Here is a 144,179-nt window from a genome sequence, read left to right as displayed (position 1 = left end):
GTCTGAGGGCTTGTCAACACTCACATGCACAAGTTTAACTGAAGGGTGATTTTTAAACCAGTTGAGTTATTAAGTTAGCAAAATGCTCATTTCTGCTTAACCCAGACTTGTTCCATTTTAGCTTAAATTGATTAGGAAGAAGCTTTAAGGAACAGAACTAAATCACTCTTAAACTGAGATAAGAACAACTGGTGCAAACCCCTGTGAAGACCAACTAAATCAATTTAACTAACTGGGTACAAATTTGTATGCAGATGATCTCTGTATTAACACAAAGAAATCTAAGTCGCATCAGTTTGCACAAAATCTGAATTTGGTCCTAAATCCTGATCATGCAGGAAAGTTGACCTGATGATCTAACAGGTCTTTGGAACTTCATGCTCTTCTAATTCAGTTGCCCCATCTCTTGTTTCAGAGCTCTTTACTGTGACAAGTTAGTGCACTGTAGACTTATACCCTGAATTCTGAGTAGACCAGGGGTCCCCAACCCGGTGCCCGTGGGTGCCATGGAACCCGCGGGGGCATCTAAATTTCGCCCGCATCCTGGCCGGCGATTGAGCATCCGCCGAAATGCTGCCGAATTTCGGCGGCGATGCCTCTGGATGATGTCGCTTGCCGCCGACAAGCGACGTCATCCAGAGGTGTCGCCTCCGAAATGACGCCGAATTTTGGTGGCATTTCTCTGGATGCTCAATCGCCGCCACGGTCCTTCATCTGGCACCCTCCTGACGAAAAGGTTGGGGACCACTGGTGTAGACAAATCAACAGTGGGTATAACTTAAATCTCCTAGCTCTTCAGTGTGTACATTCTTGAACTAGTATCACAAATGGAGCATAGTGCTGCATTCTACCAGAAGGTGTCACCCAAACATATTTAAAATAGAATACCGGGAAGGTGGATTTAAACAGAATTTAATAAGAAATGCTACTGTACTTTAATACACCTCTACCCCAATATAACGCTGTCCTCGGGAGCCAAAAAATCTTACCGCGTTATAGTTGAAACCGCATTATATTGAACTTGCTTTGATCCGCCCGAGTGCGCAGCCCCACACAGCCCCCCCGCCCAGAGCACTGCTTTACTGTGTTATATCCGAATTCATGTTATATCAGGGTAGAGGTGTATGTATTCTATATATCTATTATGTTTACCGTTCATTTTCATGCATAATTATTAAACAAGGTACTGCATGTAAAGTTCATAAATTGTCATGATTTTCAACCATAAACTTCAACTCAGTGTCTGTAGATGTTTTGCACCAGAAGTTCTTACATATGTATTTCCTGAATCCCCTATGCAGCTCTATCTAGCACTAATTAGTGTCTTCTCTCAGATTCTTAGTTAAAATGCTTGCAACTGATTACATTAAATTAGGTATCCACAAATCACCCATAGCAGCTGAGATATGTCTCTAATCGTACAAATCCTTTTTTATACAAATTAAGGTCAATTTTGTAAGGATTTTCAGTGATGCAGCTGCAAATTTACATTAGTTATGTGCAGTCTATTAGTCTGAGTAAGAGTTTGTTTGCCTAGGTGCCCTGATATAATGTATTATATAAAAAACATCATGGCAATTCAGAAGCCCTGAACTTGTAGACCTACTAAACTTCATATCACATTCTGCAGAACAGGTTAATGCATTAGAAATGGAAATTATCCCTTACAGATTTCCTCTAAATTGCTACACTCCCTAAGGTGGACTAATTTTGTACTGTCAACACACACATTGTATTTTGGAACTTATAAGTTTACCAAGGTGCAAAAGGAAACTCATGAAGCATGGTGAAAACAACAGTTCATGTCCGATGCTAACCTAATATTGGCCTCTATATAAATGAAGATGAGATTACCACAGGTTTACATAAAACCAAGCAAAATGAAGGTCTGATATCCAAAACTAGCTACTGGCTAATCATCTACATTTAAGCACCTACATAACAGGTTACACTGAGAACAGTGGGAGTTGATTGGGTTTTGAGAATAAAGCTGGCCAAATAAAATCTGCAAGTTAGCTTCAGTATTTGTAACCCTGTTTGAATGGTTTTCTGCTAATATTCACATGAGAGACACTGTTTTTATTTGCAAGAGTGTTAGCAGGGGAGAGGGGGAAGAGGGAGGGAGTATTTGAAACAATGCAACTATATGGTATGGTCCTATGTGTGGAAGTGTTTTTACCTGGATGTCTTAAAACCTTTGACTTCCTTCCTGTTTATAAGTGTGTCATGCAGTCAGAAAACAGAAACAATACCATGTGACTTAAGTGACCTTGCCTACAGGAAGAATAACTAGTAATTAGTAGCAAAAAGCCAAACACAGCATGGAAGCAAATAGTTTTGGCTGAAACTGTAGGCTGAAATATTTGTGCAAAAGGCCAGATTTACAATGGTGTGAAGATATCTGAAGCTGAAGATAGGTACCTAATGAGATTTACAAAAGCACCTGTATGTTATATTTGGACCCAGCAGAGAAGGGGGAGAGACAGAGAGAGAAGCAGTTGATTTAAGCACATATGTCTGCTGTGGTGGTTTTATTGTTCTGGGAGCAAAACACAAGCTGAAACAAAAAATGAGGCCTTGCAGCTCAGTGAGGAGTGACCAAACCATTTAAAAGCACCAGGCATGGTGTGTGATGTCCAACTTCTATTGAATTTCAGTGGAAGATAAGTACCTGTCTACATTTTTAGGGCCTAAATATCTTTGTAAATTTGGCCTACAGTGTCCAGACAATTCTGAAGAACAAATTTTGTAAAAATCAGAATTCAGATAATTCAAAGATAATAAAGGCTAAATTAACAGAATTTATTTTTCCAGTTCTGTCTAGTTTGCCCAACAATAGCACCTGATTTAAGTCATTTACATCCATGTAATTCAGGAATAATGCTCCTAGCATCAGTTTGTGTGTTCATGGTGGGAGGGGAGGACCATTGTAAAACAGGTGTGCATAGGGAAAAAAAAAACAGGCTCCTAGTATATCTGTATCACTGGCTGTAATTCCTCATCCTCTCACACCAGCCACCCTTTATAGATATGACGAGCCTAACTGAGTTTTTGCAAGGCATCTTTGGAAGAAAAATGTCAATGAAAACAAAGCGCAAACCTTTTATGTTTCTTTCAAGAAACTGAAAATCCAAACTCTGAAAACCTTTCAGTTGGAAAGACCCTCCAAATTTGTCAAAAGGAAACATTTCCTGTGGAAATATCCCACTGACATTGTTGTTGGGGCAGAGGAGGTTTTGAACAGGAAAACTTCAACCACAACTAGCTCTACTAATGAGCTCTCTTAAGTCTGTTTACCTTGCACTCGTTGATGAAATTAAGAGCATTTAAGCATGGCTGTCTGCACTGAACCAGCAGATAGGAAAGTCATCAGCTGTGGCAAGAGAAACAAAAGTCCCACAATGTTCAAGAGTCTTCATAATCAGTACACTCACATTGTCACTTCTGGCACTGGAAGTACATGTATACATATTGACTGGCTTGAAAAGCATATTGTGCCTAAACATTCACAATTGCCATTAACTTCAATGGAAATTGAGAGGGACAGAAGTTTTGATTCTCTAAAAAATCAGGCCTAAAACCCCAGTCTTAAATATTCAGCCCACTGTTAGTGATGCTAATTCCAGTTTTTTTCAGTCTTCTCTTTATATTCCATTTTCTTTGTAATGTTTGTCCCTGACCTTTGCTATCTGCAGTGCTGTGCATTTTTTTTAATTAGGTGCTATTACATAATGACTTCCTTTTTCTTATCTCTTGTAATGGTTTGCTATTTCCTTTCTTTATGAGTATTACTGCCAGTCTATACATTTGCACAGAATTTATAGCTTCTGACACTGTGGTGTAAGTGAAACTCACAAAATGGTTCCTCATCTCTCTGAAGTGGCTAGCAGATGGCCTCAGTATCACTGAATAATCAATAACAGTTCACTCTCATGACTCTCTATCCTTCTTTGAGTTATGTGGGTGAAGCTTCTCAAGAACTGATCTGAAAACTGGTTCTAGGTCAGTTAGGGAACTTCCCATCTGTCCTACTCATGTCTGCATTAATCTCTCTCTAAACTATTCTTCAGGTTATAGCCGTGGGTCCAACTAAAGAGCTCACTGTGCACTCAGGATGGGACACAAAGGTGCCATAACACCTTCAGATTTGTTTCCATTTCTGCACTGGGCCAGTCCCCATCCATAAGGTAGAGCAGCTTGATGACTTGTGCCAATTTACACCACCTACTGACAGCCTGAAATGGCAGCCAGGTCTCTCCAGAGCATAAGCAGCATCCTGGGTATGACCTTTCCCTCAACTATGCCTCCTACATTGGCAGCAAGGGGGGATGGTCTTCAGGCCTCTATGCTGGCTGTCCATCACCAGAAGTCCCTGGTACACTGGGCAATTTCTCTTGTGGCCCACCATGCTTGCTTCAGGAATGGCTGGTGCTAGCAGAAAGAGCACTCAGGTGATTAGAACCTGGGCTTTAGATTTGTTTCATCACCAGACTAAGTTTTGCTCCAAACACAAAAGACAACCTCTATCCTATTCCTGCTGGCACTGAGATTTTTGTCCCTGAGTTTGTTGAGAATAAATTCAGTCCATGATCCAGGCAGTGAGTGTTTTCTAGCAGTAAGAAGAGGGAACTGGGATTAGGGGCTCCTGGTTTCAGTAATGAGCTCTGCCTCTGACTCATGATGTTACCTGGGGAAATTGCTTGATCTCCCCATATCTGTTTGCTCGTCTGTAATTCTAGGGATGATGATGATATCTGAATGCCTACCTCAGAGAGGTGTTGAGCCACTAATAATCCTGAGATCCTCAACTGAATAGTGCTGTATAGGGGCCAAGTATGTTCATGTATGATTTCATCCCTAGCTGTACTGCTTTATGAAATGCACTGACTAATATAAACAGGCATAGATATACAGCCCTCGATTGTGCATGCTATGCATGGAAATGTAATTTACTTTTATTACATAGAATTTAAGTTTTGTACTATAATTAATGCTCTTCAAAAACAAACAAATGGCATACTCTTCTGCCTCCAGAAAGTGTTCTTGAAAGAAGATTTTTACGTGGCTATGTGAAAGCTAGGTCAAAGATGTCCTGCCTTACCAATGACTAGAGTTGTTCACACAAAGATAATTCTGCTTTATGGAAGATGTTGGTATTTCAAAATTTGGTTTCATTCAGTTTTAGAATGAAAACCAAAAAATTCAAAATTATCTCCAAGAGGGGAATGGAGCCCCAAATCTTGGGCAGTTGACTTTATTGGCTGTCCCAGAGCCGGGGATCCTGGAAGCCTTGGAGTCCCCAACTCTAAGTCTGTTTGTCAGTGGTCTTCCCGGGAGCTGGGTGGGCAAGCTGGCAGGAAACCAGGCAAACAGGGTTCCATCAGAATTTTGTAGAAATTGAACCATCTCCGAGACATGTTTCAATTTCAATGATTCCGTAAAGTCCAACAAAAATGTTTTTGTATTAATTTTTCTAGCCAGCTTTGTTAATGAAGCATGGGTTAAATTTTAAAAAGTTAAATTAAACAATTCTATAATGTATTGCTAGTTCTGAAAGGTACTACATATACAGTATTAGAAGGAAAGGACTCCTCATTAGGGTAAATACAGGGTGGGTGGTGATATCTTAGATTTGCCCATGGGCTAGTGTATCCTGAAGAGACTGTGTGTGTGTGTGTGTGTGTGTGTGTGTGTGTGTGTGTGTGTGTGTGTGTGTGTGTGTGTGTGTGTGTGTGTGTGTGTGTGTGTGTGTGGCGGGGAGGAGAGTGTAGTTCATACTCTTCCCTTTAAGTCTTTGGTGTCTCAGCTAATGTGAGGATTTCAGCTGCTTCTAACTATGCTGGTTGGTTGACTGGCTGATATCCGTCCACTAGGAACAGGACCAAAGCCACCAAAATCATTCCATATATGTCACTGATCATCCATCACAGCAAAGATGACCTCTGCAAACTACCAAGCTGAGACAGATATGAACCAATTATTTAGAGACAAAAGCTTCTGTATATGCCCAACGGACCCCTGAGCCATCCAGTCTGCTTGTAGTATGGGAAAGTGTTTAAAAGTGGCTGTATGGTGTTGTGACAAAGGTGGAGAGGTATGTTTTTAATGAAATGAAGTGCTAAGCTTTCTGACTAGGTCATGAATTGTTCAGCATTCCTTTCTCACATTCAAGAGTTTGTCAGAATTGGGAATGGCTGGAAACTGCTACTTCAGTGCTGTTCCCAGGCCAGTGTTCAAGCCCCAGATGAAGTCGCTAGGGACATGAGTTAGGTGGCTTCAGATCATTTTTGTAAGGATTAAGTCCGCACACCAGAGCTGAACTGGCAGCCTTTGGTAAGAAGATTTGAGCCAGAAAAAAGACTGAATTCTCTCTCCTCCCAAGAGAGCGTGATGTCTTTTGTTCAAGATCAGTCACTTTAAGCTCAACCCAGAGCAGCTTGCATAATGTCCTGCTGGCTGCACCCCAAGCCAATGATTACACTGCATCAGTTTTTACTGCCATTGCATGCTTAACCTTCACCAGCATGAAGGTTAACAAAGCAAAGGAAAAGGAAAGAGGAGCAATCCAGATGCAAGAAAGTGACCAGATGTTTTGGTTAAGCTGAATGAGTCCCTGGATATTAATATCGTTCTGTTGTCATAAAGAAAAACACAATTCTTATGTTAGTGAAATACACCAATTTTCAGCACCAAAGCCCATTGTTCTCCCCTTTCAGACAGATGTCTGATTTTGAAACTACCCTGCCTCTCTTTGCATCACAACTGTAACTGAGGAGAAGGCACTCCCCTGCCTGGAAAAAATAATAGCTTTCAAGAGAATCAATTCCTGTACAGAAATACAACTTCAAAGCGACCACTTTTCTATTTTTTAAAGCATCATGCACTGTCAGATGCATTCCCCAGTTACTGGAGCTGCATACCTTATGAACTTCTGATAGAAAGTGTGTATTCTTACACCTGTGCGAATACTTCTGGAAGGATTTTTCTATATTCATTCAAATAAAAACTGCAAATTAGTTTCAGTATTTGTAACTTTTTAAAATTAGGAACATAAGAACGGCCATACTGGGTCAGACCAAAGGTCCATCTAGCCCAGTACCCTGTCTTCTGACGTGGCCAATGCCAGGTGCTTCAGAGGGAATGAACAGAATAGGCAATCAAATGATCTATTCCCTGTCACCCATTTCCAGCTTCTGGCCAACAAAGGCTAGAGGCACCTTCCCTACCCATCCCTCCATGAACTTACCTGGTTCTTTTTGAACCCTGTTATAGTCTTGGCCTTCACAACATCCTCTGGCAAAGAGTTTCATAGGTTGGTTGTGTGTTTTGTGAAGAAATACTTCCTTTTGTTTATTTGGAACCTGCTCCCTATTAACTTTTATGTGGTGACCCCCTAGTTCTTAGTCATCTCTTTTCCAGGATGAAAAGTCCCTGCGTTTCCATACCCCTAATCATTTTTGTTGCCCTTCTCTGTACCTTTTCCAATTCCAATATCTTTTTTGAGATGGGGTGACCACATTTGCACACAGTATTCATGATGTGGGCATACCATAGATGTATATAGAGGCAATATGATCTTTTCTGTCTTATTATCTATCCCTTTCCTAATGATTTCCAATATTCTGTTCGCTTTTCTGACTGCTGCTGCACATGGAGTGGATGTTTTCCAAGAACTATCCACAATGACTCCAAAATCTTTCTTAAGTGGTCAGAGCTAATTTAGACCCCATCATTTTATATGTATAGCTGAGATTGTTTGTTTTCCAATGTGCATTACTTTGCATTTATCAACACAGAATTTCATATGCCATTTTGTTGCCCAGTCACCCAGTTTTGTGAGGTCCCTTTGTAACTCTTTGCAGTCTGCTTTGGACTTGAGTTGTTTTGTATCATCTTCAAATTGTGCCACCTCACTGTTTAGCCCTTTTTCCAGATCATTTATGAATATATTGACTAGGTCCCAGTACAGATCTCTGGGGGACACCGCTATTTACCTCTCTCCATTCTGAAAACTGACCATTTATTCCTACCCCTTGTTTCCTATTTTTTAACCAGTTACCAATCCATAAGAGGACCTTCCCTCTTATCCCATGAGAGCTTACTTTGTTTAAGAGCCTTTGGTGAGGGACCTTGTTAAAGGCTTTCTGAACATCTAAATACTATATCCACTGGATCCCCCTTGTCCACATGGTTGTTGACCCCCCCTCAAAGAATTCTAGTACATTGTTTTTGTAAAGGGAAATCATGCTTCACCAATGTTGACTCTTCTCCAACAAATCGTTTTCAAATGTGTCTGATAATGTTCTTTACTATAGTTTCAACCAATTTGCTTGGGACTAAAGTTAGCCTTACTGGTCTGTAATTGCTGGTATCACTTCTGGAACCTTTTTTTAAAAAATTGGTGTCACATTAACTATCCTCTAGTCATCTGGTACAGAAGGTGATTTAAATGATAGATTTCATACCACAGTTAGTAGTTCTGCAATTTCACATTTGAGTTCATTCAGAACTCTTGGGTGAATACCATCTGGTCCTAGTTATTTATTACTGTTTAGTTCATCAATTTGTTCCAAAACCTCCTCCAACATCTTAATCTGGACAGTTCCTGAGATTTGTCACCTAAAAAGAATGGCTCAGGATTGGAGAATCTCCCTCACATTCTCAACCATGAAAGCCGATGCAAAGAATTCATTTAGTTTCTCCACAATGGCCTTATCCCCCTGGAGTTCTCCTTTAACATCTCGATCGTCCAGGGGCACCACTGGTTGTTTAGCAGACTTCCTGTCTCTGATGTACTTAAAAAAAAATTGCTATTACTTTTTGAGTCTTTAGTTAGCTACCCTTCAAATTCTTTTTTGGTCTTCCTAACTATATTTTTACACTTCATTTGCCAGCGTTCATGCTCCTTTCTGTTTTCCTCAGTAGGATTTAACTTCCACTTTTTAAAGGGTGCTTTTTTGCCTCCAACTGCTTTTTACTTTGATTTAGCCCTGGTAGCACTTTTTTGGTCCTCTTAACTGTTTTTTTGTTTGTTTGTTTTTTAATTTGAGGTATACATTTAATTTGAGCCTCTATTATGGTGTCTTTAAAAAGTTTCCATGCAGCCTACAGGGATTTCATTTTTGGCACTGTACCTTCTTAATTTCTATTTAACTAACTTTCTCTTTTTTTGTAGTTCCCCTTTCTGAAATTAAATGCTACTGTGGGGGCTGCTGTGGTGTTATCCCTTCTCTCCCCCTACCCCCGGGGATGTTAAAGTGTATTATGTTATGGTCACTATTACCAACCAGTTCAGCTATATTCACCTCTTAGACCTGATCCTGTGCTCCTCTTAGGACTAAATCAAGAATTGCCTCTCCTCCTGTGAGTTCCAGGACTAGCTGGTACAAAAAGCAGTCATGTAAAGTGTCAATCTGTCTCTGCATCCCATCCTAAGGTGACGTGTATTCAGTCAATATGGGGATAGTTGAAATCCCCCGTTATTATTGAGGGTTTTTTATTATTTTTGTAACCTCTCTAATCTCCCTGAGCATTTCAATCACTATCACCATCCTGGTCATGTGGTCGGTAGTATATCCCTACTGCTATATTATTCTTATTCAAGAATGGAATTACTATCCATAGAGATTCTATGGTACAGTTTGGTTCATTTACGATTTTTACTTCATTTGACTCTATGCTTTCTTTCACATATAGTGCCACTATATTTTGTACCCTGGTATTACTGTATCCCTTGATTATCCTCATTCCACCAAGTTTCTGTGATGCCTATTATATCAATATCCTCATTTAAAACAGGCACTTTAGTTCACCCATCTTATTATTTAGACTTCTAGCATTTGTATATAAACATTTAAACTTGTCAATTTTTAGCTGCCTGCCATTGCATGATGTAATTGAATGGGACTCTTTTTCATTTGACTGTTTCTCATCAGATCCCACCCATATTTTATCATCTTCCATCCTTTTGATACTGAGAATCTCCATTAATAGATCCTCCCCAAGGGATGTTTCTGTCTGAACCACATGCTCCTCCACACCTGTCGGCTTTCCCCCAGCCCTTAGTTTAAAAAGGTCACAGAGCAGTTTTTAATTTTACATGCCAGCAATCTGGTTCCTTTTGGTTTAGATGAAGCCCGTCCTTCTTGTATAGGCTCCCTTATCTTCTGCTGATATTCATGTGAGGAATATTTTTTACTAGCAAGAATATTAGCAGAAAATGAATCTCTCAAATTATCCAAACATAAACAAAGACATCCGGAAGAGCTGTTTGCATGAACCTCTTCAAACCTTTGATAGCCTTCCTGTTTGCTAATGTCTTCCAGTCAGGAAGCAGAAAAAAGCCATGTGACTTAGGTGACCTTTCATACACCTAGTATAAATGCAGGCAGCAAATAGCCAAAAATCAACATTGAAGTAAATAGTTCAAGAACAGCCTGTAGACTGAAATATAAAATCAGGTTCTTTATGATCATAAGCAAAAATCGAGTTACAACCAATCTCTCTCATCATCCTCGCACACCATGCTACTTGCTTGATAGATGGGAAGAGCCTGGCTGTGTTTTTGCAAGGCATGTCTGCTTCGAGTTTTGGGAGATCTGACACGAGCTGGTATCCGAGATGTATCAGGTCTTGAAGAATGCAAAACTGCAAGAGAATTCAAAGTGTAGGTGTTAGGGTTTAGCAGAGTCTCAGCTGCACCTGGCAACATTTCCTTCAAACTAAGGAGTATATGGAGGTATTTATAGGAGAAGAAGACAGTTGTGCTGAACCAAAGATGAGGAAAATTGTAGAAAACATATCTGAGGAGGTGGAAAGTTGAGCTCCTTATCTGAACCTTTATTGAACTGTAGAAGTTGGAGATGGGAAAACACCTGGTAAGTCATTTAGTGCATCCACATTATAGTAGGCTATGCCATATTTTAACTTGTATCTTGATCTTTCTCCATTCTATTCTTTGCATTTCCTGCTACATACCTTACTTTTCCTCTCTTTTTGCCCTCAGTATGTAAGGCCTGATCTAAACGTAAGTTGTATAAGTTTAACCATGTCAGTCAGGACAGTGTGATTTTTTTTTTAAACAAAATAGTTATACTGGTAAAAGCCGTAGTATGGACTCAGTTATTCCAGTATAAAGAATAATTACTACTCTTCCTGTATGGGAATAGCTACACAGGTATAAACATCTTTATACCAGTAAAATTGCATCCACCCTAGGAGGATTGTACCACTTTAACTATAGTAATACAACTTTTACATATAGACAAGTCTTTAATTCACAGGCACCAGCTTTTTCCTTTGCCCAGGGGTGTTCAGCCTCCACCCCACCCCAGGCCTCACTCCCACTCCACCACTTCCCCTGAGACTCCACCCTGCCTCTTCCTGCCCAGTTCTGCCTCCTCTCCCAAGCGTGCCCCATCCCTCCCAGCACCTTCTGCACACCGCAGAACAGCTGATCACGGTGGGCGGGAAGTGCTGGGAGGGAGAGAGAAGAGTTGATCAGCTGGGTGGAGAGGAGGCAGCTTGGCTGCCGATGTGTGCTAAGCACCCACTAATTTGTTTCTGTGGGTGCTCCAGCACCTGTGCTTTAGTTATTATACTAACATAGGCTCCCTTAGGCAATAGAGGCCAAATTTTGAGGCACTGTGTGAAGTGGGGATGAGATACGTTACCATTTTGTAAATGAGGGGGTAAGTCAAAAGGGGTCTATTCTGGTGTAATTTATGCTATCTGCTCCCTCAGTGGGTACATTATGCCTGCTTAGTCTCTCTCTCTTTTTTTTTTTAAATACTCACATGGACTCACCTCTGATAGGAACTTGGCCCTGTATGCACAAGAGGACTGAGTTACAGTTGCTATGAGATCCATAAGTTTGAATTTCCTGGCTTTGATTCATTTAAAAGCTCAACCAATACTATTTGAATAGCATAGCTTTTACATGTAAATAAACACAGGTTTATGTTAAAATAGTCTGTCTAACTTTTAGAGTCAAATGAAGCTTCGAATATTTCCATATGGAATAATGCATTCTAATAAACACCTGTAGTCAGAGCTGTGAAAACCCTTCCAAGTTTGTATCACCAGGGCTTCACAAATATCTTGAATGGAATCCAGTTCTTAGAGGTTTACAAGCTTAGAAGTTTGAAAAGGTTCACAGTCCCAGGCAATGGATTAATCTCACAGTGAACCTACAGGCAAAGCTTGTGTTTAATATGTTCGTGCTTGTTTGCATTGTCTCTTTCTGGTTCACTGGCTTGCTAAAAACTTAGAAGTTTGACTGTTCACCTCTGTGCAGAGTTACCAACTTACAAAATATTACTGACTCAAGCTATCGTGACCTTATGCAGTCATATCTCAAACTTTTGCCCTTATGATAAATCGCTGACAGCTCCCATTAATTTTAATGGAACTGAAGCCAGGTGGCCCTCAGTTAAGAGAGCTGTCATTTCCCTACAGCCTCTTCAGGTAGAAGGGAGGCTACCCCTACTCAAGAGGGCTAATATCCAGTGGTGTTTCCACTTGGACAGCTCTTAATGAAAATGGCAGCTCCAATGACCCATGGGGAGCAAACTAAATAGGAAATTGTCACCAGACAGGACAATGTGAGGATGCAGGTGATGTGGGATGCAAGAAAGGGAATAAGGGAGTGTTGGGGAATGTAAGGAACAGAAAGGGAGTGACTGGTACAAGTGATGGGGGCAGAGGTGGAATTTGATGGGCTGGAGATTTTGAGAGGAAAATATTTGGAGTACAGAGGCGGGAACATGGGTGGGTGCATGAGTGGCCAGTGAGATGTGGAGAGGAGAAACTGGACTGATGAAGTGGAAGGGTGAGGGGATAGAAATAGAAAATGTAACAGCTCTCACATCACTGATTAGAAGCAGATAAATTGAGTCCTTTGTGCACCCAACTCACTCAAAATGCCCTGTGAACAGCAGCCTGATAACTTTATCACATACAGGTATTGCAAAAGTTGTTTGTGTTCACACAATGGCTGTAGAAACAAAGCCAGAAAAAACCATTTTGTGGTGCAGGATTTTCTGTCTAAATGCTTAGTGACAATGATTTCAAAATCATTAGTCTGGATGTTCACAGAGCACATTATTGGAACATCTAATTATCGAAATAAATCCCACTCTGTTTGGTTAAAGGTGTGATGCTCCAGATGCAGCACTGCATTATGATTCATTATTCGCAGTATAAACACAAAACCTATCTGTACTGCTTGTAACTTCAATATTGAAGTTTAAATGATTCCAACTTATAAAAGACATCAGTCCTCTGAGTATGATGGCAAAACCCATAGTAGGTGACTTATGAGTTAACGAAAGTGTGTAAAATACAGTTGAAAAATGTAATCGGTTAACTGATTTTTGTTTTCCTGATTTCGATTTTTTTAAAGGCAAATGGAATTTCACTTAATATTGTAAAAAAGTGAAGTTTGGGCTGAAAACAAGCTTCAGATACTTCAGCCAAATAACTAATTTTTTTTTAATTGAAGTGTCTGAAAAATAAAAGATTAAATGGAAGTGTGCAAAACTTATCTAGAATACTGTTAAGTTTAATGTGATAAGATAAAAATTTTAAAAATAAACCTTTCTTCCTTATTACATCTTGGGATTCATTCTAAAATTCAGCAGCTCATCATTCTCTGAAGTAGTTTTGGGGTAATTTATATTTTTTATATATTTTTTAGAAATCATGGGACCTGATTGTCTTTGGAAATTGAGAGTTGTTCTTCTCGCTTATGCAAGTACCATTGCCACTGAAGTCAATGGGAATAACACCAGTGTGAGTAGAGCAGAATTTGGCCATGTAGATTGTTTCGACCAATCCAGCATCAGCATTTCCCTTCTGGTTTAGAAATGGGTACAAAGTTATTTCTTGACTGTTCTGGCACTTGTCCCTAAAAAGGAGGAAAACCTTATAAAGTTTCTTTTGGCCCAGAAAAGCAGTAACATCTGTTGCAGTCATGAGTGGCTTGTTGGCTGAGCACAGCAGCCAGAGGCTGTGGTTGATTAGCTCAGCTGCCTTCATGAGCGTTAGTGCAATCAATGAGAAATATGCTCAGTACTTTCTGGGAATAAGAGTGTGATGTGTCATTCCATATTTTTATGAAAATATGCTTATGATATGAATGACATAATTGAGAGATACTTTATGTAAAATGGCTCATGTGAGATATCATTGGAAAGGCTATTATTTACTGAATGTGATTATCCAATTTGTATGCCTGTATCATGGCTATATCTGAAGTTAGGAATATTGACCATGTATCTGTATTGTAACTATGCTACTTTGGGTGACGCCCACTGCTAACACTTCAGGTACAGCAGTGGAAAAACCAGACAGGGCGGATGGCCCATCAGCAAGGACAATGAACTGTGAAAAGCTTGGCCTTCCTGCGGATGCTCCATACTGCCACTGACTTATGGATGCTGTGATACTACAGAGTCAGGTGCACTATCACCTGATACGAAAGCATGACCTGGAATTTCTTGTAACTTTCACTGTAAGGGAAGGGGAGGGTCAGGTTTGGGAAACAAAGGATTCCCACCCTATTTAAGGGTGGGAAGGAAGGTAAACGGGGCTCCTCCTCTCCATGGCTGGCTGCCCAAGAAAGACTGCAAAAGCCACCTGAAGGGAAGGCAAGGGGGGAGTCCAGACTGAGACGGGAGTTCAGTCTGAAAAGGAATATAACTGGAACTCTCAACCACAGAAACTTTGCAACCTGCCTGCAACAATATCAAGGGTGAGAAATGCTATTTGTAACCAATTTCTTTAGTGAAACTAGCTTAGTTTGCATGTTTGATTTCATTTGGTCAATAATCTGCTTTGTTAGCCCTTTTACCACTTAAAATCTCTTTTATAGTTAATAAACTTTGTTTTGTTTATTATTAAATCCAGTTTCTGTAATTTCTAACTGGGGGGGGGCGGAGAATCTGTGCATACCTTCCTCCACATTGAGGGAGGAGGTGGACAACTGTGTGCTGGAGCAAGTCCCTTAAACTGAGCCTTCCCAGAACTGATCTCAGTGTCTGTTTCATTCTGCAGTTGGGGATAGCCCTGCCTCTATGTGTTGGAGCAGGCTTAATAGCCTGACCCAGCAACGCAGGTAAAAAGGATGCCTAAATTGGCCTAACAGGTGGGCTTAGTGGTGTATCTGCACATCAGGTGGCATCCTAAGGGGCCCAACCCATTATAAAGAGGCAATTATAGCTAGTTACAAATAAGTGGCAGGGAGGGAAAACGAGATGCAGAAATGCATTGGACTATGGGTGTATCATCCTTTCAGAATCCAGAAATGTTAGGCTGGAAAAGTTCAGATTTTTTTTAAAAGTAAAAAAACAAATTGATGTTTTTTTGTAAATACAGCTGCTTGGCAAATGCAATTAATGAAAGTGACAAGCTATGTCCACCCTCACCCCCGGAAGGAACTTAAAATAACTAAAGTGACACTGGGGAGAAAGAATTGGTTGCTGACCTGTCTTTTACTTGCCAAATAGCCTGTTCCCTCACAGCAGAATTGGCAAAAGGCAGCATGTTCTGGCCTGAATGTTGAGACATTTCTGTTCTTTGAAACAGTCTAGCAGGTGCAAGTCAGAGCCTGTTGTGAGCCTTATGTACAGCTGCTTACTCATCTCTGTAGTAAAGTGATTCACTCCACCTACTGTGCAGTGAGCCAGTTGCAGCATTTTGTATGTCTCCTGTAGAGGAAATCTGTTTTTATAAAGAAAAATCCCCTCCAATGCATCACACTCTACAAAAAACATCAGAGAATCTCACCACTTCTTCAATAAAACCTTAACAGTACACAGCTAGCAAGACCAAATCAAAAACATTGTACTGCAACAGACTTTATAGGAGACAAAAGTGAGGATTTCAGTGCCAAAGATACACACTTGTAGCATTTCAGGGGTAGTTCTGAAAGCACCATAAACAGCATGGTAGCACGACAAGGAGGCAGTGATTAGGAATGTTAGCAGAAGGGGGCTGGAATAGGGGGAGAAGGAGGTATTCAAGTTGTCTTCTTACATTTTCATCAGGAGGGGTGAGTCCTGGGATGCATGATGTAAAAATGGCCAATCCTCTCAGGGTAGAAGGGTGGTTGGACAAGACGTGAGACTTTCAGGGTATGGGGATGCTTACCACATGGGACTCAGTGTTATCATTCGTAAATCTACAATGGCTTAATGGTTTTAGGACTCTCATGGAATTACCACTGACTTAAATCTACTTTTCTCTTTAAAATTATTATTTTATTTCAGGAAAATTAAAAAGAAAATTCAACCTTTTGGTTTCATATGCTTCGATGAGTATCCTGTTAGATGATAAGAGCCCAACATGCTTTCTTGGCACCAGGCACTAAACAACAAAGTTCCTTTCCCAAAACAGCCAATACTCCATTTGTCTGTCCAAGTCATGTTGAAAGCAACAATAGGGACTTATTTTATGCTGTGGTGCTTTGTCTCTCAGTTGCAAGTACAATAGACTATACTTACTATGCTGCACCATTTAGTTACCATCCATTGAGGAAGGATGGTTTAGTGCTCTAGCCCTCTAGCCTAGCAATTAGGAGACCTGAGTTCAATTCTGTGCTCTGCTACAGCCTTCCTGTGTAACCTCAGGCAAGTCACTGGTTGTCTTTTCCTCCGTTCCAGATCTGTAAAATGGATGGGAAAAGCAGCACTCACTTACCTCACAGGGGTGTTGAGGGTAAATACATTAAACATTGTGAGGTGGTCAGATACTATGGTAATGAGGACCAAAAAAGTACTTATTGATCAATAATGCAAATGACTTGCAGAGTCAGACAGCTTCTCCTCTGTGTGAGCATTATAAAATAAAACCCACACCTTGCAGGCCAAATCTGACCTTCCTTTGCCTGTGCAACCCTACTTAAATCTGTGTGGTGTGCAATTTTTTAAAAACTTTTTTAGGCAGAAAAGGGAAAAAAAAAAAACCTCAAAATTTCCCAAGAGTAGCATCGAAAGGGACTGTGGAAGCTCTTTGCTATGACACTTGCATCCGACAAAGTGGGTATTCACCCACGAAAGCTCATGCTCCAAAACGTCTGTTAGTCTATAAGGTGCCACAGGATTCTTTGCTGCTTTTACAGATCCAGACTAACACGGCTACCCCTCTGATACTTGCTATGACACTGTAGATCATCCTGCATGAATGCCTACTCAGAGATAAGAAAACACTAGCATTGTATATTTAGCACACAAGTATTCCTCACATGTAATGCATTAAGCTTCATCAAAATGCTTTTGCAGTCCACGTGACTGTACCCTACATGGAAGCCACATTAGAAGCAATTTTAAATGACTAGAGAGATAAATGTAGCTATTAATAATACACACCTGTGGTTCTTCCCTGTGCACTCTGTGATCTAACAGCTGATAATTTGTAATGGCACAACCTCAACCCCCTGCAGTTTGTTAGGATGACAGCCAAGGAACAGTACAGCTCAGTTACAGGCAAGTGGGTGGTGAATCTACAAAAAGTCAATTCTTGTCATTTCATTGGTGACACATTCATCCAGTAAGTATTTCTAATGCGGTATCAGTGCTGCCCACATCTGCCCTACATGCATCCTCAATGGTATGCAAATTAGGCAACCCAGCTATAGATTCAGCCTTTTGTATGCCAATATTTTGAAGCATTTCAAAATTAGCAGAAGTAAGAATGTTTTTTCTCAGCAGGGGGCAGAGTGCCTGCTGTTCCAGAGTAGTACTCCACAGCAGTGCAGCTGCCAGAAAGGGCTGCTCAGCTTTCAGAGGACAGGTAAAAGGGCTCCTTTCGCATGTTTTCTAACAACTTGGCAGGCGAGGTAATCCTATTTGTTTGGGACAAGACCACTAAGTGAGATGGAGGCCACTCAAACTCATTAGCTGGTCTTAATACATAGACTACAGGTACCTAATTTCCATCAAAATACATAGTTTGAATGGCCACAGCTTTGTGATAGGGTTTTCTATCAGAGGATTGCCTGGGGGCTGAGCTCCCTAGCCCAGGCAAACACCGGGGAGTGGGAGGGAAGACTCAGTGAGTTTCCCATTGCAGTTTCCAAGAGAGAAGGCAGAGGAGAGGTTTGCTGCCCTACTCCGGAACAGACAAGGGTTTGACACTCCACAACCCATGAGTCCTCTGAGGTACATGTTAGGCTCAGGGGAGCCATCACAGAGCTTGGCACATCCATATGGCTCCTGACAGCTCTCTTCCATCTTTCTGTCATCACAGCTCTGTCCCTGCCACAGTCCAGTCCAGAACACCACTTAAAAAAAGGGGTCTCCATAGTATGGAGAGGCTGTCACCTCACTGCCACTGTCATGGGTATGGCCAATGCTTGCCCATATCCTATCTATATCTGTGCAACTTCGGAGCTATTGATGCATGGCATAAATTAGAACAGCCTTTGCAGGGAGAGAGCGTAAAGGTGAGCATTATGCTACCATGCACTTCCTGCTGTGTGCGCCTCAGTGCAGCCAAGGATTTGACACTGTTTATTTAAGAGCTCTTGTTCTTTTGACATCTTCATTTCTGGTTATTAATCATTAATAGGAGATGTTCCTAATATTACTCCTAGCGATTTCCATATGACTTGGAGTTGCAAGTTCCATTCTTTACAAGGAATGGCACTGCTGCTGCTTAATTTCTTCTCTGTTTGCACTAACCAGCAATGATTAAGCATTATAGTTATATTTAAATAGAGAACATGCATGAATATAACTTTTAAAATAACTATATACAACATAGGCCATAACTAATAGTATTATAGAAAGCTGTTACTACATACGAGGTAAGCTGGTTATATATTATGGAGAAGAGTTGCATATGTTATATATTTCATAAATAACACTAGGACAGAAATCTTCCTTTTCAGCTATCATCTCTGGGCAAGGGAAAGTGTGTGTATATATTATTACATGATAGATATCTTTCTATCAGTAGGGTAGGTATTCAGGCTAAAATGATGACATTAAAGTCATAGTTTTTTGGGGGGGGGGTTTTGAGAAATCTAGGGGAAATTAGCTATCCAGAACATCAGTATTCTAATAGCATAGGACAAGGTCATGGCTGACCATTCAAATGTTCATAATTATCAAAGCACATTGCGGAGGCACAAATAGGAGCTCTACAGTCTAGGATGCACCAGAATTTTCCTTTTAATGTAAGCTTTGCAATCGTTCATGTCTGTTCTGACCAGAATGTTCTATGTTGCACCAAGGCTTTGTAGAAAAATCAAGAGTCAAAGTTCCTCTCTCTATATGTAAATTACCTTCCACTCTCTTCTCTATCTTCACCTTGACGGGCGCTCCCACACTGACGGATGGAAAATTGGATGGTAGACATTTTAACCCAAGGAACCTCCTTTCCTTTTGCCTTCTCCTCATATCCAGTATTCTTGATACTATTTCATCAAGTGAACTCTTTCCCTCCTAAATAGCCCCATCAGTTTTCAGCTGTATCTCTGACTACTATTGATCTGATATTTAATTCTGTCTCCCCACCCATACAATTTACTAGCAACCTGTGACCAAGAAAAGTAAAATCTGAAAATCAAAACCAAAAACCTTAGCCCTGAGAGAGCTGTTACCTGAAAGAGGGAAATGTCAGAGACTCAAAGTCCACTGATTTTATGATGAAGGTGATCAGGGCTAGACTAACAAAGAAATTTAGGTGTGGTGTTGGGGGTGGGGTGAGGGAAGCAAGCAAGTGCCTATATGACTCTGTAGTCTGGTGGTTAGAGTACTCAGCTGGCAGGTAGAAGATTCAGGATCTACCCCCAATCTAATGACTTTTTTTTCAGTTATTTATCCACAATGGAACAGTTTCAACAGGAGAAATGAAGGCCCATATCCTATCCTATAGCCTCATGGTTAAAGCACACACTTGAAAGGTGGTAGAGCCTTGTTCAGATCCCTTCTTTTCCTCAGGCAGAGGGAGGACTTCGAAGAAGCATCTCCTACATCCTAGGTGAATATCCTAACCACTAGGCTAAACATTATGACTCTGAGAGAGGAGGTTGGCTGCGGTCCTGTGAGTGCACCTACAATGGCCTGATTTTGAATGGGACCCTCAGGCAAGTTAGGCAGAGGAATTCTGATTTTCCCCTAGTTTTTGCATTTGCTCTGGCACTTGGCTGTCTGAAAGCCTAGAGCAAGGCAGCAGCGTGCATCCACAGAGGCAGACACATAGGCATCTAGGGAAAATTTAGGTATTAAGGAAGTTTAGGCACCGACAGAGTTTGGTGGCAGCTGAATGGGGGTCTTGTGATTTTCACAGGGTCCAGATTCTGGGATTCAGCCACCTAAAATGTCACTTAGGGACCTAAATCCTCTTGTGAATCTAGCCCTCAGACAGGATGAATGTATACTTCCTTGGTTAGCTTTCAGAGGAAATTAATTGGCTGTTCAGGTCTCCAACCCGAACAGGTGAAATGTTTGTGTTAATGAAGGAGTTTTTGACTGAAGGCAATCAGAAGCTATACACTTGCAGCAGGCAACACTGATAACAAAGGCTAGTGTAGAAGGAAGCAGGTCTTGTAGCACCAGCAGGTTGTGGGGGGTTGGTTTGTTTTTTTGAAAACCTTCTGAGTATTGTTATAAAAAGTTTAATACAAACTCCTGAGACTAAACATCTGAGAGGAAAGTTCTGTCTGGGAAAGATGACTGCTGCTGGTCTGTGTTAACTGGGGGTCTATTTAGGGAATAATGCCAAAATTTCCAGTTGCACTAGGCACCAAGCTTGGGATATTATTACACATTTACTACGCATGCCCCAGGGTCCAGTGGTGTTGGAATACAAGAGGCTTTGGAAGCAGAGGTAAGTCCTGCACTGGCTGGAGTATATGGCAAATTTGGTTTCTACACACAGGTTTTTGTTTTTTTAGGAAAGCATTGACGGTTGCCTTATCTTCTTCTACAAACACATATCATTTTTGAATGACTTTCTGAACCTCCTGCTTCCTACCCTCCCAACTGGCACAGAAGTACATTCTGGGGCAGATGTGGGGGTAAGCTGCCTGTTAAACCTTGGACATTGTGGCTTGGGTGTTTTGTGGGAGGTCCTAGATTTTTGTATTTGAAACTGGCTGTGCTGCTATCTTGCTCATTCTCCCTTTTTCAATAAAAAGATGGGAGCTAAAAGAGTCATAATGTTTAGCTGGTTGGGAAAATAACAAGCTCTCACAGAATCTAATTGGGGTAGACAAAATAACACTAACAAACTTCCTTACTCATGTAGCACTTTACACTTTGAAAATGTAGTGCAAACAATGCTTCTAAAAATGTCTGCCTGGGGGTGCCTGTTCTGAACTCCTCTTGTTTCTTACAAATGTATTCCTGTAAAAAAGATTAGCTGTGGCTCCACTCAGTGAATGGTTCTTGGATTGAAGCAGCTGAGGGTATTGCCTTACCCCAGATAAACAGAGAAAATATAATCCTATGAAATTCTGTATGTGCCATTCACAGGGGTTAACAGGTTAGATCTTCCAGCTCAAGTATCTGTGGTGTCGTGGGGGACAACGGTCCTGGGATTGAAGCGGTGCAGCACACGTGTCCATATTGCAGAAGGGGGCTCCAAATAAGTGGGCCTTTTAGCTAAATTTTAGCAGAAGACTGGGGGGCAGTTTATAGCCTCTGCTAATTAATGATTACACATGGGCAAACAGATCTTTGTGTGCCAGTCCCTAGAACAGCCAGTGGCACCATGCTGCATGGCTTCAGCTATACTTACTAATTAGGCCATCATGGTAACTAGTTACCAAGTGGTTAATTAGGAGGGTAGTATTCAGAAAAGGGAGTGGTAGTAATGTATGTTAGGCTAACAGTGGTCGTTCAATTCTATTAACTAGCATTTCAGAAAGAATGGAGATTAGTGATTTAGGCTTAGTGGCCAGTCTTTGTTTTTGCTGATTTGTAGCTTCTTGCATTTGAGTCAGGAGGAAAGGAAGGGAGGGGGGAAAAAAAAGCGGGGGGGGGGAGGGCGCCTGAACTGAGTAATAGCCAAAGAAAATATAATCTAGTATTATGAGGACATTTCTTCCCCTTGGTCAGCGTGTGTTCAATTAAGAACAATGACAACAAAAAGTCCTTCAAGAAGAGTAGGCTCTGCTTTTCCCTGAAGCAATAAGATGTATGACACCAGTAATGATGAATTTCTGGGGATCCAAGAGAAGAAAATGTCCTTGGATCTACCACTCGTTCTTGAGGACATATGGTAAGCTCTACATGTGTGTCATTGTTCAGGCAAAATTGAGGACACCCTGGCTGTGTGTTTTGTTGTTGTTGTTAAAAGAGAGAGAGAGAGAGAGAGAGAGCTCAGCTCCAAATCTGAGAAAGCAGCACACCATGATTTCTTTTTGTAGCTGCGCATCCAGAAGGAAAATCTCCAGTGACAAGCCTCCAACATAATGGTGCAGTTATGAAAAAGACTGTTATCAAGAAATGGCTCTTTGAATCAAATAAAAACCCATTTGATCAGTTTTGACAGCCACCTGATGGTGCGTATATATGCCTTTGCCAAACGTAACAAAGTAGCTGGTGAAAAAGCTGATCGTTACCACTAACAGCAATAAAACTTTTAAGGAACAAGAGAGTTTTTTGATGACAGTCCTTTTCCAAAAGAAATTAGCATATGCTCTTGTGGTGGCGCCATTTACTGAGTTAAACCATAATTAAGGCTATGCCAGCATTTCCTGTCTAACTTCCTATTCTCTGGGCTATATTAAAAAAAAAACATACCCACCCTCTGCTGAAACTTGCCAGAAAAGCTCTCAGCCTCAGACTAAATTCTCCCACAGTTATGAATTCAGGGGAATCATTTGGCCATTTTTATACTTGAAGTGCACAAAACATATTAGATAATGTCAAGGAATTACAACTAAGGTAGCTTAGTTATTTAAGTGGAGTTTTTGCAGGGTACAGAGAAAAATGCAAACTAAAGTGCTATGTCTTTCTAGTGTTAGGTAGATAGAATAGTAATAAATAAAAATAAGAACATAAGAACGGCCGTACCGGGTCAGACCAAAGGTCCATCTAGCCTAGTATCCTGTCTGCCAACAGTGGCCAATGCCAGGTGCCCCAGAGGGAGTGAACCTAACAGGCAATGATCAAGTGATCTCTCTCCTGCCATCCATCTCCATCCTCTGACAAACAGAGGCTAGGGACACTTGCAACGCCAGACAGCTACCGGTCAGTAGCGAACCACTTTGGCGTGGGCAAATCTACCGTGGGGGTTGCTGTGATGCAAGTAGCCCACGCAATCGTTGAGCTACTGCTCTCAAAGGTAGTGACCCTGGGAAACGTCCAGGTCGTCATAGATGGCTTCACCGCGATGGGATTCCCAAACTGCGGTGGGGCTATAGATGGAACTCACATCCCTATCCTGGGACCAGACCACCAGGACATCATGGTGGCAATGGGTCATGTTCATGCTCTGGAACGGCGATTCTGGGCCCGGGAAACAAGCACGGACTGGTGGGACCGCATAGTGCTGCAGGTCTGGGATGAATCACAGTGGCTGAGAAACTTTCGCATGCGTAAGGGCACTTTCCTTGAACTCTGTGAGTTGCTGTCCCCTGCCCTGAAGTGCAAGGACACCTGGATGCGAGCAGCCCTGACTGTGCAAAAGCGAGTGGCCATAGCCCTTACCGATAGCCATTAATGGACTTAACCATGAATTTATCCAGTTCCCTTTTAAACGCTGTTATAGTCCTAGCCTTCACAACCTACTCAGGCAAGGAGTTCCACAAGTTGACTGTGCGCTGCGTGAAGAAGAACTTTCTTTTATTTGTTTTAAACCTGCTGCCCATTAATTTCATTTGGTGACCCCTAGTTCTTGTATTATGGGCATAAGTAAATAAAATATATTGATGGGCTAACCTCAAAATAGCCAGAGATTCAATTCAGGTAAGAGGCATCCAAAAGTTCATTGACTTATTCAAACCTTTTTGGTCTAGAAATCCAGTAGTGATATAAGAACATTCTCATACAGGAGACTTATAATACTATACCTCCTGTGAAGAGATAGAGAAAGAATTGGAATTGTCTTACTCATGGTATTAACTTCCACTCATTAATAGGACGTGCAAGAAAACTTAAAATTGTGAGGCAATTATTTTAATGACAAAGATTCTGTTCACATTCATTTTGAGTTTTGAGCTATGGATCAGAACTTATCTCATTGGAAAGAGTTTGCCTGTTTCTAAGTAGGACTCCTGGGGAAGAAATGTGAATAAATTCCTTTTACACATTTCATTCTTTGAGTCAGATTTTAATCCCTTCGGTAGGAATGTTCTGGGGCTCTTGGTATACATGCAGGATGGCAGGGATGATTCATGTGTGAGTCTCTGCACATGCTTGTACAAAACAGATACATAATATGTTTGTTCTGAAGGCACAATCTTAAATCATATTCACTTGACTGAACCATTGTGGTTTGTCAGGTAAACAGTATACATTTGTGATGGGTTGGATCACAGAACCCCCCTTTTGAACTGCCAACCGATGTGCCAAGACTACTTCTGCCCCTGCTTTTCCTACCAGCCTGGGAATCCAGCACCCTGTCTTGTTGAGCCAGCCATGCCAGTCTGCTCCAACACAGACCCAGGGTCTGAACCACGTGCCCCAAAGCTGCAGACTTAACTGAAAGCAACTTTCAGAAGTGTTCCTGTCTTTAACACTCAGATGCCCAACTCCCAATGGGCTCTAAACCCCAAATAAATCTTTTTTACCCTGTATAAAGCTTATATAGGGTAAACTCATAAATTGCTCACCCTCTATAACCCTGATAGAGAGAGATGCACAGCTGTTAAGTATTAATACATACTCTAGGTTAATTAATAAGTAAAAAAGTGATTTTATTAAATACAGAAAGTAGGATTTAAGTGGTTCCAAGTAATAGCAGACAGAACCATGTGAATTACCAAGCAAAATAAAATAGAACACACAAGTCCATGTCTAAGAAAACTGAATGCAGATAAAACCTCGCCAGTTCCAGTAAGCTTCCTTTTACAGGCTAGTCTCCTTCTAGTCTAGGTCCAGCAATCACTCACACCCCCTGTAGTTACTGTCCTTTGTTCCAGTTTCTTTCAGGTATCCTTGGGGGTGGAGAGGCTATCTCTTTAGCAGCTGAAGACAAAATGGAGAGGTCTCCCAGGGGTATAAATAGACTTTCTCTTGTGGGTGGAGACACCCTCCTCTCTCCTATGCAAAGTCCAGCTCCAAGATGGAGTTTTGGAGTCACATGGGCAAGTCACATGTCCATGCATGACTGAGTTTCTTACCAGCCAAGCCACGTTCCTGGGAAACCTCCAATGTGGATTGACATCTTCGAGTTCATTGTTGGCTTAAGTGGTTCTTGATTGGGCACTTAAGCATTTGGTCAAATGTGCAAATTAACTAAGGCTATCAAGCAAGTATACAGCCAATATTCCTAACTTCAAGTTAAAAAATGATACATGCATACAAATAGAAGGTATGTATTCAGTAGATCATAACCTTTACATAGATATGTTACATGGCATATGTAGCATAAACCATATTCCAATTATATCATATATACATTTATAAGCATATTCCCATGAAGCCTTATGGGGTGCAATGCCACAACATTATTAACTCAAACCATAAACTTTATTTAATGCCACCCTCCTGATGAAATAAAACATATGCTAGCCCCACTCCGTCTTCATATTAAAGAGCATCCAACGTGTGACTGCTAAAAATGAAACTTTATCTCTGAGATTCATCCATACTTAGCTTGATCCAATGCCCATTGACTTGACTGGACATTGAATTAGGCCCATAGTGTCCTTAAGTCCTACTATTCTATACCCAAATTTTACTTCTAGTTACATTCTGATCTTGGAGTCTTCTCAAAAGACAATGTCTGCAGTAAAGTATCAATTTCCACACACTAGTAATGGCTTTGCGAAACAACCATGCTGTGACTAGTTAGAGTTTGGTACCTAGCAAATGCACTGTTGGAAAGCTCAGAATGGATATAGTTCAGGCACAACAAAAAAGCAATATATAATAAAACACAAAGAATTATACCCATAGGAAGGGCACTGGTGTGCAAAAAGTCAACATGCACGTGTATAGATTCTTGATACCTGGTATGAACTGTACTATGCAATAGGACTTCATTGTGAGATCATTCTTCATTTTAGATCTAAATTTACCTGTGGCCCACAAAAGCTTACTGAGATCACACACAGTTCTGTGTTTACATGTTTAGTCAATTTGTCAAAAAGGTATTGTTAATATTAGGAACTCAGCCTTGAAACTGAATCTAGATGATTTTGTTCTTTAAAGAAAAGATTCCCACAGCTATTACAAAAGTTTCCTCCTATGTGTGGAGTGAGGGGGAGTGGTTTAAGTGTCTGTAAAACCCACAAAAAGGTCACAGGTCGAATACTCCCAACAGCTATACAGAGGGATTTAACAAGTGAAAATTGTTTGTTTTTCCCGGGATGTGGATCACAAGGGGCAAGCAAAAAAACATATATTATTCCAACTTTGTGCTTTTCCTAGATATTTGTATTGATTCTGTCCCCAGGCTGAATTTAAGATAAAGTAGTACAAGTAAAATATCAGCATCTAAGATCCAGATTGTGTTGAAAACCATTTGATAAGTTGACTAAACTTAAAATGCTGTGTAGAAAGTAAAACAAAGGGAAAATATACCCTGACTAGCAGAAAAATTGTCTCTAGAGTGAGATCCAAGCGATAATGGAACAGTCTTCTCCAGCGCTGGAGGTCCTATTGCTTGTGTTATTTCAAACTAAACTGGACTAAGCACTGAAAAATGTATTCTTCATTGGCAGGGAACGGACTATGGTGAAACCCTCATGCTATAAGAACCTGATCTAGATAATTCTGTCTTAGAGGCAGTGGGCTCTAGTGAATAGAGCACCGCTCTGGGACTCAGTTCTATTCTTGACTCTGACACTGACCTGCCGGGAGACTTTGGGCAAGTCACTTCAACTCTCTATCCCTCCATTTTCCTATTTGTAAAATGGGGGTAATGATACCGACCTTCTTCGTAAAGCATTTTGCGATCTACTGGTGAAAAGTACTATGTCCAAGCTTGGTATTATTATGTTATTGTTTAATTTGACTATTTAAATTGCTAATAATAATTATTTAGGTCTGAATTGTTTCGGTGTCTATCCTAGGGCACCTTAAAGGGGACCTGATTTTCAGAGGGCGTAGGCTCTGTACTTTCAGAAAATCAAACACCTTTCAGGTACCTCAAGTTGGGCACTCAAAATCATGCTGAATTTTCAGTGACTTTTTTGAAAACTTTGGCCAGTATCAGGCACATACATTTTAAACTATTTGTATTCAGATATGTCTATAGCAGGGGTCGGCAACCTTTCAGAAGTGATGTGCTGAGTTTCAGAATGTTTAAGAAGCTTCATTTAAAATTAAATTAAAATGCAGACCCCCCCTGGACTGGTGGCCAGGACCTGGGCTGTGTGAGTGCCACTGAAAATCAGCTAGCGTGCCGCCTTTGGTGCCCGTGCTATAGGTTGCCTACCCCTAGTCTATAGTGTGAGCAAATGGGGAGTGTCAGCTTTATCCTGATGCAGAAGAGAAATGCTGGTCAGCTCCACGAAAAAAATCAATAGAGAGTGGGGACAATAGTGCTTGAAGGATAGCCAAGAATGAGTGAAATAAACCACAGTTCCAGTGGATAGTTCTAAGTACCCAAGGTAACAGGCAGCAAGCACCTGATGAGCAAAGACCAGGATGAATGAAAGACACAGAACAACTTGAGCAGGAGTGTTTGAGATTCCTCCCATCCACGTGGAAATGTTGATAGCAGAAGCTATCTAAAAAGTGGAATGTGGTAATGGCAGGTGCAAAAAGAAGTCTAATTAGTCTGTATCTTCCTTAGCAGAGGATTTAATCTCAATTTCACTTTCAGTAACTTTATTGGCATGACAAGGTATACAAGAGTTGCCAATGCTAACGCAGCATCTGTGCCTGGGCAGGGGGAGGGGAGGTGTGCACCATGTGTCCATTCTGTATTATTGTTTATTTGATGTGGTGACAGGCTTTCATATGTCCTAAGGCTCTTTCTGCCATCTCTTGTCTCCAAAAGTTGAAGAGTTTTTCTTTCTGGCTTATTTTTTGCGGAATATTTCTTAGTTTCTCAAGCTCTCGGAAATAGTATTGTTCTTGAACTTCTTTGGTAGTTTGTACAGTGAAACAGGCCGTCAGAGTTTCTGAAGAATAAAGGTTCTTCTTCAAGTGATTGCTCCTATGCATTCCAGTTAGGTGTGCGCTCACCGCGTGCACGGCTCGTCGGAAGCTTTTTACCCTAGCAACACTCGGCGGGTCGGCTGGGTGCCCCCTGGAGTGGCGCCGCTATAGCGCCGAATATATACCCCAGCCGACTTGTCCGCTCCTCAGTTCCTTCTTACCGCCCGTGACGGTTGTTGGAACAGTGGAGTGCTACTTTGACCTCCACAGCCCTAGCGTTTCTCGGATTTGTTTGTTGTAAATAATGTATATAGTTCTTAAATTAGTTAGATTAGTTCATTAGTTGGTTAGTTAGGGGAAATTGGGGGGCCTAGCCCTTCTTTTCCCGCTCCGGTGCGGGCTCATGCCCAAGGCACCGGGATTCAAGCCCTGCTCGGACTGTCAGCGGCCCATGCCGATAGGAGACCCTCACACCTCCTGCCTGCAGTGCTTGGGAGAGTCCCATCGTGCAGAAAAGTGCCCTATTTGCAAGTCGTCTAAGCCGAGGACAAAGAAAGAGCGAGACTTTCGATTAAAGCAGCTCTTGATGGAGTCGGCACTTAGCCCCGCGTTGCCGACCTCGGCCGCTCCGCAGTCCTTGTCCGTACGGAACGCACCCAGCGATTCCTGGCCGGTCCGGTATGTGACTGTGAGAACCCAGCAACCGGCACCGACATCCCGGCACCGCTCCCTCTTTCCTACGAGGAAGCGTAAGCCGGCGCAGACGGCCACCAAGACTTCTGCACCAGGTCCGCTGGCACAACCTCTGGCACCAGCACCTTCGGCACCGCCTCTGCCGGCGCCCAAAACAGGCGCTGTACCGTCGACTCCGGCACCGCAAGAGCCGTTGAGTCCGGTACCGCCTGGCTCCCCGGTTCAAACCGTGGTTGAGCTGCCTCTCCCGTCGACTCCCGAAACTTTCTCGACGGCGAGAGAGCTCATAGCGCTCACCGAGCCACAGCGCGTCCAGGCCCCGGCTCCGCCGGTGCGGGCTGTGAAGTCAGTGGGTAAGCCGGCTATCATGCGGCCTCCTTCCCCTGACAGAAGAGAGAGACAGTACTCCAGGTCCCGGTCCCGGTCTCGGTCCCGGTCCCGGAGACGCTCTCCTTCATGCCAGTCCAGATCCCGGCGCCGGTCGCAGTCCCGGTACCGCTTGCCATCGCGGTACCGGTCGCACTCCTGGAGACGATCCCGGTCCCGCTCGCATGACCGTCGGTATCGGCGAAGATCAGGATCTCGGTACCGCCGGTACCGTTCTTCCCGCAGCTGCTCCCACTGCCGGGATTCGAGATCCAGGTCGACCTCCCGGCACCGGCACGGTCGATGGTCCCGATCTTGCTCCCGGCACCGTGACAACCGGTACCGTTCCCCGGTACTGTCCAAGGACAGACCGGCAGCGTCGGCGGCACAATCCCACAGTGTCTCCGCCCCACCGTGGTCGTCCCGTCAGCCGTCTGTCTACTCACAAGTGGGCAGTGTGCAGGGGCGGCTCTACAAAGTAGGCTGCCCCAAGCAGCGCGGAGCGCTGCGCCGCCCTTCCCCAGTCCCGCGGCGGGTCCCCTCTTCCCGCGGCTCCGGCATCCTGGGGAGGGCGGCATTTGGCTCCGGTTGAGCTCCCGCCGGCATGCCTGCGGCAGGTCCACGGTCGCCCGGGACCAGCGGACCTGCCGCTGTCATGCCTGGGGTAGCTCAACCGGAGCCGCGGGAAGACGGGACCCGCCGCAGGCATGACTGCGGCAGGTCCGCTCGTCCCGGGCTCCGGTGGACCTGCCGCAGGCATACCGGCGGGAACTCAACCGGAGCCAAATGACGCCCTCCCCAGGATGCCGCCCCAAGCGGGCGCTTGGCCCGCTAGTGCCTAGAGCCGCCCCTGGCAGTGTGGCCGATCCGCGTGCTGATCCTCAAGGCCAGGACCAGGGCCCCCCACAGTGGGGCTTCTGGACCCCATGGGCCTATCACGAGGCGCAAGGGGTACCCCCCTCTCAAGGGCCCAGAACCTCCGTCCACACGGCACCCGAGGCTACAGTCAGCAGGCCGCCTCCCTCGCCTTTGGTAGAGGATCCTCAGCGGCCTGTGGTTGCCGAACATCCCCCGACCACGGAGGCTGTGCAGGACATGGACGAGCCGCCACCTGACACCCTGGTCCCAAGGCTGTCGTCGTCTTCCTCACCAGATGAGGCAGTGGCGGGCGCGTCGTCATCGGGCCCTCCCCCGATTGACCGCCATGCCCACCAGGACTTGCTTCGACGGGTGGCACAGAACATTAACCTGCCCGTTGAGGAGGTGGCGGAGGATGATGACCCGGTGGTGAGCATAATTGGCGCAGAGGCGCCTCTTCGGGTGGCTTTGCCTTTCATTCGTACCATCCAAAGGAACGCAACTACCATTTGGCAGTCACCGGCTTCCACCCCGCCTACGGCTCGGGGGGTGGAACGGAAGTACTCGGTCCCCTCCACTGGGTATGAATATCTGTACACACACCCAGCTCCGGACTCGCTGGTCGTGCAGTCCGTTAATGACCGTGAGCGCCATGGACAGCCGGCCCCGGCGCCAAAGTCTAAAGAGGCCCGCCGCATGGACCTTTTAGGTCGGAAAATCTATTCGGCCAGTGGTCTCCAACTGAGGATTGCCAACCAACAGGCTCTCCTCAGTAGATACATCCATGACACCTTGCTCTCTCTTTCAAAGTTCACAGAGCTGGTGCCGTCAGACTCCCGCCCTGAATTCAAGGCCCTTATTGAGGAGGGTAAAAAAGCCTCCCGGTCAGCACTCCAGGCCTCTCTGGACTCCGCAGATTCAGGAGCCAGGACCTTGGCCTCTGGGGTGACCATGAGGAGGATTTCATGGCTGCAGGCCTCCACGTTACCACCGGAAGTCCAACATACAATCCAGGACTTACCGTTTGACACCAAGGGCCTGTTTTCTGAGAAAACAGACTCAAGGCTGCAGACCCTCAAAGATGGCCGGGTCACTATCCGCTCCCTGGGAATGCATACGCCAGTGACGCAGCGGAGATCCTTCCGGTCTCAAGCATACCGCCCGTTCAACCAGACCAGGCCGTGCCCCGATAATAGGCGCAGGGGCCGGGTAAATCGGTGTAGACTGTTGGGCAACCGGGGGAGCCAGCCCCAAGCACCCCCCAAGTCTCCCCCGGGTCCTAAACAGAACTTTTGAAGGGACGCCCGGGGGCGGCCCACCAGTTTATTTACCGGATCCTTCCCCGTTATTTTCCAACCGCCTTTCCCACTTCCTGTCGGCGTGGTCCCGCATAACAACGGACAGCTGGGTGCTCCGCACGGTGCAGTTTGGTTACCAACTCCAGTTTTTCGCCCCCTCCCTCCCACCCACCCTCGCTGTCCCTCTTCAGGGACCCCTGTCATGAGCAGTACCTCTTACAAGAGGTCGAGACTCTGTTGAGTTTGGGTGCCATCGAGGAAGTGCCGGAAGGCATGCGGGGCAGGGGATTTTATTCCCGATATTTCCTAATCCCCAAGGCGAAGGGAGGTTTGCAGCCCATACTAGACCTCCAAGAGCTAAACAAATATCTGCTCAAGCTCAAGTTCCGCATGGTAACCCTGGGGACCATTATTCCCTCCCTGGATCCAGGAGACTGGTTTGCCGCCCTCTACATGAGGGACGCATACTTTCATATAGCGATTTACCCCACTCATCGACGCTACCTGCGCTTCGTCGTCAACAGTATACACTACCAGTTTGCTGTGCTCCCCTTCGGCCTCTCCACGGCACCGAGGGTCTTCACCAAGTGCATGGCAGTGGTGGCTGTGACCCTTCGCCATCATCGCATACATGTTTACCCATATCTCGACGACTGGCTGATCCGCGGACCTTCCCGCCAACTGGTAACAAGTCAAATGGCCGCAGTTCTAGGCCTGTTCCAAGGGCTCGGCCTTATGATCAATGCCGAAAAGTCCACCTTAGCTCCAACTCAAAGGGTGGAGTTCATCGGAGCGGTCCTGGATTCCAACTTAGCCAGGGCCTGCCTCCCTCTACCTCGGCACCAGACTTTGGCTTCCCTTGTTAGAGACCTACAGTCTTTTCCGACTACGACGGTGCGGTCCTGCCTCCGCCTCCTCGGCCACATGGCGGCATGCACATTCGTGACCATGTACGCGAGGCTGCGTCTTCGCCCCTTTCAAACTTGGCTGGCGTCGGTGTACCGCCCGCACCGCGACTCCATAGATATGGTGGTCACAGTCCCGAGGTCAACTTTCGAACCGCTCAACTGGTGGCTGAACCCGGAGGTAGTGTGTGCGCCGGAGTTCCATTCCGCCCGCCCCACCCATCTGTCACTCTGACCACGGATGCGTCGGCATTGGGTTGGGGTGCGCACCTCGGCAACCTGCACACCCAGGGCCTCTGGTCGCCTCGAGAGCTCTCCCTTCATATCAATGTCAGGGAGCTGCGGGCAATTTGCTTGGTGTGTCAAACCTTCCGCGCCCATCTCCAAGGGCGCTGCGTGGCCGTTTTCACGGACAACACGACAGTGATGTTTTACATGAACAGACAGGGGGGGGCTTGTTCCTCCCTGCTTTGCACGGAAGCGATGCACCTTTGGGACTTCTGTATAACCCACTCTATTCACCTGGTAGCATCATTTCTTCTGGGAGTACAGAACACGCTGGCCGACCATCTGAGCAGGTCATTCCTCTCCCACGAGTGGTCAATCCACCCGGATGTTATTCGCACAGTTTTCCAGAGGTGGGGCTTTCCCCAAATAGACCTGTTTGCCTCCAAAGAGAACAGGAAATGTCACCAGTTCTGCTCTTTCCAGGGTCGCTCCCAGGGCTCCCTATCGGACGCATTCCTCCGCTCCTGGTCGAGTAATCTTCTGTATGCCTTCCCTCCGTTCCCCCTCGTACACCGGGTGCTACTCAAGCTCCGGAGGGACAGGGCCCGCCTCATACTCGTCGCTCCGGCCTGGCCGAGACAGCACTGGTACACCCTGCTGCTCGAGCTCTCGGTACGAGATCCCATTCCTCTCCCCTTATGGCCGGACCTGATAACTCAGGACTTCGGCAGGCTTCGCCACCCGGATCTGCAGTCCCTCCATCTTACAGCTTGGTTCCTACGTGGCTGACCCGAGCAGAACGTGACTGGTCTGTGGCGGTGCAACAAGTCCTGATGGAAAGCAGAAAGCCTTCAACTCGATCGACTTACCTCGCGAAGTGGAAGCGTTTCGCACTCTGGTGCGATCAGAAGGGTCTCAATACTTTTGCAGTCCCTATTCCTACCATCCTGGATTACCTCTGGTCTCTCAAGGAGCAGGGTCTTGCGGTCTCCTCCTTGAAGGTACACCTGGCGGCAATTTCTGCCTTTCGACCTGGCGTAGGAGAACGGTCCATCTTTTCCAATCAGATGGTTTCCCGCTTCCTTAAGGGACTAGATCGCTTGTACCTGCCGATACGGCATCCTACACCCTCCTGGGATTTGAACTTAGTTCTCGCTAAGCTTATGGGAGCCCCATTTGAGCCCTTGGCCACATGTTCCCTTCTTTATTTGTCATGGAAAACGGCCTTTCTCGTTGCTATAACATCAGCAAGACGAGTTTCCGAGCTGCACGCCCTAACGGCTGGTCCGCCGTATACCATCTTCCATGCAGACAAGGTACAGCTTCGGCCACACCCAGCCTTCCTCCCTAAGGTGGTGTCGGCCTTCCATGTCAACCAGGACATTTTCCTCCCGGTATTTTTCCCGAAGCCACACGCCTCTCATCGTGAACAACAGCTTCACAGCCTCAACGTCCGCAGAGCCCTCGCGTTTTACATAGAGCAGACGAAACCCTTCCGGCGTTCGCCCCAGCTGTTCGTAGCGGTTGCCGATCGCATGAAGGGCAAGCCGGTCTCCTCGCAGAGGATCTCCTCCTGGGTGACATCATGTATCCGGGCATGCTACGAGCTTGCTCGTGTGCCAACTAGCCATCACACTGCTCACTCTACTAGAGCGCAAGCCTCTTCTGCCGCCTTCCTAGCCCATGTCCCCATCCAGGACATCTGTCGGGCGGCCACCTGGTCTTTGGTCCACACCTTTGCTGCCCACTACGCGTTGGTGCAACAGTCTAGAGACGATGCAGCCTTCGGCTCAGCAGTCTTACACTCTGCCATGTCTCACTCCGACCCCACCGCCTAGGTAAGGCTTGGGAATCACCTAACTGGAATGCATAGGAGCAATCACTCGAAGAAGAAAAGACGGTTACTCACCGTTGTAACTGTTGTTCTTCGAGATGTGTTGCTCCTATCCATTCCAGACCCACCCTCCTTCCCCACTGTCGGAGTAGCCAGCAAGAAGGAACTGAGGAGCGGACGGGTCGGCTGGGGTATATATTCAGCGCTATAGCGGCGCCACTCCAGGGGGCGCCCAGCCAACCCGCCGAGTGTTGCTAGGGTAAAAAGCTTCCGACGAGTCGTGCACGCAGCGCGCGCACACCTAACTGGAATGGATAGGAACAACACATCTTGAAGAACAACAGTTACAACGGTGAGTAACCGTCTTTTTCAATTTCTCTTCTGACACATTGATTATAAGGACACTTCTCCTTGGATTTATACTGTGCTTTGTCTCTTGATTTCTGTTTCCAGTTTGCAATTATCAATATTGTATTAGATAAGAACCTGGCTGTGTTTTATACAGTTGATATAGCAGTGGTGCGCTAGTGTGATGCTTCTTTGAAGGTGTGTCTGGCTTTTTTTTTTTTTTAATTTGGTTTTGCATTAGGCAGTATACTAGCTAATTCCTGAGGTGCTAAATAGGAGAGAAGGATGGAAGAGGAGAAAGATAGCAGTTAATAACAGAATTAGAGGGAAAACTACAAGCCTTAAGCTAGTCCTGGTAGCTGATTCTGTTCCAACTCTTAGGAAGGCAAATGCAGAAACCAGTACAGTTGCTAAGCCTCTGTGCCCAGGAATTTTGGAGGTAGAAATTGATTATTCCACTCCGCAGGACTATGCGGATGTTAATTTGTAGAGTGATGAATCTGACAGTGCATCTTATATCCATGAATATTTATATTCTCCTGTTTCCTCACAACAGCTAACACACTCCTTGGAATCCATATTTGGATTGACAGCTCCTCAGCAAAGATGCCTTTACAATAGAAAAAAAAAAGTCCCTTTAAAGGCCCATTACTCGCTCAGAAAAATATAATAGCTGTGGAAACAGTACAAAAGCTTCTAAGTACAACAGTCTCTAATGACTAGATCAACTACTAATTTGAGAGTCTGGGTTAATCTATGAATGGGGTTTCTTCATTGTAATTAAGTTTAAATTTTACAAAATGTCAAGTGCTCCACTCAAATGTTTGTTTATGGCAAATGAAGGAAGGTTTTTTTCATTGCCAACTTCTATTACATTTTCAAGACTAAACAGGCATTAAAGAAGAGTCAGCCTATTCTACACCTTTGGTGAGAGGTCCAGGATGACTCAAGGTGTTTTTAGCCTTCATTAGTTTGTAACCTAAACTAAATGTGATCTTAAATCACTTAAACTATAGTGATCACTAATGCAGTCTGAAATGGAGGCAACTGATCAATGTGAGACCTCACTGCAATTTCTAATGACATGCTCAACTCCTAATAGTTTAGGAGAGGGTCCAAATGTTGATATCTGCAAATTGGACAGCATTATGTAAAAAATACAGTCATACTACTCCATTCTCCATACAGAGGGGAGGTAAACTGTTATTACTAAACTGAGGAGCTATAACAAAAGTCCTGCTGAAGTAGAAATCCTTGTGTTGAAATGTAGTAGTCCTGCATTGGAGGCAATTCTGCTGGCAATCCTTAAATACACTGCAAGGACAATGATCAAAGATTTTATAATTTATTATGTGTATTATTGTAGTGCCTAGAGACCCAACTGAGACCAAGGCCCCATTCTTCTTGGTGCTGTACATATGCATAATCAGAGATAGTCCTAGCCCCAGAGAGAACAATTTAAATAGACAAGACAGACAAAGGATGGGAGGGATGAAGTGCTATCCCCACTTCACAGATGGGGAACTGAGGCATAAAGAAATTAAGCAAATTTTTCAAGGTCATACAGGAAGTCCACAGAAGAGCTGAGAAGTGATCTCCTTAGTCCCAGACCAATGCCTTAATCACAAAAGCATCATGTTAACAGACCTATCTGAGAGGATAAGATCAGAGAAGAGCTAATGGAAAGGTGGAAATGTTTCAGGATCAGACGACTGCGGTTGGCCAGATTTTCTAGAGCCATCTGTACATATTCTAATAAGCACCCCCACCTAGCAGTTTCCTAGGCCTGCTGTGCATCTGTGTCTCTGGATCTCTCCTGGTGTTTGAAGCCCCTCAGGCATGAATGGAGTCCAGGCACTGCCCCAATCTCCAGAATGCACACTTGGGGAACAGGCAACAAAGAGTCTTGTGGCACCTTATAGACTAACAGATGTTTTGGAGCATGAGCTTTCGTTGGTGAATACCCACTTCGTCGGATGCATGCAGTGGAAATTTCCAGGGGCAGGTATATATAAGTAAGCAAGAAGCAGGCTAGAGATAACGAGGTTAGTTCAATCAGGGAGGATGAGGCCCTCTTCTAGCAGCTGAGGTGTGAAAACCAAGAGAGGAGAAACTGGTTTTATAGTTGGCAAGCCATTCACAGTCTTTGTTTAATCCTGAGCTGATGGTGTCAAATTTGCAGATGAACTGAAGCTCAGCAGTTTCTCTTTGAAGTCTGGTCCTGAAGTTTTTTTGCTGCAGGATGGCCACCTTAAGATCTGCTATTGTGTGTCCAGGGAGGTTGAAGTGTTCTCCTACAGGTTTTTGTATATTGCCATTCCTAATATCTGATTTGTGTCCATTTATCCTTTTTCCGTAGAGACTGTCCAGTTTGGCCGATGTACATAGCAGAGGGGCATTGCAGGCATATGATAGCGTATATTACATTGGTGGACGTGCAGGTGAATGAACCGGTGATGGTGTGGCTGATCTGGTTAGGTCCTGTGATGGTATCGCTGGTGTAGATATGTGGGCAGAGTTGGCATCGAGGTTTGTTGCATGGATTGGTTCCTGAGCTAGAGTTACTATGGTGCAGTGTGCAATTACTGGTGAGAATATGCTTCAGGTTGTCTGTGAGTGAGGACTGGCCTGCCACCCAAGGCCTGTGAAAGTGTGGGATCATTCTCCAGGATGGGTTGTAGATCCCTGATGATGCGTTGGAGGGGTTTTAGCTGGGGACTGTATGTGATGCCCAGTGCAGTCCTGTTGGTTTCTTTCTTGGGTTTGTCTTGCAGTAGGAGGCTTCTGGGTACAAGTCTGGCTCTGTTGATCTGTTTCCTTATTTCCTCATGTGGGTATTGTAGTTTTGAGAATGCTTCATGGAGATTTTGTAGGTGCTGGTCTCTGTCTGAGGGGTTAGAGCAGATACGGTAGTACCTCAGTACTTGGCTGTAGACAATGGATCGTGAGGTGTGTCTGGGATGGAAGCTGGAGGCATGAAGGTAGGCATAGCGGTCGGTAGGTTTTCGGTATAGGGTGGCGGTAATGTGACCATCATTTATTTGCACCGTGATGTCTAGGAAGTGGACCTCCCGTGTAGATTGGTCCAGGCTGAGGTTGATGGTGGGGTGGAAGCTGTTGAAATCATGGTGGAATTTTTCCAGAGTCTCCTTCCCATGGGTCCAGATGATGAAGATGTCATCAATGTAGCGTAGGTAGAGAAGGGGCGTGAGTGGACAAGAGCTGAGGAAGCGTTGTTCCAGGTCAGCCATAAAAATGTTGGCATATTGTGGGGCCATGCGGGTGCCCATAGTGGTGCCACTGATCTGGAGATATATATTGTCATCAAATTTGAAATAGTTGTGTGTGAGGATAAAGGCACAGAGCTCAGCAACCAGTTGTGCTGTGGCATCATCAGGGATACTGTTCCTGACAGCTTGTATTCCATCAGTGTGTGGGATGTTTGTGATGCCTCTACATCCATGGTGGCTAGGATGGTGTTTTCTGGAAGGTCATCGATGCATTGTAGTTTCCTCAGGATATCAGTGGTGTCACGGAGATAGCTGGGAGTGCTGGTGGCATAGGGTCTGAGTAGAGAGTCCACAGACCTTCTATCTGGAATCCCCTTGTGAGAGCTGGAAGCTGCTGTTTATCTGCCTAACCCCTCTGTGTGCATCAGTGGTCCCTCAATTTCACTGGTCCTTAAACACACTGTCTCAAAACTCCCCTGCAAAGGTGTATGAAGTTCTCAGTGGCACACAGCAGCTGTGAAGTTGTTAACACACACTTTGCAAAGAGTCTAACGCATTTATGCTCTTTTACTTAATCATATAAAGCACAGACCATATAAAGTAGTAAACACTACATTCACATCCCTGCCTCAGTTCCCTCCTCACTCCAGGGCATTCTTTGTTCAGTGTCCCTTAGGTTGTCCAGGGTAATTTCTGCTTCACTGCATGACTCATGGGCTGCCACAAACTGGGTTGTTTCTCCCTCATGGATCAGGGGACAAGAGCCCATGAGCAGACCAGCTTCTGCCTTTTTAAAACTTTCAGCCCCTTGTGTCTGTTGACACCCTTCCCAGCTTCCACACATGAGCACAAACTGTGGCCAGGTGACTATTACCAAGGCAACTTTGCCCTCCTAAACCAGCCCTTCTGAGCAAGGGCCAGTCTCTTGTCTAGAGTGAATAGATTACCAATGATTAGGTAGTTAAAGTCAGCTATCTTATATGGTCGGTTGTTTATCTTTACCTGTTGGAGCTTCATCCCAACATGGAGGCAACTGGCAATGAGCTGCACATTCAAAATGGTGTTTGAAGCCTGATGCAGATATGGAGAGTTCATAATCTCACATAGTTAATAAACTGTACAGAAAGATTCCCAAATACTCACGCCATCCATGCCTGTTTCATGAGAATGGGGTACATTTGTCAGGGGTGACTCTGTTACCTAAGGAAGCTGTATATTTGTACTCAACTGGGAACATTCATGTATCTTGCTGATGTTTTGTGATAAAAGTACTTGGGGGGCAGAGAGAGCTCAGTGGTTTGAGCATTGGCCTGCTAAACCCAGGGTTATGAGTTCAATCCTTGAGGGGGGCCACTTAGGGATCTGGGGCAAAAATCAATACTTGGTCCTGCTAGTGAAGGCAGGGGGATGGACTCAATGACCTTTTGAGGTCCTTTCCAGTTCTAGGAGATTGGTATATCTCCAATTATTATTTATTTATTTTATTTAAGTTAGTTTTATCTTAGTCCCTTACCTCAAAGTTGTGTTGACAACAGTCAGGCAGACAACAGGCAGAACAAGCAGCAGGAGCAGATGAAATTTAAGAAACCAATGAGTCCACTGTTCTGCCATTTATTTTATTACTTTAGAAAATTTGCATAATTTCTTTGTGTAAAAGGGAAACAAAACAAAAGAATGAGGAGAGAATGTTTTGCCAAAGTTTCCCAGGAGGCATCAGCAACTTTTTGTGTCAGATAAAACAGTGGCTTCCTTTACGATGTTTCAACAACCAAGTTTTTGTAGGTTTCTAGCATTCTTGACAATAATAATTTCCACCTCCATAAACAATAGAAAGATCACAGGAACAGCAGAAACCAGCATTCTTTTATGAGCAGCTCACTTTTCAAATAAGCTATCAAGTCAAATTCTTTCAACTGCTGAAATTTGCTGTCTGGAATGCAATATAATTGTGTTACAGAAACACTTTGGAGAGTAAAAAGTACTTAATGGAATGAAATTCTTTATTTTCTTCACTTTTTTTAAACTGGAAAAAAGATGTTTCAATTGAAAATAGGCAGGTTACAACTGAATGTTTATGAAAGGAAGGAAGCAACACCGGTGAGAGGGAGGCTAGAAGAGAAGAGGTTGTATTATTCAGAACAGGAAGTGAGGGTATGGGTGAGAGATTTTGCTCTGTCCTCAGAAGGTATAGGTCAGATCTTAGATCTGTTTAGAAGGATGAAGTGGAAAGATGTGGAAACAATCTGGGTATCATGGGCAAGGGAGAGGTCAAAAATAGCACCCAGACTATGATCCTGAGTAACAGGATTAACTGTATGGTCAATGGTGACAAAATAGAGAGAATGGATGTGTTTTGGGGCCATGTTAAGGCTGGATTGATGTTGGTACTTCCAGGGGGAGAAAAAATGTCAGAGAGACAGGCTGAAATGTGGAGTTGGATGGATGGATAATGGGTCAGGAATGGATGTGCAGATTTGAGAGTCATCCATATGATGACTGACTAAAGCCAGGTGAGAGGATGTGATCACCTGGCAAAGGTGTGGAGATAGGAGTGACCCAACAACAGAGCACTCTGGGACCCCTACTGAAAGAGAGGAGGAGGAACCACCAAAATATAGCTATAGGAAGGTTGAAGAGGTAGGAAAAGGAAGTATAGTAGAAAATAATGGAAAACAAATCTCCCTTACTACATTTCAGGACACAGTGATTTTTGTCAACTTGCGCAGGAGAGGCTCAGGAGCCTGAGTTTGCATTTTAATAAGTAAAATGTCTCTTATTTCATCCATGCCCATTTTAACAGGGATTTCAGCCTTTGTGGTTTTGTTTGCCCAACAAAACGAAGCAATTTTCAAGAAGCCTATTCTGCATATTTGTAATGTTAAATAGCAGGGTCCACCACTCTGTGATTAACAGTATGGCAAAGTGCAGTTTAAGACAAATTAATCTCACAATGCAGAAATTGGTCAGTATGATGCTGATCTACCTGGTAGTTTAATACATTACAGGATTTAAAAGTTTTAATGCAAAGCTATGAGTATTATCTTTGCTTTTGTGTAGTGAAAATGTAGAAGTATTTTAGTGTTTTACTCAACTTGAGTATTTTACCTGATTTAGGTATCCAAATGTGTAGTTAACGATGTCTAGATGATCAGTATGTATCCATTGAATCTAAATAGATTTAGAACACTTGTATTTGTAAAAACAAAACAAAACCTTCACCTTGGGTTTACCTCAATTTGCCACATTGGAGTTAAAGACTACACTATGTATTGCCTCCTATTTAGTAAACTTTTGAAATAATATTTAATTCATCCAGGCATGCATAATAACAGTAAAAATGTAATTGATGTTCCTATTTATGGGCCTTCACCTTTTCACCCAATCGTGTTGACCTTCAGGTAATAAATGCTTGAATTGCTTTTGGAAGGAAAACACTGGAAGTCTTGAATAAATATCGAGACTTGAAGTATTTTACGTCTTTAATCTCTGCTGGGTGTTGACTTCACCGTAAAGGAATTATGAACAACTTTAAGAATGATGTTGCATATTGAGTCCATAACATACTCAAAACTAAATAGTTAGTAGCAGAAAATGAAGGAGTTGATACTGTTTATAGAAGATATCTTTTCTCAGCTTTAAACAATAGGAAAAGTTTTATATTTTTGTTTTTTTTATTTTTTACTCCAAAGGTAATGATGAAATTGTTCTGTTGATACCTCCACCCATCGACAATTGACAATATTCTGAATATTCTCAGCACTTAGTATTATACCGCAAGAACATCTTGCTATCTTTTTCTGACTGTGTTATGAGGTGTCCCAAGACATGGAAAATGGCATTTAAATGGACCATAAGGGTTTTCACAGGGTCAGCAAGTAAGAGCTTTACAGTCAAGTTAATAAAATTATATGTACACTGGGGAAAATATACACTTGGAGGGAAAAAGTTGAGGAAAAAAACATACTGAAATATTCAGAACCTTGCTTGATGGAAATTATTGGCAGTGCTCTTTTCCTGAAGATAGATAAGACAAGGGGTCATAAGGAGGATAATTTAAAAGGCAACCAGAGGTAGAGGTCAGGAAGCCCTTTCTCATACAAAGAATTCTGAATGTTCAAAGGAAAAAAAATTAAGGCTAAAATATTATCTGTGATAATTTGAGCAACAGTCATACTATGACAGTCTTGAGAATTTCAGTATGAAAAAATAACTTGTTTATAGGCCTTAATTCACTTAATAAATAACTCAGAAACCTCAAATTCTTGGGATGAAGGCACCGTGCTTTATTATGCAGTATTTCTAAATAGTAAAAGTCTTTATCTTATTTCTGTGCATATTACTTTCTTATTAAATATGCACCCCACAAAAGTATAGTGATGTGCACTGGGGAACTTTTAATTCATGCCAGCAGGGTCTACACATGCCAGTTAGTACCTAACATGTTGGTGCACTTTAGAAATCTCACACCTCTAGAATTCATTGCTGTTTATGTGTATATATATATAAAATATATAAAGTCCTTGGACACATCATAATGTACTACCTAGGATGTCAATGCTGACTTCTTATTCAATAATAGCATCTCACTGAAATGAAAGAACATCATTAGCACCCCTTTACCAGTGACTAACTCCTGCTCACGCTGGTATAAATTGGAGTAATTCCTCTGACTTCAACAGTTACTCTGGATTTATGCCAGTGTAAAGAGCAGCAATTGTTGGCTCTTCTTGTGTGGCACAAATTCCTCATCTTAATGGTGGAAGAGCCTCATCTATATGTGTGAAAATAGCCCTGTCAGTTCTTCACTCCGGGAGGGATGACATTGGGCCCTATTCTGCTTTCACTTTAACAGGAAGTGATCTGGAATAATTCAATCAGAAGAGTTGTTGTGGACAGCAGAATTTGGCCTTTTGTTCCTTAGAAACAAGCTCATGATGACTTCACAATCCCTTTTGGTTGATCTTAGCCCTTTTCCCAAATGAGCTTTCAGTAGCTGGAATGCTGGGAGATAGGAACTTGCACTGAGAAAGGGGGTAAGCATCAATTTGTTCTGCTTTGTACTGTTGTTCATCCAGTGTAGTTCATCCTCAGCTAGTGAGACTTATGGGTTGTTTTCCTTTAAATACATCAACTCAACCTGAATCATGGAGCCATGACTTGCACCTCCATCATAAATAGCCACAGATCCATTCATGTTTCTCTTCCTCTTAAATATTCCTGTAAAAACCAGGAATTGTGTTATATTGAGCCATTCTGTCAGTGCTAGTCTTCCTGTCATTTCATTCTGTTCCTGAATTTATCACATTGCCTTCTGCCAGGTTACCTACATGCTGGCTTCTGGACAGCAGCATGTATATTGTCTCTTTGTGATCAAAATGTATCATTTTAAAACTTGATTAGAACAATGATTTTTAGCCTTCCTTTTTGAAATTCAGAAAAGGGTTTTTCACTCTCGTGATCCAAGAAAAGGTTAATCTTCTGCGGACATGCTGAAGGTGGAAAAGGTGGTATTTGGATACCATTCAGTAGGCTTTACAGAACCCCAATTACATGAAATCCCAGAGTAAAAGATAATTGTGCCTTTTTTGTGTGTATGTGTCTGTAAAGTACGTGGAACACATTTGGCCCAGAGTAAATAATTGGTTTCAGCTTCAGCCCAGGTAGGTAGTAACAGAAGGTCATGACCATATGATGGACAGTTTCTCAAAGGCAGCTAGACTGAGACCCCTGAACTAATTTCATATGTAGATGACACACAATAACTAAGTCACAGTCCTTCCAGTCTACAAGTGACAGTCTTGTTTTTTTTCCCCATGGACTCAACACTTTTGTGAGCCGGTTCAGATAAAGATAAATGTATTTTCTGTTTACAGTCTACCTTCGTTCAATCTACTCTTGCAGAACTAGGTAAATGTTAATTAATATGAGCTGTTAGCATATTAGAACCCTAGAAATATCCCTAAAATCTTCCCCCTGCTCCTTGCATCCAGTCCACAAACATCAACATTTAAGTGTCCCAGCATGAGGTATCTGAGATGATTTGTAGATCTTTAATATATTGGTTACATTACATGTGCTATTGAAAATAATTTAATATCCTCCAGATGTTGTGTCATGGTTTTCTTTGCTACTCCATTAACCAGATGGCATGAGGCACCCCTGCTGATGAGGAACATGCAAGATATTGGAAGTATCTTTCAGGCAAAAATTGTTAACCCCCACTCACCCCGCCCCCCATTCCCCAGTGATTGCATCTATTTAAAATTTATGCTTCCCTACCAAGGTAACCAGCATAAGCTACAGCATAAGCTACAGCAATTTATCCAAAGTGAAGCAAGACTCCATTTTTCAGTCTTGCTCAGAGCTAAAAATGCCCAATGGAGCCTGGAGGCAAGGTCTTTCATTACTTCCTCTATTGAAGGGATGACTGGTACCTGCTTATTCTTGCAGTTCTGTACTACTTTTTTATGATGTACACACACTAGAATGGCATCAACTACAACATACAGAAGGCCTTATGAATAGAAAATTGTTTTCCCTGAAATTTAGAAACATAAGAGTAGAAATGCCATGAACAGCTACTTCTATGTTAAGAGGAAGTACAATGGCTTTATTTTAATTTATTGTTCTGATATTCATTTTTATAAAATAGAGTGAAATCAGCTTGAGGGTGAAGATATTAATTTCTAAATGACTTTGTACCATGTCTTCCCCCACCCACTCCCCACCCGTTTAGCTTAATCTAGCACAGATTATGTTAAGGTACGATTGTATCTGAAAACATGAGATAACCATTACTGACCCTGAATGGAATGAGATATAGATGTTCCATTTTTTGACCCTTGTGCTCACTAGTTCTTTACCAGTAATACAGATTTTCATATGCTGCATTGTATTGCAGATGATGTGCTGCATTGTCTAGTGGTTAAAGCCAAGAAGTGAATAAGACTTTCTAGTTTCTCTATCCAGCTGTGTCACCGTGATCTGAGGTGTGAGCTTCAGCAAGTCACTCATAGCATGGTTCTGATCTCTCTTACCTCTGCTTGCCATCAGTCTAACTCCACTACTTTAAGTGGAGTTACTTTTTGTTTTACAATGTGCTCAATTACTACTTGTAGTATGGAAGTGCCCAAAGAACACAATGAGGTAGGGAGTCCCATTGTGCTGGGTGCTATACAAACATATGGGTAGATAGAACCTTTCTGTTCCAAAAATATATAATCTAATGAAATCGGAATCAGGCCTTTAACCTTGCTCTCTGGCTTAGTTTACCCATCTAGAAAATGGTTATAATATACCTGGGCAAATTGTGAGGTTTAATTATCGAAAAGCTCTTTGAGATTCTTAGCTGAAATGTGCTGAAATACCTAAGGGTATGGCTACACAGCAGCTGGCAGAGTGCTTCCCAGCATAGGTAGACAGATTCGCTAGCTCAGCTTGATCTAGCACACTAGAAAAAAATAGTGCGGCTGAAGCAGCCCAGGTGGTGGCTTGGGCTAGCCATCTAGCATTATTATAAACATATAAAGCAGGGGTCGGCAACCTTTCAGAAATGGTGTGCTGAGTCTTCATTTATTCACGCTGATTTAAGGTTTCACGGGCCAGTAATACATTTTAATGTTTTTAGAAGGTCTCTTTCTATAAGTCTATAAAATATAACTAAACTATCATTGTATGTAAAGTAAATAAGGTTTTTAAAATGTTTAAGAAGCTTCATTTAAAATTAAATTAAAATGCAGAGCCCCCCCCAGGTGAGATATAAAGCATTATTATTTATTTCTACAGTGCATAATAAACAAGCTATACAAAAATTTTTAGACAAATGAGATTCTATTCTAGACTGTCAGAATGCTCAGGTATAATATAAATAGTAAAGGACCCATCTTTGAAGATCATGAAGAGGTCTATAAAAATCATCCAGGAGCAATAGTCACTGGTGAATTTCCTTGCGTATCCTCTCCACTTTAACTGGAGAGTCTTGTATGTAACAAAGAATTTGTCTAAACAAGTGACACAGAAATACCAGTTATCACAACATACTGGGAGAACCATTATTCCTGGGCTTCCTTAAATTTTATGTGCTTGCTTCTTCAGCAGAGAGAATTAATATTTCCACCATTTGACGGCATAGGTCTCTGTCCTGAATAAACTTGGTGGGTAAGACCAAGAAGGAGACTGTCCTGAAAACAATCCAGTCAGTCATTATTTATACCCGTCAGGATTGAGACGTCATTTTACTGGGTACCATCAGTATTTCCTGCTGAAACTTTGAATAATTTGTGACACTGACTCTGTAATAGTTCTTTATTAAGCATTTTTTTAAAAAGTACTAGGAAAAACAACTTTTAAAAACCCTGGAGTCTGAGAATGTTAAGATTGTGAATTGTGCAATCTTCGCTTTGACGTTATCTGACCTTTGAGTGCTTATGTCATCTTTTACTGTCCCCCATTGTGCATGTGAATTACAATACTGTCTTTAATTGCATGATCACATTCTATTATTTCTTCAGGACCCTGCCTCATTCAGTGTGTGTATATTGGCTTGTGCACAGCGACCAAAACAGGGGTCCTACAGATTTTTGTCTAATAGCAGGCCAATGTTTACAATTTTAACAGTGTGAATCTGGTTAAATCCATTGATATATAAAGTGAGAACAGTATTTGGTCCTCAGTGCACACATTGGAGGGGAGGGGAATCCTGGACGTGTTGAAATCAATGACAAAACTCCCACTGACGACATGGGTGAAATCCTGGATCCCCTGGTGATGTAACGAAGGTAGGAGGGTGGTTTAGCAAATGAGGAAGGGGTACCGCCTACCCTTCTATGTGTTTATTCTCAACAATTTACTCATAACAAGTGCAAGGGCCTTGCTTTTGTCTGATCATTACTGGAATCTGTGGTGACAAAATGAAAATTTCTTGTAACCCATTAACCTGGAATGTGAGATGACAGTGGTAACTTCTCGCTGCCCACAGGCTAGGTGATATTCCTTGACTTGACTTGAACCTCCTTTTGGTGGGGGGGAGGGAAGCTGCAAAAATTTACTGCATTTGCTATTTCCATGGAATGCATGATTATAAATATTAAATTGTTTTGTATATTGTGTGATATATATATTTTTTAGATTACTTCCTTAAGAGACTGTGCAAATGGTTTTGAAGTCAATGACTCAGAGCTCCTTGCCAGACTATGCCTGGGGGTCTTTGTATAGTCGTCTTTGCACATAAATGAAATATTACTAGTAAACAATAAGGTGTTCTCCTTTTGAGAAGGCAGCTCTTGGGCTGGGCCTTGCCTTGCCTACATTAGAGAATCCATAAGTAGCCACCAGAGCAACTCCTGACCTTCCAAATGTAGATACAGCCTTAGATCCTATCTCTTTTGTTGTGGGTGGAAAGGGAACATCTCATGGATTTTTGAAAAATTGCTGTCTCAGATTTCCACAATGTATTTGTTTCCAGCTGACCCTTTGAATGAAAATGCTTAACTTGGGAACTAATAACATTTACTCTGCTGGTCACTTTTGTGGAACTTCCTGAATTGGGAGTACCTAGGCATAAAGAGGAAAACTGCCTGTATACACCTTTATCTTCAAAATGTAATTATAACCTTGGGATCTTTACACTATTCATGAGAGAAAAGCCTGGGCCAATTGAATCTCCCGTTGAGCCTACTGCCATATGGAAGTGCTTTTCTAGAAACTGCTCCTTGAGGATTTAGAAAGTCAAGGAAATGATTTCTAAAATATGGTAGGGTTTTATAGGAACTTGGGTAAACACTATACCTTAACCTCAGGTGACAGTTCCTGCAGGGACCATGCTTATCAGAGACTTAAACTTCCTGTTGGATTTGACTGTGGATGATGTCAGTCTCTACAAAGACTGGAGGGAGGTAAGAGTCTGTGACAGATAAAAAGCCACGTCTCTGTAGGTAATGCTCAGGGGCTTCTGGGCACAAAGCCAGCAAAATTTCCTCCTTGTTTAAGAAATTGGACTTGAGACTTCAGTAATTTGATATGAAGATAGTGGTGAGGGTGTAGGAGGGAATCTCGGACAACGGCTGTAAAAGATCTTCTTTTTTGAATCTAGGATTTTTGATTGTTAGGCTCCACAGTTTCACACAGTTTAAGGCTGAAAAGGACTTTGGGATGATCTAGTCTGGCCTTGCTGTATCTCACAGGCTGCTGTGCTTCACCTAGTTAACCCCAGTTTTCAGCTCAATAGCGTGTGTTTGGCTAAAGCATATCTTCTGCCATTGTGACTTATTTTCTCCAGATCTTAAATAATTTTTTCAACATCATAGAAGTGTAGGACTGGAAGGGACTTCAAGAGGTCATCTAGTCCAGCCCCCTGCACTCAAGGCAGGACAAAGTATTATCCAGACCATCCCTGACAGGTGTTTGTTTAACCTGTTCTTAAAAACGTCCAAAGATGGAGATTCCACAACCTCTCTGGGCAATTTATTCCAGTGCTCAACCACCTTGACAGTTAGGAATCTTTTCCTAAAGTTCAACCCAAACCTCCCTTCCTGCATTTTAAGCCCATTGCTACTTTTCTGATCCTCAGAGGTTAACTAGAACCATGTTTCTCCCTCCTCCTTTAACATCCTTTTATGTACTTGAAAACTGTTATGTCCCTTCTCCTCCCCCCATCTTCTCTGCTCCTGACTAAACAAACCTTTTTTTCCCCCCATTCTTCCCTCCTAGGTCATGTTTTCTAGACCTTTAATCATTTTTGTTGCTCTTCTCTGGACTTTCTCCAATTTGTCCACATATTTCTTGAAATGTGGCACCCCAGAAGTGGACACACTATTCCAGTTGGGGCCTTATCAGCACAGAGTAGAACAGAAGAATTACTTCTCATGTCTGGCTTGCAACACGCCTGCTGATACGTCCCAGAATCATGTTTGTTTGTTTATTTTTTTAAAAAACAGTATTACACTGACTCTCATGTAACTTGTGATCCACTATAGCCCTCAGAACCCTTTCCACAGTATTCCTTCCTAGGCATCATTTCCCATTTTGTATGTGTGAAATTGATAGTACTCCACTTAGGCAGGAATATTGCATTTGTCCTTATTGAATTTCATCCTATTTACTTCAGACCATTTCTCCAGTTTGTCCAGATCATTTTGAATTTTAATCCTATCCTCCAAAGCACTTGCAACCCTTCCCAGCTTGGTGGTATCATCCACAAAGTTTATACATGTACTATCTCTATGCCATTATCTTAACCATTTATGAAAATATAAAACAAAGCCAGACTTAGGACTGATCTCTGCTGGTCCCCACTCCATAGTCAAGCTGGAAAGGCATATTGACCACTGGTAATTAATCTCTCGGAACCGTTTTCCAACTAGTTATTCACCCACCTATAGTAGCTCCATCTAGGTTATATTTCCCTAGTTTGATGAGGTCAGTCAAGACATACCACATCTACCACTCTGTGCTCCCCCCTCCACCCGCCCCCTATGCACAACTCTGTCAAAGCTATTAGGTTGGTTTGACATGATTTGTTTTTGACAAATCTACATTGACTCTGTTACCTATCTTCTAGGTGATTTGCAAATGGATTCCTTGATTTGCTTCATTATTTTTCTGGATACTAAAGTTAAGATGACTGGTCTGTAATTCTCTGGATTTAGATTGGCACCATATTAGCCCTGTTCTGCTCCTCTGGAATCTCTCCCATCTTCTATGAGCCATTAGCAATTATCTTCAAAAACTCATATCTCCTCAGTCAGCTCTTGAGTATTCAAGAATGTTTCATCAGGTCCTACCGTCCTGAAGACCTCTAATTTGTCTAAGTAATTTTTAACCTGTTCTTCACCAATGTTAGCCTCAGATCTTACCTCACTTTCATTGAAACAAATCCGGTATTTCCACATTTTTTGTTATTGTATCTCTTTCCCCCCTCCCATCAAGTGAATAATGATCCTATCCTGTCTTTGGTCTTCCTCTTGCTTCTAATATATTTGTAGAATGTGTTCTTGTTGCCATTTATGTCTCTAGCTAGTTTAATCTTAGTTTGTGCTTTGGCCTTTCTAATTTTGTCCCTACGTGCTTATATCATTCATAATTCAACCTAGCTTCCGCTTTCTGTAGGAAGATCACCTGGTTAAGCCAGGATGGTCACTTTCCACGCTTCCTATCTTTCCTACATAGTGGGATAGTTTGCTCTTGTACCCTTAATAATGTCTCTGAAAAACTGCCAACTCTCTCGAAATATTTTTTCCCTTAGACTTGCTTCCCATGGGATCTTACTTGCCAGCTCCCTGAGTTTGCTAAAGTCTGCCTTCTTGAAATCCATTATCTTTATTGTGCTATTTTCCTTCCTACCATTCCTTAGAATCATGAACTCTACCATTTTGTGATCACTTTCACCTAAGCTGCATTCCACTTCCAAATTCTCAGCCAGTTCATGACATCTCCCTTATTTTTTACCCCTTTTATCCTTACCCAGAGACTTTCAACAAGTCTGTCCCCTATTTCCATCTCAACCTCAGTGCAAGTGTATACACCTTTGATATAAGGCAACACTGCCTCCCTTTTTTCCCTGTCTGTCCTTCCTGAACAAACTGCACCCTTCTATGCCAATATTCCATTAGTGTATTATCCCATCAAGTCTCTGTAATGCCAACTGTCATAGCTGTGATTATTCACTAGTGTTTCTAATTCTTCCTGTTTATTCGCCATACTTCTTGCATAAGTATATAGACATCTAAGAAATTCATTTGATCCTTTTTCAAATGTGGGTATCAGAACTGGATGCAGTATTCCAGTATCAGTCTTACCAATGCTGTGTATATAGAAGTAAAATCACTTCCCTACTCCTACTCACTACTCCCCTTTTTATATATCCAAGTATTGCATTAGCCCTTATTGTCCCAGCATCATACTGGGAATTCATGTTCAGTTGCTCATCCACTATGACCCCAACTCCTTTTCAGAGTTGCTTCTCTCCAGGATACAGTCCCCCTCTTCTGTATTCCTTTCTCATAGGCATATAACTTTGCATTTGATTGTATTAAAACAGGGGTTCTCGGACTTTTGTACTGGTGACCCCTTTCACACAGCAAGCCTCTGAGTGCGACCCCCCTTATACATTTAAAAACACTTTTATATATATTTAACACCATTATAAATGCTGGAGCCAAAGTGGGGTTTGGAGTGGAGGCTGACAGCTCACAATCCCCCCATATGTAATAACTTCGTGACCCCCTCAGGGGGTCATGACCCCCATTTTGAGAACCCCTGTATTAAAACACATTTTGTTTGAATGGGCCCAGCGTATCAACCAATCCAGATCAATCTGTCCTAATAATTGTTTGCCACTCTGTCAATCTTTGTGTCATCCACAAATATTCTCAACAGTGGTTTTATATTTACTTCCATATCATTGACACAAACATTGAAGAGTGTTTGACCTAGTATAGATATTTATGGAACCCCATTAGAAAGCTCTCCAATTCAATGATTATTCCCCATTGACAACTATTTGGAGATCTGTCAGCTAGTTCTTAATCCATTTAAGATTTGCTTTACTGATATTATACACTGCTAATTTTTAATCCGAATGTCACTGGATACTAAGGGCTTGTCTACATAGTGCCTTAAGCCACACTAGAGGAGTAAATTCCAGTTCATGCTAGCATATTGTGTGATAACTGGCTCCTATGGACCCTGTTGGGAGTACTGAAAGTTCCCTTGTGTGCATTAATGAAGTACCTCATCTCTCATAAAAAATAAGGTAATTATTAAGCAAGAAATGCCTGCCATTAAGCTAAAGTGATCTCAAAACTGTCCTGCATTGGGTTTGTTCATTGGCAGAACCTGAGTGTTTTAAGCAGGCACTTCCACAACTGTCTTCTAAACACTTCAGCAAATTCATTGTTCCTTATATTTTTTTCCCTGCACAGAAATACACATTCATGTTCTTATAAAAAACAAAACAAAAAACCCTTGTTCCTTCGCTAAAGAATTGTTATTGCTAACCATCAGGAAGAGCAGGCAAATTTTTAGCAGTTATGTTCAGTCATTGAAACACAGGATACCTTTCAATTCCATTCCACCAGTTCCTAATTCCATGCATCTTTGCACAATAATACAATACTTTTGGGGCATTGTGGGGGGAGGGCTGCATGCAAAATAAGTTTGCTTTTCCTCTCAAAGGAATGTGCAAAGGATTTGTTAGCTTGTGAGGTGAATCTACAGTTGACACAAGTATCACACAGGGAATAATTCTAACATTGCAACATCAAGAAGTTCCAGTTGCCTCTTATTTTTAGTGAAAAGCAGATAGCTGAGACTGCTCTATAATTATCCCCGCTAATTTTATTACCCACTCATTTCAAATGGAAAATAAGTTAGAAAGCCAGAGTCCATATCATGTGGTTTTGATTCTGATTCCATTAGGAGTGAAATCCTTTAGGGTTCTCTCACTATTGTCACTTACTCCAAGAGCATCTCCTACAAACGGCTGTGTATGGTTGCACCTGCATGGTGTATTTACATTCTCTGGTAGAACTGCCAAAAAGTGACTCGCAGTTACCACGTTTCTGTGAAAATTAGCTGTTCTCTTTCTTTTTGTGAAACATCTGCTTTGAGTGATACTGCAGCAGCTGTGATGATCTAATAGTAAACACTTCAGAATTCAATTGTACAAAAGGGGCTTTCAGGAGAATGATAAATGACCTAAATTAAGCCACAATTTTTAAGTCCTTGCCCGTAATGAACACGCTTTCCTCAAGCCTCTTTGCACCTGTCACTATTGGAAAGCAACTGAAATTTTGCCTGTCTGTTTAAAGTTGCATTCTCAACAGTTTATTTGTCAAGCAGCACCTGAAATATTGGCATAAGAAATTAGTGTATTGGCTTTTTTATATTATTTCCTTTTGGAAGGTAAAGTCACTTTGTTTGGCTTGCACATACTTCTCAGTAGCTCAGAGAATAACTTTTGTTCTTGACTATGTGATCAGCAGTGGTTTCCGATGCTGGCAGTAAAGAAAGTCCACTTTGACGTCGAGGTTCTTTGATACAAAACTATTTCTCTGTTAATTAATGGCTCTGAAATTATTGTAGGGGGTCTCATCCCCATCTCACAGTAACACAGTGGAACATAGTCTTGCAGAGAGGATGCAAATAATAAGCAGAGGTAGTCACTTATTTTTTTGTGAAGGTATAGTCAAAGTCCAGACTCCAGAGAAAATAATTAAAAAAATAATAATAAGTAAATACAATTTTGAGATTCATTCAAGAGCGTCTGGTGGTCTGGATTTGGCTCACAATGCACTTATGAGAAACTCTGCTTTCTTTTTTTAAAGAAGGAAACCTCTAGCCCTCCTGATTGTTGTGAGATGTGTGAGAATTCAGGGCCATCTTTAAGGATTCTCCAGAGCTGCTTTGATCCTACAACTTCCCTGAAGTAGAATCAGGCCTATATTCTCTGATCTTCTTTGCACTGGTGTAATTCTATTGACTTCAGCACACTTAATTCTTGATTTACGCTGGTGTAGGTAAAAAGAAAATTAGTATCTTTGGAATAACTATGAATACAGTCTTCTGAATCGTATCATATATGCAAAGGATATTGGTTTTTACAAACAGATTACCCACCAAATCTTCAAATCTAAAGTAGAAAAAGAAATCCTGTTTGTTTTTTTTCAAGTTTTAGGATTTTTACTATTTAGAGTCTATTATAGAAAAAAGTTGAAATGTCTCAACAGTATCAGGTTAATGGGGTAAAAAATACTACTGATGAATTAACATGGGGAGACTTTGGGCTGCTCTAACTTAAAATGCTGCAGCATTTTAGCTGCACCACTATAGCATGTCCATTGGCATAGTAGTGTCTTCAGTGAAGAGCTTCTTCTGTAGTAAATCCACCTCCATGAGACCTCTTTTGTCTGGCTTCCCAGAGAAGGATTCCTCTTCCCTGCAATCTGTCCACTATGCTGTGCCTGGGCTTCTGAGCTTCTTTTAGCCTGCTCCTCCAGTTGACGCATGTTTGGCAGGCCTGGAGAGATGAGGCTCTCTGGGCCCAGTATTGCATTTTTGCCCCTTCAGGCTCAGTGTGGGGTTTGTATACCCCATCACACAAGCCATATAATTAGGCTCAGACAGATTAGATTTTTATCAGTAAATGTCTATAAATGTTAATTTCACCATACACACACAAACCAATGAAAAAATATTTCCATAGTTTATTGAAATTTACAGATATGCAAAGTAAGAAAAATGCTGTTTGAATTTTATTTAAGGCTATTTACTTTGTATATGTTGACAATTTTTGTGCTAATTGTTATAAAGCTTTACACTTTTGAAGGTCAATATCTGTCTGACCCTTTCCTTATGCCTCCCCCCAATAATATCCTGCAACTATGAAAATTTAAATAATAAAAATCAGGGAAAGAATGCTTTAAAACTTCATAATTTTGCATAACTCTAAGAATTTAAATTGATTAAAAATAGGGAAAAAAAGCTTTAAAATAAACACTATATCTGTCAGTATTGTGCTTAAAAATATAATTCTGCTAAAACTGTATATCCTGTATTAATGCCAAGCCATTGTTTACCCTTGCATATATAATGAGTGTCCTAACATATCGTTGTTGAGTTATTCTAGTATAAGAGTACCTTCTAAACTTAAAGCACCACTGTCTATTTAAATATTTTTAGCTTCATATCACCAAAACCATATGTATTTGGGGAAAAAATGTATCAATTATTTGTGTTTATGCAAATGTGACTTTTTTGTTAATTAGCAAGTTTTCTGTAGGAAACTCAAAGACTCACACTGTCAGATGATTAAGGTTTTTGAAGTTTATACACAATGTATGACTGTCGTAAAAGATGGATCCAAATAATCATTTTTTAAATAGACAGGAAGATTTTCAGGCTTGATACCCTCACTCTTTCCATAAAATGCCCAGGAAAGGGGGTAGGAGGAGGAAATCTGTGTATGTTTGCAACAGTCCCTTTGTGGAGATGCCCTGCAACGCACCCCTGATGTCATTCTGTCATGAGGCTCCGTGCCTCTTTGTAGGCATGGCTACAAGGCCTTCTTCCAAACCTGGCAGATGGGTGAGAATTCAGGGCCATCTGTATGGATTCTCCAGAGCTGCTTTGGTCTGTGTGTGTGTGTCTGTCTGTCTCTGTCTCTCTCTGCTCTACCACCACAACTACTACTGACAGGCTGTCTCCATTAAGCCGGAGGCTGCCCCATGATGAGCTCCATGAAAAAAGTATAGGCTGTATTATATTTGGCAGTGCCAACTCCAGGCCTTGAAAACTCAAGAGTCAGGCCTGAGGAAATCATGAATTGGCTTAAAGATCATGATATTTGTTCTGATTAGGTTTCTCTTTAATTGCCTCCTGGTTTTTGTGCCTTTTAGCATTCATGTTTTCAAGCTTTTCTCAACAATCAGGAGGGCTAGAGGCTTCCTTTTTTTTCAAAAAAGAAAGCAGAGTTTCTCATGTAATCACAAAACACCAGGAGCAGCTGAGGCTTTAAGAAAAACACCAACTATTATGAGAACTGTATTTTGTTTTTTAAATCATGACGTGGACAGCCCTGTAAATTAACCAGGAAATGTATTCAGGGTCAGATATCCCTCCCCAGCACACCCGCATTTCCTCCTAGCCTCCATCCCCTTTCCTAGCATAGCCTCTTAAGTGTTCTGTGGGTGGGAGGACAGTGCCATAAAGGTATCTAAGCTGCTTTCCATGCACTAGAGTGGAGATTCCTGTGCTAAGGGTCTTCCTCCATATGCAGATCTACAGGATATTATATAGGCCACTGTAACAAAAATAATTAAAATGTTCATCAAATCTTATTGCCTCCATTAAATTTTATCAATCTTGACAAAGATGAACCCATCATAGAACACCACCATATCAGGCAATAGAAGTCACTATTACATTTGTTGTCTTTAACTTGAGTGCAGAGATCCTTATTATAAATTAATTCTGCTAGTAGACGCTATATAACTGCAAAGTATCATCTGAGCATCTCAGTGCCTTACAAATTGTCATTAATTGAATCCAGTTTATACAGTAATAGATCTACCTGCAATCTGTGCAATATAAATGTGTTCTAACTTTATTATAAAAATGTTGTAGCATCTTTCCCAAGAACATGGTTTTGCACACTTATTTATATAATGAATGAAAATGTGTTAGTGTTGCACAGAACTCCCAGCAGAGCACCAAGCTTAAATATTATTAATTCCCTATAATTTGTATTGTAAGTATATTCTTTATTTCACTGATAAAAATAGTTAAAAGATTTAAAAAAAAACCTGTACTGGCTGATATGCTATAGCCAAACACTAATATTAAGTGGGTGGGGTTTTTTGTTTTGTTTTGTTTTATTTATTTTTTTATATTGCAGTAGTTCCCATAATATTCCAGGCACTTAACAAATAAAGAGGAATACCAAGTCAGCCCAGAATAGCCAACTATAAAATATCAACCCAATTTTGTTTCATGTTGACCCAACCTAAACTAAATATTTTGTTTTTGATTATTTTTTCCCCATGGGAAAATTGAAAATTTTCCACAAAATGAAAACTTTTTTCTGCAGAGAATTTCCACTTTTTTTTGTTGGAAATGGCACTTTTCTGTTCTCCCCCCTCCCCCCCCAAAAAATGGAAAATTTCTGAGCAGTATGTAGCCTATGAGTGACTGGATGTCCAGGAAAGAAGATGGGGTAACAAACAGAGCGAAGGAGAATAAAAATAGAAGGCAGAAAAAAGAGAGATGAGAAACACAATGGACACAAAAGGAAATCTGAAAGTATGGACACAAAAAAGTAGACATGCATGGGGCAGATGGGCTGAGGAATGGACATCCCCTTACTGCCATCACAGGGGGTGGAGGTTGGGGTTCCATCTTAAAAAGGGGGGAGGGTAAGATTGGAACTTCTGTGTTCAAGTGCTCAAGAAGTATTAAGCCTATGGTGGGCATAGCCTCTGAAATTTGGCACATCTGGTATTCACTTAGTAATCTGCTATGTACATGGCTTTAGAACTGCTCCAGAACTTCAGATTCTGAATCTGAATAACCCCTTTGCTGGGATCTATCCCACTATAATGTGCAAGGTTTGTATGTGGATTGAATGAGGGAAAGAAAAATTCCTATAGCTCAAGTGGTAGAGGCCTGTGGGTTTTTTGGAGCTGAAGGCAAAGGCTTTGCCGTACATGTGATTTTTATTACAGCAACTGTGCTTACTCTGTACAGAACACAGAGCCATTCCACCATGCTATTTTGAATATTCCACACCCTCTGAAGCTTGGCCCTCTCGCCCCTCCCCAGCCCCACTCCACATCAGATGAGTCTGCAGGCACACACTAAAACGAACCCCCTCGTCATGTAAGTCTAACTTGCAAAAGAATCCATAAAAACTTATCTGGGGTATAAAAAAAATATTCATGAAAAGGGATTTAAAATGCCCTCTACTTTGTATTATTTTGACAGTAAATTAATACAAGTGGCATCTAGCAAAATCATAAAGATGATTTGATTACGAGGAAAGGATTTCTGCCCTTGTTAGTATGCTGACAGTACAAGATATGACTATCTGGTCCAGTTAACAATTTCAAGAGCTGTAACAAGGGAAGCTGGATTTCTATTAAAATAGTACATACAGTATGATTACGCTACATTATATCTTTATATAATTCATTTCCCTCCTAGTCTTTAGAACTTAATTTTCCTTTGGTCTGTCTATTATTCGGAGAAGAGGAAATTGAAGCTTCTTGTACAGCAGCTCTGAAAAATGTGCAGTATACATATTGTATGGGATTCCCTCTGGAAATCTTAAGAATTAAAACTTTACCCATTAGTGCAGTATTAGTTCATTGGCCTGGGACTTCCTGAATCCTCTGTCATGATAAACATGCAAGGGACATGCACATCTTCACCCTTCTTTAGAAATGCTCTCCAGGGTCTGTTTTGTGAATGTTCCAGAATTCCTTTCCCATCACTCACCTTTGCGACCTCAAAGTGGGTTTAATAAAATGAGGTACCATTCCTCATGGGACAATGACTTTATAATACATCTATATATTACCATTCCACAAGGGAATATATATGTCTCCTATTTAGCAGCAAGCCAAAGATGATGATAAAATCATTAATTTTGTCAATATAAATGCTAAATAGAAATGGGAAATTGGATCCTTGCCTTGTATCACATTTTCTCTGATAGGAAATTACAGCAGAGAAATTGAATCTGACAAATCTTTGCATTTATAGCCAAAGGTGGACCACGTGGTACACAATAAATGGCATGACACCTCTTAATTAAACAGTGTTTTGTTTGGTCCAGAATGAATGCTTTTTGCTTGGCAAACATACAAAACATGGGTTCCCAAAGGGATCCTAATATAAAGAATAAAATAAAAAGGCCATAAAGTTAGCAAAAATCAAATTGACAAGCCTGCACTAATTATCTTCAGCATTATGGCACAGCTAATGGAGCTTAGTTTGACAGATAATAGAGGTGATCTCATTAGCAGAGCATTGAATTCCTTAATGTTTGTAAGGGGAGCATTTATTGCCTGTAGTCTAGCCACTCCTCACATTGCTCAATGTTCTACATTAAACAGGTCTGTAAGTCAAATTTATTAGCCATTGTTTTGGGTAGTGAATGATTTCATCATAGCTAGGAAAGCAAATTTTAAACAGATGCCAGCTTTTTGACTTTTACATGTGATGCATGAAACGATTGCAGAAAGTGTCATAATTTTATTTTAGCATGAGCTTTCGTGAGCTACAGCTCACTTCTTCGGATGCATAGAATGGAACACACACTCCTGTCTGTGTGTTCCATTCTATGCATCCGAAGAAGTGAGCTGTAGCTCACGAAAGCTCATGCTAAAATAAATTTGTTAGTCTTTAAGGTGCCACAAGTACTCCTGTTCTTTTTGCGGATACAGACTAACATGGCTGCTACTCTGAAACCTGTCATAATTTTGTGTCTGTATATAAATATATATACTTTGTATGAGTCCCATATTAGTGCACAAATTTAAGGCACAACTAAAAGCATATTCTATAACAAATTACTTTTTTTCCAAGGGAAAATTTCACCAAGCACACAGTAGTATTTCTAATTATTCATGAATTTGATTCAGCCTTCACTTAAAAAACATGAACTCTCTACTCCTCTCACTTCTCTATTTCATTTTAAATATGTTAATGGATTTTTCTTGCTAATAAGAAAAAAAATAACTTGGCCTGCACATTAGATGGGGGCGGGGTCTTGATATTAGTAAAGGTCATTCAATGAATTCACCTACTTCTGTTTGGAAAAAGTCCACCTGACACATTGGTGAAAGTCTCTTGAAAATATATTTTTGTCTGCAAATTGGCCCCTACAAACTGGATCAAGGAACATGTTACCCAGTCTCCAGGATCTGAGAACACTGTGCTCTTCTTAGAACATAAAGATGGAGTACATTTGAAAGACTCCTGTTTTCTTAAGCAGTTGTTTCATAAATGTGGCATATACTATTGTATTATGGAGCTGTAGATTACACTATAAGTTGCTCATTTAACTATGTCTAATGGAGTCAGGTATTTGTAGTATTTCCCCCTCCTCCCAATGAAGTTCCACTTCCCCATTTGTTGGATTACAGGGGCAGAGTACAGTGTCTTCTTTTAAATGTTCATTTCACAGTTGACTAAAATCTTCTAAAAACAGGTGTCTGAACCCCACTCCTGTTCACTTTCTGTGGGAGGGGATGCTTAAAGGGAGCTAACTGCCACAAGGTTCCTCTAAAAGGGGGTTTCCTCCATTTGTTTCATCTTGTATCTAGTGTTTACCTAAGAGGCCCTTAGAATGCACACAAGGCTGCAGCCATCTGTTTCACATCTCTTGAGCACCTGCATTATGTACCCCCCCCACCCCAAACACACACAAGCTCTGGGAGCATGACTCCAATGGACATCTACAACCAACAGCTGCCCAGATGGTCCCTCTTAAAGTGCAGGTTCTGCAGGTTATGTGGAAAAGCAATATAATCTCTGACCCTGATTCAGGGACTCACGTTAAGCACATGCTTAAATGTATCCTTATTTGGGAAAGCTCTTAAGCACGTTCTTAACTTCACTGGGACTTAGCATGTTCTTAAGTTTTTGGTTTTTTTTCCTGACTAGGGATGCTTTCCTGACTTGGGGTCTCTGACTATCTTATCTTTCCACCCTGAGCTCCATGGGACTGATGAAGGGATGGTATATGGTCCATCCAGCTCATTCCTGAGATTTAGGATTAATTTCAGTGAACTAAATGAGCTTGTGTTAACTACTGCTTTCCATTTTGTAAGGACACAACTGTGAAGAGTGAATTTGGCTAACATAGTACTGACCACAATCTCGTGGCTATCGTAGCCAAGAACAAGTTGCATTCAATATCATGTCAGCTACTCATAATAAACCCTGCATAACCAGCTGTCACAGTGCTGTACAGGCCTTGTCCTTGGCCTGGTCTATACTACGAGTTTATGTTGAATTTAGCAGCGTTAAATCGAATTAACCCTGCACTCGTCCACACAACAAAGCCATTTTTGTCGACATAAAGGGCTCTTAAAATCAATTTCTGTACTCCTCTTCGACGAGGGGAGTAGCACTGAAATCGACATTGCCATTTCGAATTAGAGTTAGTGTGGCTACAATTCGACGCTATTGGCCTCTGGGAGCTATCCCATAGTGCACCATTGTGACCGCTCTGGACAGCAATCTGAACTCAGATGCACTGGCCAGGTAGACAGGAAAAGCCCCACGAACTTTTGAATTTTATTTCCTGTTTGTCCAGCGTGGAGCTCTGATCAGCACAGGTGACCATGCAGAGCTCATCAGCACAGGTGATCATGCAGTCCCAGAATCAAAAAAGAGCTCCAGCATGGACCGTACGGGCGATACTGAATCTGATCTCTGTATGGGGAGATGAATCTGTTCCATCAGAACTCTGTTCCAAAAGACAAAATGCCAAAACATTTTAAAAAATCTCCTCCAAGGCCATGATGGACAGAGGCCACAACAAAGACGCAACACAGTGCTGCGTGAAACTTAAGGAGCTGAGACAAGCGTACCTGGCTGGCCTTGGTGAGGTCGGTTGGGGGCGCCTGGGCAGACATGGGTGCTCCTGGCCGGCCTTGGTGATGTCGGTCGGGGGCGCCTGAACAAAAATGGTAATGACTCCAGGTCATTCTCTTTAAGTTTTGTGTAATGGAGATTCAGTCCTGCCTGGAATATCATGCCAGCTGGAGGCTTCTGCTTCAGGCTGCTCTCCCAGTCGGCAGCACCGTGCGGTCGCACCTACCCCACCCTACCCCTTGCTACCAGGGCTCACAATCAGATACTTAGACCTCTACATTTTGCTGCAAATACAAAAATTAAGCTGCCGTTTAGAACTGTCCCCCAAAATACATATACTGGGACATTTTGTATTTTACCAGTGTCAATCAAAGGCCCACACACAAATGGAGATTCAGTCCTGCCTGTGCTTCTTTCCTAGTGCTTATCACAGATTCTCATTTTCAGCTATAGGCTGAGCAAGTGCAGAATGGTGGTTCACTCTACTTCGCTGTAAGCCAACCGCCCTCCCCTCCCCCCTTTGATCTCTGCTTGCAGAGGCAATAAAGTCAGTGTTGTTTCAAATTCATGCATTCTTTATTACTTCATCACACAAATGAGGGGATAACTGCCACGGTAGCCCAGAAGGGGTGGGGAAGGAGGGAAGCAACGGGTGGGGTTGTTGCATGAGCAGCCCCTAGAATGGCATGCAGCTCATCATTTCTGTGGGATGTCCGGGGCTCTGACCCGGAGCGGCCATTTGCCTCTCTGGTTCTTTAGTAGGCTTGCCTGATATTCTAGGCAGGACTGACTCTCCATTAGACAAAACTTAAAGAGGAGAATCACCTGGGGAGTCATTCCCATTTTTGTCTAGGCGCCCCGACCAACCTCACCGAGGCTGGCCAGGAGCACCCATGACAGCAGTAGACGGTACAGGATGACTGGTACCCGTCTTTGCCAACTTGCAAAGCAGCAGACGGTACAGTTTTATTTTCATTTTGTTGCTTCTAAAAGTAACAATATATTTTTATAACTCTGAACAGCCCCGATATGCAAGCATTTCAGATTCAGAACCCCCTCTTCCTACCTAACCCCATTAAGAAAATGAATCTAGTCAATGCCAGAACAGACTGGAAATGAGAAATGGCATTTGACTTTACAAAGAAAAAGAATCCATATTAAAAAGCTTCAGGAGCAGGTGTTCCTTGGTTTTGTGGACTCATAAGTAGAGCTGAAAGAGCAGATGGATACTCTAGTGTGCTCCCAGAAGCACAAACAGCTTTAAATGATATATATTTCTTTTTGTAGCTAGTCTTTTAGTGATTTTTTTTAGTGATGTTATCTTCTGTGATCGATACATTACCAGGGAGAGAGAAAAAAGAAAGTTACTTAATGTCCTTTATGTGACTGGGAGTGCAAAGCAGTGGAAAAGTTTGAAACTCAGGTATCCTTGTTCTTAAAGGTAAACAAGCACTTTACATTGGGCATTACCTGAAGGTGGACAAAACTGAAGAGCACCACAAATAAACGAGGAAACCCATTTGAAAATGAAATGTTTTCATTTTAAAAGTAAAATATTCTTTGCTTCTGAGCATCTTTTAGATGACTGGAATACAGAGGAACTGTATTATCAGAACAAGTGCTAAACAAGCTTTGTAAGCATCTTAGGCTTTGTCTACACTGGCACTTTCGTTGTTAAACCTTTTGTCATTCAGGGGTGTGAAAAAAATACCCTCCTAAATTACAAAAGTTTTAATGATGAAAAGCACCGGTGTGGACAATGCTTCAGCAGAGGGAGCCGCGCTCCTGACAACAAAGCTACCACTCCTCATTAGAGATGGATTAATTCTCTCACTGGGAGAGCACTCTCCCAGCATGAAGAGTGGCTACACAGCACACCTTAAATTGCATGGCTGTAGTGGCACAGCTGCGCGTTGTAAGGTGTGCAGTGTAGACACTGCAGGAGATGTGCCTGTGGCACTTAGGATAATTAAGGGGCTGATTCAAAACACAGCATGGTAAATAGGATGCAAATCTAGAACCTAAATATACTGTAGAAGGACAAGTCTCTAAACTACTAATGTCGTTTGGAACTTTCCCACTGTTCCAAGGTTTGCTAGCAGAAGACTGGAAGAAAGCTAATGTGGTGCCAATATTTGACTAGATCACCCTGGTAACCATCAGGTTAGACTGCTGCAGTTCACAGGCAAACTTATGCAAAGACTGATATGGGAGGCAATCAACAAAGAATTAAAGGAGGGTAGCATAATTCATTTTTGTCTAGTTTCAGCTCCCAACAATTATGTCCTATTATTAGAGTTGTCCAAAATGGGGGCTTTCCAATTCACAGGAAGTCTTTCCCCACAATTGTAGTTTTGTGCCAAATTAGAATGAAACCAAACTTTTTGGAATTTCTTGTGAAGTAGCGATGTAAAATCTGAATTTGGCTCTGCAACATGCAGTTCCTGTATAACCAGTCACAGGCTAGCATTTACAGTAGAGAGACTGGATTGAAAACTGTTTTTCCATGATCCCTTCAGAACAGGATTTGGTCTAGAAGTGAAGTCGGGGCTGTGTGTGGGGAGCTTGCTGCTTTTACATGTCTCCTAGCTGTAGAGAGGACTTTAGTGCTCACAATGGCTCTGGAGATTAGGTTTAATTTTTAAAAGACTATGTTCTTCACTATTCCCTATGTCAGTGGTTCCCAAACTTGTTCCGCTGCTTGTGTAGGGAAAGCCCCTGGCAGGCTGGGCCAGTTTGTTTACCTGCCGCGTCTGCAGGTTCGGCCGATTGCAGCTCCCAGCAGCCCCAGTTCGCTGCTCCAGGCCAATGGGGGCTGCTGGAAGTGGCGGCCAGCACATCCCTCGGCCCACGCCGCTTCCAGCAGCCCCCATTGGCCTGGAGCAGTGAACTGGGGCCGCTGGGAGCCGCGATTGGCTGAACCTGCGGACGCGGCAGGTAAACAAACATGCTCAGCCCACCAGGGGCTTTCCCTGCACAAGCAGAGGAACAAGTTTGGGAACCACTGCCCTATGTTGTTCAGCTAAACCGTAACACCTAGCACTGAGACAGGTAAGAACAAGGTGCACCAGAAGGACCAGCTGAGCACAGAAATGGCATCCTCTCAAGTAATTATTTTTACTACATCCTGTGCGCTCATGATTAATATTAGAGAACTCTCTCATGACTTTTAGTGATCTATGTAGACTCAAAGTAAATCTGGCAGAAGTACTTGCGGCCAAAGGGGCTGGGTTGATAAAGACTGGAAATGACTGTCTTAAACAGTGGCAAATAGTTTTAGATACTTGAGAATTAATATTATCAAGGAAGCAAATTTTTGCTTGGATGTCAGCTACAAACTCGCATTAAGAGAGGTACATTTAGGAAGATGGAAAAGTTTGTGCATAATCTGGATAAGAATAATATGTGATCAGATTGATACTACTTTCTTAAGCATTTGTGTTGTGTGTATTATCCTTAGCTAGTCAGTAAGTTTTTGAATGAGGTGGGGAGAAAGAAAGTGAGATCAGATTTTTGGGGGGAGAGGGAGGAGGATAGCCTGTAATTAGAAGATATTCACTGATCGGTGTCAGCCAACACCTAGCATTCAAAAATCATGAGATTGGCCAACAGTTATGAGTTTTAAAAAACATATCTTTGTTTCTTCTGGTTTTTGAGCTTCAAGCTTTTCTCCACAACCATGAAGGCTAGAAACGTTTGCTTAATGGAAACTGAGATTTGTATAGGTTAATCACATGACTACAAGAGCTGAGGCTCAGAGAAAAGCACCAAATATTCTGAGTTGGCAGTTTTGCTCATCCCTTACCCTACTTGGTTTGAGTTGATCCCTTTAAAAAAAGGGGGGGGGGGGTTGAGAGAGAAATCTCATATATTTTACATAGAGAGTGAAATTGAAAGAATAAAAGGAAAACACCCAACATGAGTTGTCTTGTATATGTTGCCTACTAGCTTTCCTCCTCCCACATATAACGAATTGTGGATGGCTAGAGTAGCAAACTGGATTACATGTGAACTAAATTATAATTTGCTAAACCATTGATACCTGAATCTGGTCCCTTGTAAGTCTTAAATTAGAAACCTATCACTCACTGGTTTCAAACTTAAAATGCACAGAAATTGAGGCCCATTATATGAACAACTCCAAGCTGGGAAGAAACATATGCTGCAGAAGCTATGTTGTTGTGCAATCATATTTAAGTTGGCACCAGCCCTTTCTCTCCCCTTCTAAACAGTTTCCAGACAGGAGCAAAGTAATATATGTGAGGACAGCTATGGCAATTTCCATACCGCTTTATTTAAAGCTTGATATGGATGTTGCCCCCCCCCAAAAAATCAACCTTCTTAAACTTTGACATACAGATAACTAAATCAAAACTGTGGTATTGAAGGGTTTGAGGTGGAAGGGAGAGGAGAGTGTGTGTGTGTTGGTTTCTTTTTAAATAGGATGGTGCAGTATTATGATGTCAGGAGGAACCCTTCTGACCTGAGGACTCGTGCCTTTTCAGTAACCATTCAATTGGCAAAGACTCTCAATTCACACTTCATCTCAAATCCATATTTAAACAAAAATGCTGTTTCTTTTAAATAACTCCAAAATTATTTTTCTCACTAAAACCATGGATATTAATGAGCCAGTCCACGTGCATGATGTTGGACTCAGCCCATCTGATCCTGTATTCAGGGCAACCCACATATTAGCAGGGTGGGGCACAGGTGCTTTCCAAAAGCAAACTACCACAGAGTTCTAGAAATCGCATGTTCTCTTCCTGCAGGCAGAACTATTGCAAATCTAAGTTCAGAGAAGGCTGGTTCATGCCAAGTACAATACATGAAAACCGAAACAAACCAAGTAGGTCTTCTGTGACAGACCCAGACCAGTGGGGTACAGGAGTCTGGTAGAGGGCAAATATACTGGTCACTGGGTGAGTAGTTTTCTGTTCCCTGAGTGACCAGAGCAGAGGCTGCACTAGAGTAATCAGGAACCTGCTAGAACCAATTAAGGCAGACAGGCTGATTAGATCACCTGCAGCCAATCAAGGCAGGCTAATCAGGGCACCTGGGTTTAAAAAGGAGCTCACTCCAGTCAGGTGGGAGGGTGGGGGAGCCAGAGGAGAGGAAGTGCGTGTGAGGAGCTGGGAGCAAGAGGCACCAGGAGCTGAGAGTGAGAGGGTGTGCAGCTGGAGGACTAAGAAGTACAAGTGTTATCAGACACCAGGAGAAAGGTCCTGTGGTGAGGATAAAGAAGGTGTTTGGAGGAGGCCATGGGGAAGTAGCCCAGGGAGTTGTAGCTGTCATGCAGCTGTTACAGGAGGCACTATAGACAGCTGCAATCCACAGGGCCCTGGGCTGGAACCCGGAGTAGAGGGTGGGCCCAGATTCCCCCCAAACCTCCCAACTCCTGATCAGACACAGGAGAAGTTGACCCAGACTGTGGGGAAGATCACTGAGGTGAGCAAATCTGCCAATAAGCACAGGACCCACCAAGGTAGAGGAGGAACTTTGTCACACTTCATACAAATAATGTGTATATATAATGGGCCTACTGACTTTAATGGAGGTTTAATTTTTGGTAGGAATTCATCATAATTAGCTTATTATATTTCAGTGTAACTAAATTGAACACTGCAAGACACTTAGCAATATACATACCAGTATCATATTAACATTGAGTTGACACTGCAATAGCGGTACCAACCAGGGATTTGTTCTTATGAGCAAAATTGGTCTGAGGATAATCCCTGATTTGAATGTAAGAAACTAGACCAATGTAAAGTCAAATTTCCTTTTGAAACTGATTGGTACTTTCAATATAAGTACATTTTTAGATCAGATGGAGAGAGAGACAAAAATGCAGCAGTCTTTGAGATCAGAAACGATGCATTTTAATATAAAACAAAAAAGAACCAACACGGCTATATGAAAATTAATGGTTGACAAATTGAAACACAGAGAATGCAATAGTTAAGGCTCTCATAATAAAATTAACTAATCCAGATCATGTATATGTAGGTGGGAATTAATGCTAGTAATGAAAAATACTAACTTGTATAAAGTGAATGAGTAAATGTTAACTCTGTGAACCCTAGCCTTGCTAGCACTTCTGATTTTATTGCAAGTCTCATATCTGATGTGTTTCTTAAACCCCCCGACTCAGAATCAAGAGACTGCAATATTATTTGTATTACCATAGCACAGAGAAGCCCATGTCATTAGAAGCTCAAGTTTTTTTGTAATTAAGTTTCAAGTGCTCATGGTTGCAGAGAAAAGCTTAACAATATGAATTGAGTGCATGATAAACGCTACAAAACCAGAAGACTGGGGTGCGGGGGGAAGGGAATCCAAAATTATTAGTTTTAAAACAATCTCCTGATTTTATTTATTTTTATATATATAATATATTTATTTATTTATTTTTGGAGGGGATAGAGGAGAGGGTGCGGGGTGGTGCTGATGCATGACTTTTTTTGAATGTTTAGGGCTGGCAATACTGAAAACACTGACTTTTCTTGTTTCAGTATGTAACCTGAATATTCCATGTACACAGGTCTCTCTTGCATTTAGGCCTTCATTCAGGATGACATGTAGGCACATCTGTAATCGCACCTGTTTCATTGGGACTTAATCACATGCTTAAATGTTGTCTTTAATAGGAATGCTTTCCTAAATCAAGGCCTTCATTTCTTTGGGGTATGTTTTAAAAGGAAACAATCAGGAGAAAAGGAGAGAGGGTATGTGCATTTAAGGCTTTGTCCGCACACAGATATGCATGAGTTTAATCAAAGGTGTGTTTTGAGAGGCACTAGCTAGACTAGCCTTTGATGTTGACACATCATTGAGATGAATGCAGTTCTTGGGAATATAGCACACAGGAGAGGATTAGGTTGTGAGAAGAATGAATACTCAAAATGCATCCGGCCGTTTCCACTGGGGTAGTGCATTTCTACACCTTTCCCAGTGCCTCTGAGTACAATTCAACCCCAAATTTGGAGGGATTTTCTTCAGCCATGTTTTTTTGTTTTGTTTTGCTCACCAATAACTCAGTCTTAATGCTGAAGAAGTGTAGTTTTAACACCAGCAACAGTGCATGAGCGTGGTACAGATTGATGCACTAGCCCTGTTCAGTGGGCTGCTTCTGGGGTTAAGGAAGGGGGATGGCCTCACCTTCTCCCCACTGTTTTCCAGATGACTTGCTTCTGATGAGACTAAGCTCTAAGGGAATGTTGTTGTGCTCCGTCCTTGTGCTAGGAGGATTCAGTAGCTCTTTACTTAGGCTCTTCCTTTTACAGACCTGCTCAAAGCCAATCACAATTTACTCTATGTTCTTGTATTTGTTTTGGGCATTAATCTTTTTATATGTTTAAAGCGTGTGAGTGTGTTCTTTAACAAAGTACTAATAAAAAGAAATGAAATGCCCAAAATACATTGGATCAGGAGACTGAGAGGATCCAAATTCTTTTACCACTCCAACCCCAGCCACTGGTTCATGTTGATAGTGCCCCAAAAGAATATGTGATGGCTCTCCTGGGCCTTACAAGAAAGGAGTCACTGGGCTTTGTCCACTTAGTCACATCACAAGTTTTTCATGACCAAGTTGTAATACAGAGTAGATAGGTGTGGGGGTGTGTAATGTCACCTTCCAGTGGTTCACGGACAATAAGGGGCCTCCTGATAGAGATATCTGAACTAAAGAACTGTTTTAGCTAAGAGAGAACTGTCTTTTTGAAGCTCAAAGATCAGGATTCTAGTCCTAGCTCCCTCCATATGATTTACATAACAATAGTCTGTATGTAAAGTACCTACACCACAATTAGAGGCACCCCTTTTGGCTCATTCAGCAAAGAGGCTATGGCATGAATGGACATGAACAGTGAACTATCTTTTCTTCCTCTGAAGTGATTGTTCCGAGGAAGCATATTGCTAGTATATGTAGGAAACCTTGAAGAGCTGCTGCCTGTACTATAGGTCTACTGTGGCAAAAAAGAAGGCTTCAGGCCAAAATTTTCAAAAGCAACTAGTGATTTGGGGTGTCCAGTTTGGGATGCTATAAGGAGGCCAGATTTTCAGTAAGAGTTAAGCCCCTGACTTCTGAAAATCAGGACCTTTTAAAGGTGTCCCAGGTTGAGCACCCAACATCAGAAGTCACTCTTCACAAATCTTAGCCTCTTGTCTCCTAATCAGAAACTCATTGCAACAAGTAAATAAGTAAAATTCATTTATTCATGTCTGAATATTGGTGACATCATAGCAGAATTTTCAGAAGCCTTCTCAATCCATTGCTCACTTGGAGCACTCAACAGCTGACCTCCCAGCCATCCACCACACAGCATCTATCCGTCTCCTCGCTGGTCATCCTCTGCTACAATGACCTGCCACCTTCCTTCCAGGATAACTTTCTTATTTCCATCTCTACGATAGATGTAACCAAAGTACACGTCTTCACCTGTTGATTTCAGATAGCAGGGTCTGCTTCCCTCCAATAGCATTTCTAACATAAGCATTCATTGTCATTTCTAGCCAGGAAATACATAAATATTTGCCAGCACCACATCTCAAAGGCTTCTGTTTTCTTCTTGTCAGCAGTATTCATTTCAACAAGAAAACTGCTTGAAAAAGTATGCATATATTTTGAAGTCCCTCCCATGACTTGAAATAAAAATAAAGGAGAAATAAACAAGGGGAAAATTAGGTGGCATTATAATCACTGTACATTTATGATGTATATTTTGAATTAGGTGATTTTTAATTTGAAATATTCTATTGGATATTCTAATTGGAAGATGCTTCTAAGGATATTGTCAGAGGTAAAACAGAGGTAAAAAAAGATCAGGATTGATAATATTAATGGATAAAGAAATGTAATATTTGAGCCAGATTGCCACTGTTTCCTGAATAGATTCAGCACTAGAATCTGTATCTTTAACAGGAAAGAACCAGAAGTACCTGCAAATACTGCCACTGAGATAGCATTGTTGCTGTAGTAATTAAGTCTGCTGATGACAGTTGCCTGTTGTGCATTTGAAAAGAATATTGATCTTTCATTTGTGTTAAAGATGCAGTGTTTTTAAGTGGCAATCTGTTTTTTGTTGTTTGTTTGTTTGTTTTTTGTTTGCCTTTCTGAGAAAGAAAGGCTCCCATTTATTGATGCTTTCTACAGAGGTAATAAGATTATCATTTAACCTAATGCTGTTTGTTCCCCAGATTCAAATGTTGTAATACAGTCATATTGACCTTTATTATATCAAAGTGCAGCTTGCAGCATTTCTGGTAGCAGAAAGAATAGAGGCAACCACATAACTTTTCAACTGAGATTGTCGTCCTTTTTTTGCTCATTAAGAGATACAAATGGCTGCATCTGAAAAAAGTAAACAAACATGCTATATCACACAACTTTATATAATAAGGAACAGTTTCTTGCCTTAGGTTAATGGCATACCCTCCAAAGGAGGAGGAAAACAGCTGAAGGGCATGCCTTTAACAACCACCTACCTCCTGGAATTTCTTTTTAAAACTCCCCTCAGGAGAGAGAACTTAGAGATATGTATGCTGATCTATTGTCCCTGCTCTCTGGACCCCAGAGACTCATCAGGGATGATGATCTAAAGGACCGGTTGTGAGGGACTGTGGGTTTTGTACTCAGGTCTGTAGGTTCTGTATGTACATCACACAATGATTATGATGACCAGTGTGACACAGGCTTTCACTGTCAGAGGAGAGGGCTCCTTCTGGGAGAGCGTGACTGTCAACTCTTACCCAAGATGAAGAAAAATCTCCATGGCAGTGAGTTCTTTCCTGCCAAGGACCCCAATCATCTGAACCCTACAGTCCACCTGAATTGATCCACTGTCTGCTCTGAGTGGTGGTGAAGTCCTAGAAGTCTTCAGTGAAGCAGAATAGTTGTTAGACCCAGTTGCTTTAAAACTTGGATACTTCAAGCAGACAGAAGTGATGTGGCTGGGGAGGGGAAAGGGAACATGTGGGGTCACTTCCCTCCCCAAGATTTCTGCCTTCTATTTAGCAACACTTCTATCCAAAGGTTTTCAGACTGGTGGGGCGAGCTTCCTGAGGAACGTTCAGCAGGGCCCAGGCCGGCCCTGCCACATCCATCCTCTGACTCACCTCAGAGATGGGGCTTGGGCCAGACCCACACAACAGGGCTCAGGGAGGGAGCGCCACATCCATCCCCAACTCACCTTTGAATTACAATTTTTGGTTATGCCCCCACCCCGCCAACCCGGAAAGCTGGGTGGCCTGCTGAGGTGAGTCAGGTCTTGGAGATGGTACTCCCTCCCTGAGCTTCCTGGCGTTGCTGCCCCCCCCCCAAAAAAGTTCTCCCATGACCCCCTGTGGGTCGCAGCCCATAGTTTGAAAACCTCTGCTCTAGATCCAGAGGCACTGCATAGGGTGGTCATGTTCCTCCCCCCGCCCAGATTTAAATTGTGATCCAGCATGTGTGCCCTACCATCTTCTCCCCTGGCTGTTGTTGCTGGTTCTTCTGGTGCAGGCATGCTTCCTCAAAGCAGATATTGCACTCACTACTAAATAGAGGAGAAGGAGGAATGACTTCTCTTATTAGGTCCTTTGTCTGATGACCTCACAGGAATGCCTTTTAAGAGAGAGAGAGGATGTCTAGGGCCTTCACCTGAGCATCTTCTGAAACGAACCCTCCCGTGCCCCTGTCTCTCTTCCCTGCTCCCCTCCCACCCCCCCAGGAACCACACAGCCTAGGGAGGAGGTTTGTACTGGATTTGAAACTAATCAAATCAAAGGCCAGGAAGTGTTTTGACATACTACTTTATTGCAGTGTTTGTGCATGGAAACGAGGCAGTAAATCAGGTGTTCGGTACTGTTCATTCTCCTATCTAAACTATTGATCTGAAGAGTCAGTGCCTCAAATTTACCTTCTAAAGAGGTCACTGAGGCCTGCAAAGCATCAGTCTCTGCAAGGATTTGTTGAGATATTCTCGTACTAACTCTGTAGGAATCAGTGGTTTAACTGATACTTGCAAAGATGGTGGTACTTGACTTCTGCAATGTCCGAAGGCCATGGATTGAAAAACATCCTGTGTTGTGGTTCACTTCCTTAAAATTTTAACAAATCTATCCTTAGCTAATAAAAAAAGTGTTTTTTAGGAGTTATAACCCTCTTGTTTTAAAAGCTATTTTGACAAAAGTCCTCAGGATCAGGCCTAAAACATAATCTCCAGCAGAGGCGGTGCTAGCCCATTGGGGGGCCCTAAGCAGAAATATTATGGGGCAGTGTGCACACACACAACACATACTAAAAAAGCAAATAAGGGCCCCTTTAAGCTGCTTGAGACCCTAAGCAATTGCTTAATCTGCGTATGCCTAGCTCTATCTGATCTCCAATTTGGAAGCTACTCTCCCATCCTTTCTTTCAGTTTAATCTTTTAGTAACACTGATAGAGCAGTGTTTTCTAAATATGGTATTTTTATGTTGGCACTTGGAGTGGGGGGGTGTAAGTAAGTGTGTAATTTTAGTGTTTTCCTTTGGTTTCAATAGGCGGAAAGAGTGGCAGGGTTGAATTAATGAATTAACACCCAAGAATTAAAATGGTTGAGAACTCAAGCTGGAAACTGATTATGTTGCTTGTAGGATGATTAAAGGGGAACGTTATCCTTTCAAGTATTCAAAGGCAACACATGTAAAACAATAACTAATCTTCTACATCTTGATCATCACTTTCAGAACCTTTGTACTTTAGCTTCAAAATATATGTTGATATTGTGATGCTTTTCTCTTCCTTCCCCTCCCATTTATCTTTATGAATTTGTTTTGAATTTCTATTCACAGGGCATCTTTATAACTCCCATAGAGCTAGTCCTGTCGATATCAGCAGCATTTTGAGCAAATAATAATAAACCTTCAAAATTATGCAAAACATTCCCTGATTCTCAAGAACTCACTGAATTATTTAAAACTCTGCAGTGGAAACTAAAAACAGCTGCAGTGTGAAAGGTGGTAGAAATTTGCAGAACATGAACTATCTAAGGATTCACACTCTCGAAATGTATAATGCAAATGAAATTACTGACTTTCAGTGGGTCTAAAGCTAAGAACCCACCAGCCAAAAAACCCCCTCACTTCCTAGCAAATTTTTTATTTTTTTTGTCTTCGATTTTATGCAATATTATATTGCATGATCATAATTATATTGGGCCATCCCATTTGTATCATATGACAGCCTGCTAACCTCTGGGCCATATTCTGATCCCTTATTCATATTGAAGAACACCTTCGTCTGGAAGTAGTGCCATTGATTTCAGTTGATGTAATAGGCTTCCCTGTCCTTCACTGACTGGGTTGCAGGTGCGTATGGTTTCAGAGAGAGGCTGGGGGGATGGGACTTAGTGTTCTGTTTGTGAGGAGGAGCTCCCTGTAGACAGTTCTAAGGAAGGCAGGTGCTTCTGTGTTAGAACTGTGACAACTTTTAGCTTGTTGGATTTTTAGATGTTCTCTATCCTTTTTCTTTCAGATAACACTATTGGTAAGGGTACCAGAATCTGGCCCTATGTAATCCAATGTGAGTTATGCTTTACAGGAATAATGCTAAATTAGATTAAACACCTATAGCTTCCAGTGACTTCAACTGGAGATGAGATTTCACAACACTTTTGAAAATCGGACCTTTTAGTCTGGTAAATCTTCCTTCTACAGGCAGCTGAGGAGCAACTGAACCAGTTACATCACCTTGTCTTATGCCCATCTCATGCGCCTCAGCATAAAAGATGTGTTTAAGGGTTTGCTAGCGATGTGTTGGGATTATGGGAGGGAGTGACTTGAATACACTTTGCTGCTGGCATAACAGCCCCCAGGCACTTTTGAGCAGGGCAACATTGTTCAGACAAATGAAGATTCAGGTCAATTTAAACACTTAGAAAATTTGTGGTTTTGCCAAATTGTTTTGGTCAGAAAAGAAACTTAGTTTTATTAATATTTAGACTTTTTTTCAAAATAAAACAATTTGATATTTTTTTTATTTGAAATAGCTTTTGGTTTCAAATCTTGCTTCACTCTTACTTTAGCTTTTAAAAATTCTTAAATTTAAAAAAAAAATCAGGTTAAACAAAACTTTGTTTGACCCAAAATGAAGTTTTCCAATTTTTGCTGTTGCTAGTGAACTGAAAAATCAGTTATTCACCCTCCTCTATGACCAACAAAAGAGAGAGTAGTTTTGAGTCTGCTCTAAATTGTGCTTATCAGTGTAGTTGTAGCCAGATTGGTCCCAGGATCTTAGAGAGACAAGGTGGGTGAGGTAATATCTTTTATTGGACAAACTTCTGTGGGTGAGAGAGACAAGCTTTCAGGCTTACACGGAGCTTTTCTTCAGGTCTGGGAAAGGTACTTAGAGTTCTGGAAGAGAAATGGGCACGTGGCCCATGTATAAGGGGAGTGTAACTGTGACACAGCCACTCACTTAGGTCCTGTGCTAAGGGGGAGTTGGAAGGACCTGAGGATCAAGGCCAGAATATCTAGTGCTCTGTCACCTATGCCTGTGTGTGGCAGGCCTGGCACCGCCCCGCCCCTTTGTGGCAGGGGTGGAATGGGGTGTCAGAACCTCGTAACTCACAAGTTCTCGCGCTCACCTCTCTGTGGGCAGCCTGATGCAGCCTAACGGCCTGTCTCTCTGCAGTCACCCCTTGGCCAAAGTAGTGGGTCCTAACAGCTAGAGTCCTTGTATATTGCTCCCAGCATTGGAGCAGTACAGGCCAATGGTCAGAGTCCATAAACCTCCCCCGCTCACAGGCAGGGTAGTGCGGCCTAGCGGCCAGAGTCCCAGTAACCTGCCCCGAGTGTCAGGGCGGTGTGGCCCGATGGCCAGGGTCCATATAAATCACTCACCACATTGGAGCAGTGTGGCCTAATGGCCAGAGTCTGTGCAATCCCCCTCTCAAGTTGGGTCATGCAGCCTAGCGGCTGGAGTCCTTGCAATTTGCCCCAAGTATCAGGGCAGTGTGGCCCAATGGCCAGCATCCATCTAATCTCCCTTTCAGGCAGGGTAGCGTGGCCTATTGGCCCAAGCCCATAGGATACCCGGGGTGCATGCGGGGAGAGGGGAGGTGGTAGGGGGACCCGGGCCTGCCCTCTAGACCAGGTCCTGACCCAGGGCCCGGGTAGTGGCAAATTCCCCTTGCCACCAGCTCAGCAGGGATCTGCCTGCAACACACCAAGTGTACGTGTGGCTCTAACGCCGTCTGCTTCTAAAGTTCCTCTGGGTCACTTCCTACCATAAACGCCAGGTTCTCCGTTCAGGGGGGTCCTCCAGTCTGTTCCCCTCCTGCGACGTACTCCGTCTGGATGTCAGGGTGCATCCCGGCTTGGCTGGCCTCTGGATCCTAGTGCGCCGTCTGTCCCTCCTCAGGAGTTGGCGGTGTACTTCCTTTCTCTCCGGCGGTCAGCCATGTCTAAGCAGCTCTGCAGGCTTTTATACCGCTTCTCCATTTGGAGCATGCCCAGCAGAGCTTCCGGTGCATGGCTTCCTCTGCTAAGAAGGAAGGTTTAACCCCTGCAGTACCAGTGTGGGGCCACTCAGCCCTGTCACACTGTGGCAGACTAACACATTTGTCTTTTATCTATTAGCAACAGAGATTACTGGGCATCGTGCTGTGTTGCAACACTTAGTTCTGACAATTCTTTGCCTGGCACAAGTAAACAGGACATGACTAAATGATCCAGTACCTCAGATCAGTGGTTCTCAGCCAGGGGTACGCATACCCCTAGCTGAACATCAACTCATCTAGATATTTGCCTAGTTTTACAACAGGCTACATAAAAAGCACTAGCGAAGTCAGTACAACCTAAAATTTCATACAGACATCGACTTGTTTATTCTGCTCTATATACTATATGCTGAAATGTAAGTACAATATTTGTATTCCAATTGATTTTTTTATAATTATATGGCAAAAATGAGACAGTAAGCAGTTTTTCAGTAATAGTGTGTTGTGACACTTTTTTGTATTTTTGTCTGTTTTTTGTAAGCAAGTAGTTTTTAAGTGAGGTGAAACTTGGAAGTACACAAGACAAATCAGACGCTTGAAAGGGGTATGTAGTCTGAAAAAATTGAGAACGATTGCCTCAAATGACTCCTCCATATTGTGTTACCCTGCCAGAAACAATGACCGTGAGAGATCCACGCTTAGTATATCCTGTCCTGTTCTGTGTTTTACCACAATATCCTATTTCTGCAGGTGCAACATCATTCTTTGCAGTCTCAGTGGTGATGTTGCTAGGGATTTTTTTTTTCTGATTACCATGCCTCCAAATGCTTTGTGGTCACACTCCATGGTAACTTTTCTCCCACGCATACAATGATGGAAGCACTCACAGCTGGACACTGTTGCATGCATTTTTTTTCAGTGTCTGCATAGGTTATATCCATGTACGTGAGGATGTGAGCAAAACACGAGAAGTAATTCTTCCACTCTGCTCTGTTTAGGCCTCATATTCAGTATTGTGTCCAGTTCTGGGCACCACATATCAGGAAGGATGTGAACAAATGGGAGAGAGTCCAGAGAAGAGTAACAAAAGTAATTAAATGTCTAGAAAACCTGACCTATGAGGGAAGATTGAAAAAATTGCATTTGTTCAGTCTGAAAAAGAGAAGACTGAGAGGGGACGTAACAGTTTTCAAGTATGTAAATGGTTGTTACAACGAGGAGGAAGAAAAATTTGTTCTTCTTAACCTCTGAGGATAGGACAAGACGCAATGGGCTTAAATTGCAGCAAGGGAGGCTTAGGTTGGACATTAGGAAAAAACTTTGTCAGGGTGGTTAAGCACTGGAATAAATTGCCTCGGGCGGTTGTGGAATCGCCATCATTGGAGATTTTTAAGAGCAGGTTAGACAAACATCTGTCAGGGATGGTCTAGATAATTATTCCTGCCACAAGTGCAGGGGACTGGACTAGATGACATCTTGAGGTCCCTTCCATTTCTATGAATCATGCATAAACCATTGTCTTCCCATCTTGCGGCAACAGCCCCTGCTTGAATGCCTCTTCCTGGACCACGTCTTTCCTCTTTGGTGTCTCATTGACAGACACAAGTAATGGCAGATAGTCTGATGATGGCAGAATTTTGTTGAAATGTTGAGTCTTCCTTTAGGAGATTCTCTTAGTGGTGCCAAGTTTTTTGTAAGAAATAGCACAAAATTGGCAAGGTAAATCACTGTCCCTGGTTCTTTTTGAGCTCATCACAGTCTTCCAGGGATATCATGTCAGTGATTTCTGATACTTTTGCTAGGTTAGGTTGATACCCTCACCTCCAGGAATGTCACCCAAACACTGGACTACAGTTGTTCTAATAATATATTTGTCCAGATTTAATTCAACCCCTTTTATCTAGGTCTTTAGAGTAATACAACGCTTAAAATGGCATCATGTTTTTTAACACAGTACTCAAGCATAGGTTTTTTTCTCAATTTCTTTTACACGCTGTTTGGGCTGCATGAATACCAAAAAGTATCCAGGTGAATCTGTATCTTCCTTGTGGGATATCACTGAACTTTCTTTACCACATGTTATCTACCAATATGCAGTCAGGGCATCCTGTCTTTTTTGTTACCTCATCAAATTTAGGCATCTCATAATGGTCTTGCTTGATTGTTTTGTGTAGGTGTCATAGATATAAGCACGCTGCAATTTGCCAGTAAGTGATTTTGCTCCTACTGCTGTGGACTCTTCCCATTCCCTGTAGACAATGGCTAAAGATGTGCTGAGACTGGAATGTTTAAGGGTAACTGTCAAAGCCAATCAATCTTGCAATGTAACTGGAATTTTTGTGGCTATTACCACTATAGCTTTGATAACGTATGTATTGAATTTAATTTTGGATTCCTCAGGAAACTGCCCAGGACCATGAAATAAATCCGTGTAGCCTATCATTAGGTTAAGTAACATTGCAGGTGTTAATGGAACTGGAGTTGAAATATTACCCATTGTCATTACTGACTTGATTAGTTTAAGATCCAGGCTGCCTGAGAATGCTGGTACTGCTTCTGTATTTGCAATGTAAAATTGCAATGTGTTTTGCATTGTCATTATCTTTACACATTGCAGTGACTGTAACTTGTACATCCAGTAGCTCACCTCCATATCTAAACCATTGCTGAGCAAGGGAGTTTAAGGTTTTTAATTGTTATGGTTTTATGTGTATTACATTGACTTCTGCACCAGTAGCCAATTTAAGCTTGATCTAGTGTCATTTACCAGAATGGTACCTCTCTGAGCTCTTGGTGTGGCTGGACAGCTGCAGCTGAAACCAGAGATAACCCTGCCCCTACTTCCGTGACTGTACCCACTAATACATGGTCTGTGCTGTCTTGGGATTGCTCATTCCTCTCTTGTATTCTTCTTCTCTGCATTTTTGTATTCAGATTTCCTTGTTTACACTTGTGCCATATTTATCCTTTTGCTGGATTTTTATCTGGCTTGCATGTTGTCCCATATTTGCCACAGGCACTCTCTGTTTCTACAGATTGGTTTGGTTGCCTGAAAACAAGATTCGATTTTTCTGTTCTATACATTGCTGACTCTTTAAATATTATTTCATGTGTTCTAGCAATGTCTATAGCTTTGTTTAATGTATGACTAGTCCCTGATTTATCTGCTTTTCATGGGTTTCTGGCGAACTGGTCCCAAAGACAATCCTATCCAAATAATTACATCCCTGTCAATAAACATAGTCCTTAGCAAGCAACTTTAACTTTGCCCAAAACTGGCTTCTGGTTTCATGTGGACTATGTAGCTGGTTTATAAAATGCCTAAATATTGGGTTAGGCTCTCCTAGAACTGGTTGAAATTTTTCATTTGAAACTTTCTTTGTTGAGAAATGTTCTCTTTTTCTAAATCAAACTTTCACAAAAACCTGCAGTTTGTTTTAAATTTTCCTTTTTTTGTTTGTTGAAGCTGGAAACTTCAATTTTTCAGTTTTTATTGTTCATTCTCCCCATTTTTGCTGTTAACTGCAATAGAATGATTGTTATCCAATGCTGGGGTTGTGCACTTTTTCTTTTCTTTTTCTTCATTTTGCTTTTTGCCTTCAGCTAAGATTTCAGTGAGTTTAGGAGGTTTGAAGAGTACTCTATTACTGAGATCATCTGGGATAAAATAGTTCTGACACTGGGTGCCAAAGGATGCAGTATAAATGTAAGTTTATAAACTAATGCGTTTCCTTGTGAATTCTCTTAAAAAATATTTGGTGCTTAGTCTCTATTCTTAGGGGTGAGATGCTGTATTTTTTCATACATCACAAAGTAGTTGAATTGCTGCTCTGAGTGCAAAATTCAATGTGACCTTAACTATGGACTTGTGTGGTGCTGCCTTAATATGCTAACCAGAGTCATTAAGAGATGAACATATTCAGGGTACGTCTACACTACGGGACTATTCCGAATTTGCATAAACCGGTTTTGTAAAACAGATTTTATAAAATCGAGTGCGCGCGGCCACACTAAACACATTAAATCGGTGGTGTGCGTCCATGGTCCGAGGCTAGCATTAATTTCTGGAGTTGCACACTGGGGTAGCTATCCCTAGCTATCCCATAGTTCCCAGCGCCCCCCCCCCTTGGAAAATCATTGTCGCGGGTGGTTCTGGGTAAATGTCGCCAGTCACTCCTTCGTGGTCTGGGAAAGCAACGGCAGACAAGCATTTTTTTTTTTTTTTGGATTGCCCTGGCAGATGCCATAGCATGGCAATCATGGAGCTTGTTTTGCCGCTTGTGACTCTCACCGTATGTGTACTGATGCCGCACAGAGAGAGCGATCAGCAGCAGCTACACAGAATGCTTTTTTTTTTGCATGACAGCAGAGATGGTTTCCATAAATTGGAACTGAGGATGATCATGGCTACCAGTCCTTTGTAATTGCCCCTGGTCAATCAGCCAACCATTGGCTGCTGTCATAAGTGCCCCTGCCGATCAGCCAGGGGCGCAAAAAAAAATTGGGAATGACTCCTGAGTCAATCCCTCCTTTTTTCCTCCTTTTTTTATCTAAAAATAGAATCTGCCCACCTGTTGATTCCGTTCTTCCCCCAGCCTTTCTTGGCTACCGTAGCATTCCCCCCCCTTGTGTGATGAATTAATAAAGAATGCAGAGAGAAGCCCAGCATCCCACTGCTAGTCCAGGGGCAACTGAATCTTTTTTACACACATGGTGGGTGGGGCTGATGGAGCTCAGCCCCTGTTGCTATGATGAGGATGGTTACCAGCCATATTGCACCATCCATCCACCAGAAAAATTAGGGCCAATAGGCTGATGACGAGGATGGTTACCAGTCCTTTTGTACCATCAGCTGAGGCTGATGATGATCAGCTTATGCTGATGATGAGGATGGATTTCCATCTTTTTGTACATCAGCCCGCCCATGGGGGGGAGCAAGGATGTTTGTGTTGAGTGCTGCTATCGCGCCCTATCTGCAGCTTTTTACCTTTCGCTTCTGGGGGTGGTGGGGGTGGGGTGAGTAGATTGCTGCCTGCCCTGACCGGCGGCACTGTGTTTGACCCTAGAAGATCCATTTGATTCTTTGGCTTTCCGTTACGCTTGTCACGCGCTGCAGCGCTGAGTCCTGCTGCTGCGTCTGTCTGGAGATTTTTTAAAAAAATTCTAACTGCTGGATATAGAGGGATAGAACGATTTGCCCCCCCCCCCGCGATCCGATCATCCGCATGGTCCATTTTTTTTTTTTTTTTTTTTTTTTTGACTGCGGCGCCACGCGTGCTGTCGGAGCTCCATGCTATGCAAAACAAAAAAATTCAAAAGTCAAAAGGCTTTTTCCTTCTGACCACCCCATGCGATCCGAGATTTCAGAGATTGCGTCCAGAGCGTCACTGCTGGCACTGTGAGGATAGAGGGAGGCACCCACCGATCAGCACACTAACAACACTAATATATAATGATAATACTACGATACTCGTTAGGGAGGAGGTCAGGAGGAGAGAGGAGTAGAAAAAGAGCCATTAAAATCGATATAAGGTGCCTGCTAGTGTGGACGGTTTCGGCGTTAAATCGGTTTTACGCTCCTAAAACCGATTTAAACGCCTAGTGTAGGCCAGGCCTCAGTTTACTTGTGGCTTATAATAAAACACATTGACACTTCTCAAATTCAAAATTTGAAAATTTGAAAAAAGGAAAAAATTAAGAATTTTTTTTGTTACCAGTTCTATTAAAGAAGATTTCAAAAATAAAAATATAGAGCATATAATCAATTTTTAAAGGTTCTAACTAGGAAAGTAAATCCATTCCTTAGGTCTACATCCTTTTACATCCAGTGGGTTGGTGAATCTTTCAGGCTTCTGTTTTCAGCCTTCTAGACTACAGAAAATTGCAACACTTGGATACTGAATCTTTAATACGAATATATGATGTTTTGCATTTTCTTGACTCTTCTAAGAAGCTTCTACTGTGCTACGTGGTCTTTGTCCCAGTGCTGCTCAAATAACCCTGGCAAAATAAATTCTGTTTATCAGCTACTTATACAAAGTTTCCCCTTTGGCAGGGGTGAATGGGTTTTGGATCAACCATCACCTAGCCACTGCCAGGCCTAACAGTGGGGAGAAGGCTGGGAGAAAGCAGTTAAGCCTACACAACAAAGAGAGGGTCTGTGTGCAGATGCAGCCAAGACAACACCATTCAGAACACAACTCATGCCTAGAGTTGTGGGGTTTTACAGTGTCATGGCTCTTGATATTGCCTTGGGCCTCCACACGCTATTGCAGTGAAAATATTAATAATTACTTGAGCCAAATCTGAGCAATTTATCCTGCAATAGCAACTATATGTATGGGATTTTCCTTCACTGTTCATTTTCAGGACAGAGAGGGAAATTAAATTGTTTAGCTTAAAAAAAGACCGAGCAAGAGAGAAACATATTTTGACTATTCCTTTGAAATCACTTTTTTTTTTTTATTGAAAACACCAGTGGTAAAGCCTGTGTGACTATATCTCAGGAGGTTGTTTGTCATTCTTCCTTGTACACAATCTGATTACAGTGTACTGTCTTTAACAGCTTTCAGAACTACCATAGCAAGGGATTTATTGCAGGGTTTGATAAATGTTTCCACATCAAGGCTGTCTGTTACATTTATACATAGGTTTAAATAAACTAAGTGATCTCTCACACTGATGCCTGTATGGGTAAACACTGAAAGGACAATATTTGCTCTATCCCAATAGAAATATTTCAATACATTCTAAGAATTGGGGGGGGGGGAAATCATCACTTACAAGATTGACTTTAGCATGCTGCAAGAGTGAAATTCACCCCAGGCACAAGCTACATGCACATTTAAGGCCTGATCTACACTTACACATTAATTAGACCTAGCTACTTTGCTGAGGACTGACATAGACATGGGTAGGTAGACAGAGGAACTTAGCTACCACCTCTAGGAAATGTGAATTAACTACAGCAATTGCGGGAGGGGACCCTTCTGTTGACATAGGAAGCATTTATCCCACAGTGCCATAGCTGTGCTGCTGTAGCAGCTGTAGTGTAGATATGGCCTGGATCTCACTTATTTCCTATTTTGAAGGCTTAAAGTGAGACTTAAGTGGTGCATGTACCTTGTGATGGCAATCAGCACAGCGGTGATTTACATAGTGGGGAAACGCTCTCTTTGCTGCCTCCCTCCTGCTGAAGCCTTTCACTGCTGCCTGTAGCTACGCACCGCTGCATGAATGCAGCCTGCTTTTTTTGTTGTGTTTTGCAGTTACACGTACCCTACATGGCACTGTAAGTATAGAAAAGGCTTATATGTGATGCATCCACTAGAGGGGGACAAAGATTCATATTGGGTTGGGATGAGTTACGTAATTAAAATGGAATTTTTTATCAAGGCAATGAATGAATTCAGGATACTGCCATTTACTTCTGCGTCTCTTGTTTAGCCACAATGTGGTCACGCAATATGCAAAGATTGCAGGATAGGACCCTAAAGCACAATATTTTTTGTTGTATGAGTTAATGGTTACATACAATCATCAACCTTGGCTTCAATATGTCATATTCTTATCAACTTTGAGCAACTTGATGTTATGAGCTGTAATGAATCATTCCAGATAAGAAAGGTGAAAAGCAGTACATAGCCTGTTAGCCTTTTTGTGGAAATGAAATATTGTCTTGTGAGAGATTCAAGGTATCTAAGTTCTGTGGAAAGATTCAGAAAGTTTCAGCATAATTACTGAAGGCATAAATGTAGTCTTCTCTGTTTTCCTGGCGATGTACTTTAATTATGGCCTCAGCTCCTAAAGTAAGATTATTTTTATTCTGTTCACTAAAGTTAGGCTTGTGTAAGATTTAGAGACCCATGGGTGTTTTACAATGTTTAATTCTAATATCTGTGGCTTGGCCAAAATCATGCTTTAATTGTAATAATTTTTCTCCCTTCCCCCAAAAACTGTACATCTGCAGATGGCATTGACTGGAGTGGATCTGGTCAACTGATTGCAGTACAGAATTGAGGAAAAATCAGTTGCTGAAACTAAATGTACTACCCTTCTGGACATATGCCTGAGTTAAATGTCTCAGTACCATGGCTTAATGTACTAGGAGGAGAGCATGCATTTTAGGTGTAATAGACCAGAAAATGTTAACACATTTTTATGAAGGGATTTACCCTCAAGAGTGATTTTAGAGATAGATGTGGTGTTATGCAGTGGCAACTTTGAGAATTATGGATGCTTTTGTGAATCATGTCAAATGGCCTTCAAAAATTTCTTAAAGTCAAAGTTATGACTCTCCTTTAACATGTATATAATTATACACTGGTTTCATCCTACACTGATTTTTATTACAACAACTTACTTTAAATATATTCTCTATATGATATTCAGTCTATAAGTGTAATTTATGATCTGCTTACACAATGGAATTTCTAAAAAAAGAAAGTTTGTCCATGTTTCATAGCTGTAAGATGTGATGTTGAAAGGTGTGTTTTCATTTTAGCCAGAAACAATTTGACAAGGCAAATAATCTACTAATGAAAATATTTGATAGCATTTCATTAGAGCAGGAAGAGAAAACAACTGTGACCTGAATTTTATGATGGCTGTACAGACACTATCACTATTGTTTTGCCTCTGAGTACACCAACTATGCCAGCTGGGTATTTGTGTATATCAGTGCCATGAAGCTTCTGCCCGATTATGCCCCTGAAGTTCATGAGCAGTTTGTGCCAAGAAATGCTGTTGTGGCTCAGTCTAGAAATAAATTCAGCAAAGTCTGGACAGAATGGCCTTTGAAAAAAGGAGTAAATTATGCTAGTGAAGTAAAATCGGGTATAGTGGGTTTCACTTTGAAACCAGACCCCTTCTCTAGGTAGTTCATCACTACTCATGAGTCCTTAGCTATCACAGCCTCCATGAGGGTAATGTGTATATGGCAGATGCAGATGTTTCACAAGAAGGCTGCACCATGCCATATGCAAGGGGATCTGCCTCTTTAGCAGCATAGCCCAAGGAATGGTGGGAAACAGGGAGCAGCTGACCCTGCTCTTGAGAGAAGCCCAGCAGGGCAGGTGCTGGGAATCAGCTGATCAGCATCACACATTGGCCCATGGTCTCAGCTGGACAATATAAACGGGGAAAACTAGGAGATAGGAGTCTCTAGTAACCAGAACATTTTCAGCCAGGGCTCCAGACTAACTGTGGGAGATGGATATTTTACATCTTTGAGCAACTCTTATATTTACCTGATTGTGGGTTGTTTATAATTAAAGCCAATATATAACCATTTCACCCTCTATACAATAGTGGGCAAATCCTGCCACCACCTAGGGACAAGTGTTGGTTTGGGTGACTTGGAGGGTCTGCTGCTCAATGGAACATCACAGTGTAGAATTATTACAGTTTTTGAGATTACTACAGCAGTGATTGTTTCATTTACAGTACTAGAAATCTCTCCACAATCTGCATGCAACTTGGCTGTAGGACTGCAGGTTGCACGAGGGAAGAGTTTATGGGGGAGGCACCAGGAAGCCAGTTTGCTTGCACATAGCTAGAATGCAAACTGCAGATGCCACATCTCTGTAAATTGGTCTTTTAATAAAAAGCCAGTTTATTTTTACAAGCATGGAGTCCTTTCATATTATTAGCCCAGCCATAGGTGCCGACTCTGTGGGTATTCCAGGGCTGGAGCATCCATGGAAAAAAATTAGCAGGTGCCTAGCACCCACCAGAAGCCAGCTCCCTCCCTCCCCCCAGTGCCTCCCGCCCATCAGCAGTCCTGATCAACTCCTCCTTCTCCCTCCCAGTGCCTTCTGCCTGCTGCAGTCAGCTATTCCACAGCAGGCAGGAGGCACTGGAAGGGAGGGAGAGGAGTGGGCTACGCTCAGGGGAGGGACAGGGTGGAGCAGGGATGGGAAAAGGTGGGGTGGGGGCTTGGAGGAAGGGGTGGAGTGGGGGTTGAGCACCCCCCCCCCACCACGTAGAGAGGAAGTCAGCGCATATAACCCCAGAATGCCGTATTAGAAACTGTGGGCTAGCTGTTCCATGTAACTTAAGTAGCTGAAATTGAGGAGACATTTTAGTTCAATGTAGTCCTGTTACTTTAACAGAAAGCTGACTGCACGTTTATGTGGCTGCCAAATGTTTCATCTTTCTTTGGCCTGGGACATCTCATCATTTCATGGAGCCTTCCTTGTCACTAGCTGAGTCTGAAAGATTGCCCAGTTTCAGACCCTGCTTATCATTCTAAAAACTCTAGGAATCTAATAATTACTCTGGTAGCGTTAACCGTTTTTCTTAAAATGACAGATCAGATTCTCTGAAAATGTATTTTCTACAGAAGAATTTCTAGAGCACCATTATTCAACACGAAACAAAAACTTCTAAAAGATTTCCCTAAGGTTTTCAGCAAGTATTGTGTGTCTAGATGGTACTCCTTGAAAAAAAAATGATGTCAAAATACAGAGCCAGGTGATAACTTGAATTCCTATCTAAAAAAAGGTTTAGCACACTTCATTTTTATTAAGTAAATGTTAATATATTTACAACAAGAGATACAAAGGGCAATAAATGGATGGTAGGAGCATATGTAAACACTGCAACAATTATGATAAACAGTAGAATGTCTCAGCTGTTATACCTGTCTTTAATTGGGCTTTGGTTATACCCATTCAAAAACAACCTACTGTAAATATTCATATGGAGTAGCAGTAATGAGAGTCAGAACAGCTTCCACCTATCTGTTCTATAGCTGCACTGGCTGGGCAGAGCTAATATAAGTAAAAAGTAGTAATCAAGTTTTAACTACAGTAAAATTATTCTGAATTCCAACACAAGGGTAACCAATGTAGTGATGCTTGCCTCAGTTAAGGGAATTGCCAATTAATTGAAAAAACATTTTTCCCCCCCGGCTTGAATTCTAAGTGGCTGGCTTGAAGATACAAAAACATGTTGCCATCAACAGAACTGACATTGGCCCATAAGAGTTTTCAGTTTCTCTTTGTTCCCTGCCATTACTTTCAATATTTTACAGCTGTGGCACAAAATGTTTAGGTCTGTGGTAATCATTGGCATGATCAGATTTGGACCATAAACAGGTAGGAATTTAGTAATTTTTACTAGAACTGTTTGGAGGTTTTTTTAAATAAATTAATCCTCAAGCGCAGATAAATGAAGTGTTAGCTTTCCATTTGTTCATTACATTTGTGTTTTCATTCTGGAAGAAGCAATCTAATCATTTCTCTCTCTCATATTAATCTGGCCCATTATCCCCCATAAAACAGAGGATTTTAATTAGAAGGTATCTGTTGAATATAAGGTAAAGCATTTTATTAATTGGATCTTTCTAGCGTGCACCCTTTTTTGCCCTCTACGGTTCTAGCTTTTTTTAACCACCCTGTTTCTTTGAATGGTTGCTTTCTACTGCCCATTCAAATTCCATCAAGTAAATCAAGATGCAATTAACCCACCACATTAGTAAAATTCTACCATTTGTTTATGGGGATATTAAATGTTCGTATGACAGATTAATATCATTAATTCAATAATAACACAGTTGAAATCCAAAAGTCAATGGAAACACTGCATCAATCAAACCTAGTAAAAGTGGCCATAAATATAAATGGAGCAGTGCCTGGGGAGATGACTAGAGCCCTGCAAATCCACCGATATCTGCATCTGTGGATGGAGTTCTATTGTTTACCATCTTTGCAGATCAAATATAGACCCAAATTTTTGTATCTGCACAGGGCTCTAGCAGTGAGATACATATAAAAGGTGGAATGCAGATAGTTAATTATCATGGATGTGGGTCGGATGTGGATCCAAATTTTTGTATCTGCTCAGGGCTCTAGAGATGACCTAATATTACGCAGGTATATGTTACCTTATACTATGTATTGACTTCAAATCTAAGGGTACCTCTACACTACCTGCCAGATCACTACCTGGATCAGTGGGTGGTGATCGATCTATTGGGGATCGATTTATCACGTCTAGTGTAGACACAGATAAATTGATTCCTGATCACTCTGCCGTTGACTCCGGAACTCCACCATGGCGAGAAGCAGAAGCGGAGTCGACTAGGGAGCGGTGGCCATCGATCCTGTGCTGGGAGGACGTGAAGTAAGTGATTCTAAGTCGATCTAAGATACGTCTACTTCAGCTACACTATTCTCGTAGCTGAAGTTGTGTATCTTCGATCAATTTACACACACACACACACACACACATGTAGACCAGGCCTAAATGAAGCCCTCAACTAATTCACTTGCTGGCTCAGTAGATGCTCCTTCCAATCGTCGGTTACAAGCTCACCTTTAAATGTGTCACATTTTCCTGCTGACAAGCAAGCAGGAAGGAGCAGGATTTCTTACCAATAGACCAATATCTAAAGGGGGGGGGGGAATGCTAACTACATAGGAGACCTATTGAAAGACCCAGAATGTCCATTTATATTATGAATGCTATAGATGAGAATCTGATCCCAGTTACAATGGTGTAACTTGATTGAAGTCAATGGAGATATTCTGGATCAGAATTTTGCCCTATGGATTTAAATCTTGTCTCATTTCCATGTAGTAAATCAAACAGCTCTGCTGTAGTAAGTAGAAGTAATTCACCCATGGTGTAACTCAAACATGGCATTAGAAACAAGGCCAGTTACTATATTGTCTGATGGCCAAGTACTTATGTGGGAAGAAAGATGGCGCTAAAATTGGCTGTTTATCTAAATTGCACCAGTTAAACTGGATCTCTAGGGGCTGCTCCATAAACTGAAGTTGCCAGAGAATGTGTCTCTCTCTGTCTCTGCCCACAACATGCCATTTTTGTCCTCTATGGTCGGGGAACCCTCCATCCCCTTGGAACAGTGCAAACGAAAGAATTTTGGGACCAGATTCAGACCCTAAAAGACTTAAATGGGAAAGCATTGGATCTCTGGACAATGACCAAGTCAATAGTGAAGTTTCAAAAATAAATGTTGTAAATACACAGAAAGAAATTGCTAGAAGTTCTCCCAAAACAGCCCACTGATTTCCAGACATTAAATGTCCAACAGAAAAAAAATTGATGCAAATGTTAATGTAATAGGTTTACGTTAATGTGCTTTAAAGCATATGGCGTGCTTTACCTGCCTTTGTTAAAGACTCATGTTCCAGTGACATAACTGTTAATTGTGAGCCATTTAAACTACAACATCTGCATTCCACAAAGATCCACAGATAGGAACTAAATTGGTTGGCAATATTTGTTACTAACACACAATCTAGATACAACATACAGTATCTAAAGATATTCGGGCAGTATTTTTGGCAGTAACTGAAATATTATGATACCCTCCTTGGCCTCTGAATTATCTCTGACCTCAGCACAAGATCTACTTGTAAACAACAAACAAACCTTGTAGGGCTAGAAGTTTTATGGAACAGTACTATGGAGACTCATTCTGCCTCTAACAACACTACCGAGATTGGACCCCTGCAAGAGGGACATTATACTTCCAGTCCATTAAAGCAGAGCTCCCACTATCTCCAGTCAGATGAGTTTTTGAAGTTGGGAGCTTTTTCTGATGAGACCCAATATCGTCCTTTTAATTGTACTTTACCTTCACAATTGCCATAGCATTCATTCTCAAAATAAATTCAAGAAATATTCTTTCTTCTGTTAAGCATCAAAGACCCGTCTTTAAGTTCACTAGCAATCTCAAGGCAGAGAAGTAATGTCTCCTGTACTGAGATCTCCTCCTAGGTGGCCAAATGGCCATCAATACATTAATTCACAAAATTTCTGTACGTTTGGTCATCCCATCTTAGCCAATGCCATTTCCTTTCTGTTGGTAGAAGTCTTTTCCACACCTTGTTTCCTAGGAGCAGATGAATATACCTAATTGTATATGTCCATATTTACAGAGGGATCCGGTTTCCCACCCTGAAGGCACACTACTCTAAAAAACTCATTGTAATAGATCTGTATACCTAAGCACAATGAAGAATAAAAAAAATGTATCTGTGCTTAACTGAAAACTTCCTCTTCTGTTTTTTTAGTAGTAATGTTCACATAGCCAGCATCATGAAAACAATTTGATCATCCAGAACAGAGATGGACACTGACATCCAAAGATTTGGGTTTGTTGTCATAAGAGGAATTTTCCATGCTGTGCATTGGAGGAATTGTTGTACTGTTGATGTTAAATATATTTTGAGGAAAAATTATCTGTAATTTAGGAAAGTAGAATTGAATTATCCTGACTTTGGAAGTTATTTCAGCTGGAAGGAACTTCAAGGGCAGGGCATTCCCTGCTGCCAGTGATTGACAGGTCTGGTTCTGCCCCGCAAGCTGCAAGCAGCATGAAGTTCCCATTGCAAAGGTTCTGTGGACTTTGTTTACCCAGAAATCTCCTTTCTTCGCATAACAGAGAGATGTTTTCCTATTTGCTTGCAGCTGGGGAAGGGACATACTGTTCTATTAATTTAGACGAAATATGTGGGCCAAAGAGTCAAAGGTGTTAACGTAACCAGTCACTGTCTATAGTTTAAGCAGTATTAAACAAGGTTTGGTATACGGAGACCTCGGGCCATTTAGTACCATGGCAAAGAAACTAATAACAATCCTTTTTAACCTTTTTATTAAAGATATCGAAAAAGAAGGAAAAACAGTTAACCTTTGAAATCAAGACTTTAATTTTAACAAAATCTCTAGTGCCCTTTCCCTTTCAGTGGAGAGAGTTTTTAGAAGGAAAAACCTTTGTTTCACAGTCTCTTAAATGGTATCAAAGATGGTAATAACTGTCCTTTTTGGGGAAAGAGAAAAAGTTATCTGAGAGAGGCTGGAGCTGCTGCTGTTAAAGTCCAATCCCATTTCAGCGCAGGTCGTGGTGGGGATTCAGCTGGAGTAAGTAGAGCTGTTGCCTGGCCTGGCCTGGTCAGGGCATCTTTCGGGATGCCAAAAGTGGTGACCATGATGGTGAAGCTTTCTTCAGTAGCCAATTTTTCTCCCAAAATTCTTTCTTGAGAATAAGAAAACAAACTAACTCAAAACACAAGGGAGTGGTAGGCGGCATAGCCCATACCCTCGTTATTTAGTTCACCAGTTAAGCCTAGTTTCTGACACCAAAATTTTGGTTCACTGATTTCTGGTTCTACACTTTTTTCTTATTTACCAAGCACAGTTTTAACACAGTCCTTGAGTTACATCAGTAGGCCTTTGGTTTTGGACTTATTCAGTCTGTCTCCCTTTCATACCTTTTCTCAGCAACATTTGTTGTTGTGACATCTTATGAACTTACACTCGCTTTTTACAGATGAGCTCATAATTAGGGTAAATTTCTAGGCCTAGTTATCACAACAACCCCCGCCACCCAAGCTAAATGGATTCTAGCAACATCCCTTTACTCCAGAGCAAAATAGATTTGTAGATGAACTCCAGCCACCAGGGGATAATATAGTTTTAAAACCCACTATATTGTGCTTGGGAGCATATTACAGTGACCTTTTCCCTAGGTTCAGTTCATCTTCAGGTAGAAGTGTTTATCGCTACAAGACAGAAATATCCCATTGAATAGGAAAGATAAATAGAAAAAATGAAATCTTTCATTTTTCATCAACATAGCTCATCACTTTGATACACACTTTAAAAAATGTAAATGAAGAAAACAGACAGTATGACTGAAAAATGAGACACAGAATCATGAATGTGTATTTTTCACAGAGATCTGGATGTAGGAATTGGATTGCCTGTAATAGATTCTCCCCCTGCTCCCCCCCCCCCTCCATTCTACTCTCTCTCTGATATGGAGATTTACACTGACCTTTGGGCTTTTACATCTTGCAATTTGCCAGCTCTTTGATAGAAAAGCACATTCTCCCTGGCCACTTAATTCTTTTCTGATGGGTAGTATGTGACACTACCAATCAGAGGGTCTTTGATTCACTGGGACAAAAGAGAGAATGAAATGTACTTTTTCCCTCAATAATATTTGCCACACTCCCTTGAGCTGACTATAATCCTGGCTCCATTTTTTTACTTTCTTGTTCTTTAGGCATGCTATAAACCCAGCTTTATGATTAAACAAGATAAGATAAGTTCTTTTACCATTTGAATACCTAGGGAATAAATCTTTTTATCTCTTGCTAACTTCAGGTGAGGCTGCAAAACACCCTGTACATATTAATGCCGAATTGGATAGGCCCATTCCACTTAGCTTGAAGCATTAAGTTCATGTGTAAAGAGATGTGTATTATCGCCATACAGAGCGGTAATAGACATAAAGGAGAAAAAGTGACTTTGAAAGGATTACAATTAAAAGAGGGGAAAGGAAGCACACAAGTGTCAGAGTCTAATGCTCAAATAGGCTCTTTTATCAAACTAATCCTATAGGGAGGGAAAAAAGAAACCTTGACAGGCTTTTTAGTACACCGTTTTTCCACATACACATTTAAATAGAGGCCCATAGGCCTAACAGATGCAGTAAGTGGATTCAATCTTCATTTGAGTTTTGTTATGGCTAGAAAAGACACCATTAAAAGTCATTGTCAGTATTTATCCCAGTCTTGTTTATAGTCATAAAATAACTACATATTAGGTATTGAAATAATACAAGAAACAAGGAGCTCAAAATGAAGGGTGAAACACCATCTTTGGCTATTGTACCTAGGTTCTATTAGGAGTCTCTGTAGAGTAAATGAACTTATTTACCATACATTGTAACCCTCTGCACTGAGGGGCTTCCATAATACTGAAAGTACCCTGATCCATACCCTGGTACTGAACGTATCACATGAAACTTGTTTTCAAAATGATGTTGGCTCTGGTAAAGAATGGATGGAGGATTAAAAGAAAAGAACCCTACCTTTCCTTTTTCTTATCAAAATACCAACACAAATACAGTATAAGAATTGAGTCATTTTGTGCAGGGTATGTTCAAATAGGATTATGTTTTATCAGATATAATTTTAACTGGAGAATGTACATGGAATGGATGGCTAAGATTGCCATTTGCCACTGGGATGCATGGCCATCATCTGCATGAAGAGATTTCTTCTCAGGCAACAGGCTGCTAGTCACTTTGAAGCTACTTCCTCCAATTGTAATGCCAGCAGTGTTATTGAGAAACATTAGAGCTGGTTGGAACATTTTCAACTACATGAAATTTTGTCAAAATATGGTTAGTTGAATCTGAAACGTTTCATGGAGACATCAGTTTCAGCTAAGCTTTTGTCAGGAAGATTTTTGTGGTCAAGGACTGTCTGGCCACTTTGGATGAAAGGGAAAGGGGGAAGAGAGAGACAGGTTGAAAAGCTCAGGTTTTCAGTTTGATAATAGCCGTTTTGACACACTTTTGTTTTGTTATTGCAAAGAAGGGTTTTGTTTTCATTCTGATGCAAAATGAAAACAAACTTTGATACTGCAGAAGGTTGGTATGAAATGGAATTATGGTCCTCCAGACAGCTCTGGTAAATATGAGGATATGTCTATTGGTTGTTAAATCTGCAGCTCTAGGCCAATGGGGGCTGTGGGAAGCAGTGGCCAGCACATCCCTCGGCCCGTGCTGCTTCCTGCAGCCCCCATTGGCCCAGAGCAGCAAACCGCGGCCAATGGGAGCCGCGATCTGCTGAACCTGTGGACATGGCAGGTACACAAACTGTCCCGGCCCTCCAGGGGCTTTCCCTGCACAAGCGGCGGAACAAGTCTATGAACCACTGCTCTACACTGATCCTGCGCTACCTCGGGACAGGGAAATTCCTCCCTATATGCCCCCTGAACTGTGTGAGGTAGCATGTAGGGATTGAAGTGGTCAGAACTTCAAGGTAGGCCTGAGAGAGACAATGGGTGAACTATGGGACTCCTTCTCCCTTTGGGTTGTACCATCTTATCCTTTCACATTTGATCTCTGTGCTGCAGGGAGTTGTAAGGAGCTCTTATGCTCTTTTTAAAAACAGTAATTGATACCCTCTCAGTGGAGCTTGAATCAAAACCTTTTATGCCTTTTTTTTTTTTTAAACATCTGCCACTCTAGCTGGCCCTTCCAAAGCACTGACCATTAAATAAAATGTCTCCCTCTTTCCTGTCTACATGCTAGCTGAAAGAAACAAAAATCAGAATTAAGTAATACAAATAATAATAATAGGAGATAAGATGGTAAGCAGGGTGATCTCATGGCTAAGGCAAGCAATGATGTTAGACCTTGCTCTGCTACTGAACTTGGGCTTACCTTGTGTCACCTTGGTTACTTGGTGAGTTACTTCATTTCTTTGTGCCTCTGTGTCTGCTCTCATCACCTGTCTGTCTTATCTATTTAGTTTGAGAGTTCTTTGGGGCAGTAGCTGGGTTTTTAATATCTATTTGTACACTGCCTAGCACAAAGGGGCCCTGATTTTGGTTGGGGGGCTTTAGCTACTACTACTGTAATGCAAACAATTAATAATAAAATGTAGTGCAAACTCAGTTCTGTATAGAAGTGTCATACAAAAAGTGACCTCTCACGTGACCATATCTGGTAGGGGAAAACACAAATGTTAATTGCCTTAAATTTGTTTTGATATCCATGCATATAAACCTTCTGCATTATAGTGTGTGCTCTGCCTACCTTCATTCTGGCATTTCTGAACTTTTGAGTCCTTGATTTGGCAACTTTAATATTCTTTTAAGATAGTGCTACTTTTTGTTTCTTATATCCACTACACAATCACTAGCAGAGTTAGTCAAAACATCTTGTTTTGTGAGCGATTCTGATATTTTGAATTGTGTTTTCATTCCGAATAGGAAGGGTAGTTTTTTGTTTTTAATTTTCTGCAAAATGGAAACTGCAAAAAAAAAAATCATTTGCTAATCGAAATGTTCTATTTTGTTAAAGTTGAAACATTTTTACTTCTATATTTATAATATAAACTCTTCAAATGAAAACATCAGAATTTCTGATAAGTCAAAACAGAACATTTAGACAATGCTAAAATGTTTTATATCAATTTTTTTCCAAAATGAAATGTCATTGAAATGGACACATTCTTGCAAAACATTTTGATTTCAACAAAATGGCACTTCCAGATAGAAAAACATCTTGTTGGAAAGCTTTTGATTCAAGCCATTCATAAGTGAAGCAAAACATTTTGGTGCAGTAAGAGGAGATGGGCATATGGAAAGAACTTTTTCTTTTTCTGCTGGTTCAGGTGCAAACTAACAAAATAATATTCCTTGAGCTGTCTTGAAGTTATAAGTGCCACTGGTATACAAACAGAGATCTTGACTAGCAGACCCCATACATAGTGAAAATGGTGAGTTATATCCCCAACAGCACCTAATACGTTGTTTAAATAAAAACAGCTGTGTTGATTTCAGCTCATCTCTAAACAGGAGAATAAAACTAATGCTTGCCAAATACAAATGAGTATAATTTTTTTAATTATAAACTATAAATTGATATTACAGGATTATATGTTTGGCAAATGGATTTCTGGTACATGATTATTCAGGGTTAAAGATTCAACAAATAACTAAACTAAGCTATCAGTTGCTCTCTTGTGCCAAAAGGCAAATTTTATGCAGATGGAGGAGTGATGCATTCCCTATGCTAAAAGACCTAGAAATAGAAAAGATTATTTCCTCCTGTAGTATGAAGTCAAAGACCACATGTAGGAATGTGGATCTTTATGGAAGGAATATAAGAATTTTATTAGGGGGGAAATAAAAATACATACAAAAGGTTTCAAAGAGTTCATAAGTAGGGGAAAGGGAAGGATGCTCAGCCTAAATAATTTTGTGCCTTCTAGCTCTGCACTTTTATGATTCTAGTGGCCTGATCATCAGTTGGTGTAAATCAGCACAGCTACAGCGATTTCAAAGAACTTTACACCAGCTGAGGATCAGCTGTGTGAGATAGTGACACTTTCCCTATGTTATCGAATGCCTCAATAATCAGCTACAATGTGAGATGTCTTTCACTTCAGAGAGGTAAAACTCCATTTGATTTCAAGAATCTCAAGATTTGGCCCACAGAGTCTAAGATCGGTGCCTATGCTGGTCTATATTTTTAATGATGAAGTAGCATAGGTGCTCCTCCAAAGGCATTTTGTCACAGTGCACAGTTTATTCCTCTTATCTTATTTTAAAAAAATAATTAAATATAATTTCTAGAATGTCAATCAGTCCTGACCTTAAGTGAAATAATTGTCTCTGCAGCCTTTCCCGATGGAATTAATTCTATTTTGGTTTAACAAACAAGCATTCCTTTCCAATGTTCTAGTACCCTTGCCATGGTTGGGAAAAAAAAACTGAATTAATAAAACTACTACAAAACAAAATAGCAGTAAACACCCCCAATATCCAACCATCAGTCTACAAAAAGCATTTAGTCTCCCTAAGGTGTCCATACCTACATTGGTATACATACATTGGTGAATATGCATTCTGAAAGATTCTTCTGGGTAGAAGGTAGAGCCCTGGGCTATTGAACAGTAATACTATGTTAGTAAAAAACATTAGCGGTGGCTTAAGCCCATGAGCTGGATCAATAGTTATTTCCCTGCAGCTTTCTTTCTTCTCTTACAGGATAATTTCAGACTAATAGAACTGAACTTAGTTTCATATGGCATGTGGGAGCCACTGTGCACAAATGTACTGTTGGACATTGGAGCCTCTTCTTGCCAGCATTCTCTCTCTCTTAAGAACACTGGGATTATCTCCTTGTTGCTTTAAAGTGAAGCCTGAGGTCTTTGACTTCAGAGCAATCAGAACTGAGCTGGAGGGACTGCAGCCATAGACCACCTAAAGTAGATGAACAAAGTGCCACCATTCTTCATCCCCATGTCAATATCTGGCCAATTCTTAGAATGCAAAACCTGCCTTGGTATGGGATGTCAGTGATTGTATTGGTTATCTCCTCAAGCCCTGCCAAGGGAGTAGGTATTTGTATGTCCCACTGTTTTTGAAATACTGACCCTTGTTCAATTAAAGATAGTTTCATTTATCTAGCAACTGAAGCAGAAAAATATTGTCAGAAACAAAAGCTCCCCCAACAGGCATGAGACATTTGCATCAAAGATATTACCAATTCCCAATCATTTAAATCTATTCACATTATTTTGCACCAAAAGAAAACCTTTTATAGCCACTGTGAATTCTGAATTCATATTACCCTAAAAATTGCAAATAAAGAAAAAAAAACCTTCTTTTGAAACAAGTATCTCATCCTGTAGCAAATTGCTAATGTATGAATATATATTTATCAGGACAAACAAGAATTAGCAGAATGAGGTTCATATTAAAGGGTAGACTGTCATTGTAATGCAAAGGGATTTACACATGTACTTAAATCAGACCCTCAGTTACACTATATTTTACTGCACATTGTGCCAGAGTCCAAGACTTGTGAGGTCAACACACTGAGAAAATTCCAATATCTTACCAAAAAAAAAAACCAACTTCCCTGAATATTTAATTAGCCATTCCTGCAACTTCAAGGATTTACTTATACAAGCTAAAAATGTGAGTTCAGCTCAGTCCTTTAAAGGATGTTGATGAAGTCCTAAAAGAATAAGGGCTGTGTTTTCAAAGCTGGGCACATAAATCTGTCTTCAAAATGCAAGTACTCCTTTCACCTGCACAACCATGCATCTCTGTTTGCACCTAATATTTGTACATGTGATATGGTTTTGGTGCATTGTGAGCCAGATTCCTTACCACTTGATCAGCGGTAAAGCTCCTATTGACTTCAGGGGTGCAGGAGCTAGGTAGACAAGCTTTAAAAAAATAAAATCTGACTCTGATGTTCAGATAATCTTTTGTATAAGAATCTTGATTCATCTCTGTTTTCTAAAGCTTGCCATGATGCTCTTCAAACAGCTTGGACTGGATTTTTCCCTGCTGACCTGTACTTTAGGGGATCTCTTGTATCAGACAAAGAATCTGAAAAAAACATGAATGGATTATCATAAGAGACACTCTACTCTTGGAATATTCGAATGCCCTCCATCCTCAGGAGAGCACTCCATACTAATAACTGACAATAATGACAGATACTTAAATAAAAAGATCCCAAAGCACTCTACAAACTGTACAAATAATATATGAGACACATAGTCCCAGACAAAAACAGGTAAATAGAGTTAAGGGTGACAGTACATATTAAGCTTGTCTTACTCTCAAAAGGTTTATCAACTCAGCTGTGGCAGTTAGGGGTCTGAATTTTTTATTTATTTATGTTACCACAGCTATACCAATAAAAATCCTAGTGTAGGCACAGTTATTGTATAAAAGTGCTTATGACAATATAGCAGATTCCACTTCACCAAACCAAAATAAGCTATACTACCCATACCATAAATGCTTCTATACCAGTATAATGGTCTTTACCCAAGGACTTTTGCTGTGTTAACTATGCCTTCATACTTCAAATGGCAAAACTTTTAAGAGTAGATAAGGTCCTCGTAATTTGGGGGAAAGCGGGGGAGGCATTATAGAGGTGTAGTAATGATCCCTGTAACAAGCACTGTAAACTTAGAAAATCCAGAGTTAACTTTAAATTTAAAAGATATCCAGATACATTAAGGTCAGAAAGTGCCATTTAAGGTCCCCAGCAACCATCACTCTGTCTATAATGATTCCATGCAATAACCATAATACTTATGATTAGGGTGACCAGACAGCAAGTGTGAAAAATTGTGATGGGGGTGGGGGATAATAGGAGCCTATATAAGAAAAAGACCCAAAAATCGGGACTGTAACTATGAAATCGGGACCTCTGGTCACCCTACTTATGATTGATACATCTAACCTGGGACCACAAGCACTAATATGCATCTGATTTTTAACATACATTTTAGATTTTTTTTAAAAATCCCATATGGTCTCACTATGGGAGAGGTCCACTATTTAAAAAAAACAAAAAAAATTGAATTGTTATATAGAGTCTAATGTTGGTAACATGCTAATGGTACATGGACACTCTTGCATGGAGGCTGGAAAACTCTGATTTTGCCCTTGCAGAATTTCATCTTAATCATTTTATCTAGTGGAGAAGGTTATTCCAGAGCCCATCCTCAGACTGGGTTCACAGCTGCAGAGGTGTTAATGGTCTGACTAGCAATAACTTCAGTGGATCTCCAATAGGGAATCTTCCTGGACCTAAGAGGAACCTGCAACACCAAGTGACTCCTTCCTTGGTCCCATCCCCAGAGCAGTGGAGCTCCCATGTGACTGGTATAAACCCATCAGGATTAAGCAGTCTCATACTGCATTGGTCCAGTGCTTAACTCAATGGGCCCCATCTTTGCTGGTGTGTCAAATTAATACACCATGACGACTCTGCAGATAGTTTCCCTCCCCCACTCCGATTGCCAGTCTGAAGCTCCCCCACAACAGCCCCTCATCTGAGCTCTGTGTTCTCTCTACCACCACCACCAACTGGCTTCCAGTCCCCACCTCCAATTTCCCCCTCAGCTCTGCCTCCATCCCCCAGCTCCTAATCTCCTTGCCCAAAAAGACTCAGACTCCCCACAGCATTCAGTTCCTCTTATAACTCCCAGTCCTGGTTTCTCTCACTCACCCCTGCACACACTCACACAGATATCAATCCCAGTCTTACCAGGCTCCTTGTCCAATCTACTTTGGTCTGGCTGTTGTCCCCTCTGCATTCAAATCAGCCAACATCCTCCGTGCTGACAAGGTGGCAGAAGGGGGAGCCCTGATTGCACAGGAGAAAGAGGCTGCCAGCTCTCAGTTCCAGTGCTTGGGCTGGAACAGACAGTAGCTGCAATTACAGGGAAAGTCCAATTTGGCCTCTGGAGCCCTAGGATTGAGCATGATCAGTCATTACATGGGGATGGTGCATGCACAGTCTAAGTCAGCATTTGGAGCTGAGAGAGGCTAGAACATGTCTAATGATGACAGAATCTCTGGCTCTTTTAGCTGCTAAGACATTTCTACTGAGTCTGTGCAACTCACAATTCTTCAAAGACATATCTTGGCCAAATTTGGGCAGATTTTCACAGGAATATGAAAAGGAACACCCCTGACAAAAAGGCCACCACCCTGCAAAATTTAAAATCCCTGATGTACAGCATGGGTGCTCAGGCTTCTCAAAAAACATGGTATGTATAAGGTTTTTTAATATTGCAAAACAATGTGTTTTTCTCTGACCCTGTTTTGGAAACCATTTCAGCTGAAATTTTTCATAAAAGTTTAGCCGGAGGCAAACACCCAGCATGGAAACTTGACTCCCAAACACTTAGTTTGACAAAATTATAAGCAACCAAAATCAGGGTCTTATAATGGAAAGTGTTGGATAACCTTAAAAGAAAAAGCTATCAGTGCTGCCCATAACTTGTATAGTAACTTGATGAGATTTTCAAAGTGCTTTATAATACTGGGGACCGAAAGTATTATTAGGTCTCTATGATGGAGCACTGGCCCTACACAGGTGTAGAAAGGGTTAACCTCAGCAGGAGCAGTGGAGGTGAGCCCTCTGAGTGGCCCAGAGAGGCTGCATGAGGCACAGCCAATAGGACAGCGTCTGCAAGGAGCAGTCAATCAGGGTCCAGCAGGCTCACATAAAAAGAGCTGCAGGGCAGAGTTGAGGTCAGTTGCTGTTGGAACCCCAAGGGGTGAGGACTGTGTCCCTAGCAGGCTAAAAGAAAGCCAGCACCATAGACAGGGCAGTTGCTGGCAGGGACCAGGGGAGCCAAAGAGCATTTCCGGTTGGCTGCAGGGATTGAACAGCTGAGTGCCCTGAGGCAAGAACAAAGAAGGTGCTGGGGCCATGGGAAAGTGGCCCAAGGGATCATAGTAGCAGCGAGAAGAACTAGAGGCGTAGCAGGAGGGTGCTATCCACAGGGTCCTTGGGCTGGGACCCGGAGTAGTGAGCAGGCCTGGGTCCCTCCGACTTGCCATGGGGGATGTGGCATGATTATTGAACTGAGACTCTAACCCCCCGAAGGGGGGAACACAGATGGTGACACAGCCAGAGAGCTTAGTCACAAAGAGGGCATTGTGGTTCCTGAGGCTGCAGCGGGGGCTGCAGGCAGATGCAGAGACAATGTGCAGACCATAAACAGGGGGCGTCTGCCTTAAAATAATCCCCAGAGAGACCAGGAGGAGATGCTAGGCCACCAGTGAGTGATGCGCCCCATGACAATCTCCTTTACAGACAGAGAGGCTGAGACAGAGAGAGGTTAAAGTGAGTAGCCCAAATCTGTGACAGGTGGTGGATCAGAATCCAGGATGTCTGACTTCGACTGGTCTACACACAGTTTTTTGTTCTGCTGCTGTTATATCTGTTTAGAAACAGAGATAGAGAAAGCAGTAGACATCCCTAGTGTGGGTCCAGTTATACTAGTATAAAAATGTTTATGCTGGTGTAGCTTATTCCTGTAAATTTACAGGAAGACCCTGTACCGGCATAAATACCATGATGCCAATATACCTGCATCGACAGGAGGGGCTGTAGCAATTTAACTATAAAAATCATACCCTAACTGAACTAGTGAAATGGGTACAAAAACTGTGTGCCACCCAGGCTTTGAGTCCTCATCACTCACCTTTGACACTGCCTCCCAGTAGAATCCCAGCCTGGTCCCTCAGTATTTAAAGTCAGGCTCGAACTTCCCATGTATATTTTAGCTATTTATTTACTATGAGGAAGCCTCTGGTATCAGAATTGTTTGTTGGCCTTCAACCGTTCATTCCCAGTCAAAGCAATAGTATACAAAGATGTCTTTCACATCCCCAAGACAATGAATCAAGATACTCTCTTAGATCATTTCATATCATCTGCATTGAACTTCTGGGGACTTCATTAGGCTGAGGCTTTGAAAAATGTCAGTTGTAAACTTGTGTGCATTTGTCACCCTATTTACACCTGATGTACATGTGCACAAAATAGTGTTTCTGTGACACCAATGGGGCAGCAGATATGTACATTTAGTGCTTCTGTTTTTAGGAGTTTATTAATGTCATTTGATGGGAGTTATTTTTATGTATTTCATATAGATGTCCAAAAATTGGGCAGTTATGGGGCTTTCTTTGTGTATATACTGTAATAACTAATGTATATTACATGCGCTATTCATTATACAGGTCTGTTGCATCTTATGCGCATTTAACATGCGCGATTTCAGCTTTACGCGGTCGGCAAAAACAAACAAAAAAACCAAAAAACAAAAGAGAAAAACAGCAATTTTAATACTGTACCTGTAGTGTGGGCGATTCCGCCCCCCATTCAACTCAATGTAATTTTGACTATGTGCGGTTTTCGCTTTACACATTAACCGCGGAATGGAACCCCCGCGTAAGATGAGACTCACCTGTAGTAGTATATACGGTAACGAGTAATCTCTTTAATGTTCCCCAGTGTGCTTTAACATAGTAGTGTTTCGATCAGCACTACATTAAAGTGTACTGGGGGACCTTCAGTGCACACTAGCAGGGTCTACAAAAACCAATTAATGTGCAACATGTCAGTACCTGTAGCAATCACACCCCTGTAGCGTGCATTACTGATCTGTGTAAACAAACCCGTAGATACACAACCATTTTGAGTGTTTATTGTATAAACACTGATTTGTGATTTCCAGTGTTTTATCAGTGTTTATCAGTTAAAACTGAAAATCAGAAACCCTAAATATAAATTATACATGAATGCACATGTGCACAGCACTCACCATTAAACTCTTTACAATTTTGCCTTTTGCCTAATGACCATTGTCAGTGTTTCACCCTCATAGCATAGGGAATACTGGGAATGGTGTGCCAACAAAATGCTAACAAACAAGTGCATAAGGTCAAGTGGCAACCATTGTGCATCTATTATTATAACAGCCTGTCAGTGTTGTCTTGAAAACCACACTCTGTTTAGCAGGTGGTGATCCCACTAGAGAGCATTTGCTGACTCACTGGTGTGGCTGGCTTGTTAATCCATTTGGGTATAAGTGAAGTAGGAGTAGTCATCATGCAGAGAGACTGGTAGGGTTTGAGACAAGGAAGGAAGCCTTAAATGCAGTCAAGCCTGCGGTTTGTATTACTTTGAAAGTATTTTTCTTGTTAATAAATCAGAGCCCAGGAGGGATGATTTGTTTAGATTCTATGAGTATATAGTTTTGTCTGGATTAGGGTGTAGGAGCCACATGCTTACAGTAATATGTATAAAAATACCATAAATACCTCTTAATAGGAGAAACTGGGACAACCTGTATCTGTTACAATTCAAGATGGTGTCAGCATCCTGTGATTTTTGTCACGTCACTACAAGCATAGGGTGAAGGGTTCAGTAATAGGTCTGAATCTGCCTGAACACTATTTGGTGACACCTACTTTTCCCTTCCAAGCTCATAGTGCTGCCTGCCACACCTGTCCATCTGAGAACTAACCCCCTACAGCCTGCCATTTTCCCACAGAAGTTAGTGTTCAAACCAGAACTATGTAAAAGTGACCGCAACATGATATTGTACAAACCCAAATGCAGGACTGTATTTTGAAAATGGGGGCATAATCTAACCATTTTTGACTACTAGGTTAGAATTTCAGACTCAGAAAGAGTTATAATTTTCTGTCCCCGTTCCTCCCCCCACCCCACGCCCCAGACATTCACCTTTGTCTTGTTTGACTCTGGGTTGGTGAGTTTATCTATGCTCTCAGGCAAAATAATTTTCATTTGATTTTTTTAACTATTTCTAATGCATTTTGGCCCCAGAGGTTTCATTATTTCAGGTGAGCTTTGGCAATCTTGTCCAAACCTATGACATTGAGCCACCACTAGTACAAAAGCCTTATTTACACTGGAATTTTTTTTTAGTTTCAAACCAGGATAAGGAGTACTGATGCAAATTACCTTTTACATAGGTAGAGCATGCCCAAACTAAGGGTTTGCATCTATGCTAGCTTTTTTGTTGCAAAATACCCCAGTGTAAACAAGGACTAAAATATTCATTGGCACTATCCAGAATACTTTCAGTGAACACTTGTGTTGTCTTGTTTCACCAGTTTGTCTTAATTTTTACAGTATGTTAAATGGAGGAGATGAAAGAGAGAGAGATCAAGCCTGTGGGGGTATTCTTAACTGTGATCCTTTCTGGGTAGCAACCAGTACACTTTGAGTAGCTGCTGGTTTCTGTAAGACAATACTCCTTTGATGTTGTGCAACAGCAGCAGAAAGAGTAGTAGCAACACTTACTGTTGTGATTTTGCTTCAGTTAAAAAACATTTGTTTTAGGTTTTACAATGTTTTTGTTATTTCTGGGGTTATTTTTCTTTTAATGTGCCTGCCTGGATTTTTTTCCTGTTTTCCATCCAGAACCAAATGAAAGCAGTTGGCTGATCTGCTATAGATTTGTGACAAGTTACAAAGGTAGTAATAGCTGAAGGAAATGAATGAAAGAACAGGAAGGGAGGTGTGAGGGCTTGCGCCTCTGGTTACCGGGTAATACAACCTAGCGGCAAGAGTCCATAGAGCTGCCCCGGGCTGCAGGGCAGTATGGCCTAGAGGCCAGATGTTCACCCACTCCACCAGGTCCCAGCCTCCGGCCCTAACCGCGGCGTAGGACCTTACCCCCAACTCAGCAGGGGGTTCCCACCGAAACATGCTGAGTCTTGTGGGGGGCAAGGTACCAGTCCGTCACCCCCCACCCCCGGCTCGCTTCCTACTGGCTTGAGCGTTGAGGTCTCCCATGAGTCCCTAGGTAACCTGAGGACCTCTGGGTCAGTCGCCTCCCTGGGTTCCTCCGGTAGTAGGGCTTCAAGCCAGCCTGGAGAGGCTTCAGTCCCTGGCGCCTCCATGGCCGATGGCTGGTCCTCAGCAGGAGCTTCCCGGTCAGGTCCTTCCGCTGCGACTGCCAGCCCAGTCTGAGCTGGCCTCCCTTCTTTTATATTCCCAGAGCACTTGGAGCATGCCCCGTATGGATGGGGCGGGACTTCTGCCGTCAGTGCTACCAGCCCGATGCTGCTGGGGCTGGTGCGGGGTGGTGCCGCCCTATCACTTGAGGCCTTTCTCATTCATTCCTGTGACAATCAGAATGAAAACCCTGAGCTAGGTGTCCAACCACCAGCAAGTTCCAGAGGTAATCTATGGGACCTCATTATCCTTCAGACATACAACCACTTTTGTGGTTCAGAGGTAGAAAGTGCTTTCTAAACCATACTTCTCAATGCTCTTCTTTGTGAGGGAAACCCTTCAGGTTATACTCAAGTACTCCCCTTTTCTCTCTTGAGCTGATATAAATCTAATTTTATTAGTGTAAAACTTTTTACAGCAGAAAACTGAGGTAGTAGAAAAAATCATTTTCTCCAAAGGAGTAGTAGTAATTTACTATTTCTAATGTGGTAGCACCTACAAGCCCTAGTCAGGGATTAGGACCCATTTTGCTAAGCACTGCACAAACACAGAACAAAAAGACAATCCCTTCCCATAAGAGCGTACTAATTAATTAATTTTATTTTTCTTGTCTCCCTTTTCTATTTTTGGACTATTGGCCTAACATTTAGTCAGACCCAGTATACTCCATACTAGTTGCCTGTCATTGCTATGTAAAATCTTCATATTACCCTTTCAGCCTCTAATATAATTTTATATGCAGAGCCAATGAGTTTTATTATGAGCAAAATGTGATTAAATCTTATTATTAATATTTTTTGTAAATCTTCACTCTTACAACAGTAGGTGAAAGGAGAACGTAAAATCACACGGTGATAATTCATTTGTGAGACTAGAATGAGAAACAGCCCAGTTGTATGACAGTCACATTACACTTCCTAAGATAGCTATCTTCTTATCCGCCTTGGCTTCCATATATAGAGGATGGAAGGAATGTGTAATCTAGCAAATTAATAAAGATTATCTCCCTCAACACGAAGGCAATTTTGCTAACATTTGTAAATGCTCATAGCTTCTTTTAACGTGTTTTCCCATTCCCCTCCCTGCCTCTATGAATTGATCGTCCCACTCTTATCAGTTGGCTTGCAGAACTTGAGCCTCACTGCAATATGTGCCCTTTGTCTCTTCAGGTGCCCTCTAGCGGGCAAATTTTACAGTATATGAGAAGTTAGACACACAACCCTTCTTGATATGGGCAATAACTCAGTAGTGCTGAAATTATTAGTAATCGTGGGATTTAAGTACACCTCTACCCCGATTATAATGGAACCTGATATAACACGAATTTAGTTATAACATGGTAAAGCAGTGCTCGGGGGAGGGGGGGCTGCGCACTCTGGCAGATCAAAGCTAGTTCAATATAACGCGGTTTCACCTATAATTTTTTGGCTCCCGAGGACAGCGTTATATCGAGGTAGAGGTGTACTACAAAAATAATACTATAGCCTTGTGTTGTTTTCTTTAGTGCTGGTATATGGGGCCAGATCCTCATCTGGTGTAGCTTGGCTTGGTGTTATTTAAATCACTAGAGCAATGCTAATTGACAATAGCTGGAAACTTGGCCCATAGTTTTTACACATTACCAAACTAATAGTTATTTCAAAATGATCCACAGATTTCGTTCCTGAGACCAAACGGTAGGTCTTTTTTTAAAGGAGAGTTGCACTTTTTTTAATTGACTTTATTGTCTCAGAATAGAATTCTTCATTTGAATGTTGTTTAAACAATGATTACTAAATGGTTTTCCATCTGTTTCTCATTCTTGCTAGTAAAATATTTTCATTTTTGCATGAAATACTGTCTAAACACACACTAATTTACAGTAAAATATTCCCTGTTTTTGACAATTATTAAGACAAAGGAGCACATTTGTGACATTATTAAAGCATCATCAATGTACAAATGAGTTACCTTTATCCATTCTCTGTCTGCATAATCCTCCTACCCCTGTCCCATGTTTACAAATCCAAATGAATTCTGTGCAACCCAAATCTAATTAATTTTGGATTAGCCTTCCAGACACATGTAGTGCTGATCAAAACAATCTGTATTCTCTCTTTTCTGATTAGGGTGAAGCCTGACCCCTTGAGTATTCTGTTCATCTGGGGATGTGCTGGAACATGAATATCAACAAGCAGGTTAATCTTAGGCTGTCATTTTTTCCTTATATACAGCGTCCTGGCTTTTGTTAGTAGAAACCCTGGGAATTTAGGTAATGCCAAAGAGCAAATCAGGCTCAGGCAGACCTCAGCAGAGATTGATATACGGCCAGACATTTAATGAATCCAGGATAATACATAATGAAAATAATCAACTGAAATGTCTTTAAAAAGAGCTAGCAATTTTATTCCTATTTGTCCTTTACTCTTTTTTGTTTAAAGGAGCAGACTTGAAAAAATAAATGAAAACAGTGAAGTCAGCTGCCAGTAAATGTCAACTCAGTAATGAGTTTACATTAGTCATCAATTATTTGGTAACTTATTTACATTTATATGTACTATTTAAAAAGCATTTATCCAGGACCTCTGCCATGTATTAACAATTCAAGCTAATAACACAAACCAAAATAAATATAGAGGCCTCTTCTAAGCCAAGAAAAGAGGGGGCGGGGAGGGTGGAATTGTCCCAACTATACATCCCAATGCATAAATCCTAGCCCTCCGCCCAGTTGTTGTTGTTCTATGTTTTGTAATGCTAAATTCTCCAATTCTTTTATCTTTTAAAATAGGAAAATTTCATCTTCATTTCACGTAGACATTAATTTAAATATCACTGTTTGATTGAAAACCAGACCAAGGAGCTTTCAGAGCTGAGGCTCAGTTCCTGTAAACATGTATGTATGTACTAAACCTGATACCGCTAGTCCCATGCATAACGTTAAACTTGCGCCTACCTGTTCGAAGGATTCAGGCTTTAGGGTGAAGTTTACCTCTGTGCAAAGAGCATGTACAAGCCTCTGTGCACCCTGTAATTCCCATTTAAACCTTGAGCATGGACCTTACAGGGTGCATAGAGCCCTGGAATTTTACAACGTTGAGCTCTGCAGAAAGTTGCGGTTAAAATAATCAAATTATTTTAAAAGATATATAAACTGAAATGTTTTCAATATTACTGTGCAGCCTTTCCTACAATTCCTGGGCTCTCCCTATACTGTAAATGCTCTTATATAGCTGTGGAGGTACACAAGTGACCATGTGATTGAGTTCAGAGGTTTGTTTAATTTAGCACTAGTGCTCGATCTGAGCTACTCAGGAGTGAGTTGAAGCAGCAGCCTTACCCCTGCGTTTGAGACCACAGGGCACTCTGTTGGCACATCTGAATAGACTTGATCATTGTTCTGAGGTACTGAAGACCTATCTAATACAATGCACTTGGCCGGGCAGTGGTGTTTTGGATAAGACTTTAAAAGATGCTCTGCACATGCTAAAGATTCCATTGCACTTCTTGGAGTATAAATTTGCTCCAGGGACCTTTATACTACAAAATTTCTTCCCTCTCTTGTACTATTGTTTGCAGAATGACCTAGTTCTATGCCTAGCCACCTCTCCATACCTCGGAGATGGCTGCATGTCCGTGGTTCTGTGGCTATAGACCTCTTTAGGGTTAAAGATACAAATTAAATTTCTATGATTTTTTTAAAATACCCTTAATAGTAAAATGGTCTTCTAAAAGATGTTCTTTGCAGACCTTATTTGCTGAGAAAGAGCTCTTTGCCAACAGTAAATCATTTCATTATAGTATTTACTGAACATTCAGGAAGCTTCCCCCCACCCCAGAGCCACATGACGTCTCCAAAGCACCAATAAAACCTGTTTCCTTAACTAGTCAGTCAGTTTTGTTTAAAATGGGAGGGGTTAGGGGTGGGAAGGAAGTCAGTTGGAATGGCAATCTGTCCAAACCTCTCTGCCTTTCAGGTTTTATTGGGCTCTGGAGTGAGGGGAAGCTACCTGAATGTTCAGTAAATACTATAATGAAATGATTTACTGTTGGCAAAGAGCTCTTTCTCAACAAATAAGGTCTCCAAATAACATCTTTTAGAAGACCATAATCCCAGCCAGAGACTACAATAATCAGCAGCCTGGACTGCAGCCGCCAGGAAAGATATAGTGGGTAGGGAATGAATGTTTTGCCTTTCAATGCAGATTAGATCTTGTTGAGCTGCCCTTTCAATTTCCCATCAAACCTTCTTCATTATCTGTGTCACTCAAGCATGTTCCATCGAGGTAGAGGGCTTCTCCACTCTGACTTAGGGTCACCTGATGGGTCACCGATACCAGCACAAGCCTCTTACCAGCTTCAGGAAGAGTTTGTGTCAGTGATTGAAGGGCTTCCCACTCCCACCCCCCTCTTTTTATAAAGCCTGAAGTATCAGGCTTCTAAATCAATGTCTTTTTTTTATACTTTTCTCCCAGCTGCATAGAATGTACCATGACAAGGGAGCTTTATTTATCTGTCACTGGAAAAAAAAACCCATTGAACTGCTTTCTCTTTTGTGCGCCTCGTTAATGAGTTATTCTTCCAGGTTGGAAATTTACTGATTAAACCAGTGATATTGGTGCCTTTGATTGGTGATACGCCAGTAACCCTGTCAAATGAGACATTGCAGATCTTTCCCCTCTATACCTCAATTAAGCTTTGCTTTTGTTTAACACACAAAGGCACCTGCTAGCCAAGAAGCTTTACTTTTCTAAAGCCTCACATCTTTTTCCTGAGATTAAAGGCTGCATTACATTTTGCACAGTGTATACAGAATTGAATCCATCTGGGTGTTGCTGAAAAAGGGATGAGCCAGATTTTGGAAGGTATTTAGGCACCTAAATACCTTCCAAAATCTGGCCCAAAGGCCCCGATCCTCCAAACATTTCAGCAGGTGCTTCATTTTGCAAAAGCGAATAATGCCAATGTGAACTCAATGGAGCTACTAATGTGCAGAAAGTTAAGCACATGAGTACGTATTTGTAGGATAAGGGCCTAAGTGAAAACTGCTGCTGTAAAACTGAAATGAATGGCCAATATGACAGAAAGTGCCCATCAGGGCTGTTAGAAGACAGTGGGTGAGGTACTTTTCCAGCTTACAGCAGGGAATTTTTTTTTCCTCTGAGTTTGAAGTGGCACTTTTAAATAGAAGAAACAATGAAATAAAAGAGAGGCCTATAGTAATACAATATCTAAAACTAAACCTGAGCTGGTTGATAGTGGTCATTCTTCCTTTATCCAGGCTATTGTGACCCAGGTGAGATGGCTGGGAAGAATGGTGCAAGAAAGGAACAAGATTGTCTGAGGCTGCGCACCATAAGCCTGCTCATCACTGTCAGGCTTTTGCTATTTGAAGTGACTTTTCTTTCCAGGCCTTTCACACATTCTATCTGCAGTAACTAGAAGAAAAGATGGTAACAAACTGCTTTGCTCTTTCAAGAATATTTGTTCCCATCCTCCCACATAAAATAGGAAGACTGATATCCCATCTCTTTGCATGGTGGGCTGATGGATTAGGGACATTTTATATTTCCAAGGATCTTTGGATATGAAACCATTACAATTAAAAATGTGGTGTGTTTCTTTTTTTTACCATAAAAAAATCATGCTATCCAAATTAGGGCTGTCAACTAATCGCAGTTAACTCACACAACTAACTCAAATTAATTGTGATTAAAAATTAATCATGATTAATCACAGTTTTAATTGCACTGTTAAACAATAGAATACCAGTTGAAATGTATTAAATATTTTGGATGTTTTTTCTACATTTTGAAATATATTGATTTCAATTACAACACAGTATACAAAGTAGACAATGCTCACTTGATATTGTTGTTTTTTATTATAAATAGTCGCACTGTAAAAATGGCTGGGATGCATGGCCAGAAAGGGTTAAACATCCAGCAAAAATAAATAACCCTCAAAAGACATGTGGAGGGATAATGTTTATGTTTTTGTGTATTTACATATGTATGGGTAGGGTCGACAATGTAATCAACAATATCAGTCTATGTTGTATTCTGATAATTCAGAGGTCAAAAGAACATCCTACCATTTAAATGAATTGTAAACATGGGATACCTCAGTATTCATCTCTCTTTGAAATGTACTGTGAATGGTGGAGGAACAAGCAAATGGACTTATGTTAATTCATATAGCTAAGTACCGGTGATGGACCTCTTTCAAAGTCATGCTAATTACCTTTTACTTCAACTTGTCAAAAGACATGAAATTGTATAAAAGATCCTTGGGTCCTGCATCTCTCATATCAAATCTGCATAGGCTTCATCAGGGGAAGTGTGAGTCACAAGACTGAGGTCCCAGTTATGCTGGCATGCCCTGAATATGATATTTGGACATAGGTTATAGTCCAATGAACTATTTCTAAAATAACTCTTTACAACTACAAAGCTCACCATCTCTGCTATGAATTTGCACCTCAATTAATTGAACTCATGTCTGTATGTATATTGATCTTTTAACCATACTTTCTTTTGCGTTTTAATAAAATTTAGTTTAGTTAATAAAAATTGGCTGTAGTGCATGTTTGGGTAAGATCTGGACTATTCAATAACCTGGGAGGTAATGTGTCTGATCCTTTAGGACTGGTAGAACCTTTTCTTTTATATGATGAAATTAAATTCACAGAAATTTTCACCATATTTGATGTGGGTGCCTGGATGGAGGCTTGAGGCTGGATCACTTTAAGGGAACTCTGTTTGGACTTCTGAGTAACCAGTAAGGAATAAAGAAGCTGCTTTGTGCTGGCTTGGTAAATCTAAGGGTATGTCTACACTACAAGACTATTTCGAATCAACTTAAGTCGAATTTGTGGAATCGACCTTATGAAGTCGAATTTGTGTATCCACACTAAAAACACTAATTCGACTGTGTGAGTCCACAGTAACGGGGCCAGCGTCGACTTTGGAAGCGGTGCACTGTGGGAAGCTACCCCACAGTTCCCGCACTCCCCGCTGCCCATTGGAATTCTGGGATTTTCCCCCAATGCATGCTGGGGGGGAAAATGTGTTGAGGGTGATTTTGGGTAACTGTCATCATTGAACCGTCAATCACGCCCTCCCTCCCTCCCCGAAAGCGCCTGCGGGCAATCTGTTTGTGCACTTTTCTGCTCAGTGACAGCGTGGGCACCACAGCACTGCGAGCATGGAGCCCCGCTGCAGTTATGGCTGTTGTCAACTCCTCGCACCTTATCGTCCACTCTTCCACAGTCAGCTGCTGAGAAATCGGGCTACTTTTCAATGGTGCTGCGAGCACTGGTGGACCATGGGGGACGTTTTACCAACATCAACGTTGGGTGGCCAGGCAAAGTTCATGACGTGTGTGTTTTCAGGAACTCTGCTCTGTTTAGACGCCTGCAGGAAGGTAGTTTCTTCCCGGACCACAAAATAACTCTTGGGGATGTGCAGATGCCTATAGTGATCCTCGGGGACCCAGCCTACCCGCTAATGCCCTGCCTCGTGAAGCCCTATGCAGGCGCCTTGCACAGCGACAAGGAACTCTTCAAGTACCAGCGAGCAGCGAGCAGCGTGACCTGTGACTGTTCGGTTTCTTTACAGAGAAGCTGAACCTGCCCCTGTTTCTTTACCAAGTTACTGTTGACTAGCATCTGCAGTTACATACCCCGTCCACCCCGCTTCCCCCACTTCCAACACATGTTTAAAAATAAAATACATGTTCCACTGTAACTTTACAAAGGTTTCTTTATTGATGACTTTGCATTAAAGGGTTGAAACTGGGATGCAGACTGTGCTGGGTAGGGTGTGCGGTGATGTAAAGACCACCTCTAAACTCAAGGAATGACAGGCTCCTGCTCCTAGAGCGGTCTGCAGTGCCGGACTGGTTGTTTCAACGGAGCCTGCCATCCCTCCTTTTTTGGACTTTGTGTGCGGGGGCTATGTGGCCTTGTGACGGGGGAGGACAGATACAGATTCCTCTGCTGCGTGGCTCTGTGGTCCAGGACAGGGACCGTTGCATGAGATCTGTAACCCCCCTCCCCCGCTACAAAGTCACGTACCCCCCCACCCACACAGAACCTGCCAACCACCTCCCATACCGACCAGGGTGCCTACTGACTGCACTGTGTGTGTGACCTGCTGCTGATCCTGCCCCCATCTCTGTACCCTGCTAAAGGTGACTGTCCTATGCAATACCCTACCCCCTTCCCCACCCCCCCACCCACCCTTTCAAACGCAGCATTCTGTAAAAAAGCATGACGGAAACAGTAATTAACAGCAAAGTATTTTTAATAATTAACCAGACAGTCAGGGGATGAAACTGGGATTGGGGCTAGGGTGAGTCAGGAAGGGAAGGAATTCTGAAAAATTAGGGTATGAGAGCTTTTGGGTACTTGAGCACTCTGCTGGTGTGCGGTGACAGTTTTCACGGCCCCTGGCGCCACTCCTTCTGGTTACTTTGGGTGACGGGAGGTATGGGACTTTGTGGCGGGGGAGGGCAGTTGCAGATACACTGCGGGGGGGGCTCTGTCCTCCTGGCTGTGGTCCTGCAGAACATCAACAAGGCGCCGGACCGTGTCCGTTTGCTCACTCATTAGTCCAAGCAGCATTTGAGTCATCTGCTTGTCTTCCTCACGCCACCTCTCCTCCCGTTCGCTGTGTGAGCGCGGGTACAGAGAGAGGGTCTCCCTCCACTGGCTCTGCTGGTCCGCCTCGGCTCGGGAGCACCCCATAACTTGAGCGATCATCTCGTCCCGTGTCTTTCTCTTTCGCCGCCTAATCTTTGCCAGCCTCTGTGAGGAGGATGCTGTGGCAGGTCTGGAGACAGTCGAAGCTGTGTGATGGGAAAAAGGGAGTGAATTCCTTGCAAAGATACATTTTTGCGAACAATGAACACAGTCTAGTCTGTGTCTGTGAACAACACCATGCACGGCACCTATCTCGTCCGCACTCCTGCAGCAGGCAATCCTGAAAGCATAAACTCTGCCCCTGTTCTACCCCATCTCAGTGTCCCCTGACCCTTGCACTTCTGGGTTGAGATCCCAGTGCCTGATGGTGCAAATTTCATTGTCGCGGGTGGTTCTGGGTAAATGTAGTCAGACATTCCTTCCTCCAGGAAAGCAACGCCAGACAATCATTTCGAGCCCGTTTTCCCTGGATTGCCCTGGCATACGCCATAGCATGGCAACCATGGAGCCTGTTTTGCCTTTTGTCACTGTCACCGTATGTGTACTAGATGCCGCGGACAGAGGCGATTCAGCAGCGCTACACAGCAGCATTCATTTGCTTTTGCATGACAGCAGAGATGGTTATCAGCCATATTGCACCATCAACCACGCCAATGTAAATTGGCAAGGTGATGATGGGTAGCTGTCCTATTGCACTACACCTTCTGCTTCTGTCATAGGTGCCCCTGGCCGAGATCAGCCGGGGGCGCAAAAGACAAAACTGGGAATGACTCCCCGAGTCAATCCCTCCTTTATGGTATCTAAAAATAGAAACAGTCCCGCCTAGAATATGGGGCAACTGTACTAGGGTTTTAGTGTATCAGAGAACTACAGAGCACAGCTGCTCTGTGTCAGATCCCACAGGAATGACGAGCTGCGTGCCATTCACAGGGGGTGCCCCTGCAACAACCCTACCTGTTGCTTCCCTCTTCCTCCAGCCTTCCTGGGCTACCGTTGTAGTGTCCCCCCATTTGTATGCTGAAGTAATAAGGAATGCAGGAATAAGAAACAGTGACTTGTTAGGGAAATGAAATGAGGGTAAGGCAGCCTCCAGCTGCTATGATAGTCCAGGCAGTACAGAATCTTTTCTTTACACATGAAGGGCGGGGGCTGATGGAGCTCAGCCCCCTGTTGCTATGATGAAGATGGTTAGCAGGCCGTCTACTTATGGGCTGATGACGAGGACAGGTAGCACTCCTATTGCACTACACCATCTACCGCAAGGCTGATGATGAGGACGGGTACCAGTCATTTTGCACCGTCAGTCACCCATGAGGCGGGGGAGGGGGGGCAAGGATGCTACCATAGCGTGCCGCAGCATCGCATCTACCAGCAGCATTCAGTACACATAGGGTGACAATTACAAGAGTCAAGAGACGATTTCTTTCCCTTTTCCTTCTGGGGGTGGGGGGTGGCTGTACATTGACAAGCTATGCCCTGAACCACCGCGGACCCTGTGTTTGACCCTAGAAGCATTTGGAGCTCAGCCAAGAATGCAAATGATTTTCAGACACAGCAGGAACTGTGGGATAGCTTGTGTCCTCAGTCCCCCCCTCCCTCCATGAGCGTCCATTTGATTCTTTGGCTTCCCGTTACGCTTGTCACGCAGCAGCGTGCTGACTCTCTGCTATGCCGTCTGTCCGGAGATTTTTTTAAAATACTTTGGACCAGGCGTAACATTACGGTAATTTTCCTAATTAGATGCAGGAGTCGCCGAGCGAGATCGCCCTGAGGAGGGTCACTGAAGGAGATAGAGAGCACATGCTGCGTGAAAGCCAGCACAAACCAGGGGCCTATGCAGCCGTGCTCGGGGAGGCAATGCTTCCTGAGTACCTCATGAAAGCCTGGCGCGGAAAAGTGTGCTACCACGGAGCACCCAATAAGGCAGCTCTCCCCAGGAACCTCCTGCGGAGGCTTTTCGATTACCTCCAGAAGAGCTTCGTGGAGATCTCCCAGAAGGATTTCTGTTCTATCCCCATATATATAGAGACCTCCTTTTCACATACTTCAGATTCCTGTTATATTAAGAATAAAAGTTTACATGTTTAAAGCACTTACCGTCTGATCCTTCCCCTGATTCAGGGTCCGGGTTAACGGCCGGGGAGGGTTGGTAGGGGATCTCCGTGACGGTGATGAAGAGATCCTGGCTGTCAGGGAAACCAGCGTTGTAAGCGCTGTCGCCTGCCTCGTCCTCCACAAACCCTTCCTCATCTTCCCCATCCGTGAACATCGCCGAGGAACTGTCCGTTGACACTGTCCCATCGTCAGAGTCCATGGTCACTGGTGGGGCAGTGGTGGCAGGCTCTGTAGCGTCCGTTTGCCGCTTTGATTTTTTGGTAGCCTTGTCTGGGGTCCTTGATTTTCACGCGGCGCTGCGTTGCATCCCGCCTGTATCCTCTGTCTCTCATGGCTTTGGAGACCTTCTCGTAGGTCTTTGCATTCCATTTTTTGGAGCACAGCTCCGAAAGCACAGACTCCTCGCCCCACACACCACCGATCAGATCCAAGACTTCCTGGTCAGTCTATGCTGGGTCCCTCTTTCTATTCAGAGATTACATAAACTCCTCTGCTGGAGAGCTCTGCATTGCTGCCGGTGCTGCTGAGCTCGCCCCGATGTCCAACCACGAAATGAGATTCAAACTGTCCAGACAGGAAAAGGAATTCAAATTTTCCTGGGGCTTTTCCTGTGTGGCTGGTCAGAACATCAAAGCTCGGACTGCTGTCCAGAGCGTCAACAGAGTGGTGCACTGTGGGATAGCTCCCGGAGCTACTAAGATCGATTTCCATCCACACCAAGCCTAATTCGACATAGCCATGTTGAATTTAGTGCTACTCCCCTCGTCGGGGAGGAATACAGAATTCGAACTAAAGAGCCCTCTATGTCGAATTAAATGGCTTCCTGGTGTGGACGGGTGCACGGTTAATTCGAATTAACGCTGCTAAAGTCCTAGTGTAGACCAGGCCTAAGTAGTGGAATATCCACTAGCTTTTTGGAAATTGCCTGCCCATTCTTTGCGGATCACCCTAATTAAAGTACCACAGCTGGCTCCCCACTAGGACCCTGGTCACAATGGCAAACAAAAGAAATAGTATTTTTCAATTCACCTCATAAAGTACTGTAATGCAATCTCAAACAAGAAGTGGGCAGCATTATCTCCCTTAATGTAAACAAACCTTGTTTGTCTTAGCGATTGGCTGCACAAGAAGTAGGACTAAGTGGACTTGTAGGCGCTAAAGTTTTGTATTGTTTTGTTTTTGAGTGTAGTTATATAACATACAAAATCTACATTTGTAAGTTTCACTTTCATGATAAAGAGATTACACTACAATACTTGTATTAGGTGAATTGAAAAATACTATTCTTTTTACAGTGCAAATATTTGTAATAAAAATAAATATAAAGTGAGCACTATACACTTTGTATTCTGTGTTGTAAGTGAAATCAATATATTTGAAAATGTAGAAAACATCCAAAACTATTAAAATAAATGGTATCTTATTGTTTAACCGTGCAATTAATTGCGTTTAATTTTTTTATCACTTGACAGCTCTAATCTAAATTATTACTTCATAGCCTTACCGTGGTAGAGCCTAAATGCCATAATTACATTAGGCCCCATTGTGTGAGGTGCTGTAGAGACCCACAACAAATGAGAGCCGATGTCCCCAAAGAGCATACACATGCCTTAGTGAGCGGTGGAGTAGGAAGGAGCTTTTTCACAATCTCACTACAGCCCCACCCACCCATAGCCTACCCCGTAACCAGTCCATATGCAAGTATGCCATAAAAACAAAAGACTAACAAAAATGTGTACATAATGCTGAAAACCAGCAATAAATTAGTATTCAGTGTTTGTCTGAAACAATGAATATGCACAGCAGGACAGGGTACAAAAATACAGGAATCTGTGCTTTAATGATGTGGGGGGGGGAAATGAAAGAAATAAGATTCCTTTTATTGACTGTAATGGGCATTGGGGCAAACCTTCCAAGTGCAATCAGATATATTGCAGTACAATACAACATGGAAAAGAGGAGACTAAGGGGAGATATGATAGAGGTATATAAAATCATGAGTGATGTGGAGAAAGTGGATAAGGAAAAGTTATTTACTTATTCCCATAATACAAGAACTAGGGGTCACCAAATGAAATTAATGGGCAGCAGGTTTAAAACAAATAAAAGGAAGTTCTTCTTCACGCAGCGCACAGTCAACTTGTGGAACTCCTTGCCTGAGGAGGTTGTGAAGGCTAGGACTATAACAGCATTTAAAAGAGAACTAGATAAATTCATGGTGGTTAAGTTAATTAATGGCTATTAGCCAGGATGGGTAAGGGATAGTGTCCCTAGCCTCTGTTTGTCAGAGGGTGGGGATGTATGGCAGGAGAGAGATCACTTGATCATTACCTGTTAGGTTCACCCCCTCTGGAGCACCTGGCATTGGCCACTGTCGGTAGACAGATACTGTGCTAGATGGACCTTTGGTCTGACCCAGTACGGCCGTTCTTATGTTCTTATATACAAAGAATGGCATGTGATTACTATAATAATGATTGTTCATTATTTGTAGTATTGTAGCACTAAGGAGTCCTAGTCCTGAACCAGGACCCCCTTGTGTTAGGTACTGTACAAACATGAACCTAAGGACAGTCTCTACATAGTGCCATAGGTGTGCACAGCACTTTACGCCCTGAACAAAGACTCTGTCCCTGCCTTGAAGTGCTTGCAATCTAAACTGGTTACAACAAGGATGAGTTGATGATGATGACAGAGAAGGGGGGAGGAATGCACAGAGCGAAAGTATGGGATTGCCTGGGAGGCACAGTAAATGTGTGTTGCTTTAATATTATATATACTTTTTTTTTAAATCAATACTTTTTTAATATTACAGGGAGCACCACTAGATGCCCTGGTAGGGAAAGATCAGCCTTTTCGAACAGTCCCAGGAGAGTAAAACTTGTTCCTGCTGTCTAATGCAAGAAGGATGAAATATATTAACACTTAAATCCCCTCATGCTAGATGAATGTCTGTAACGCTGATAGCAGACAAGAATTGATTATTTTTTTATCATAAAATGTGCTGGGATTGCAGAGCTATACAGCTGTGGCTGTTCATGAACAACTTTGTTAAACATTCACTTGAGAAACAATTCAGCTCTACACCAGTGGAAGTGCCTTCTCAACTGCAGCTATGGTATCGCTACCACAACATTTTAATATTTCTCTTTCATTCTTCTCTACTACACAAGAATATTAGCATGAAAACGAGGACTTTGTTTCTTAAGTGCTCATCCATTCCTGATACTCATTCTCCCACCTGAAGTCCTAATCTGTGGAATCAATGAGTCATAGTGCAAATTAGTTTGATGAGGCTGTTTAAATGCAATCCTTTTAGATGTTATATGCAATAATCTCTCTATAATTACAGAGCTCCCTTATTATTATAACATCTTTTAACACTTTTGAAGTTCCCCCAGTCTTGTAATTCAGCATCATTGACCAAAAGACAAAGAAATCTGCCAGCTGCTTAGTCAAAATTATGATACTGTTGGCTTTAGTCTCCTCTTTAATCATTAAAATATAAATTAGCTCTTGTATTCATTGCCTCTCAAATAGTTTTCTCTTCTGGGCCTTTCTCATCCATTCTGTGGCCTCCCTAACAGCTCACAACTGCCATCTGGCTTCCTCTTGCGGCTTGCCTGCTTTACAGAGAGGATCCCTTCCCAACTTTGTCAGGAGTCAGGCCATAGACAGCAGGGAATAATGGCAAGAGGGTTTAGAAGGCACGAGTTGTGTCTCAGTAGGTAGGTAGACCGAAGACAAAAAAATGGGTTGTCTCCACCAAGGAGTTCCTCTCTATTGCATATGCTTCACCAGTATCATTCTTTACCTGAGAGAGCGAAAGAGGTGTCTTCAGAGCATTGCTGAAGTTTCTAGCCATCATGGAAGTGGCACACAAGATACCAGCTTTATCTCTTCCTTTCAGAGAGTTGAAATTGTCGATGACAAGCCCCAGAACAGGCTGCATTTAGGCTTTGAACTGGAACCACCCTAACGTTAGTGAAGCTATTTTTGGTATCTCAAAGGAGCAATCGTTTGAGTGATGAACTTTTGTTCAGACTGCTGGACAGCTCCTTCTCTTTCTCTGATTTATAAGCGATGCATTCAGAACTTGACAAGAGCCTGCTATTTCTTATAACCTGTAAAACTGGGAAACCTTAGTAAATCCTCCAAGTGCAGTCTTCTCCCACACATAGCTGCTGCTAAGGTTCATACACCAGGACTGTTTAGCCCAAACCCTAGATCTTCTGTGTCTAAAGAGCAACTCTTGTCCCTGTATAGGTAGGTGGGAGAAATAAACAAATCACCTGCATCAGTGATTGAGCAAAGCTATCATAATCCTTTCCTAGCAGGAGCAACACCTACTAACAGGAATGGAGGATTTCAGGCAAGCAAAAGGTCCCAGTCCAGCAAAGCACTTACTCATGGATGTAGCTTTGTGTACATGAGAAGTCTCATTGACTTCACTGGGATTCCTCATATGCTTAAAGTTAAGCACATGCTTAAATGCTTTGCTAGAACATGACAGTTGGATCAACAGGAAATATTGGATGTATTTACAACTGAGCTGCTTGAAGTGGAGAGAGAATCCTTTTCTGTGGAAGAAAAATATAAGGCCATGGAAATATCTGTCAATGAGGAACAGGGAAATGAATGGCTTTAGTGCTATATACACAGTCCCGGTTAAGGAGAATGCCTGACTGGGAAACTAGGAATGTTGAAATCTTGGAAAAGAAAGTGAAATATGCAATTTAATCATACTGTACTGAGTTATTAGATGATGTACAAAAAGATGATCACAAAAAATGATGGGATCTGTCACTTGACTAAAATTTTGATTTGTCATACCAACATCATTCCCCTCCCACTTTCTAACTACACCAGACAGAGTCCAAAAGTCTAAACCAGCAACAACAAAATCAGCATTTGTACCCACAGAATTAATGGATTTTTCTAAAACTTTTGAATATGATTGTTTAGTTTGTGGCTAGATTTTAAAAACCCACCTCCACAAACAACCCCTTTGGATAAAAATATATCTACCATTCCTGATGTTGCTCAGGGTATGTGAATTAGACATCTGAGGCTGTAGCTAAATTAAAACCAGACTTTTGCTCAAAAAATACTGAGGATGCAAATTTACAGTCTGCCAAAATGAGTTATTTATAACATTTCTACATATACTTTGCCTAACTTTGACAATGCTAAGAAAATCTTGGGCTGCCGTACCATAGATCCTGAATGAGTAGAATTGGCTGCCGATAACTTGTATCGTTATCAAAAAGGCCTCAGCCCTTTAAATGCTTACCAAGGAATACAGAATAAAAATTAATAGTGAAGTGAATAGAAAGAATGATGTAAGGAATCTGCCATATAACTGGCGTTGCTGGTGCTAGTTAAGCCATTCACAGATGTCCCCCGTTAGACAGATTTGCTATATTCTGCTGTGATTGTTTGTCAGAGTTGTGCCAAGGCTCAATTCCAGTGCTTCAAAGAAGGATCACAGAGTAACTCCCACTACTGGAGGTGAGATGAATTGGAATTGAACTCCCAGATGTATGTGGGGATGTCATTTCCAATACAAACTTAAATCTAGAGCACTCTTCTGGTTTTTACAGCCGGCAGCCCTGTTGTAGGGTGGAGTGTATGGAAGCAGATTGGAAGCTGCTGGGAGCGCTGAGGGAGGAGGTGCCAGAATGGGAGCTGTCACACCTTTTGAAAGCCTGTAGTATTACCTCCCTCTTGTGATGGCCCAGCTCAGAAAGGAAGCAGTGTCCAATACAGTGGTTGTCTGTTGCAAAGGTGAATGCGCTTCCCACACCATGCAGGATATCAACAAACTATTCATATAGGCATAAGTTCAAAATGTTGGGAAGACAAGAATTGACTCTCAGTATGATCTATTGCAGGGATTGGCAACCTTTGGCACGCGGCCTGCCAGGTTAAGCACCCTGGTGGGCCAGGCCGGTTTGTTTACTTGCCGCGTCTGCAGGTTCAGCCAATCGTGGCTCCCACTGGCCACGTTTCACATCCCTCAGTCCGCGCCGCTTCCCACAGCTCCAATTGGCTTGGAGCGGTGAACTGTGTCCAGTGGGAGCCATGATCAGCTGAACCTGAGGACGTGGCAGGTAAACAAACTGGCCCAGCCCACCAGGGGGTGTACCCTGGTGGGCCGCAGGCCATAGGTTGCCGATCCCTGATCTATTGCATCAGTATTTGTTCAGCCTACCAGTAAAAGACAATGGATCAAATTCTGGATCCACTGAAGTCAGTAGCAAAATTCCCATTGACTTCAGTAGGGTCAGGGTTTTCACCCAACGTGTTTTAAGGCAAAACGAGAACCCGAATGCATAAGCTTTAGCAGTCACTGACTTTTTTTCCCCTTTATTTTTAATTTGACTTTTCTTCTGTCCTTCTCCACTGCCAAATGAGGATTTTATAGAAATGCATAAGTATTTTAAGATCAAGTAGCATTGTGCCTTTTAATTAAAAAAATTATTGGCCCCTAACTGAACATGTATATGACTGGAGCTGGTCAAAATGTACTGAATGAAAGCTTGCTGTTACAAAATGCCATTTTTTAAAATTAACAATGTTTATAAAAATTTGACATACTTTGAAATATATCACAATTTTTGAATATTTTCTTCATTTAATTTCCCCCTCCTTTTTGCTCCTTCTCTTTTCTTTTATCTCTACTTCTCCCTCCCACCACCCAGTCATTTTTGAAAATCCATTTTTTTTAAATGTGGGGAGAAGTAAAGAGGAAAATGGAAAAAACAGAAGAAAAAGGAACAAATTAAGACTAAAAGATAAAAAATGGGAGGGAAGTAAAAAATGCAAGACAAACATAAATTTGAATTATGAATTTTTTTCACTTGACCCTGCTAGGAGGTGCACATCCTATCTCTGCATTACAGTTAACGTTAAACAGGACCTTTGCTCTGCTGTCACTGAAGTAAATGGGAGATCTGCATATGACTTCAGTTGGATCAGGTTATGTCCAAAAGTAGCAAAGACTGGAATTATACAAATAACTGATTTTTTTTGGTTCACTGGCCATACTGAAAAAATTAATAATAATTTCAAGTTGACAAAACAAAATTTTAAAAATTTTGGGAAATTGAAAAGTTGAAAACAATTTTTGGGGTTGAACAAAATGTTACATTTGGTCCAAAATGAAACATTTCATTTTCAAGCATTTAGAAACCTTGTCTTTATTAGTAATTGACGTAAATTTCAAGACCAAAATGTTTTGGCTCAAAACACCATTCATTTTCAGAATTTTTTTCACCAAAAAAAAAAAAATCTGGCAAGTCCAATACAAATTTGTGAAAAGTCTTGATTGACCTGACTGCATGTTTTCTAGTGAAAAAAGTTTCAGATGAAAAATGTTGCCCACCTCAATATTTCCTTAAAGGTGTAACAAAAAAAAATCTTTATTTCATTCTGCTGATCATTGCATCACTTTCAGCAGTAAAAGAAAGGAAAAGAGGGGTTCATTTGAGGTTCTTCTCATAGCTACGTTTGTTCCTGTGGCACCTTTTGCCTTTCTGCTGTGCCCTTGTCACCAGCTCAGGATACTTCTCGGCATGACAGAACTTCCTCTGTTCTTTTCTTCCACTTCAAGTGCTCCTGCTACCAGTCCATTATTTTATTTGTATTAAATATTTTTCAAGTATCATAGAATCATAGAATATCAGGGTTGGAAGGGACCTCAGGAGGTCATCTAGTCCAACCACCTGCTCAGAGCAGGACCAATCCCCAACTAAATCATCCCAGCCAGGGCTTTATCAAGCCTGACCTTAAAAACCTCTGAGGAAGAAGATTCCACCACCTCCCCAGGTAACCCATTCCAGTGTTTCACCACTCTCCTAGTGAAAAAGATTTTTCTAATATCCACCATAAACCTCCCCCACTGCAACTTGAGACCATTAGTCCTTGTTCTGTCATCTGCTACCACTGAGAACAGTCTAGATCCATCCTCTTTGGAACCCCCTTTCAGGTAGTTGAAAGCAGCTATCAAATCCCCCTCATTCTTCTCTTCTGCAGACTAAACAATTCCAGTTCCCTCAGCCTCTCCTCATAAGTCATGTGCTCCAGCCCCCAATCATTTTTGTTGCCCTCCACTAGACTCTTTCCAATTTTTCCACATCCTTCTTGTAGTGTGGGGCCCAAAACTGGACACAGTACTCCAGATGAGGCCTCACCAATGTCTAATAAAGGGGAATGATCATGTCCCTCGATCTGCTGGCAATGCCCCTACTTATATAGCCCAAAATGCCATTAGCCTTCTTGGCAACAAGGGCACACTGTCGACTCATATCCAGCTTCTCGTCCACTGTAATCCCTAGGTCCTTTTCTGTAGAACTGCTGCCTAGCCATTCGGTCCCTAGTCTGTAGCAGTGCATGGGATTCTTCCGTCCTAAGTGCAGGACTCTGCACTTGTCCTTGTTGAACCTCATCAGATTTCTTTTGGCCCAATCCTCTAATTTGTCTAGGTTCCTCTGTATCCTATCCCTACCCTCCAACGTATCTACCACTCCTCCCAGTTTAGCGTCATGTGCAAATTTGCTGAGGGTGCAGTCCACGCCATCCTCCAGATCATTAATGAAGATACTGAGCAAAACCGGCCCCAGGACCAACCCTTGCGGCACTTCACTTGATACCGGCTGCCAACTAGACATGGAGCCATTGATCACTACCCGTTGAGCCCGAAGATCTAGCCAGTTTTCTATCCACCTTATAGTCCATTCATCCAGCCCATACTTCTTTAACTTTCTGGCAAGAATACTGTGGGAGACCATATCAAAAGCTTTGCTAAAATCAAGGAATAACACATCCACTGCTTTCCCCTCATCCACAGAGCCAGTTATCTCATCATAGAAGGCAATTAGGTTAGTCAGGCATGACTTGCCCTTGGTGAATCCATGCTAACTGTTCCTGATTACTTTCTTCTCCTCTAAGTGCTTCAGAATTGATTCCTTGAGGACCTGCTTCATGATTTTGCAGGGACTGACGTGAGGCTGACTGGTCTGTAGTTCCCTGGATCCTCCTCCTTCCCTTTTTAAAAGATGGGCACTACATTAGCCTTTTTCCAGTCATCCGGGACCTCCTCAGAGCACCATGAGTTTTCAAAGTAATATAGTGCTGGAGAAGGGTGCCAGCTTGGAATGCCTAGAGGTATGAAGCCCTCTGCTTATTCACAGAATAGGTACAGCCAGCATAACAATGGGGGCAAACTTCACAGAAACTGTGTCACTGAGATGTTTCACTTCCTGGAAAAGTTCCCATTTTCAGCTGTGCCAAGTGCTCCTCTGCTGTAGTTGAGGATCAGAGCCTATTCTGAACATGGTGCTGCTGATATCACCGCTTGTCATTCCTTCAAGTACCACCCCATAAAATAGCAATGCTGGGGATGTCATTGTCATCACATAGCTGTCCTACACTGTAACATTACACCAAGAAATAATATCCTAAAGGATTAGTTCTCCTAAAAGCTGTACTTGAGAGGTGGCTGTTCCTTCTCTTTCTCAGAACATGTAAATGTATTTCTGAGCAAAGAATAAAGTGGGAATGGATTTGATCATTGCCAAGCAGTTAAATGGCATTTGATCAGGTGTTAAATGCATGTGAAATGCTAGGTATCTGTCCTTTTTAATACAAAAATTCCAAATAAAAACTATCAGAGAAAGCACAAGACCTGAAATTCAGTAAAATCCTGTTTAATCTTCCATTTTATTCAGTATATTTTATTTCAAGTTTTTTTTTTTCAGTCTCTTATTTTCTAGGTGACTCGCTTCATATTCAGAAGTATCAGCGGTTCACCTGGGCATCCCAGCTAAGAGGGATGTAGTGTACATGCAAGCTGCAAGGCAGGGTGGTAGTTCAAGCACTGCTCGTCTCAAGTATGTCTGTCTTGCGCTGTTTGTGTGACACAGAAAATGTACATAATTGAGTTCTTCACATATACAAAGAGCTTTTTGTGCAGTGTAGGATGTCGTAAAGTGGCATATAAGCAGAGCTGGTCAAATATTTGTTGAACATACCATTTGGCTGAATTTTCCATTTTTAAGGTTTGTTTTAACAGTATTCAACCTGCTCTGTAATTGGTCAAATACTAGAGGCTTGTCTACACAAGGACATCCAGAAAAAATAATCTGAATTAACTAAAAGAGTGAACTTGAAGTAAATTAGTCTATATTAAATCCCTGTGGAGACATTATTTGGAATTAAAGTGGTCTTACTTCAATTTAGGCCTGGTCTACATTAGGAAATTAGGTTGGTATAACTACATCATTCAGGGGTGTGAAAAATCCATACCCCTGAGTAATGCAGTTAAATCAACCTAATCCCTGGTATAGACAGCATGGTATAGATAGGGAGACTTCTCCTATTAACCTAGCTACCGCCTCTTGGGGGGGTGGAGTACCTATGCCAAGAGGAGTCCTTCTGTCAGTGTCGGTAGTGTCTTCACTGAAGTGCTACAGCAGCGTAGCTGCACTGCTGCAGTGTTTTAAGTGGAGGCAAGCCCTTAGTTTAATTCATTTTGGAATTGAATGAAGATAAAATCAAATTAAGGCCTGATCTACACTGGGAATTTAAATTGGCATAGCTACGTCTCTCAGGTGTGTGGAAAAACCCACACCCCTGAGCAATGTAATTAAGCCGACCTAACCCCCCAGTGTAGACAATACTAGTTTGGTGGAAGAATTCTTCCTTTGACCTAGCTACCACCTCTCAAGGAAATGGATTACATATGCTGATGGGGGGGAACCCATCCGTTGGCATAGGTAATATCTGCCTGTAGCAGACACTGAAGCACTTGTCACTGTAGCGTTTCAAGTATAGACAAGCCTTAAGGCCATTTTAATTCTGAAAAGAGTTATGCAAGCTTTTAATGCAGTTTAACAAATACTCTTCAAATTCACATCTTCAGTTAATTCGGATCAACTTTTCTGGATGTCTCCATGAAGACAAGTCCTAGTTTCTTAACAATTTTGACAAGTAATGACAAAATTTGGTGAACAGTTCACTTTGGCATTTAACCAGCTTTTTGTATAAACTTGGCCATAAACCCCAAACACCAGGACAAACAACTCACAACCTAGTCTTAAGTAGGGATGAGTGCCAGCCTCTGTAAGTACGATATTGCTTCTTACACGAAGGTACACTACTATGTTAATCAAAAGTACTACAGCTTCTGCTTAGATGATTTTATAGTGATGAGTCTCAACATTTCCATAAACCTCTTCCCCTTTGCAGAAGTGAAATGGGAAAAAAAAGTTTTCATTTTATGCTCAAAGAGACAATTTCAAAGAACTGACAACAGATCCTCAGGAAATTGAAAGGAAATATCTAGTGTTCTTTTTTAAATCCATGTAGACAAAGGGAATTTGCAAGGCACATTTATTGCTCGAAATTCATTTACCACACTCTGTACTTCTCCCAACCTCTCTTCACTAGGGTGATTTAGGAGAAAGGATTATTAGTTTGAGTTAGAGCAAAGCTATGGATTGAAGCATATTCATTTTATGACCGATCTTTCCTGTTATCTTTGTGAAGACCTGGGCAGTAACATGTTCCCAACTCTGCCTAGATCTGTTACAACCTGCTTAATGACTCTCAAGCAAGGGTCCAGACTTTTGGATTCCCTTTTGCATTCTGCCTCCCTAGGAGGTAAAATTGGGAGCGTGAGGGAGCAGGTGGTGCAAGGCCTAGCAGAAAATGAGCTGTAGAGTTGGGAAGAGCAACGTAGGTTGAAGCAATTAATTTTCTACTGCAGTGCATTGTTCCTCCCACTAATCACAGCTGCTCAGAGCTTGCTATGAAGAAAAAAGGGAAGATGTCCTACCGAGCAGATGTGTGATATTATGGAAAAATCCACCTAGTCTATAAGTGAAAGGTCCTATGTTATCAGAGAAAAAAGATAAAGCAATTTAAATTCTAGCTCCAGGGACACATTAACTTTTCCTCCTTATAATCTATATGTTAATAGAAAACTCAAGGACAAGTTTTGTATGCGCTTGTCAGCCTGACTCTTTATCATACCTATGAACTATTTTAGTACAAACTCCTTTAGTTTTCTGACTTCAGACATACCTGTTTTTATCTTAATTACTATTACTCGATCCTTTCAGCTTTATGTGTACAAAATGTATAACTGCTATAGTTAAAATGCTGTTGGGAACAAGATGCGCAAAGTACGGCCCATGTTCTTCTCTGTTACTCCAGCATAAATCAGGAGTCTCTCCCCTAGAGTTGCACCAGTGTAATACTTCTAAAGGGTGAGGCTTGATCCTGTCCAGAGGACCAACAATGGGTTTGTTACTTATTGATTTTTATTTATATTGTGATAGTGCCTTAGAGCACGAGTCCTGGAACAGGACCCCATTGTGTGGGCACTGCACAAACACAGAACAAAAAGACAGTCCTTACCGCAAAAAGATGCAAATTATTCACAATGAAGGTAATTAACTATTGGAACACATTACGAAGGTGGTAGAATCTTTCTTGCTTGGAGTCTCTAACTCAAGGCTGGATGTCTTTCTCAAAGACATGCTCTAGTTCAATCACAAATTCATGGGTTAGAAACAGAAATTACTGGATGAAAGTATATTGTTTGTTTTCTCTCAGCGGTCAGTTTAGAGAGGGTGCTGGTGGCTTTAAAAATCTATAAAAGTATTGCAGAGGTGTGCTGGCCCCCTGCACAGGGTTAAGTTTCACCTTACAGTGAGGGAGAGGAGAATCCGTCCATATGAGAAATGCAAAGCTTAACAATGTGATATGCATTTAATGTGTCATTTGGAACTTATTTTCCTATTTGTTATAGCTATATGTTTACATGGAAACCCGTTGCCTTAATCTGAATGTTTCTTTTGGAATCGTTTGGCCCTTGGAGGCAGTCTTCAAGGAGCCAATTTGGAATACATTTATGTGTTTGGCCACTAAAGCCTATTTGAATCAGATGTATGGATTTGTTGCTCTCCTTTCCTATATAATGTCCAAGCTCAGCTGCTCCTGCAGATTTGTTAGTCAGATGGAGGAGACTAGTTATTCTGAACTATATTTCCTGGCTTGTCTGTGCTGCTGGAGATTTGGTGTTTTGACCTCTGTTGTGGCTATTGGGTTCAATATTGCAAACTGCTTGTGGTAAGTGCAGGAGGTGGGGAATTGCCAGCTGTCTAGTTGCTGCTCAGAGAACCAGCTTGAATCCCAAGAGGCAGCTGAAAGAGAACTGGATAATGTCTCCAAATTCCCATGAGAGAGAAGAATTTGCAACCTGGTAATTAAACAACCTGTAACTCTGTAGCCAGAGTGTAATAGTAAAAACAGAGTTAATATTTCGGATTAAATCTTTTTTTGAATTTCAGTTAACTTTATTCTGACAGAAACAATTCTTTTAGAAACTTCTGTATTTAGAAGTAATTTTAGGCATCTTAAATAGTTAACTGTATGGAGAAACTGATGGAATAAGAGATGAGAATAATTAAAATTAATTAAATATATAATGGAACCTCACCCGTCTTCATTAATGACTGGGAGAGTCATTTGTAAATATCTGAATTTTGTGAATTTGAGACTAAACAATTGTGATTTTTTTTTAAATCAAGCATGCTGCATCTCAAAATGTATTTTGTCCATTTCTTTTGACTATTGTACTTTCATAGGAAAGATAATGTACTAATGGATTTTTGAAGTATATTTTGTAAAAGTAGCAAAGCCTGAATAATTTAGGAGACTTCTCTGCAAAAGTCTGCTATTAAAACTTGGTAGTTTCACTCTGCTTCCAATCAGAATTTTGGTTTATTTATCTTTAATTGAAGATTAGTGAAATATGGAATATAAGGGGAGTCTCCTGTAATGATAGTTGATTAATTTTCTATCAGACAATACCAGTAAAATAACCTGTACACACACCCCAAACTCCCAGTGAACTGGATTCTTCACCACTTTGCATCTTGTGTAGTCACTTGCACCAGTGAAAAGTGTGGAAATGCTCCTAAATCAGAGTATTAACATTCTACACTTTTTCCAGATGCAAATGATTACACAAGGTGCAAGGCAGTGGCGAATCAGGCTCACAATCTTTAGGCTGGAATATGCTGTCACTTCAGCCTTACGACACAGGAAAAAGTAGTCGAGAAAGGTGATCAAAGTATTTTCTGTGAATAGGGCCTTAATTATTACTCTAATTCCAAAGATTATTCAGAAATTTTTTTTACTGTGAACTAAATATTTTTTCTACAAGACAAATACTTTTATCTAGACCTACTTAACTAGCAGATACTTCATGTTCTTCCTAAAGAAAGAACCAAGTATACCAGTATCATAGATTCCAAGGCTAGAAGGGACCATTATGATCCTCTAGTCTGATCTCCGGTATAACACAGACTGTAGAACTTCCCCAAAATATTTTCTAGAGCATAACTTTTGAGAAAAACATCCAATCTTGATTTTAAAATGATCAGTGATGGAAGCTACACCACGACCCTTGGTAAATTGTTCCAATTATTAATTACTCTCACCAGTAAAAAAAATTCACCTTATATCGAGCCTGAATTTGTTTAGCTTCCATTGGATCATGTTATATTTTTCTCTACTAGACTAAAGGATCCCATTATTAAACATTTGTTCCCCATGTGGATATTTATAGACTATAAACAAGTCACTATTTAACCTTCTCTTTGTTAAGCTAAAAAGATTGAGCTCCTTGAGTCTATTGCTAAACACCTGTTTTCTAATGCTTGTTTTTATCATTCTTGTGGCATTTCTCAGAACCCTCTCCAACTTATCAATGTCCACCTTGAATTGTGGATAACAGAACTGGACACAATATTCCAGCAGTAGGTGCACCAGTAATACCACGTAAAATGACTTCTTTACTCCCATTTAAGCTTCCCCTGTTCATGCACCCCAGTATCACATAAAGATGTGCTGTTTTGAACACACTGCAAGCTCATGTTCAGCTCATTATCCACCTTGATCCCCAAATCTTTTTTCAAAATCACTGCTTCAAGGAGAGTCCTCCATCATGTAAGTGTGGCCTACATGCTTTGTTCCTAGATGTAGCAATTTACATTTAGCTGTATTAAAATGCATAGTTTGCTTGTGTCCAGTTACCAAGCGATCTGGATTGTTCTGAATCAATGACCTATCCTTGTCATTATTTACTATTCCCCCAATTTTTGTGTAATCTACAAACTTTATCAGCAATCATTTTGTTTTCTTCCAGGTCATTGATAAAGATGTTAAATAGTGTATGGCCAAGAACTAATCCCTGTGGGGTCCCGCTAGAAACAGACCCGCTCGATGATGATTCCCCATTTAAAGTTAGTCAGTTTTTAATCCATTTAATGTGTGCCATATTAATTTTGTATTCTAGTTTCTTAACCAAAATGTTGTGAGGCACCAAGTCAAAGTATATAGCATCAATGCTATTACTTTTATAAAGTCAACTTGTAACCTCATCAAAAAGATATCAAATTACTTTGACAGGACCTATTTTCCATAAAGCCATGTTGATGGACATTATTACACTACCCTCCTTTAGTTCTTTATTAATCGAGTCCCGTAAAAGTTGCTCCATTATCTTGCCTGGGATCGATGTCTGGCTGACAGGCCTATAATTACCTCAGTCATCCCATTTACTCTTTTTAAAAATTGGCACAACATTAGTTTTCTACCAGTCTTCTGGAGCTTCCTTAGTGCTCCAAGATTTATTGAAAATCAACATTAATGGCCCAGTGAGCTCTTTGGCCACCTCTATTAAAACTCTGAGAGGTAAGTTACCTGGCCCTGTTGATTTTTAAAATGTCTACCTTTAGTAGCTTCAGAGATACTAATGGAATGGAAAGAATGTTTCATCATCCTATGCTGAGACTGTATCATCTGATTTCCCCGGATACAGAACAGAAATATTTACAGAACACGTCTGCCTTTTCTGCATTTGTATTGATAATTCTACCATTTTCATCTCATTATAGACCAATATCATTGCCCAGATTCTTTTTGGTCCTAATATATTTTTAAAACTCTTTCTTGTCCTTAACTCTCCTGGCTGTAGATTTCTCATTGTGTTCCTTGACTTCGCATATCAATTTTCTAGAATTCCTAATTTCTGATTTATATTTGTTAAATGGAATATAGGGGAAGTTAATATTGTTCTATATTATTCTTTTATTTTTTACAGCTGCCTTGACTTCCCCTCTAAACCAGGTCATGTTTCTAACCAGCACATCCTCCTTCCTCAATTGTGACTTTTGGGGAATCTAGTAAGGTATTCTTAAGTGATTCCCAATTATCATTCACATTTTTCTGATTAAAATTTTCTTTCCATCTGATCTGGCTCATAACTGCTTTCAGCTTTGTGAAATTGACCCTATTAAAACAGTGTGTATGTGTGTGTGTATTTTAGTTCAGTGATCAGTTCTTTATCTGTTAGGACAAGATCTAATATAGAATTTCCTTGTGTTGTCTGCAACATTTTTTAAGTTAGGAAATTGTGATCTATAATGTGTAGAAATTCCAAGGATGTTTTAGTACTAGCAGCATATGTTATTACTAACAAAACTCCATCACATGTCACTCAGATTTAAGACTCCCATGATCACACAGCTTTTTTTCCCCAACACACTGGAGTTGGTGCTTAAGGAAGCGATACTCCTGTTCCCTAGTGTGATTTGGTGCTCTGTAGCAAACACCAGCTAGTACCCCCATCTTGCGCTTGATCTGTTAGACATTGATCCATAAGCATTCAGGATCATTTTCTTCCAAGTTATCTGTGTCGAGGAAACAGGTAATACCATTTTGACCTAGAGTTCCACCTCTCCTCCCCATTTGCACACTTGACACTTCCTCAATGAGTTATAACCATTGATTTTTAAAATTCCATTTATGCAAATCATCCCACCAGCTTTCAGTAACACTAGATCAAATTTATGTTCATAAGTGAGCAATTCCAGTTTGTCTTTTATATTACCTAGGCTCCTAGCATTGGTGTCTAAGCAATTCAGGAATTTCTTCTCCATGTCCTTTGGTTCTTTAATTTCATTCTCAACATCTTGGATTTGGTGCTAACTGAGCACTCATATCTTCCATCTTTTTACCCCTCCCACCCTGTCCCCCTTTGCTATTAATTTAACCCTCTCCTGACTACTCTAACCAGCCTGTACCCAAGGACATCAGTCCCCCTTCTTTGAGTTCTAGACCATCCAAATTATGCAGCCCCCTCTCTCCACAGAAAGTGGACCAGTGTTCCACAAAACCAAAGCTCTTGATCCTACACCAATTATCTAGCCAGCAATTCACTTCCAGAATCTTCTGCCTTCCTTTGCTCAAGGGACAGAGAGGATCTCAAAGAAGATTGCTTGGATGTTCTTCTTCATCAATATGCTTCTGAGTCTCTGAAGTAATCTAGTATCTGCATGATGCCCTAAGGGTTCTGGAACAATTTTTATAGTGGGGGTGCTGATGATGGGAAACCATGCATTTGGTGTTTATTATTACTTCAAGCCAGGGCACGTGGCAGCACACCCAGCACCCCTATTTCCAGTACCCCGGCTACCCTGCAACACAATGTCATTTGTGCTGATATGAACCATCACCAATAGATACTTGGCTTCTGAAGTTGACTGACTATTCCATCTTAGAGTGACAGCTGATGTCTTGATTCTGGGAAGGCAGCACAGCATCCTGTTCTCTACCTGTCCCTTGCAGAATGTTCTTTTGATTGTTCCGAGCACTGAACTCCAGCAAGGATTGTCTGTCTACCTTGGACAGCGTTCTCAAGAGCCACAGAGCTCTCAAGAGCTAGTAAGTTTCAACCTGCCACTCAGTGACCTGCTAACAATTGCCAGATCAGAAAGTGAACCCTGACAGAGGATTCCAGTCCTGGAATCCGACTGGCAGAATACTGGGCGGGGGAGGGGCTGACTGGTTCACAGCTTCTATCTAAACCCAGCACAGGAACAGGAAGTTGTCTATGCAACTGGGAATCTCCCTGCTTAGGACTGCTTCCTGTGCAGTACCTGCGCCTTCCTGCTTCCGGTACACCTAACTCTCCATTTTGCCCTCTGGCTTGCCTTGAATTGTGACCTCCTGATGGCTGACATAGCCTGACTCATGTTCTGACCACAAGGTGATAACAGATGGATGGAGAATTCTTTGTAGATAAGCTTAATCAGGTTGTTCTTAGCTGCCATTCAATCATGTCCTGTACATATCTCCATTCCCTTGGACCTGTTAGATCTTGCAATGTATCTTCCATAGTTTCCCAGCTGATGACCTGGTATCATGTGAAACTTCTAGTTGTGCGGAATTCCTCGTGCTTCTCTTCTTTCTGGTATCCTCATCTGTCTCCAACTGTGTAGAATGCCACCATGACTTCTTGCTTATGATGTTTACAAACTGCCAGCCCTCCTCACGGACTTCATCTCTTACAAAATCCTTTTGTGGTCAGCTCCATTCTTCCTTGAACTTTAGGCACTGTTGTTTTCCAAACTTGGTTGCCTAGGTACTCCTGATTTTCTGAGATTCTCAGTAACATCACAATTGCTCCTCCAATCGAGAATCTTTTCCTCCAGCACAGCTGTCAACTTGCACTTCATGCCCAGGAAATCCCATCTGGTTTCAGGCAGGAGAAAGAACATGGCACATCCATTGCAGGTCACCACCACTGCTCCATCACTGGCAATATTGCTATCACAAATAGTACTGAGCCTCTCACACTTCCTCTCACAGGCACCATCTTAGTCCCTGCCCCGGAGGTACTCAGCCCCTGCTCTGCTCCAGACCCCACTGTTGGGATAATTGAAATACAAAATGGATTCGGTGACGTGACTTCGGAACTCCATCCTTGTTTATCTCAGGGGCACTGACTCTAAGCTAGCCCCAACTGCTCAGGACTTGATTTTCCCGCCTTTAAGCTCCGGACATCCCATCCTTTTCCTCACCCAAAACCGTGAAGGTTCTATCACCTCAGACTTGCTTGGCATTGCTATTTGGAACAGTCCAATTTTTCCCACCTTCACATCTATAAAAAACTGACCCCTGTGTGGATGCAGGGCTGTCCATCTGAGTGGCAGCCTGTGCATGGTGCGGTACAGGTCTCATCGTGGTTCCGAGCATATCGATGAGAGTGACACCTATCCCGAAGACACCGGAGAAGACCTTCAACACTTACTTTATCCTGCTGTTCCATCTCCGGAGAGCTTCTCTTCCATGGAGATCACCATCCATACACTGGACTCCTTAGAGTTCCTCCTTGATGGCTTTCCACTAGCCTGATAGTTGAGGTCCTAAGTACCATCATCGCACACAATTCAGCACCTAGATTAAGTAGGAAGAAATCAATCTCTGTTATAGGGTACTTGGCCAAGGGACGAATTTATCTGGGTCTGGGCTTTATGCCCCATTGGAAGTCACTGTCACTATTGTTATTGGTTGTAATACTGGTTTGTGGTTTTCCCCCTTCCCTATTAATTGTATTCTTATCCCTGATACACATCTCTTTGCTTTCACCTTACTTACCTGTCTCCTCTTCATTAGACACCACTCCATACCTGGCGTATTGGTCCACTGGGTGATCAGATACCAGAGTGGGTCATATCTGCACTTCTGAGAAAAAGGGGCATCAATTTTCTTTCCCTCTACCACACCTGAATTATTCTAAGAGTTACCTTTTCCCCCCTTTAAGGCAACACCACCCCCACCCTGCCTGTTCCCACCCAGCTGCTTCAATTAATGGCTCTTGAGTTCAACTAGCAAGGAACTTTTTATACCAAATATAATCTGCTTAGCTCAGCTCAGCTCCACCCATCACCACCAGGAACTGATTAGCCCCTCAGAGACTTCAGACAGCTGGGCTGATCATAGTTCCAAGGGCATTAAAAAATTGAGTCAGGCCCCAAACATCATAGACTGGCTTTAAAATCACAAGACTTCACACTCCCATAAATACTGGCCTGTTTCTATTTGCTTTCTGGTTTCTGACCTTCTAGAGTACACTTGGATCACATTTCCAAACTTTTTTCTCCACAACTATCAGGGCCAAAAAGTACTACTTTTTTAAATGAAAGCTGAGATTCTCACCTTCACTTGCTTCCAGAAACTGAGGCTTAAAGAAAAATACTAAATATAGTGAAACTCAGCAACACTGTTACTCCGGTCTGACATGTAACGTGGTAATTGCCAGGTCTTATTTAACTGTCAGTTATTTTACTCTCTGATTCATGTACTGCGTGCTGGTATGGACATGTCCTAAGTTCCCTCTAAACTGTGTGGCCATGCAGGAGCTAAGGGCTGCGATGGGGAGAGATGCCTCTCCCCCAGTCCCGGACTTGCCACAGTGACCCTCTCCTGGCCCCAGCCCAGCCCCACTGGACCTTCTGCAGACAGGAGGAGAGGTGACCCTCCCCCAGCCCAGCCTCCCTCCCCCCCCAACCTGCCACATATGAGGAAGAGGTGCCCCAACCCAGCCCCAGCCCGGACCTGCCACGGCTGGGGGAGAGGCGCCTATCCCATGGCCTCAGCCCCAGAGCTGCCACGGAGGGGAGAGGCACCTCTCCCCCCAGACAAGGTGCTGCTGCGGGGAGTGAGAGCTGGGGGGAAGTCCCCTCTTCCTGCTGTAGCCCCAAGGCAGCCTGCACCCCAAGTTCCTCATCCCCAGCCTGCACCCACACACACACACCCCAACCCCCTGCCCCAACCACCTCCTGCACCCCAAATCCCTCATCCTCAGCCCCACTCCAGAGCCCGCACCCCCAGCCAGAGTCCTCACCCCCCTGCACTCCAATCCTCTGCCCCAGCCCTGAGCCCTCTCCCACACTCCAAACCCGTCAGCCCCAGCCCCACCACATGAATTTTGTTATGTGCACTAATATGTTACACACCACCTCCGTATTGGTGCACATAACAAAATTCATTCTGCACATGGATGGGAAAAATTAGCGGGAACATTGGATGATCATTGGAAACCCAAGACTTTTATATTGGTAAGATGGCCCTTGCAATGATCATGGAAGGAAGATGATCAAGGGGGGAAGCCAAGATTTGATACCTGGATTGGATATCCACAGAGCATTGAGAGATCAATTTACATGACAGGCATACAGTCATGAGTTTTGGAAGAAGGCTAAAACATGAAGAGGTAAGTGGCAAGAAAATATACTATATCTATTCTATAGAGGTGCATTGGTCAGTTAGGTCCTGTGGGGCAGATGTTCAAAAGTGCCTAAGAGATTTAGGAACACAATTTCCATTGAAAAAATCCATTTATTGAAAATCAGCCCCATATGCATTTGAAATGGAGAGGTGACCAGGACCATATTTGGAAAGGAACCTCCTCTGACCTCTTTCTCTGCACAAGTGCATGTTCACCTCACTTTCAAGCACCGTCTCTTTTGCACATAGAATTTGCACATGCAGCACCCATTTAGCAAAACAGAGCTTGCATGTGTATATTTCGCACACTGCACGTACAAGTGATTGTATTCAGATGTGCATTTATGTAAGTGTTCATGCACACAAAGCTGCATGCATACTCATAGAAGTTGCATTTTAAAAATATTCTTCACAGCTCTTATTCTCCTAACATTCTTACACTAGAATAAAACTGGTGTAACTGCCCTGGTGAAACAGAACGGTGAATCATGTATTCACTCTTGTTTAAAGTTATCTCATTACAGATTGGTTGCCAACTGCCTGGCAAAACTGACTCATATGTGTATCTTGGCTGGTGTTTAATTTTCAGTGGTGTGTGTTTGAAGCCTTGTGTTCTGTCTGGGTATGTCTATGAAGCAAAGAAAAACCCACAGTTGGCCAGCTCACTTGGGCTTGCAGGGCTCTAACCAGAGTTGGCTAGCATGGACCAGGTGGAGGTGTCTAGTTGTTGTGTAGACATATCCTTTTAGCCACGCAACTTCTATTTACTGTGATGGGAACCCCTCAGCTAACCTGTAGAAAGGTTTTGGCTTCAGTGTTGTATTCTGTTGTGCCTCTTCTCTATTACTTTCAATCAAAGTGGCATGAACTTGAAAAGCTTTGTGAAGTGGAAACAAGTTTAGTGAGCCTTTTAAATATATTTTGTAAATTGTTTAACACATTACCACAGTAGTTTAATTCACAACTAAAATTTGGACATTTACATAAACAAAGTGAGATCATAAATCATTTTGGACAGGAAATTGTTGTCCTAGTTCTTTTGGACTGATAGAAACTAGTAACTGCAATGGTATTAACTACTTACAAAGCAATGCCAAAATAAAAAAAAAATACACTGAGGGCACATGTGTGATCATCAGAGCAGGGTGAATAGTGTAAAAACATTTTCCACAAATATTCACTTAAACTTTAAATGAGTCTGCTGCAGCTGTGTGGCTTTTTTGTGTTTGCTTCCTGCAAATCATTGAGCGGTCAAGTTGTAACGGCATTAATGTTTGCAGAAAGGGTGAAACTACCCTGTGTGGAGGCCAGCACAAGGCCTACTTCACTCCACTTGAATATCATGTAAAGTGTTGAATTTTCCCTCAGTGTGGGGATAAATTTCAGCTTCTGTAGAATATTCTGAAGCATGTCTGTCTTGATCTTCTTATTGTCTTCTGAACGATTGCTTCACATAATGACCCACTGAACTTATTTTACCTACTCCTAGCTCTACTTTTTATGACATATTGTGCAAAATTGATGAAAATATTAATCTAAAGTTGATATAATATAGGAAGAAGAGAGAAAACTCAGTACTACATTGTAATCTCTTAATCACTATTGTGTATTTCATATTTACCCACTTGAGCTGAGAAAATACAGTAACTCCTCTCTTCTCATAAACATCTGGCAGTTTTATTTTTAGACTGTTTCTTTTTGACAATAGTGAATGACCTGCAGAGCTTTGACAGTCATCATCATATTCGTGAAAAGCAGTACTGCCATAAGGAGTATACATTAGCATGGATATTCAGATTCCCTGACACAGTACTTTGCTTGATCTAGAAAGTGACACCCATAAAAGTTTTGAATGTTTGTTTTTTTCCCAGTAGTTTGTTCCAGATCAAACGTCTTTAATGGAAACTGTTCCACTTGATTCAGACTAATGAAATGTATCCAGAGGATTGAATAGTTGATAGAATTATTTCTAGTGAAACTTTGTGACCTGTTTGTTAACTGGCATGCCCCCAAAATCGTAATGGCTATTGGAGACAACAGAGGGGATTAGGAGCAGTGAAACTGTTCCTTGCATCCTCTGTGTTATCATGGTAAGGTCATTTGACAGAATTTTGTTTCTACAGTTCCTCCCTCCTTCGCTTTTTGCCTTCTTTTAGGACACACAATCAAGGAGAGGTGGTAAAGAAAGAGAACCCCAAATAAGGATTGTAATGTTAAGGATTTCACAGAGAACCAACAGCCCAGAAACAGTAGGAAAACCCCTATCTTGGGAAATCCACCATAACATGACCAAGGGAAAGGGGAAAATTTTGGATAGGTAATTAGCAATTTACAACTAATAATATTGGAAGCAGCAAGCAAGTCCAAGTCCAAAGACAAGTAGCCCTACAGTTCCTTGCAAACACTTCCAGATTTTCAAAGGATAAGACCAACGAGAAGCAAACAACAGTATCATTGTATTAAAAGGGAGAAGAGAAGACACACTGTCCAACAGGTGTATGGGCTTTTAATTCCCTGCTCAGTTCTCAGCTTACAGTGGGTGGTACCAAATGGAAAGAACCTCAATTCTAGCAGCAGCCTTAGACTCAAATTTTCAAAAACAACCTTATTTTTTGGATGCCCAACTTAATACACCTTTAAAAAGTCTCATTTTCAGAGCATGGGTGCTCAGCACTTCTGAAAATCAGTGCCCTTTAAGGGGTCTCTGCCCTTTAGGGGGTCTCAAGCGAGGCAGCCAAAAATCACTAGTCACTTTTCAAAATGTAGACTTCAGCTAAACGGTGATGAGGAAAAGAAATATTTTTCTGAAAATTAACTTACTCAATTGCTATGTTTCCCCTGCCACGGCACTTGTTTTATAAGCAGCACTTAAAATTTCCTCTCTGCTGAACAAGTAAAGTGTTCATGGCAATTATTTGCTAAATTTTGGAGGCTGCCTACTTCAGAACCTCTTTCTTCATAGCAGTGGGAAATTTTATTTGAAAAACTCTGTGTCTATTCTCTATACTTCAAAGCTAATTTAAATGCAAATAACAACCTTAAATACTTTCTCCCAATATACTATTGTAATTTGAAGACCCAAGTGGTTTAATAAAACTGAACTGATATGCAATTTAATAACTAGGGATTTTCTCTCAGTTCATGACCTTTGTAGAGCCAGGTCTAAATCAAATATTAATATAAAGTATACAATGAAGTATTTCAGGGAAAGAAAAGAGACGGCTGCAATGATTCACCAAATCTGTGGCTAATCTGTAGATCATTTTACACCCACCACATTGAAGTTCCCATATTCTGATCAGTGAGGTTCTCCAATTGGAGTGGTTGCTAGGAAAATATAGCTGAAGATATTAGAGTTTGTACCACATGAACGAATAAGTCAGTGATGATCTCAGACAAGGCCAGTATTAGAGAGTAGTGGCTACTGACAAAACCCTAAACGCTGAATACTCACGGGCACCCACCAAACTATTTACAAGTAACCTGATCCATTTGTCTAATTTATGTATATATTTATAAAGCATCTATTTACTTGTATCTAGTCCCTGAAAGAGTACAAAGGAGGTGCAGTACAAGAAACAAAGCATTATTTTTAGTTCAGCTGCAACAAAACATTTAGACATGCTAAACTTTAAGACCTGAGAAACAAAGCACTTAAGCACATACTTAACTTTAAGCACTTGAGTAATCCCAGTGGCATTACTCAAGGTTTGATCCCACAAGGTGCTGAGCACTTTGGCTCGATCCAGCAAAATGCATAAGCATGTGCTTAGCAGCTAAGTGACTTGCCCAAGGTGTTATAAGGAGTTTGTGACTGAGCTGGGAATTGAACTGAAATCACCCTTGTCCCAGTCCAGTCCAGTCCCTTAACCACAAAATCCTTCCTTTGCAATACAATATCACTGTAGAATTATGACAATTTTTCATATAAACTCTAGCCCAAAGCACCATAGAGTTTGATGTTCTTGTTACCAAGATGAATAGTAGGAGAAGTTGAGGAGAGAGCTTAAAAGATATAATGAGGGAAGAAAAGGTATGTTTTTTGGTGAGATTTGAATTGAAACTGATCCAATAACTTTTGCTCCAGATAGCAGTTGCAGAGGAGCAGGCTCTCATGCCCACAGTGACATGTGGCAGAGTGTGCATTTTAGAGTAGTCTTCTATGATGCTAGGAAATTCTGCTTCCCATTTTTCATGTATGCTGTGATTTATCCATTTCACCGCTGTGTGCAGCTGCCTGGAGAATGGCAATCCAGCCTTTAGATCAGCCGATTTTCCCAAGCCTTTTTACGTTATTTTTCTAATTTCAATATGGTTGCTGTATATTGTGATGGGGTGTGTGCAAACCCCACACTGGGCCTGAAGGGGTTAAAGGACAATACTGGGCCCAGGCAGCTCTGCCCTTCCAGACCTGCAGCGCATGCTCTAGCTGGAGAGGAAACTTAAAAAGGAGCAACTCAGCTCAGTCAGGGGGAGGCTGAGCAGGAACGTAGACCGATCCTGGGGGCTCCTGGACAAGGGTGCTGAAGAAGCCTCCCTGTGAGGAACAGGATTGCATGTTGGGGCTTAAGGTTTAGTTATCTCTTCTTTTTCTTTTGTTCCTTATATTGGAGTTGGGGCTGTGGGGAGAGAGGTGGTAAGAAGTGACCCAGGGAAGGTAACTCCAAGGACACTCCAGGATACTGGACACAGTTGACCCGCATAAGGCCCTGGGTCAGAGCCTGGTGGAGTTTAGTCTCTTTTAGCAAATATTTCCAATCCCACACATACCCCCAACTTCTTACACAGACCAATTAGGTAGAAACAAAATTAATTGACTTACCTAGATTGGTCAGCTTTCGGACTCCAAAGCATTTGAACCATTAATCTAGCCACATACACAGCTTGGGTACAGATGGAAAAGCTATTCCCTATCAGATGCAAAGCCGATATAGCTCATCTGGTGAAGACGTGGTATGTTGAGGGGGAGAGCGTCTCCCGCGGACATAGCGCTATGTAGACACCGCTTTAAGTCGATGTAAGTTACATCGCTGCGGTGGGGGATTCTCATCCCTGAGCAACGTAACTTACATCGACTTAGGCAGTAGTGTAGGCAAGCCCCTAAGAATGGAATGGTAGTTTAGTCTTCATGTCCATTCACTCCTTATACCCTTGCCTGAGACTGCCCTAGCCTAGCTTAGAAACAAATCTAAGCCTTGTCCCTGTGTCACCGAGGGTTCCCTAGGCAATAGAAATGAGTGCAGTTCCATTACAGAAGTGAGGGGTCTGGATTTGATTATTACCATCTGTAACTCAACATCTAGTCCATCGATTGTACTCTAGCTGGGTGCTGAATAGAATCCCTTAATGAACATACCAAGGCCAAACAAGACTAGAGAGAGATCATAAAAAAACAGTGTGCTAGGGTAACTGATCACAACAGGTTTCATGCTGAAATCATCATCCGTCATTTTTATTTCCAACCAAAAGCAAACACTTGTGTTTTTCTTCTACAGACATGCTTAAAACAACATGATGATGTATTGCATCTGCTTAAATTAAACTTCTCCATTGATGATTCTGTCCCTAGCAGCAGAGGCATGATTGATATTCATACAATATTTTAATCTCTTGTTTTGACCTTTATAAAAACACACTTTTAAAAAACTCTATCACATGACGGCTAAGATAGGCAAATTATATCTGAAAACTTGATGATATTTTCATTCCTCACATGGAATGTGTGAGCTGCTTGTGAGAAGTGCAAGCCAGAGGCCAGAGAGAGAGAGAGAGAGAGAACACAGTTGATATACGAGCAGCATTAATGGGATTCTAATATACCTCGACCCAGCTTAAACTGAGCCAGTAATGACAGTGAATTTGAGGGGGGGTATTAATTCAAGATACATACTTTGAGTACTGACCTCCACTAGTTATTACAACAAATGAGCTGTTTGACTCTCACATTGACATTTATGTCATTTTAATAGAGATCCGGTTGGAACCCTTTCACTGGAGTCCGGGAGGGAAATTCTTACTAGAAGGAAAAGAGGAACTACACAGCCATATTGCTGAACACCCATCATGAACAAAGGATAGGCTAAAGCCACCAAGGTTCAATTCTTTCTTTTTTTAATGTAAAAAATATGCATTCAAATATCCTAGAATTAATTCCCTCTCAGATTCTTACCATTTATCCTTTATCTGAAGAGAGGGTTGTTTTTTATTTCATACCAATGGGTCTTGTGCAAAGGAAACGGTGAGGGAAAACATTCAAAAATGACCTGTTTGGGTTTTTTTTTTTTTTAAAAAAAGGCTGGGAAATACTGAACAGAGGGACGAGGTGGTTGGTACTGTCTGGTACTGTCTATTTGCCACCGCTGCTTCCACAAAATATTCTAGATACACCAATAATTTAAGGCTGCACTTTGACATAGACTAAGGACCTGATCCTGTAATGAAATACACACCCGTGGACACCTGTATCTTCAGGGAGCACCACTGAAATCAGTGATGCTCCATGCAGGTATGGATTTGACTGTGCACATGTTATAGCAAGACTGGGGCCGAAATGAGTGGAGATGATGCTTTTCATGAAAAAAGGGACACAAAAACAAATGACAAATCTTACCATGTTTGTGATGGTGCCTGCAATAAAGTTAGTAAGTCTATAATTACAAGTACTGTGTTGTCCATCACAAGACATTCTTTGCCCTTTTGTGGACCACAGCATAAGCTGCAATCACTGTGTCTATAACTGTCATCCAGAAAGGCCCAAATAAATGGCAGAGACCCCCAAACAGTAGCGTTGGAACAATGTCTATAGTATGGGTGCTGAAAGCCATTGAACAAAACTGTAAACCCTTTATATGATGGAAACCCCGTCAAGCCAGACGATGCTGCTGCACCGCTAGTTCTAGCATCCCTGCCCCCAAGTTGGTTACAATCGAAATAGCAAATGGAAGACTCTTAAAAATCACTGCTAGATATATTAACAATGGACTCTGTTTCCATACTTTACTTATTCAACATTTTTGATGGACATAGTGGCTACAGTATTACAACATGTGATGATGCTGTTCTTGAAGTGTGAGGGGATGAGTGGCAGAGTCCAGTCTTTATGTTTTTTCAGTCTAAAAGACTTTTACGCAGGTGGGGTAATGAGTAGAATTGTGAGGAGGAAAACAGAAGTTCCATTTTGAAAATTTGGCTGCATTCCAATAGGAATTAAAACTGGAAATTTTTTAAAAGAGTGAAAATAAAGAGTGAAAATAAAATTATTTTGGGTTGAGTGAATTGTTTCATTTCGAGTCTGACTTTTTAAACTTTGGTATTACAATGTAATATAACACAGTACCTAATTATAAAAAAAAATCTGGCTGAAGAGTCATTTCAAAATGAAGAATTGAAATATTTAGTTGTAAAAATGTTGAAATAGGACATTTTAACATTCTCTGAACTTTTTTTCTGGTTTTCTTCTTAAACAAAAAAAAATGACCCCATTTTATGAAGCATTTTAGTTCTAATGGAATGTAAATTTCCATCTAAATTTCTCTGACCAACTCTGGTGATTAGTGCTAATGGTGAGGATGGTTTTGTGATTTGGACACCATGACTATTAGGAACAGGATTGAAATTCATTGTGCATTTGAAGTTTTTATTTTAATTTGTCTACTATTGGCCCCATATTAATGACTTTCCTTCTATCACACTGACCCCGGACCCCATTGATAACCATCTTTATGTATTGGATTCTTAAATATTAAAAGGATAGGGTCTATTATGACTCTAATGTAGTCTAATCAGAATGATCTTCTACAGCATTCTAAGTGCTTTGGTATGAGGGAGGAGGCAGTGCTGTCAAATTGAAATTGCATTATGTCTAGTCTGTAGGCAAAGCTT

At 41.8% G+C, this 144,179-nt stretch overlaps 2 long non-coding RNA genes across 2 annotated transcripts; one reads left to right on the top strand and one right to left on the bottom strand.

Annotated features, from left to right (window-relative positions):
* Positions 1 to 69,279: 69,279 nt before the first annotated feature.
* On the bottom strand, positions 69,280 to 70,687 carry LOC120398104. Its single transcript, XR_005594189.1, has 3 exons — positions 70,567 to 70,687; positions 70,309 to 70,432; positions 69,280 to 69,723 (listed from the first exon to the last, which is right to left on the bottom strand). It is a non-coding gene; the product is annotated as an uncharacterized LOC120398104 (long non-coding RNA).
* A 7,092-nt stretch (positions 70,688 to 77,779) lies between these two features.
* Positions 77,780 to 142,308, top strand: LOC120398110. Its single transcript, XR_005594195.1, has 4 exons — positions 77,780 to 77,834; positions 106,465 to 106,533; positions 106,777 to 106,868; positions 142,268 to 142,308. It is a non-coding gene; the product is annotated as an uncharacterized LOC120398110 (long non-coding RNA).
* Positions 142,309 to 144,179: the final 1,871 nt, after the last annotated feature.

This window comes from Mauremys reevesii, linkage group 1, assembly GCF_016161935.1.
Source record: "Mauremys reevesii isolate NIE-2019 linkage group 1, ASM1616193v1, whole genome shotgun sequence".
NCBI lineage: Eukaryota > Metazoa > Chordata > Testudines > Geoemydidae > Mauremys > Mauremys reevesii.
This window is presented reverse-complemented; position numbering and strand designations above follow the sequence as displayed.